Source organism: Schistocerca gregaria, chromosome 6 (assembly GCF_023897955.1).
Source record: "Schistocerca gregaria isolate iqSchGreg1 chromosome 6, iqSchGreg1.2, whole genome shotgun sequence".
NCBI lineage: Eukaryota > Metazoa > Arthropoda > Insecta > Orthoptera > Acrididae > Schistocerca > Schistocerca gregaria.
Genome location: NC_064925.1, coordinates 47,953,994 through 48,098,172, shown reverse-complemented (window position 1 = coordinate 48,098,172; position 144,179 = coordinate 47,953,994). Strand labels below are relative to the sequence as shown.

General features: G+C 44.3%; 1 protein-coding gene across 1 annotated transcript; it reads right to left on the bottom strand.

The window, feature by feature from the left end:
* Window positions 1–44,467: 44,467 nt before the first annotated feature.
* Window positions 44,468–114,414, bottom strand: LOC126278461 (glypican-5-like). Its single transcript, XM_049978597.1, has 6 exons — window positions 114,345–114,414; window positions 102,153–102,261; window positions 96,079–96,241; window positions 85,106–85,232; window positions 69,109–69,265; window positions 44,468–45,213 (listed from the first exon to the last, which is right to left on the bottom strand). Exons 2-6 carry the CDS (start codon window positions 102,235–102,237, stop codon window positions 45,041–45,043), a joined length of 705 nt encoding a protein of 234 aa, XP_049834554.1. The 5' UTR covers window positions 102,238–102,261; window positions 114,345–114,414; the 3' UTR covers window positions 44,468–45,040.
* Window positions 114,415–144,179: the final 29,765 nt, after the last annotated feature.

Here is a 144,179-nt window from a genome sequence, read left to right as displayed (position 1 = left end):
GGTCTTGGCGTGCATCCGTGCGTCGCTGCGGTCCGGTCCCAGGTCGACGGGCACGTGCACCTTCCGCCGACCACTGGCGACAACATCGATGTACTGTGGAGACCTCACGCCCCACGTGTTGAGCAATTCGGCGGTACGTCCACCCGGCCTCCCGCATGCCCACTATACGCCCTCGCTCAAAGTCCGTCAACTGCACATACGGTTCACGTCCACGCTGTCGCGGCGTGCTACCAGTGTTAAAGACTGCGATGGAGCTAAGGCGGCGGTGCACAAATGCTGCGCAGCTAGCGCCATTCGACGGCCAACACCGCGGTTCCTGGTGTGTCCGTTGTGCCGTGTGTGTGATCATTGCTTGTACAGCCCTCTCGCAGTGTCCGGATCAAGTATGGTGGGTTTGACACACCGGTGTCAATGTGTTCTTTTTTCCATTTCCAGGAGTGTATATTCATACCATTGCTACATTTAATTAAAATGGCATTAGTTCTCTTGTCCACCTCCTTGTTCTCTTCCATCCCTGTTCCAACTTTCCTCTCAACTCCGTTCATGGCATGGTGCCAAGCAAATCGGGGTGTAGAGAACTTGGCAATTACTGAACCTGCAACTCACAAGAAGAGGAAAAGAACACATTTTATTAACATACGAGATCACTTGATGTACAACAGTCAATACTAGACGATTTTCCTGATCTAAGCCCTTTCATTTACGTACTAGTGCGTCATTATCTCGAGTTCCCCTGTTCCTATACTCCCTTGCTTAGATCTTTACCTCACTTAGTTAACAGCAACTCCTTTATGTGCTTCTCGTCACTACTACTCAGTTTTTCTTCGTTGTTAAGATTTATTCTCTATTGGTTCCATTCTGATCCACATAGTGGCCGCCCACTGAAAGTTACTTGAAAAAAAAAATAAAAAATAAAAAAATAAGGAAATATTAGGGTTAAAGGTCCTGCAGTAATCATTCTATCTCGTCTAGTATTTGGTTACAAACTGTTGGTTTCTTACTTCTGTTACGGCACAGATTAGCAAGGGGAAGAAAATAAAATCAATTGTTAAAACTCGTTCACATTGCGACAAAGGAATTCAAGTCATACCAGACACAGAGGGGTTGTCGACCTGGCCCACTTGGGACACTGTCTACTTGCTGTTGATTGCGAATCCTTACGCTGTAGACTGAGACAGAAAACAAAATGAAGAGAGACAAGAATATTCGTTAGCTCATGAGACTCTGCTTCTCTGATGAGGGCACACAGCGAAGGATAGACTGACTTAACAGGCTGTTGACTGCTCAATGTCGCACAATGACGAGGACGCGCTCGGTCATTACGAACCGGGCCTCCTGTCACAGACTCGAGCTAGGTACTCCAGCCCTCCAGCTAACGTCTTGAGTTGATCACTGGAAGTGATGGCATTCACAGTGATAGATTCACTACAGCATGGTAATCGTGGAATCGAGTGCTGTCTCCTACATGCTCCAGCACAGTCTATGTACCAGCCGGAGATGTAATGAAGATGATGGCCTCCATCGTGATCGTCGTCTGCCATCTACTGATGGAGAAACTGAGTGTTTTCCGACAACGCCACATCACAGAGTGCTGCCAGCACTGGAGTTCAGCACGGAAACCAGCCACAGTGTCTTGCGGTCCACGTTCCCGTCCAACACTCAGGCGCTTTTGGGTGCTGAAACCTACCAGGGGTAGGAAGGAGATTAATCGACCCCGTGACTACCGACACCAGGTACATCGCGGATGGATGATCAAGAGTGAGCGTAGAATTCAGAGAGAGACCGAGTACACTCCAGCAGCCTGCGCGAGAATCGCTTCATTCCGTGCGACGGCAGTGTTTGTTCGGCGGCAGTCCGCGCCAGGGTCGCTGACATCTTCTCGTGGGCGTGCAAGCGCTGAGCGGACTCGACAAACACTTCCTAACACGAGCAAGGGCTCGTTCGATGGACGTCTCACCCATCTAAAGAGATATAAGGTATAAGTAACAATACAATAGAAAAAAAAGGTCCTGGGAACAAAAAGGAAAGATAGAAACACAAAGATCAAGTCCTTTATAAACATAAGTCACACAACATTCGTTAAGCTACTTCCACTGTCGAAACATTAAAATATATACACTTACCTATTGATTGATTAACATTAAGATTTATCGATTTACACACTGACTCCGTATTTCTACATTTGATTAGACTATATGAATTTCTTTCTTCAACGCACTCAACAACCGGACATTTCAAACACATGGGCCTTTCATACTGTCTGTTAAACCCCTATCATTGGTCACATCCACCTTGAAGGAAAGTAATGTCACTACTAAAGACCTAAAAACAAATTTTACTGTAGCCTCGAGCGATTGGACGATCTCGAGGTTAATCTCCACCGTGAAGGTATTACTCTCATTACTCTCTTGGAGACCTCTCCAGCGGATTTCTTTGTTATTCCCATGTCAACCGTCTTGTGATACATGGAGTTCCCCAGATGGTTTTCATCTATCCTTTCGACCATGTCCATCCACTTGCCTGCGGCCTGCATACTACATGGCCGGCACAATCACAGTTAACTAAGCGCTCATAGTAATTAGAGTACTTAACTGGGTGTCTTGATGCTGGGGCGATTTTGCGAAGCTGTCAGACCATCACTACCCAAGACCTTAACAGCGTGTCCCTCCAAGCAAGCGGTCACATCCACAGCTCACGAGGTTGCCGGAGAATGCACAGCGCCGGCCAACTCCCGCCGCCTCCAGTACAACCACGTGATAACCGCCGCCCGGCCTCTGGCTGGCTGGCGGGCAGAAGCGAAGGCGACGTGCCTATCGCCGACTCGCACACCACAGCCATCCGTTCTCAAAGCGTTGTTCCCCCTGTACTCGAGGTCGGCACTCGCTTATATCCCGAACCGGCCCAAGCCCCAAGACAGACCTCTGACATGAGTACGATCGATTTCGTAGTACGGAGGTACTACTGGCGCTGGTGCCACCACGACTCAACTGTTTGCTAAAGTTTTTATATATGTACTAAAATTTTGTGTTCTGTTGATGGAAGGAGCTGAACCTCTATAAAATGACAACTCCTCAAGAGAAGGCACAATGTGTGTCCTGATCTGTTGAGACGAAATCGAATTTTCAGACTCACGGAAACTTCACAACGAAGTATGGAAGAGATTCACCATCGCGGCCTTCAATCCGTGCTTGGCACAAAAAATTTATGGGGACCGGGACAGTGTTGAGTAAAGGGAGGAGCGGACGACCGGGAACATCCGAGGAAAACATAGATCGCGTTTTAAAAGTCTTCACTCGTTCACCTACGAAGTCCATCCGCACTGCTACCAGACAGTTGCAACTACCACGTTCAGCTGCCAATTAGGTCCTCCACAAGAACTTACGGTTGTACGCTTACAAAGTGCAACTGTTACAGACACTTGTGCCAAATGACAAGCCAAAACAGACAGAGTTTGAACTCAACATGCGGGAACGCCTTTCGGAGGATGAAGCATTCCTCAAGCGAGTTTGTTTCAGCGACGAGGCAACTTTTCATGTTTCTGGAACATTAAACGGACACAATGTGACCATCTGGGGGTCTGAACGCCCCCATGTGACTAGGGAGATTCACCGGGATAGTCCAAAAGTGAATGTGCGGTGTGGAATCATGTGGAACCGAATAATTGGTCTATTTTTCTTCAACGAGTCAACAATTACTGCAGATGTTGACCTCGATCTTCTGACAGAATATGTAGCTCCACAATTGATTGACTTACAACCAACTATCATTTTCCTGCAAGATGGTGCAACACCACTTTTGCGACTGCATGTTCGTCGGTTCCTTAATGAAACATTTCCAGGCAGATGGAATGAGAGGAATGGGCCAATTCCTTGGCCCCCGAGTTCACCAGATATCACTCCGTTAGACATTTTTTATGGGTATGTAGAAGATATCGTGTATCAAACACAGATACAGGACATTGCTGACTTGAAGCAAAGGGTTCGTAATGCCATTGCCACCATTGATGACACTATGCTACAGTGAAAATGGCAAGAACTCGAGTATCGTCTTGATGTGCTTCGTGCAACTAAGGTGATCATATACAGGTTGTAATATTATTGGGATTTCCATAGTATGAAAGCTGCGAGTACCCTTGGAAAGGCATTCACCTATCTGCATATTAAATGATCACTTTATGAGATGAAACCTATTCTTTGAAAGACATTTGTTTTATATATTTTACGTAATTGTAAAGATGAGCATTTAGCGCGGACGCTAATACATAGATTGCGCAGTCAAAGAAACATTTTAACAGAAGCTGAACTGACGTTCCGCTTCGATGTAAATAAAAGACGACAGTAAAAAATCTTTTGTAGATCTTCAGATTTCTTAATGTACTTCTGCTTGTAATGTGGAAACGTAAAGAAGGTCGACTTTCAGATAGAAAAGTGAGCGGTCTTTCCAGCGTGCAGACAACATTATTAATTATTAAAATTCAAGTAATTTATGTTAGAAACTGTAAATCGGCAAGTTATTGTTATGAAGATGTTGAACAGTGCAAGAATTGTCTTTAACGAAGGAGGATAGTAATGACTGTAATTTGTGACAAAAACGTGAACCAAGGAGACAGCACAGGGCAGGCTGAAACCTGATCGCACCATACAGTTAGAAAAGTACTTACGTATGTTATATTGTCTATAAATAAGCTCTAATTGCTTGTGAGAATTGTTTGAATATATTTAGTGTTTACCAGATTTCTTACTCTATTCTTCTCCTTTATACTTTTTAAACTCCATGCCATATTATTTTTATTCATGTCAAATAGCCTTTACTACAGCAGAGAATACTGCGGCATCCTGGTCGTGTCTTCTATACAACTCATAGCTGCCCCATTTATTAATGATTTCATTTGCAAATGCAATAATTTTTTTTACTGTTCATTGTTAAAGGTCCCTTAGAAAATTATAAAATTCATGCTGATTACGTAAAGAAATGAGGGTCGTTCTTTTCCAAATAATAGGAGGCTAGTTTTTGATTGCGCAAAGACGTCTGACAACGGTCAGGAGCCGACCAGAAGACGGCAGTCTTCGACCGCTTTCTTGTCTCCTATGGCAAAGCTGTGCCAAACTGGGAACACGACATTCTAGTATGAAACACAAATATATTAAAATTCTTTCAATTTAAATGTAACCTAATTTTTTATCGTACTAGAAGGTCTATTAAACACTGTCAAAAAACTTTTATAAACACTGATTACAATAAAATAAATGTAAAAATATTTCAAGAACTGCCGTTGTAATAAAATTTTGAAGCTGTAAAGGGATTTTGTAAACGATAGCCTTTTTGTACGTAATACAGGGTGTCCATAATCTAGTTCTTAACAAATGGGGACAATTACGTTAGTAATTATTGTTTCAAGATGGACAGCTGTTGTATCTCACACAGTTCCTAACGTCTGCTTTGACATAAGTGAAGCATCAAAGATTTATCAAATTGCATGTAGGAAAGGAAAAGTCAATAAGGCACGTATAATGTAGGAACTGTAACTTAGGCTTTAACTGTAACTATCTTGTCTATACCTGATTTTCTCATAAACTGTCGCTACTTGGGCCAGTGTGGACGGAAAACTGTTTACCGTATGGGTACTGCAACACATGTTGCAGTTTGAGCATAGCGAGGGTGATAGCCGTCATCCCACCTTAGGTGTCTCGGGTAGCAGTAGAGCAATCTCTATTGCGGTTCCGAATTCAGGCAGATGGTCCTCACACTGAACAAAGTTTGTACCTAGAGCGTGAAGCATTGTACGCAATTAACAAATATTTACCTCTCATGTGGAAATTAAGATGTGTTTCTTTCGATGGTTTATTCTTCTTTCTCTCTCGCATACCCTTACAAATGTTTAACAAAGTTCCACGGTCGTACGATCACTCGTTTTCCACTGGGGCCTGTCAACTTGCGAAAGGTTAATTATAACCACCCTGTAGTTTGTTGGAGGGCAGACAGCGGAATCAAGGGATAAAATGAGTTTTAATTTTTGTTTATTCGGTTATTGCATTAGAAACTATGGAAACAGCAGTGATACTTCTGTGACGAAATCCACATATGTTGCAAAAGTATGTATGTATGTGTGTATGTTCCACATCTCTTAAAAACACTGGACCGATTTCAACCAAACGTGGTTGACGTATCTGAGAAGTGGTCCTTAGCCCTACAGCGATTGTTGCCTGACAATAACAAAGTCCAGGAGATATCATGGTATAAAAGACCGAGGTGCGCCAAAAACTGCCGCGTTATGCATGACGTTTAAATTTATTAAGTCTGCGCTACTAATTTCGTTCGCAATAAATTTCGCTGACAATGTCCACATAAGACACCAAAGGCAGCTAGAAAATATCATGGTACCACACAAAGTTTACACTACGAATACAGTATTTTTTGTTTTCTTTCTAACAGAAAATTGGCAATTTGAATACCCAGGAAACGTCGGGTTTTCCACCTACTAATAAATAAATGTCGTATGACATTGTTGATTTCCGCGCAGAGTGGCCAAGCGGTTTGAGGCTTTATGTCACGGACTACGCAGCCCCTCCTGCCAGAGGTTCGAGTCCTCCCTCTGGCATGGGTGTGTGTGTGTTGTTCGTAGCATAGGTTAGTTTCAGTAGTGTGTAAGTATAGGGACCGATGACCTAAGCAGTTTGGCCCCTTAGGAATTCACACACATTTGAACATTAAATTCACCTGTAGGATATCACACTCAACAATGTTCAGTCTGTGTCAGTGATCTCGGCTATGGAGGTGCGTACTTCTGGAGGAAGGGGGAAGGGGATTAGTGTTCAAAGACAACGAGGGTATTAAGAGACGGATCACAGGTTCGGATTAGGGAAGTATGGGGAAGGAAATCGGCCGTGCCCTTTGTCAAAGGAACCATACCAGCATTTGCCTGAAGCGTTGTAGGGAAATCACGGAAAAGCTAAATGAGGATGGACGGATGTGGATTTGACCCGTCCTCCTCCTGAATGCGAGTGCATTGGGCTAACCACCTCGCCAACTTACATGGTGTGGGTACTTCTGTGATACAGTTACCTTGTCCGTAACTTCGAGAACGGGCAGTGTTTCTTATATTTTTAATTTTGCCTTAGCCTGTGTAAGAAATACAGAAGACAAAAAATTAGTCATCCCCAGGAGACATCACAGTAATACAGTGTAACATCGTCTCTCGCCCTGATAAGTCTCACTTTGGCAAGGAACAAAGCCGACAAGTTTCAACGCGTTTATGATTAGATCTTGTAGAGCTACCAAACAGAGAGAATGTTGATTCTTATCTTTGACTCGTTATTGCCAATGGGGTCACAATCTGGTTATTTAGACGACCAGCCATGATGCAGTAGGATGCCTCAGTGTTCCTGAAACCAGGAATGTATGCATGCAGTCCTGTGCATCATCGTTCTCGAAGGCGGAAGTGTCCACAGCATGCTAATCGTGAAGATATAAAAGAAGGGAAACGTATGTCAGCCGTGCACGGCTCGTGTTCATGCCATTTATTGTTTGTCATCTTCTATTACGGTACTGCCGCCTCGTTTTCTTATTCCATTTACTGGCGTCACGATCTTACTTCCTTACTTGCCCATGAGTGGCAGCAGCAGCGCGTATCGATAACTGCCCTGTCATACCATCCCTGAAGCGACCGATAGTATTTCTGGGTCGTCGTGTGTCTAGTAGGCAGTTCGAGACGGACCAGCAGTGCAGTCGGGGACAGAGCCCCAGTGAGGTCGGCACAGGCAGTAACAGCGGGGTCGACCGTTGGCTGGTCGTCTGGTCGGTCGTCTCATCAACGACATGTATTTGGGTCGGTTACTTCCTGTGCTGAGACGTCGTTTGTGTTACCTCTCCATGGTGGGGTCAGAGCCAATGTATCTGGGAGGTCGCCCGTCCGAAGGAAGAAAGTCAGTTGAAGATGCACCAGCAGTGCAATCGCGACGGAGCAGCAAGCAAGCCCCCTTTCGCGTGGAGTTGGGCTGGAGCCGCTGGCGGCGTACACGCGCATTTGGAGTGTGAGGTGCTGCTTGCAAGTGCTACGAAGTTCGTCGCCCACCGATCTTGGACATGAAAGTTGAGTCCTCAACGTACTATCGAGCCTCAACTGGTTACATTTCTTCGTTTGATCCTGGTTGTTGCTTTTGGGACATTCTCACGAGCAACAACGTGTGTGTATTTAAGTCGGCTAAGATTCCAGCCGTCTTCCTGTGGAATTTAACTTAGTTTATTACCTGTTATTGAAGTTCGCCAGCAGGATCTTCTGCCTTGTGGCCGTTGACGTTCCGGTTACCTGCCCTGGTCGTTGACGTAATTTTCTGCGGTGTATTTTCGTCGTCGTGTTGTTGCTGTCCAGCCGTCTAACTACACGCCGCACTGAAGTGTTTTTGGTCGTTGTACGCTCCAATATTCGGTGTGTCGTATTGAAACCTTGTGGTCGTTTTACTGGTTGCGTAGAGCGGAACTGATCTGGTTGATTGGTCGGTCGGCTGTCAATCGGAAGGCAACCCAACCGGCAAAGAGATTGTTGGTCAGGCTGCCTGTCGAGCCTAAACGGGTGTTAGTGTTACAATTCCAAGCCGACCCTTGGAACTCCTGAGCGCCGTTCCGTGTCTGTTACATAGTAACTTCCCTGACTGAGTTTTAGTTATTTGGTTGAGTTCCATTAATATTGAAGTACTAAGACCTTCAGCCTGTTTAGATTGAAGATTTAGAAAATATTTTTGGGTAAAACCTCCAGTAGAACCCTCTATGTCATTTTCTTACTTAGGCATTATGTCTTCCATTTTAAATGTGGCCTTCAGCAGAGCTCAGGTTAATCAAGAAGGTCGATTAAAGTTTTTAGTGTTTTGCATTCTTGTTGTAATATTGTGTGTTGATAATAAAGTTTGTATGTTGAGTGCAACTGACAGCAACCTCATTTTGGCCACTTTCCACAACCTAATCCGCTCTGTCCTGCTAGCTAAGGCGTTTCAGTATGGTCACCGAGAATATCGAAATAAACATTCTCGTTCATGTCGTTCATGTTCTTAATAACGTGTATGAGTGAATCCAAAACGTCAGAGAAGCATCTCTGACATAAACTACAACCTTCAGACGATGCAGGTTGTCGTTGGATTCGACGCGACGCAACGCCTCGCATCGTTTGAAGGAAAAAAAGTTTTATCTCTTTTGTTTATCAATCAATCAGTTACTAAACGAACAGGGGACTGAAAATACATACTACAGCTTTCCCACAGGTGAGCGGGTACACAAACGACACAAAACTATGTTGCGAGAGAGACCAATGACAGCATGAAAAGTTAATGAGTTAAAGCAAGGTCTCGTTAAAGCATGAAAAGGCACAAATACTCTCACATACAGGGTGTCAATTTTTGAACTATATGAAATAAAATCGTCATAACTTCTGAACGGTTTGCATTAGAGCGTTAAAACTGCACGGTTGGCCGCAGGGGATGATTGGGATTCATCGCTGAACCAAACAACATTCACATACTAATTCCTCTTTCATTTTCATGGGTTCGTAATACGCAAAATTGACGTATTTGGCTGACTGAGAATCCACATTTCGCAAATCGAGAAGTTCTTCACTCTCAATGGGTGACTGTGTGGTGTATAATGTTCAGTCACGGAACAATCAGTGCGATGTTCATTGATAGCACGGTGACTACCGAACTGTAAATGAAGGTTTTGGAAGATGATTTCATCCCCATTATCTAAAGTGACCCTGATTTTAAGTAAACTGGAAGCAGTCTTGATCGAATAAATTTTTTAAATGTGGTGATGGGTTTTGATCTTATAATAAGAATATCTTCAAACCTACAATGAACAAGAATCCTTATAAACCTATAAAGGACGAAATCGTATTAACTCATTATTACTATCTATAGAACTCATAAAACAAATTAAAATCTTATAGCTTATAAAATATTGTGTAAAAAGGTAATTACTGCGACGTAAATAGAACGTGATAGCGGGCCACACTATTATCGACCAAAGCAAAGATGACTACAAAGACGCCACTCTAGTAAACATGATTTTGACGAGACGTTTTTTAATTAAAATTTCAATGGTAACAGGTACTTATGCGCATACCACCTACTCATATCATGTAGTGATCGAACTTCTGTTGGGTCACCATGGCAACCTTAGAGCGACCGTAACGATAATATAATTCTTACTTTATCAATTTCTGTAACATTCCCTACTGATATCTAGAATACGATATCAGTAGGGAATGTTACAGAAATTAATAAAGTAAGAATTATATTACCGTTACGGTCGCTCGTCTGCATGGAATGCAACGTGATGGCTATCATGAGCGTAAAGTTGATGACATTATTTCGTCCGCCCATGACGTGACCGCCCAGAGTGGTTTCATGTGTGTTTTAGTGGCATAATGTTTGCGGTAACCGTAATGTTATATTGAAATATAGTGCTAATGAATGTACGAATAACCGCTGGCATAGCAGGGTGAAAAAAAACTCTTGTCTTATAGTAAAACACAGATAAGTGACACATAGCGTATACATAAGGCAAGAAAATTGTTTTGCCACATATTAAGCTGGATTATCTGCGTGTGTGCACCAATCAATCAGAAGTTAATATAGTACGCAAAATATAAAGCATAATAATGTGATACTAAACATATATAAGAGTATAGGCACTTTCTTCTGACGTAATGTCTGTCCATATGAAATAATAAAATACAATAGTTGTAAACACCCCCACATGAACCATGGACCTTGCCGTTGGTGGGGAGGCTTGCGTGCCTCAGCGATACAGATGACCGTACCGTAGTTTCAACCACAACGGAAGGGTATCTGTTGAGAGGCCAGACCAACATGTGGTTCCTGAAGAGGGGCAGCAGACTTTTCAGTAGTTGCAGGGGCAACAGTCTGGATGATTGACTGATCTGGCCTTGCAACATTAACCAAAACGGCCTTGATTAGCAAATGAGACGCTTAAAGTAGTAAATGAGTTTTGCTATTTAGGAAGTAAAATAACTGATGATGGTCGAACTAGAGAGGATATAAAATGTAGACTGGCAATGGCCAGGAAAGCGTTTCTGAAGAAGAGAAATTTGTTAACATCGAATATAGATTTATGTATCAGGAAGTTGTTTCTGAAAGTATTTGTTTGGAGTGTAGCCATGTATGGAAGTGAAACATGGACGATAACTAGTTTGGACAAGAAGAGAATTGAAGCTTTTGAAATGTGGTGCTACAGAAGAACGCTGAAGATTAGATGGGTAGATCACGTAACTAATGAGGAGGTATTGAATAGGATTGGGGAGAAGAGAAGTTTGTGGCACAACTTGACTAGAAGAAGGGATCGGTTGGTAGGACATGTTTTGAGGCATCAAGGGATCACAAATTTAGCATTGGAGGGCAGCGTGGAGGGTAAAAATCGTAGAGGGAGACCAAGAGATGAATACACTAAGCAGATTCAGAAGGATGTAGGTTGCAGTAGGTACTGGGAGATGAAGAAGCTTGCACAGGATAGAGTAGCATGGAGAGCTGCATGAGACCAGTCTCAGGACTGAAGACAACAACAACAGTTGTAAACAAGTGTGGTAAGCAGTAGCGTAACACACACACAATCGACAATAATTGTGTATTAACGAACACTAAAAGGAATCGTTACAGCGGAGATATGGTTATCGTGACAGTCTGTATGAGTATAGATAATGGAACATCGTGAAGCGTGAAGTATTTTACAATAGTTCCTCAAACAGATCAAAAAAATATTTTTCTCTGAAATCCAGTTATTCGTCAAGTAGAGTTTCTTGATCTTTTTCCCGATGTATATAAATTTCCAGTTCTTCAAGGGTATTAAGTAAAAAGCCTTTAGGGACGATATGCAAGATACTCATATTGTTATTAACAGTCCCTTCAGAATGTTTATGTTGGTTAGTGTGTTGCCCTAAGATAGTCATTATGTCGGCCAAACTGGTAGAAATTTTAAGATAACGTATCATGAACATACTACTGGTACATCACGTAGTAATTCTATCACAATTATTGAAATTTGAGATAACTATGAAAAATAAGAGTTATAAATATCTAATCTATGTTGAAGTAAATTTTCAGTAGTAAAGGCGACTGTAAGCTTTGTATCCATAAACATTTTATTGATTTTACCTTAAAAATTGCCATAATAGGTCATTTTGGTGAGCTTGTATTTATTCTACGCTCTGCTTTGGTTGGATTTTGAACAGAGTTGCTAATTTTGTCATAAAGGGTATCAATAAACTCAGTTTCATAGTTGTTGGCTTCAGAAAATTGTTTTAGTCATCTCGTTTCGCACAGCCTCATTTTTTAATGGTAGTTTAACGATCCTATACACCATGGACTGGAAAAAGGCTTTTTTGTATCTATGTGGATGACATAATGTGGACTTAATTGTTAAATCTGTAGTAGTTGGCTTCCTCTAAACTAAAAATTGGTGCCTCCCTTCATGATTAGTAATAGTAATGTCGAGAAAATTTATCGTCTTATCGCTTTCACGTTCGACAGTAAACTTCAGTTTGGATGGCTGCTATTGAGGTTGCTCGTCAAATCGCCAATCTCTTCTTTGGAGCCATTAAAATGTAATAACGTGTAATTCACATATCTTTTGTAATATGCAATTTTAGTGTTTATATTTTTTGAGACAAACCCCGAAATAGTTTCTCTATGACTAACAAAATTATCAGTGATTGTACCTGATAGCGAATTTCCCATGGCGAGACCATCTTTCTGAAAATAAATCTTCCCATTACACATGAAATAGTTAAAGGCTAAAGTACCCTCAAGTAATGTAATGTAATGTATAAATATTTGTAATATCCAAAGAAGCGAATCGTGCACCATCGGGAATATTAATGTCATAAATTTGTTCTGCTAGTTGAAATGTGTTATACCAAATTCTTTTTGAAAACATAAAAGGATTTCAGCATGGTGTTCACCTTCTTATTTAAATTATATGATGGACAACTATTGGTATTAACCATCGGACGAATCGATAAATTTATTTTGTGAAGTTTATTTGTGATCTTAAGATAATGAAGCCACAAATATCAAAATTAAGAACACTTTTGTCTTTAGGGTGAACAACCAATTGTTATTTTCAATTAATCTTTTAATATCTGTCTAAATTTTTTCAACGAAAATAACATAGTAGAAGTAACAAAAGATCCGTCTGCTAAATTTCAAAGTTTTAAAGAGGTAAGTTCCTTTATTTACAACTCTCAGAGTATTCCGTTCGTCTGCTTTTATAACGATGGCTTTATTCGTGGAAAGTTTGTCATTAACACACTCAGTTGCCGTGTGCCACTACCTCCGGCGGACATCTATGGTATATCAGCGTTATTTACAGTTTTATCAATATACAATGTCGTCCTGTATAGGTTTAGAAGGATTCTTGTCCATTGTAGGTCTGAAGATGATCTTATTATAAGATCGAAACCGATCACCACGTTAAAAAATTTATGCGATCAACACTGCTTCCAGTTTATTTATAGTAATTATAGATCGCTGTTTCCTATAATAAGAACCTTGTTCTGTAAAATGACTATATGTGGTTTATGCCAGACGGACCTCGATCCCATCAACGCAGGAGAGTGTTTGATTTCCTGGAGGAGCACTTTGGGCACGGCATTCTGGCTCTGAGGTACCCAGGGGCCGCTGGCATGGGCCTGGAATGGCCGCCATATTCTCCTTTTCGTGAGGCTGTATTAAAGACAATGTGTGGAGTAATAACAGCATTGCTGAGCTGAAAATAGCCGGTCAGGAGGTCATCGAGAGCTTCGATGTTCCGACACTTCAGCGGGTCATGCAGAATTTCGCTATTCGTCTGCGCCACATCATCGCCTAAATCTGAATATCTGTAGTGATGTTTATATGTTGAATGAAGTGTGTGCACGCCGTAGTTTGTAACTAATTTACGTTTTTTTTTCATATAGTCGACAGTTGTCACCCTGTAAGTAGCTAGCTGGCTCCGAAAATCAGATCAGGGAAATGGAACATCTTACTCACCACGTTTCAGTGAATGCTCCGTGCTTACCACCATAATGATGAACAGGAGCAGAAGATAGCTACAGCACTGGATGAGAATTTTACGTTCAGCTGTGGCAGGTGAGTTCTGCTGTAAATTTGAGACATCTCACTCTGCAGCTCACTGCATTCACCTACAGAGATATGTCTTTTGTCATGCCCTGAGGAGAAGTGTGTCCTTCGATGTCTCTGGAGCAAGTATTTTTTACAGCGCCCAAAGAAGAAGCGTGTTCTTACACTCCTCTACAAAACTTGGCTGGCGACATCCCGAAAATGACACAATTAGCTAATTGCAACAGACCTTGAAGGTTCCGACCAGTGATTATTTAATAAACACGCTGACAAATTCTCGACTCTTACAGATGTTACCGTGTTAATCAGTGCACCATATTTCTTCCTTGGCATAGGGGAGAAGGCAGAAAATCTCGTCTATTTGTCATAAGTGATAAGGCGTCCAAGTACACACGTCCAGGAGCTCTCCCCAGCTATCAAAAGAATTGATGATGGTGATGATGACGAGGTCCCATACTCCGAGGAGCGCAGGGGACGATGCGGGAGACTACGCAACGTGCTAGCGGAGTTGGTTTGCCATTACCTCCCTCCGACCGTAATGTGGAATCAAAATAATTACTAAGCTCCAATCAAAGATCTTCTTAGACAGTTTAGAACAAACATTCCAGCTATGCTCCGCTAGACCTAACAGCTTGTTCCATACTTTTGGCGTAATGTTCCCTCCTGCCCTTCAGATCTTGCTAAAAGGGATTCTTTCCACTTGAAGCATGATAAAGTTTTAGGATGGACTGACTGTGCCCGTTGCTTGATCCTGCTACACTCAGTCGGCAGAAGGCTTACCCCTGTACTTACTTAACTGGAATTCTGGCATTTGGCAGAAGCATATTTATGGCTCTTGCAGTTCACCAACCAGCTAAAAACCGTAATTACAAGAACCCTTCAATGTATCAACAAAAGGAAGCTCCAGTCATTAGCAGCTGTTATACATGTTGCTCACCAGATAATAAGCAATAATGGGACAGGCGAAATACCCTCAGACTTCAAGAAGAATATAATAATTCCAATCCAAAAGACAGCAGGCATTGACAGTTGTGAAAATTACCGAACTGTTAGATATTGTCAGTTTAATAAGCCACGGCTGCAAAATACTAACGCGAATTCTGTACAGACGAATGGAAAAACTGGTAGAAGCCGACCTCGGGGAAGATCAGTTTGGATTCCGTAGAAATATTGGAACACGTGAGGCAATACTGACCCTACGATTTATCTTAGAAGCTAGATTAAGAAAAGGCAGACCTACGTTTCTAGCATTTTTAGACTTTGATAGAGATTATTCCAGTCCAACATTGTCAAAAGCTTTCTCAAATTCTGAAGGTAGCAGGGGTAAAATACAGGGAGCGAAAGGCTATTTACAATTTGTACAGAAACCAGATTGCAATTATAAGAGTCGAGGGACATGAAAGGGAAGCAGTGGTTGGGAAGGGAGTGAGACAGGGTTGCAGCCTCTCCCCGATGTTATTCAATCTGTATATTGAGAAAACAGTAAAGGAAACGAAAGAAAAGTTCGAAGTAGGTATTAAAATCCATGGAGAAGAAATAAAAACTTTAAGGTTCGCCGATGACATTGTAATTCTGTCAGAGACAGCAAAGGACTTGGAAGAGCAGTTGAACGGAATTGACAGTGTCTTGAGGGGAGGGTATAAGATGAACATCAACAAAAGCAAAACGAGGATACTGGAATGTAGTCGAATTAAGACGGGCGGTGCTGAGGGAATTAGATTAGCAAATGAGACACTTAAAATAGTAAATGAGTTTTGGTATTTAGGGAGCAAAGTAACTGATGATGGTTGAAGTAGAGAGGATATAAAATGTAGACTGGCAATGGCAATGGCAAGGAAAGGGTTTCAGAAGAAGAAACATTTGTTAACATCGAGTATACATTTAAATGTTAGGAAGTCGTTTCTGAAAGTATTTGTATGGAGGGTAGCCATGTATGGAAGTGAAACATGGACGATAAAGAGTTTGGGCAAGAAGACAATAGAAGCCTTTGAAATGTGGTGCTACAGAAGAATGCTGACGATTAGATGAATAGATCACGTAACTAATGAGGAAGTATTGAATAGAATAGGGGAGAAGAGGAGTTTGTGGCACAACTTGTCAAGAAGAAGGGACCGGTTGGTAGGACATATTCTGAGGCATAAAGGGATCACCAATTTAGTATTGGAGGGCAGCGTGGAGGGTAAAAATCGTAGAGGGAGACCAAGAGATGATTACACTAAGCAGATTCAGAAGGATGTAAGCTGCAGTACGTATTGGGACATGAAGAAGCTTGCACAGGATAGAGTAGCATGGAGAGCTGCATCAAACCAGTCTCAGGACTGAAGACAACAACAACAACAACAACAACAACATTATTGCTTGCAGTTTACATGCATCGGTAGTGACGTGACTTCATCTAGTATTTGAGTAGGCATGCTGGATAATTAAAGTTTTTGGAAAAAGAACGTCCAAACACAACAGCTCCTTTAAGCCACTGTGCTATCCATTCATGCTAAAACATCTTATTGTGCCGATTCCACAGAAGTGACTGGTATGTACGCACCATTCCACTGCTATGACTTGGTGGAGGGTAACATGAGCACCTGTTATCAGTTCTACATCATTTTCAGCGCTACAATGTGATCAGTATGCTCTTCTAAAGGTGCAGCTTACCAATTCACTTTTGTGCTACTCCATGCAGTAAATATGCGTTACACAGTATGTCGAGTTGTTTATTTTCTTTAAGAATAATTCGTTTCTGTTATCCAGAGTGACAGCATTTCAACTGGTGTGAAAGGGTAAATACATAAAACACAAAATGACACAGAAAATGTTATCTATGAAAGCAACATTATGCGGAGGTCAAAAGCAAGAAATACATTAAAAATCGAGCTACAGATATGAATGTTTCTCAGAAAGAAAGTTACAATGGTTCCAAAAACAACTGAAAAGTATAAGCAGAAAATTTTCTGCATCTGATTGCTTTGAGCACTGGAGTGTTTCGAAGCGGTACACGTAGGAAAGAAAGAAGCACAATGTGTGACGTCTAGCACTGAAGGACGTTGTTAAGTACTAAAGGTGAAAGACTGTGAGGAGCCAAAACACTATGACAGCCTTCATAATCGGACACTTGTCCGTTTTTGGAGCGAAGCACATCCAATCTATGAAATGCAGAATCAATGCTAAGTCCGCAGTAGGTTTCGGGAGATATTTGGCTCTGGGTGTCTAAACGCAGGTCACATAATTCTCGTAAATTACGGGCCGGTGGTTTGTGGGCATCTTTTAACGACATTGTCTGTGATGAGATCAAAGTTAATTACTCGAGAGCCTTAAGTAACGAAAAGCGGTTTTTTTTAGTTTCCGTGACAAACAATACTAAAATTTGGATTCTGTGGCTACAAAACTGCATACTAAGTAAATTATCGTATTTTGATCGTCAACGTGCCTAAATAAATTAACATTTATATGCGTTCGACATTGTATCAACTGCTGGGAGCGCTCTGAATTTTTATGTCATTCTGAAACATCAGCTGCGCCAAGATCGCTCATATATCTTCTTATTTGTTACGGGTTTCGACATATCAGTGGTTAGTCACTATGTGACATGCAGCTTTGTAAGGATCATGAAATTCCTTTAATGTGTTACAAGATCCGATGGTGACAGGACAGCACAGATCTGTCGAAACTGCTAATCAATAAAAAGATTTACAAGCGATCTTGGCGCAGCTGATATTTCAGAATGATATGTAAATTAATACTTAATCCCTTGACAGCTGGAAAAACCCGAGTCTGTAACCAAGTTACTATAAAAGTGATGTTCATTATTAGTAAACAAACACCGAACATATAAATTACGAAAATGTTATGAACACCTCTGTAAAATATACCAAACAAATCGTAATGTTTCCCGAAAATAACTGCAGAAGTGGGTAACCTCACGCATGACTTCGGAAATGTTGAAATATGACGAGCTCCAGAATGTAAATGTTAGCTTCTGTCATCGTACAGCGGACAGATATGAAACCACCTCTTTATTTACATCTTGAGCCAATGAAAAACAACCTACTTTATTCCGACTGGTCGGAGTCGTATTTTGTTAAAGGAACGTGAGCTGTGTTATTCGTCATTACGTTAACAACATATAAACACTTAATATTCCCTAACAATATCACTGAATACGCATGTGCCGGAGCACATGTCCCAAAAGACACATAAACGACATCTAAAGTTTCCAATTTTGTGTATATTTAATAATTCAAACGTATATTTGATGAGAAAGATCAAAGCAAAAGTTGAACAATACCAAACGTATCACTGTAGATGTAAAATGAAACTTTGTGCAAAATGGTTTGCTTTGAATAAAAATTACTTAAGATTGACTCTAACTGGAGATTTCAAACTGTAGCGATGGAGAAATAGTACAGCAGACAAGGAAACACTGACTTTTGAGTTTAGTTACTACGGAATCCTATTCATTGAAAGTAATTGAAAATAATGTTATATTGGAAGTTGTTTGAAGTGCTTTCAGAGACTTTGTGTTGGGAGAGCCTTCTCGCGAAGTGATACTGTGGTGTCGGTTATCCTTGCGTGATGGATGGTGCTGTCCTTTGTCGTCAGCAGCTAAAGAGACGAGCACCAGGCGACCCGTCTACCCGAAGGCAGCCCTTAGACACACGCACATTTCACAGCAGACATAGTCCGTCCGTGAATGCATTTATTTCATCGTAGCTGCTGGAGTAACCATATCCATTCCTTTAAGTGACACATTTGATTTAAATGTCTCGCGATCTCGGTGAAAAAGACAAAGTCTGCGACCAGTTTGTCGTCACTGAGTGAAATCGCACATGACGTGGACACATTACACACTTTCTGCCCAAAAGGCCCCTGGTGGCTAAAATAGCAAGCAATGTCTCGTATGAAAGAGAAAATCAAGACTTAATTTGGGAAGCACTTACCAGGTATGCACTAACTTCTGACCATCTGCGGAGCTCCATCTGTCGCCACAAAACAGATCCCGTCCCATGGTAAACACATGTTTCCAGCGGGTTCACATTCCATCTCAAAGACAACGCGACCTGTAGTTTTGGAAGCCACAGTTGCAACCGCTTACAGTTCCCTCGAAAATCTGTAGTGCGGAGTCAACACCGTGTACAAACATTGTAAGCTGTGCACAGTCTGTTCATTAGTGATTCCATCAAGTGCTAATAAATAAGCAACGAAAGTTTGAGCTTTCTCCTTGAGTTGGTTCTCCAGATCCGCACGCATGTCTCGGATCCGACGAGAAACTGTTTGCTTGGAAAGGCAAACTTGGTCAAATTTCCTTACCTCTCATGGCGTTACACACTCTGAGACATCCAGGGAACGGGAATTTAACACTGGCCCCACTGAAATCTGCGATCCACTTCATGCAATTATGTATGCATCTTTCTAGCTTGCTCGTAATGCTGCATAAGTCGAATGCTCCTCCCTGTCAGTTATCTAAAATTAATTGCATGAAACGCTTGTAGATTGAATTTGACGCATGTGAGGAAGGCGCAGAACATGGTATGACTTCTTTCTGCCTGAAAGGTCGTTGCTACTGTACTTCACCGCATCGCTGTCAGCCTCTTCAAACTGTGCGGCGACGAGGGATACATAACGACTGGACTTTTTCATTGTAGTGAGCACCTTATGGCATACTGGACAACGAGGCAACCCATCTGTTTCAACAACAGCCTTGGAACAGCCGGCTGTATACTGCTCACCAAGTCAACGGTCGTCACAGTCAATTATTACCACAGGTCCCACGGAAACCCAGATTGTTCTCCACAGCATGATACCCTACCACCGGCCATTGTCTATCGTGCTGTGCACATTTCGAGCTTCCGTTCGTCCGTATTACAGCCAATCTGGACACGACCTTCGACCTGGCGTAGCAAGAGAAATGTGATTTACCCGCCATGCAACATTTTTCCATTGCTCCTTGGACTAGCCACTACAATCCCACGACCACTGCAGCCGTAACTCGTGACGCCCTTGCATCACCGTGGGAACGTGTTTGGGGTCGTCTTCTGCGGAACCTCATCTTTGACGATGTGTCTGCACCAGTAGTGTGCTCTGACGTCAGATGTGTGTCATATCGCCGCCTATTCCGCTTTACAAAACGAACAAGTCTCCGATCTCCGCTTTCTGAGTAAACTTTCGTCAACTTGCGGCCTATTCGCGATTTCGCCGTCTTCAACAACTTTCTGTGGATCATCACGGTAGCACGTGGACAGCCATAATAATCTGCCCTTATGTCAGTGGATTTTTCAGTTTGCAGCCAATTTCCTAGCTCGAATCATTTCCTATTCTCTAAAATGAACGTGAACAGTCACAAGCACAAGAAACTCCTTTTTGTTGTGAGGTTACCGGTTTCGGTCTGTTTTAGACCATTTTCAGACCTACCACCGTGATGGTAGACCCCGGTAGTGAACGCAGCAGGTGTTCCGACTCAACGAAAGCTAACTACTGGCGTTCGTGGAGTCTGGTGGTAGGTCTGAAAATGGTCTAAAACAGACCGAAACCGGTAACCTCAAAACAAAAAGAGTTTCTTGTGCTTGTGACTGTTCATGTCAATTTTAAGTAACAAAAAAAAAACGGCTGTTCTCTGAGAGAAATGTTCTCAAAAATAACTGATTTCCTATTCGTCTCTGCTCCGCTTATACTGTTAACTTTGTTTCGCCGTGCCACGTGCCCTTAGAGCAACCGGGCGGCATTTAGCATAGCCGTGGGCAGTAGGCACAATGTTTCGCTTCACCATCGTAAATTGCGAGATTGACAGATGTCAATGTGCACCACGAAAAGATATTTGCAAAACTCGTATCAGAAGTAGTAATAAGTTGGCAGACTTTATTAATCTGATAGAAAGTATGAATGCTTAGATATTAAGATGTCAACACTGAAGCGTGTCCAACACAAGAAGCAGTAAATTACACCTCAAACAAGTTGAAAGACAGCTGACTACGAACTCACGGGCGTAACACGGCGCTGCCCCACGCTCTTAGTTCGGCTGCGCCGTAGAGTTCTGCTGGGGCGCCGTCGACGTCATCAGTGGCGTGGCTGTAGGCGGGCCCAGGGGCTGCGCGGCGAGGCGTGGCGCGCTCGGACCCAGAGTAATCAGCTCCGCTTGTCTTGCGGTGGGTCGGCATTGGCGTCCCTCGGCTTGCGGACGTGAGAGAGAATTTTAATAATGGGCTAAAAGTTCTGAGAGGGACGGCTCGAGTCCGAAGCAACTCCTGTAGGGTCAACAGAGCGCCTAAGTAGTTACTCCAGTTAAGGAAGGAAAATTAGGGAAATAAGTTCATGTAGTAGCAGATTTTTGTACTGTGGTAGGAGGGAGTATCACGAACAACATACTAAAAATCCCCACCTGTGCAGTGTGAGCGGAGCTGGGACGGCGTTTAAAGGACTCTTTTTGGTGTTTTTCTCGAATAACCGCCGCTTATAGGGAAAATGTTTCCCAGTACAAAACAAAACTGCATTCAGTTTCCTACGAAAAAGGTCCTATTAATGTTTTTTCTGGGATTAATAGCTTCCACGTTATAGAGGATGGAAAAATCGCAAATTATGAAGAATAGTAATAATAAAGAACAACTGCCTTCAGTCACAAATCTTCATTTTATTAAAATGAACGATGCATTTCGAGCCGTGGAGTCTGATGTCAATCAAAATACATCAACTTTACATTTCTTTTAATTCTAGGCAAGATCACATTGGTATTTTGTAATACAACAAATTATGAAATATAAGATTATGTAACTATGATAATTCGGAAAGTAACTTAAACATTCTCCAGAACCACTCACCTACTACAAGAAACAGTTATGTGCAAATACACACTTTCTATTAAAAAGCACATTTGCAGAAACATTTAAACAGAGTACCTTTTCAAACTCTATTCAAAACAAGTCAAATAATTTCGACCCTTAAGATTCTGTATCAAAATGTTTCTGAAAATGTGCTTTTTAATAGAACGTGTGTATTTTTACGTAAACATTCTCCCCAGAGGTATTCACCTACTGCAAGGAACAGCAAGTTAATTTTCGAATTATCATAGTTTTATAATCTTATGTTTCCTAATGTGGCGTTTTGTAATATAACAGGCCTAGAATTAAAAGAAAAGTAAAGTTGATGTAGACTGTCAAAGCTCCTAAAGATGAGCCCCCAGGGCTAGAAATTTATCGTGCATTTTAATCAAACTACGATTTATGGCTGAAATGCGTTGTTCTTTATTGTTACGAAAGTAATACAGAACGGATGAAACACTGCAACCTTTGGATAAAATTAGATGGAAAATAGTGTTTTATAGGTACAGAATTAATGTTTACTTTTAAATGAAGTGGATTTAGGACAAATATTAAATGCGTGTACCGTATTAAAGACATATTGTGGTTTTTCGGTGTGACAGAATGAAGGGGGGGGGGGGGGAGATTAGAAGCGCGAGGGGAGATAGGTAGCCGTAGTATTGTCATGCAGCTACCTCAATCATGGGCCTCCAAAAAGAAGAGCGTACAGATGACTCCACACACTGTTTATCTCACTAACTACGATAGAAGAAGCAACTACATGGTCTTTCACAAAACTATACCAACTCTCTCTGCGGTGAGCCTTATGAATCACTAGTGATGCAGCGCGCAGACATGCCCGGTAGTATTTATTTTCCACGAAGTTCGTTACAAGTATGTGGACAACGGTTCAAATCCCGATCAGGCTATCCAGATCTAGGTTTTCTGTGATTTCCATAAATCGCTGCAAGTGAATGCGTGGATGATTCCTTTGAAATGAGCATGGCCGATTCCCTTACCTATCCTTTTCGTAATCCGAACTGTTACTCCGTGTCTAATGACCGCGCTGTCTACGGGACATTAATCTTCCTTTCTTCCTTCGACAGGCCACGATTCTGTTTTTGTCGTATTCCAACACACTCTGGTAGACGTTTATGATTTTTATACGACGCATAACACTATTTCATCATATACAAACAACGCTGAAATTCGATTTCTACGTGAGAAGAAAGCTGCGTAATATACACACATATTTTGGTTGGCATTACTCCTACATATTCTGTACGGTTCCTCGAAATCGCTGATCATTTGCATATACAACCATGGGCTGCATTTCATGGCAATTCGATGTTTGTTGAATGACGCCTTCCTCCTGGTGCAATTTGAATGTCCGGGCGTGTTGCTAACTAGTGTTCACCCAACGAAAGGTTGCAGCTACGACGATTTCACTTACGATCGTAAATTCACGTCGAGTACAAATCGTGGTGCTCTGTGTGCACTGAAGCTGGTGGGACGTGGTTTCTTCTTTTCCACAGTCTGTACTTAAGGCGCAGTATTCTCAGATTGCCCTGAGCTCTCCCAACAAATGAGAGCAGATTATTCCTTGACTTACGTAATGCGTGTGTCTGGATAATAAGAATTACCACATAGCGCCCGCACTTCTGGTGTCTTACCATTAATCTTCCACGGCTCTGATGCGGAGTGTGAGAGCCCAGCGTCCGGATAAGCACATTTTCTCAGGAAAAATTTTCCTTCACTTCAGCCTGACCGGAGTAAGCTGTCGGCCGTTTCGATTGTGGTCCCAGCCTTCTTTTTCTTCCACCATTCAAGGACTAGACTTTTGTCTCGTTCGGACCTCCTTCCCTCTTCTCCTTGGTCAAATGACGTCTCTTCTTCCCCTTTTTAGTAGGATCCTGGCAGTCTGCGTAGTCGACTTTCCTCCATTCTATCCATATGATTTTCTCGTTTCTTCTTGTAGTCTGTTATCTCCTCCTTAGAGCAAAGATGTATAGCTCCTGGAGAATATAATAATTCCTTAACCCGTCCCGTCTTGCACATCGCTTAACCTGTCTTCAAATTCTCATTTCTACTGAGTGTACTGTTTTCTGTGCAGAAATTTATAGCCGCTATCTCGGAGAGGGGGTGCAGGTGAGTAAGCGTACCATTTGTATCGGAGTTTGTTTTAGCCTCCTTTTGATCAGCGTAGATGTCTTGTTCAGGGTGATAAGCACCTATCATGCACGGATACACTTGTATCTCTGAAGAACGGTGAAAGGCGGGTGCAGATGTTTCTAATGTGTGTGTAGTTAGTACCCCAAGGAAAATATATTAAATTATCGAAAAGGAAAAGTACCGTAAAAAAATCTATGTGTGGTGTTGCGTGCGGCGGTCAACCCCGAGATAAATTGTTGCATCGCAGTGTGTAGTGATACAAAACGATGATCCATCCCCATTAAGCTAAATCAATGCTAATGAAGCAATACGGTGTCTTTACAGATAGGTATTTATTTTTTATTTTTTAGTAGTCGATGATGATGATGGGTGAGACGTATTGTATGAACAGTGTGGCGCACTTTTGGAGACACGTGGCTCTTGGTCGCATGTTTGGGGAATTTTGTACAATGGCTGCTTCTTGCGACAGGGAGGGGAGCGAGGCCGTTAAAGTTCTGTAGAGAAGACAGAGACACTGTCAGCCACAGCCTCGCGTAAAATCGACCTTAGCGCGATACTTAACACAGGAATATTCTTCTGTCGTAGCTGTGGCAGGAACGTGCCTACAAGACTAGTTGCGTTGGCAACATGTGAGGAAGAAGTGCAGGAGATTCCTTCAAGACAACCGCTGAACAAAGTATAATGGTTGTCGTGGTAGAATAAGAACTCACTTCTAGACAAACAGTGTTGGAGCTGAAGTGTGTCGGGCGGCCGTCACCACAAAGGACGAGCCTCTACTTCCGATCCCGGATCCGTGCGCCAAAGAGGTCATTATCGGCGCCATAAACCAATTTTCATTATGCAGGTGAAGTCTCCACGAGCAGCAGAAACATAGTGCAATTGTTCCTCTGATTCCTCCCTCGTTCAGCCTAAGTCATTAAGTTCTTCTCGTCATAGGTTGTGCGTTGAAAGTAATTAAGAGTTAATTTGATCACAATAGGAACAAGGGAAAGGGACGAGTGCATTACAATGAAACAAGCATATCTCTCTATATAAGAGGCAATGTCCTGATTGACTCAGCGTTGAGGGCCGTGCCGTGATGAGGACAGGAACTTGAAATCTGTTAAACGATACCTTCAGTACAAAATCCACATCTTCTCCAAACGAGTTTTCGAAATTCCAACCCTAAGGGGGTGAACTACAGGATGAAGGATTTTTTGAAAAATGTCGCTATTGAGGAAATTTTGAAGATAGACCTACAGAAATTGTCATTTGGCTTCTCGGTCAGAAATAATGAAATCCGTATTTCAGCATTCTTGGAAATTTAATGATATGGGGGTGAAATAATGGATGGAAGCTTTTTTTGAAAATACGTCATTATTAAAGAACTAGTAAGGATTTTTAAAGCTACATATACGAACAGTGGTAATTAACTTGTTGGCTAGAAAAAAAAATAAAAACACAAAATAAAACGTGTTTCAGTGTTTTTAGAAGCTGAACCCCTAAGGGGGTGAAATAGAGGATAACATTTTTATGAAAACATTTTATTATGAATGGAAATGAAGTCCCATGCTGCTTGACAAACGTAGGGGAACGATGCTAGAGACGCGCACCGCAGTACTGGGCAAGGTCCTAATGGAAGTGGTTTGTAAGTGCCTTCCTCCGACCATAAGGGGGGTGAACGATGAAGCCGACACAGCAACAGTAATCTCGGGGCAGGTGAAAAATCCCTGACCCCGCCGGGAATCGAACTCGGGAACGCCTGCTCGAGAAGAGAAAACTCTACTGCGAGACCACGAGCAGCTGACTTTATGATGAAAGCAATTTTAAACCTAGACCTATGAAAATTTAAATTTGGCTCCTAAGTTAGAAATAAAAAATATGTCTTCCACTGTTTTAGGAAATTCAACCCCTACGGGGGTGAAACGGGCAATGAAAGTTTTTGTGGAAATATTTCTCTGTGTGAACATTTTTGAAGCTAAATCTATGAAAATTTTTATTTGGTTCTCTATGAGAAATAAAAGCATGCACATATCACTGTTTTTGGAAATTCTACCCATAGGGAGGTGAAATAGAGGGTAAAACATTTTATGAAAATATTTCATTGCGAAAGTATTTTTAAAGCTAAATTTTTTAAAATTAGTGTTTGACTTCTCGGTCACAGATGAAAAATATGTATTTCACTTCTTTTGGAAACTCAACCCCTGTGGGAGTGCAATGAGGGATGAAAACTTTTAAGAAAATATTTCATTACATTAAAAAAATTAAAGCTAAGTTTATGAAACTTGGCATTTTACTTCTCGGTTAGATGCAAAAAAAAATATTTGTTAGGGGATGAAAGTTGCTATGGAAGAATCTCCACAAAGATGAAAAACGCATGATTAACAAATCGTTTGGACTCCAGGTAACAGAATCGCTTTACGGTCAGAAGTACATTCGGAAAAGACAACGCATATATAACCTTAACTGGATTGAAAAGCTTAGAAAGTGTTACATTTTGTGAACGCCACGAAAATTCGTTTAAAGGAAAATACAAAAATCTCTGCAGGCCACGCGAAGTAGCTGGCGTCAAGCTAGTGATCCTAATAAATAAAGGTCCTGAAACGAATGGTTTCTGCGATGCGCCCTTTTACGATTGGGTACGTGAATAGCTTATAACAGTAACCCCTAGGATGCAAACTACAAACATGCACTTGAGGACAAACACTTGACATTTGTTCCACATGGTCGCCATCCATGTCACGGCAGACTTCAGCATGTCTACTCATGGATGCCAATACATGCTGAAAAATTCCAAACGTGTTCAGAATGCACTGCCAACCATCCAATAAGCGTTAGTGAGTTCATTGTTACTATCAACGGGACTGGAATGTCCAAACACAAAAAAAAGTCCAGCAGCTTCAAGTCGGAGGACGCGGGAGGCCATGGTACTACCGGACCAAGTTAGGAGTACTTGTTCTTGAAACGCTGTTGGCCAGTAATTGAGGTATACGGAATGAAAATAAATTCAAATTATGGCAGCTTTTCATTTGCAAATGAACGTAGCCTTAGACACTGACAGTGTTGTAACATTGGTATGGTTGCACTGGTGAATACGTCGTATGGCAGAAACCACTAGTTTCTGGACCTAACTTTATTAGGAATACTTCCTTGTATAACTGTGATGTACTCGAGCGTTTTGTTTGTGTCTATAACAGTCAGACAACCTGTACATGTAGATCCGTGTGTTTGTGAAATTTTCAAACAACCTGTACATTCAGATCCCTGTGTTTATTAAGTCTTTTGTATGATCAGCTCAAGTAATAGACTGGGTGTCGCTACTGCGAACCGTCTTGCACCTCTGGTATCGATGAGCTGTCACAACACGCGAGTGTCATTGAGTCATGTTCTTTGATCTGATGCATTTTTGTGAACACTGTTTCCATTGATGTAAGCGGTTGCTCTTTCAGAAGTACAGTTGAGTGCCACTAGTCTGGCGATTGTATTTTATTCAATAGTTTCAGCTAGTCATAAAGGCTCAGTCGACCGAAGCACCCAGTCAATCAAGGCCAGTTAATTAATCTCAGGACAAAACTTCTAGTACCTTCCGCCGCGGAAGTCGAACACGCGGCAGAACAAATGGACGTGGTCAGCCCGGCATATAGGGCTCCGCCTCTGCGGCGGCTATTCCGCGCAGCGGCTCTCGCGCAGCGAGGGCGCCACCGTTAAGCCACGTGCAGACAGCGGCCAATAGCCGCTCCCTCCGGTTTCGTATAGAGGGACCCGCTCTGCCCTAGCCCAGCCAGTCTGGTACTCGCTCTGGATTTCGTTTCTATCTCGGCGGTACTGCGACTTGATCGTTGCTCGTTGTTAACATTTGCCTGGCTCTGGTTCCGAGTGGATATTTACGTTTGTTGTTTGGTGTTGTGGTTTCCTCAAGCCACCGTTGTTTATCTCTTCCTCGTTGTGTCGCTCATAGTCGGTCGTGGTCCGTTGTTGTCACGTGTCGTTGGTCTGTCGTCGGACTCCTCCTGCATTTACCCGGTGGTGCGCGCTCCACCGCCGGCGGCTTCCCCGCCTGGCGGCTCCGATCCGCAGCCCAAGGCGTTCCCGCTGTTGGTTGTGGTTACAACAAAACTGACAGAGAGGCACTACCATAAGCGGATCCAGTTTGTGATGTTCGATTTTATGTGTAATGTCCTTCTCTTGCATACTCGCTTGAAGATGGCCAGAAGACTCTGTGACGAAATGTCATGATAGCATGTACCTACAGGGCAGTTCTCTCAAAATGTGTAACAGTGTTCTTGATACTTTCATATTTCTTAGCTCAAATCTAACGACCTGAAAAACATAGCATTGTGCCTTCGATTTGATTTTTCTGATGACATTCTCACATTTGGTCCTAGGCTTAACCAAGTGAAGAAACTTAGAACTAGATCCTTGCCGGATGTCTGGTGTCAGCAAAACTTCCTGTGACCTCTGACTGAGGAGTGTCATTTGCACACACATTGAAGAGAATGGAGCCAGCATGCAGCCTCGACATATCTCACTTCCTGGTGTCCCAAAGGTCTGCGTTGGTATTGAATATAACAAATTAAAAAGATGAATGATCATTTAGGATGTAATCTGCAATTCATGTAGGCGCGGAATTCTTTGTGAGATGGTATAGTTTCTCCAAATGCTCTACTTGATTTATTGTGTCATAAGTGGCTGTTAGATTTAGAAACTCAGCTCCTGTTATTTGCTTCTTTTCGAACCCTTCGTTAATGTACCAGTGTGGGAGAGGAAATATTTTGCTAGAGCTTGAGCCCTCGAATTCTGGAATAAAGCTCTGCTCCTGTTAATCAAGAACCAATTAAGAATCAAGACTTCAGAAATCTTGTAATGATGATTCACGGCAGATATAGCCCATGACTTTTCAGATCGTCTTCAGGTTCAGATGATTTCAGTGCAACTGCCACATGCCACATCCCCGTTTCTCTACACGATGGGTATCTGGTATGTATTCCGACATACGTTGCAACATTAACTAGTATCGGCCTTAGAGCCAAACTGTTTGATCTGTTCGGTCCGAATCTCAGCATTTTGTCGCTTTTCCATTCTTGCACTAGTGTACATCCTAATCTAGGTATTTTACAGGAAATGAATTCTCAGGACTTCCGTTTCTTTTTTGTTCTAATTATTCATAGTTTCCGTTTGTCCGTGTTGTTCTCTGGACTGCTGTTTATATGAAGCTGGTGGAAAATTTTATTGGCATCGGCAGTAGCTTGTGGTGGTGGTCTGGATGCGACGACATTGAAGCTGTTAAGTAAGGTGTATATTTTTGAGCTATTGCTAGTAACGGAAAGTATTTGTTTACTAATCAAAATATCCACGGGTGTACTGCCGGTCTATAGTGTCCAACGGGCACAATATTACGGCGATCAAACATGTCGCCATCATCAGGTGAACTGACGGACTGAGCTCCTGTGAACGTGCCGGCACGGAGATCCGTACGCTATGGCTGCTCAGGGGGAACTGGGTTCGGTCTCGCGTGGATCTGCACGGAGATAACTTTTCCTCCGATGTGTGATGGAGTTCGCAGCAGTTAGTGCTTTGCCTCCCATGCATGCCGATGTAATGCGTCGTCACATGTAGAATGTCTTATTGGGTGTCTCCTCAGCACAGTTCTGCAGTGTGCAGGTGTGGCCAGCGGGTGTTGACGCTGCGCGGCAGTTTGCGGCCCAGCGTCCGGATTTGGGTGTTGTGTGACCGGCCAGCACGTTCATAAAAGGTGCGGGCGGCCGCCTGGAAGAGGTCACGGAGCAGAGGTACTTCCGCGATGTCGTGGAGATGAGCGGCGGGGAAATCGTAAGGCAGGTGCAAGGCCAGCCGAAGGATGCGATTCTGCAGTGTCTCCAGCTTCTTCAGGTTCGTGTCGGCGGCGTTCCCCCAGACGACGGCGGCGTATTGGATTACAGGGCGGAGCAGCGCCCTGTAGAGAGTGATGCCCAGACGCGGTGGTAGTCGGGAGCCGGGGTTCAGCACCGGGTACAGGACGCGAAGCCGGTTCCTCACTTTGGCCACTTTTGGGACAGGGCTGCCACCGACGGTGAGCGGTTGCAGACCCGGAGGAACGAGTCGCCTGGTGACGATCAGGAACTGTGTGTTGGCCCTATTGAATTTTAGACGCCACTTGACTGCCCAGGCTGCCAGGGTGTCAACGGCGAGCTGCAGACGGCGGCGCATGACGGCGGCATTGAGGCTCCTCGTATATAGAGCCGTGTCATCCGCGTACAGGGCGAGCCGCACACGGTCGATCTTCGGCGCATCAGAAATGTACAGCGAATACAGGAGTGGTCCCAAGACCGAGCCCTGTGGCACACCGGCGTTGAAGCGGCGGACGGAGGACAAGCCATGCGCGGCCCGCACATCGAAGGTCCTATCGGCAAGATATAAATGGATGAGACGGACGTGCGACGTCGGGACCCCAAGTTCAAAAAGTTTGAACAAGAGGCCGCGGTGACACACACTGTCGAAAGCATGCGACACGTCCAGAAACACCGCGCCGAAGAACTCGGGCTGCTCGAGGGCGACGAACGCATCTTCCACTAGCCGTAGGAGTTGGTGAACTGCCGAGTGGCCCCTGCGAAAGCCGAACTGCTCTTCGGGCAGGAGGCTTTCCTCGTCAACGTGGCGCTGCAGCCGCCTGATGTACACCCTTTCAAAGACCTTGGAGACGGCCGGCTGTAAACTAATAGGTCTGTAGTTCGCGGGCTGACGCAGATCCTTCCCCATCTTCGGAATCGCCACGATCTCTGCATGCTTCCAGGACTGCGGAAAACTGCAGGACCGGAGGATTACATTAAAGACGGCGGCGAGATGAGTGACAGCCACCGGCGGCAACTTCTGGAGTAGGGCGTTGGAAACCTCGTCTGGGCCCGCAGCTTTCCTGGGGTTCAGGGCACGCAGGATAGACGACGCCTCCTCCGCCGTCACCTCTTCAATGACGTCATCGTCGTCGCGTGCCTCCAAGTAGCGTGGGAGCCGGTCAGCAACCAGCTCGTCGTGGACAGCGTCGGTCGGGTCTTCGATCGGCGTAAACGCAGCCTCAAAGACGTCTGCGAGGGCATCAGCCTTCGCAGCTGGTTCGCAGACAGCCTGACCATTGACCAGCAGTGGAGGGATACGTTGCTTGCGGCGTAGGAAACGCTTCGTCGCCTGTCAGACCGTGCCGTCGTCAAGACAGAGGGTGGCGACCTTGTTATTCCAGTCGCGATTGCGATGGTTGTCAATGGCGACCCGGATATCCCTCCGCATCCTGTTGAGGAGGCGCTTGGTGTCGGCATTTCTTGTCCGCTGCCACTCCCGGTAGACCCGGTTCTTCGCCTGACTACTCCCGCCAGCTGCCGCCGGACATCCTTGCGGCCATCACTGAGGAGTTCGAGGTCGGGACGGCGTTGCTGTGTTGGCAGCGTCGATCGTGGTTGCCGCAAAGTGCAGAAGTGCTGCTTCCGCACCAGCTGCTGCAGGGGGCGGCGCGGCAGCGAGTGAGTCCGTCACGGCTGTTTGAAACCTGCCCCAGTCGATGCCAGCAAGTGAGATGCCTCGCCTGGGCTGTTGCAGGGCGATATCGAAAACCACTGGGTCATGATCAGAAGACAGAGCCGTCCTCGTCGTGGCGGTGATCTAATGAGGGATGCCCTTGACGACTGCGATGTCGATGATATCCGGGAGGCCACAGGCAGGGAAGATTGTCGGATCGTACGGCCCCACCACAAGCGCATGGTGGCGTTCTGCTACCCGGAGCAGGCAGCGGCCAGCGGCATTGGTGATCCTGGAGTTCCAGGAGACATGTTTACTATTGAAGTCCCCGGCGACGAACACCTGCCCCCTCAAGGAGAGCAGAGCATCGATGTCAGCAGGGTCCAGTGGACGAGACGGCGGCCGACGAACGTGATGGCGCCCGCCGAGGTGTGAACGACGACACCAGTGGCCTCCAGGGTTGCCAGTGGTGGAAGTTGTATCACGTGATGACGAATGCCATTGAGGACGTAAACGGCTGTCCCACCGCCCGCCGTCAGTCGACCGGTGCGATAGCTGGAGTAGTTGACCGCCCTGACGTCGACCCCAGGCTTCAGGTGGATTTCGTTGATAAGGCAGACGTCGACGGCTACATCTCGAAGAAATTGGCGAAGTTCACCAGCTTGAGTGCGGACGCCGTTGGCATTCCACGCGACGACCGTGAGCCTTCTAACGCTGCCCATGGTGCAGCTGGTGAGTGTTGACAGCGGTCGGGGCCGGAGAGGCCAGCGGCACTGCAGCGGTGAGTTGCTGCGACAGGGCTTCAATCAATTTCGTAGCACTGGTCACCAAGGCAGTGAGCTGCGCGACGAGTTTGGCCAGGTCAGCGGTGGAGGCAGCCGGCGCGGCCCCGTCGCTGGAAGGGGGAGGCGTGGCTGACTCGCTTGGAGAGTCCACCTGGGGCTGCTCGACTGACGGTGCTGAGCGCTGGGTACCCAGGGGCGCTGACCCCCGCGCAGGCGATTGGCGGAGCGCGGTCTGGCCGACGGCCCGGGAGAGACAGTACCTGGGTCCGCCACTAGCAGCTGTGGTGGAGGCGCAGGAGCCTCAGGTATCGGCACGCCATCGGACGCGGCAGGAGCAGGAACAGCCGACGCAGCCGGGACGGTGAGGGCGCCCCTGACGCCGCCGCGAAAGAGACGCCGGGCCGTCTCGTTGCTGGCTTCTTCGGATGTGGTGCTGGTGTTTGGCTACGCTGGCGAGCGATGGCACGCTTCCACACCTCACACCCACGATAGCTGGCCACGTGAGCACCGCCACAGAGTGCACAAGTCGGCTTCTCAGTGGGCGGACGGGGGCACGCACTTCCTGCGTGGGCGCCGGCGCACTTAACACATCTGTCCGGCATAGGGCAGTGGCGCGCGACGTGATTGATCCCCTGGCAGCGAAAGCACTGCACAGGGCCTCTCCTGGAGCGAAGATCTTCGGTCTGAACCGGAACGTCGGCGACCCGCGTCAATTGGTATAGTATGCGGTTCTCCACGGTGTCGGAGCAGACGACCAGGAAGAGCGGCATATCATCGCGCGATTTAGGAGACTTCATCTTCACGACTGCCCGTATGTAGAAGCCCAGGTCAGCGAGTTCGCGATGCAGGTGATCGGCTTCCATGTTGAATGGGAGGTCCCGGATGACAATCTTCAAGCCTTTGTCAGGTGCGGAAGCGTGGGTATAGAACGGGATACCACGCTCAGACGCCTCCTGAGTGACCCGGCGATTATCGTCAGCAGTTCGGAGTGTTACCCTGTACAGGTCTCGTCCGGCAGGCTTCACAGTATGCACGGCCGTTGTCCAGCTGCGCAACAACTTCTGCAGTTCCCCATAGGGCGGCCGAAACTGGAGGACCGCCGGCGGGAGATGGGAGTCTTTCTTTGGCGCAGGATCGCGCAGCAGCTGGTCCGGCGCGTCAGCGAGCGCGTCGAATGAATTGGCGACGGCAGTTGGAAGCGTCGTCGATGACTGCATGCGTCTTGCAGTGCGCCGGGCCGGGACAAAACCATCAGCGTCAGGGGCGAAATCTTGCTTGGCCCTCTTCTCGATCGGCGAGCTGCGAACAGCTGACGTCGCGGCTGTTGCCCTCCTCTTCTGTTTCCCACTTCGTCCGCGTGGCTGAGGGGCGGTGGAGCTCTCATCTTCAGAATCGGGGAGCGGAACAGACAGCGCTGTCTTCAAAGTTCCCGGAGCTGTGTCCACCAAATCCATAGCCATAGCACTGGTCGTCATAAGTGGGGGGCCAGATGGGGCCGCCGATGGCGCAAGCGCGGCCGGACGGCGATCTGCCACACCCTTCGCGTCGTTAGCAAGCGCAGGTACGTCCTTCTCGCGGCTGCACATCTCAGCGACTCGTACGTGCGTGCTGTGGGTTCGGTCGCGGCGGCGGCCGATTTAAATACCCTCCGCCTGCGGCGCGCTCCCTCCGCCATCCGCGCCCCGTGCCACGGTAGCGCGGTGGAACAGATTGCGACGGCGTCGTCACACGGAGGACAGAGCCATCACACCGACGTCATCTCAGACGCGACATGTTTGATCGCCGAAATATTGTGCCCGTTGGACACTATAGACCGGCAGTACACCCGTGGATATTTTGATTATCAAATACGCCGGGAGAAACTCAAGAATCATATTTGGTTACTGTTTCAGTGGTTTGCAATCCCTCGTGTTAATCCCTGGCCATAAGTTTCAGGCTGTATCCCCCACTTAAGTTCGATGCTGACTTGTTAGTCCAGAACATGCATGCGAATCCAATTGCCAAGACTCCAAGAGAGTATTTAAAGTAGACTGGCGAGGCAGTGAGAACTTGAATCGAGGTGCGGAGCCTGCCATGGTGATCCGTGCACTTGTGTAAGCCGCCGTGCCAATGTATACTCTGTCCCACCGCATGTTGGCGGTTTTGGGATCATTTGTTAGTAAGGGCATGTTATTTAAGATTCGTTACAAGTCCCTAACCCTCCCGAGGAGCAGAGGGGTTTAGGCCTTTGTCATGTTCAGAACAGAGCGAAGGCCCCGTTCGTCAGCTGTCACCTGCACCTGTGGAGACGAAGCCCAACGTGCTTCACAAGTCTCTTACTGGAGAACCTTACGACCCGCCTCACTCACACCCCCTGTGACGATATCGGACACACCAGCACCCTTCTTCTCCATTAGCCAATTCTTCCTTGAATCAAGCTACATCCACACCTCACTACTACCCACACGCTTGATGACGACGAGGGCGATATATACTGCCATGCAACTGGACGCTGAATGTGACTGAAAGCAAACACCCCACTACAAAGTGGCGTGCTGTGTGGCAGGCAGTGAATGCCACCACCATTGATACTGACATGCAATCTTCATGGTGTATAACTGTTAAAGGGAAACAGTTGTGCCAGTCCCGCCTACATCACATCCACCTCGCCGACTCACTATTTTGCGCCACATGACAAGTGCTTCACACGGATGAACATCGTTTCGAATGCGGCTCGGCAAAGGACGTTCGGTATTTGGTGCGCCAGATGTTGACTTTTCTCACACGCACGACTCCCAACGGGGTAATTACACGATGACTTCGTTTCCCAGATGGGTTGTATTTCCCAAGAGCAAAAACGAACTCTGTTGCGTGGATTAGCGGCCACGCTGTTCACTACCTATTCGGCAAAGGCGAAAATACTGTACCCGATTTTTGGTACTACCTAAACGAAAGACACTGTGCGATCGTTAACAACCCTAAATACAGACATTTTTTCTAATTTTCTTTGGAGCGCATTCCATAGCCCGCCTCGCAGTTGGATTATCCATGACTTGTTAACCTTCGAACCTCTTTCCAGTTCCTTTTTGTTGATGAGATAGAATAAATAACGGATACAACACAGTGGCGATACGGTAGTCATCGGAAAATCCGCAGTGGGCTATAGCATGGAGCATCCTTATGTCGTAAAGGGACGACTTTTATTATTCTGGTTACGTCGCCGAAAAGGAACGGCATTCCTTTATCCATTTTTGTAAAATAAAAAAAGAAGGGTAGCGTCTAAAAAGAAAGGAAAAAAGGTAAGGCGATTTTTCGCGATAAGCTGGAAATCCACTTTTGAGTCCCGGTCCAAAAAATAAAAAATAAAAAAATAACAAAATAAAAAGAAATGGGTGGCTTAGTGGTTAACGCATCTGCCTCGTAAGAAATAGACCCGGATTCGATTCCCGGCCCTCGTACAAATTTCCACTCGCCGTTTCCGTCTATATATATAAAATCATACTTATGTGGGATGAACAAAGATTCTGGAATTGTGTCATTTCCTTTGTATGCTCCCAGTAGGTTTGATCAATATGCAAGTATTGTGGAGATACCTCTCGTACTCCTGGAGGGAACACGACGCCCTTTTCGAGAAGCGCTGTTGAGGAAACTTAGAGGACCGGCATTAGAACTGGACTGTAGATCGACTGTAATGCCGTCAGCGTAAGCTGGATTCAGCCTTCAGCGACGCAGCGGTTCGGACGGTGTTCACTTCCCTGCCGCACGTCTGAGCGAGAGGTGTTTACGTTGAGTGTGTAGCGGTGTGCCGCGGTAATGCATAGAACGAGTCGTAGCCTTGTCGTTCCGCAAATAGACACATATATATTTTTTTTTTTTTTTGTTAACGAATATGCTCGGCCGAAGGCTTACGAGATCGAACGTTATTTAGGGGACGAGTTAAAAACCGAACCTGACGTTCTAGTTGGAATACACTTATGTACAGTCAGCAGCGTGGTCTATGTCATGTTAATCAGTGAAGCGGCATGTGACGAACTACTACTCCGACTCCTACAAGGACTCCGTTTCCGTCATTCGGACGGAAATGTTGGAGCGGTTGCAGTTGAACACTCCGGCATGGGACAACGAATCATCCGCGTCTTAGAGCTTCCATTCGAACAGCCAGAGTAATTGGTGACAGACGCCGTACGTCCTTACGGAACGGTCCAATGCCCTGTGTCTGAAAAATGGGCGAGTTTCAAAACTTATCCTGCCCTCAATGGCGTCGGACAGATAGCGATAGAACTCCGAAAACACGTTCCGTCATACCTGTACGTCACTGGTTCAGGGAGATTGTCATCTATGACGGTCTACCAAGGACGTGCTCTGGGTGTGTGAAGGACGGACACGTCCGTTCTGAGTGTGCTCAACGAAGGTTGTTGCAGCTGCTAAACGAAGGTTGTTGCAGCTGCCACGGGATGAATCCACCTCTCACACCGCGTCCGACTGTGCTCCCCATGACCTATGTCGCCGCATTACGCGATGACGTAGGCTGTGAGACAGAAACGCACCGAAACACACACACAGAGGCAGGTCGAGGCGAGCCACGGAAGGACGACGTTGCTCTGGACCGCATGCACCAGTCGCAGGGCGCTCCCTCTTCGGTGCCGCTTGCGGCCCCTTCAGATAAGGCACTTACAGACGTCGATATTGCGACGTCACTCAGTTCCGACGCCCCCCACGAACAACTAGAAACCGTGCTGACCTCTGATTCAGAGGCCCGTTTTCTGGCCGGCAAGGAAAACAGCGATGACCAAAACGCCGGAAGAAGCACCGCCTCGCGGTGCAAAACGACCAATCTGATCCAGCAGGCAATTCTGAGGCGTTTTCGGGTACAGAGCAGACAATCATGGAAATAGAAAAACCGTTTATCGTGGGTGCAAGGGTGGCCAGCGGGACGGCGACACGACCTTCCGATGACGATGCTCCAGAAACAGCGGAAGACAATGTAACTTTTAATTCGTCTTGATTGCAAAATGTTTATTCATATGACCGGTTTTGGTTCCTTTAGCACCATCTTCAGATCTGATATTTCGGTTACAGGAGTAACCCGTCCAAATATAGCAACTTTCACATGCTGCGTCACACCAGCATGGGAAAGTTGCTGTATTTGGACGGGTTACTCCTGATACCGAAATATCAGATCTGAAGATGGTTCTAAAGGAACCGAAACTGGTCATATGAATAAACATTTTGCAATCAAGACGGATTAAAAGTTACATTGTAAAATCACTGATTGCGGCTATCCTATCAGACATTGTCTGTTTCTGCAAACGGCGGAGGAGTTCGATCGACGGCAACAGGCTACCGAGGAGGCTGCGGCGCCTACGACGCACGACAATTATAGGGACTGGTCAGAAGAGCCAGATAATGCCGGAGGAACTGCTCCCACACACTCGGAATAATGGCAGACCATGTGAGGGGACGGCGGGGAGGTCAGTAAGAAATCAGCCTGTGTACGGAAGAAAGACCCTATCCGAGAAGCTTGCTGCATGGGTGTCAACGCAGATAAGGCACCTTACGGTCGCTCAGTTAATATCAATAGCACTGGTACGTCGGTGAAAATCATGATGCTCAGTGACCTGATAAAGGCTTCAGATTTAGTCATAGCGCTATTACAGGAAGTTCGGGTGCTTCCTCCCTCGGGCTTTTGCGGTTAGGACGAGAGAGGCGTTGGCACAGAGGTACTGTTAAAGTAAGGGACACGTGCAGACAAAGTGGAGTATTTGCCTTCTGCCCGTGGTACGGCCGTGACCACAGGTGGAATACCTTTGATCAGTATATTCGCACTGTCAGGCTCGGATAAGAGAAGGGAAAGAGCATATTTTTACGCCCATGAGGTTACACCGTTGTTCCAGGGACGATTCGATGCTTGCATAGTCGGAGGAGATTTTAATTGTGTGCTCGACAGAAAGTACCAACATCCTAACTATACTCCTAGCCAAGAACTTCGGGAGCTGGTCCATGATATGGAATTAGTCGACACGTGGGACCTGACGTATCGCAACCAAGCAGAATATACATTATTTACGAGCCACTAGGCGAGCCGTTTGGATCGGATCTACGCTTCCAGGGCTTTACCGATGTCGACGGTGCGCGCAGAAATATGGCCGACAGCGTTTACAGACCACGAGGCATATATTTGTACGGTTAACCTTGATAGACAGCAGGTATGGAGACGGAGGTGTAATTGGAAAATGAACGTCTCCCACCTGCGTGATGCAGAATGCCGGCGCATGGTGGAGGATGCGTGGCATGGCTGCCTTCGTCGACGAAACCGTTATGGTTCTCTCCAGCAGTGGTGGATCGAGTGTGCGAAGCCAGCTTCACGGAGGACGTTAGTAGGTTACGGGAAGGAGGTTTCTCAATGGCAGCGCACGATCACTGACTTTTACTTTACGGCTCTCCGGGATCTGTTAGGTCAACCACATACTCCAGACGGTCGTCCACCGTGTCAAGGCGAAGCTGGTACAACTTGCGACGCTAAGGATGGCGGGTATGAAGAAACGCGCGAGGTCGCAGGGTGACTGCCCAAAGAGTTTCTCTCGAGGCATTATGTGATAAAGAAAAGAAGAAGAAGACGAAGGACGTTAATTCATGTGTTCGATCTCGGCGATGGCCGTCGCTTTTCAACACAAAGGGGCATAGCACAGGCGTTCACGGATCATTTTAGCAGATTCTATGCGAGCAACGGGCAGGACCAGATGGAGCTGGAGAAAGTCCTTGAAGAGATCCCAGTCGAGACGCATGTGAACAGGGAAGCGGGCGTGTTATCTGAAATTACGTGTGAGCAACTGGAGGAAGCGATTACACGAGGTGCCTGCAACAGGTCCCCAGGTCCAGACGGATTCCCGTGGGAATTTTACCGTGCCTTTGTGGCCATTATGATACCGATGTGGTTATGCATGTTTAATGAGCTTGTGCAGCAAGAAGTACCGGTTCCCATTAAATTCACGGAAGGACTCATTGTACAGTAGCCCCGTGGTCGTTAACCCTCCTTAATAGTGACTGCAAGATCTTTGTGCGCATACTGGGCAGCCGTACCAAAACGTCACTGGTGGATCGAAAACATGCCGATCAGACCTTTCTTGGCGGCATCAGTAATGTCCACGCAGCCTTGTGAGACTATCGTGACTTCGTCGCCCTCGCGCCTGCAAGCCGCCTCCGTGGGGGGGGGGGGGGGGGGGGGGGGGGAGGGGGGCGCGACTAGTTGCTGTAGATTTCGATCATGCCTTGGGTAGAGTGGGCCATGTGGTGTACCTGGCGGTGGCGATTGATTGATAGGATGGGTGTCTCGCCAGTTTTGACCACTCCAGTGATGCGGCTGTTGCACGGCGCCACCTCATTGACTGTGATCAGCTGAGTATTTTAAGATCTCAAGGTTACTCAGGCAGGGTTGCCCCTTGTTGATCCTCCTATATGCGATCTCCTTAGAACCATGCCACTCAACCTTCGCCGCCGTCTTTCTCTCCCTGCGGCATCTATCATTCAAATGCAGAGCGTATGACATTAATTCCTCGTCTCCAGAATGAGGGGGAGACTAAATCAACACTGGATAGGCTACAGACGTACGGGATGGCAGCTGGCAGCGAGGTCAACTTCTCAAAATCACAATTCATGCATGTGGGGCGTGGGCTGGAACTAGGAACGAAAGGATCCTTACCTGTGGTGCAAACCCTTCGCCGTTTGGTTATCACCTTTCATAAAGAGACGGCGGAAACGCCTGCGGACGACTACCGACGGCTGTTATTCAGAGTCCGCTCGTCAGTGCGGCTGTACGCACTAGGTCGATGGATATGCTGCAGCGAGTGTTACTCATCAACCTTTGTCTCGCGCCCATGATGTGCCACCTGAAACACCTTCTCCTCATGACGCGCACGATGGCTATGAGGATTCAAGCGGATTTTGGGTACTATGTAAGCCTGGGACAGCTCTTTAAGGTACAGTTCAACACACTTACCCTCCCAGCGCAAGAAGGGGGCGTTCGATTGTGAACGTGCACGAGAAGGCGCGTGCCATGTATATTAATACTATGCTAAAACGGTGGCGCAACAGGAATGACTCTCTTACGGGGACGACCATCAAAGAGCTAGTACCAACATCGCATTTTCCTCCGGTCAGTGTCGGCCATATATCGCCAACCTTAACGTATATGCGCACGTTCATCGTTGAACACTGTCGGGACGTCGGTAAAAACTGTCGAACGTAACTGTCTACATCGATGGACGTGTACCACCTGCTTCTTCGACAGATCACCCGGAACAAGGTCGAACGGAAACATCCAGCCGTTAATTAGCACGTGGTGTGGCGCACCGTACACCACCCCCACCTACATACGTCAGGTCCACGTGGTACATTGTAGTGAACCGGAAATAACCAACGAATGACAAAAAGTACGCAATACATTTGGCGGATCCGCCCATGTGTCAACAATGCGACGTGCTGGATACGGAAGACCACCGGCTGGTCTGCGGCGACGCGTTGGCTGTCTGGACCCTAGCAAGGGAGATACTAGCATTCATGCGGCGGACTATATATACAGCAACATCTTCCAACGAAGTATTTTTTCCAGAGGAAACGTATTTTCTGCATCATAAGCAGGACGCAGTGGCGTGCATCACAGGGATGACGATCCATTACATATACATTACTCGCCATTAAAGTTGCTACACCAGGAAGAAATGCAGATGATAAACGCGTATTCGTTGGACAAATATACTAGAACTGACATGTGATTACATATTCACGCAATTTGGGTGCATAGATCCTGAGAAATCAGTACCCAAAACAACCAACTCTGGCCGTAATAACTGCCTTGATACGCCTGGGCATTGAGTCAAACAGACCTTGCATGGCATGTACAGGTATAGCTGCCCACGCAGCTTCAAGACGATACCACAGTTCATCAAGAGTAGTGACTGGCGTATTGTGACGAGCCAGTTCCTCGGCCATCATTAGCCAGACGTTTTGAATTGGTGAGAGATCTAAGGAATGTGCTGGCCAGTGCAGCACTCGAACATTTTCTGTATCCAGAAAGGCCCGTTCAGGACCTGCAACATACGGTCGTGCATTATCCTGCTGCAGTGTAGGGTTTCGCAGGGATCGAATGAAGGGTAGAGCCACGGGTCGTAACACATCTGAAATGTAACGTCCACTGTTCAAAGTGCCGTCAATGCGAACAAGAGGTGAACGAGACGTGTAACCAATGGCACCCCATACCATCACGCCGGGTGATACGCCAGTACGGCGATGACGAATACACGCTTCCAATGTGAGCTCACCGCGATGTTTGTCAAACACGGATGCGACCATCATGCTGCTGTAAACAGAATCTTGATTCATCCGAAAAAATGACTTTTTGCCATTCATGCACCCAGGTTCATCGTCGAGTACACCATCGCAGGCGCTCCTGTCTGTGATTCAGCGTCAAGGGTAAGCGCAGCCACGGTCTCCTAGGTGATAGTCCATGTTGCTGCAAACGTCGTCGAACTGTTCGTGCAGATGGTTGTTGTCTTGCAAACGTCCCAATGCGTTGACTCAGGGACCCTGACGTGGCTGCACGATCCGTTACAGCCATGTGGATAAGATGCCTGTCATCTCGACTGCTAGTGATTCAAGGCCGTTGGTACCTAGCACAGCGTTCCGTATTACCCTCCTGAACCCACCGATTCCGTATTCTCCCAACAGACATTGGATCTCGACCAACGCGAGCAGCAATGTAGCGATGCGATAAACCGCAACCGCGATAGGCCTTTATCAAAGTCGAAAACGTGATGGTACACATTTCTCCTCCTTACACGAGGCGCCACAACAACGTTTCACCAGTCAACGCCGGTCAACTGCTGTTTATGAGAAATCGGTTGGAAACTTTCCCCATGTCAGCACGTTGTAGGTGTCGCTATCGGCGCCAACTTTGTGTGAATGCTCTGAAAAGCTAATCATTTGCATATCACAGTATCTTCTTCCTGTCGGTTAAATTTCGCGTCTGTAGCACGTCTTCGTCGTGGTGTAGCAATTTTAATGGCCAGACACAGACGTTTGAACGTACTGAATTACTGGCAACACTTGCAAGATGGCTACAGAAAACTGTTACGGCTACGGAAGTACAAGACCTGGTATGCCAGTTACCTAGGAACGATTTCTGCGGACCCGCCATTACTTGTTGGCTTTCACAAAGATGAGCACCGCCGCTCATATTTGCGCACCCGGCGCACCCGAAGTATAAGTGATCAGCTAAGGACAACTATGCGAATATGCGACCTAGGAAGAACTAACAGTTGCACAGTTAGCAATGGATTGTTACTTCGAATTTTGTTTTAATATCGATAAATACTTTTCTTAAGGGTGCTGGAGGTTGCGCCACTTTGTGTTTGTTGTTATTTTATGCTGCATGGTAGGACAGCAGCGAGATTCCTTCCAGAACAGTTTTAATATATAATGACGTACTATGGTTTTGTGAATAATAAAGGTTTCTTTATCTCCTACCTTCTCTTAAAAATGGTAGAGCACTTGCCCTCCAGGAAAAAAAAAAGAAAATATAAAATGGCAAGGAGACCGAAAATATAAAATAGTAAAAAAGAGAAAAAAAAGTGGTTAACACATCTGCCTCGTAAGCAGGGGAGCCGGGTTCGATAGCGGCCCTTGTACAAATTTTCTCTTGCCGTTTCAGTCTATATACATAAAATCATGTCTATATGGGATCAACAAAGACTCTGAAATTGTGTCATTTCCTTTGTATGCTACCAATAGGTTTTATCAATTCGCAAGTATTTGCAGAGATACTTCGTGAACTCCTAGAGGGAACACGACGCTCTTTTAGTGAAGCGCTGTTGAGGAAACTTAGAGAACCGGCATTAGAACTGGACTGTAGATCGATTCTAAAGACAATCGGTCATAACACGAGGAATCAGTCACACATAATAGCCTAGACACATTTCACCCTCCACAGGAGATAGACATCACTAAAGACACCAGGCTAAAGGGCCCATTGCGTGCCCAAACCTAACTGAATGTGTAATAAACAAAGTGTTTTTCTTTTATCCTTACGTCCCATCCTGGATGATCTCTTCAGTCCACACTACACACTATATATATATATATATATATATATATATATATATATAAAGAAAAAAGAAGAAAAAACGGCCACGCGCTCTCTCTCGCTAGCTGTGTTAATATCGAAGTGTTATTGATGGATATTATATACAACCTTGGTCTTAGAACTTAGTTAAGATTTGGATTGCACTATGGATTTGTAAATTGTATTGTGAACTTAATTACGTATCTACTTGCTATGAGAGCAATAGACGCTGCCTGCTTCAGTGGGAGAGTAAAGATAAGTAATCTTCCTGATCGCTGGCAACTCACTGTGAGTCTAATCTTTTCCCGGCCGTCAGATCTTGCGTTACAACCCGGTCACGTCCTGCTGCCAATTCCAACTTATTTTTGCCACTCCAGGCAGACATAAAAGTACAGAATGCTAGCATTTCAGCCTGGCTGTGATACACAACCAACAACTTCATGAAGAGTTCGTATTTGAATGCAATGCATTTTTGAATGTGGAAAATTCTTCTATAATTGTGCACCGTACCAGTGAATCTACTGCTCCTGATAGGATGGAACATTTAATCCTATTCTGTCTTACTAACTTAACTGATAATTTAGAACGTAAGTACATGAGTACCTTCCGTTTTATAATTGATGCTTATTCTTTCTATTCGGGGTGGAGTGAGACATCTGTAGATAAGGTGAGAACAGTTATGTTCCTGCTGCGAAATGACAGCGCCTCTTTAATGTAAATTTATTGTAATCTTAAACAATACATTTTTGATAACAAGTGAACGGAAAATCGTTCTGAATTTCTGTATGTTTGAAACAATTTTCGTCCCAAGGAAAAGGATTATTTTACCTGCAATAAAAACAATCAGAGTGAACTGACTTAATACCGAAAGAGATTCACTTAAAGATAACAAGCTGTTCACTTCATTTTTTTTTCATTATATTTGCTGTACACAAACAGTCGATCTATTGATACAGAAGTAAGTTACATTCTTAACATGATGTTGATAATGGATGACTAAGTTTGTACAAAAATGTTTGACTGATTTTGTACAAGTTTGTAACTTCTGTAAGAGTTTATTGTTAAACATTGTTAAATTTTTCAGCATGTATTGATTACATTGTGAGACACAAATAAAAACGATATTTCATGTTTTCTTTAATGTGTCACATTCTTCACATTTTGTCTTCTTTTCAGACCACAGAGTATATAATTTAAATAAACACTCAGTACTAAATGGTGAGTTCTGAAACGTACAAAGCTTACGAAATTTTTATTAACGATATGCACACCACCTTCTTTACACATGGGAGCCTAGCTCAAGGGCTTTTGTACTTAAGTCTACTACTCAAAGAGTCATAAAGTCTTTTGAAGTATCTTGATGTTACTAGACATTTTCTCATCCAAAGGCAACAGCATTTCCAAAACTGATTAAATTCTTCAACAAAAAATTGGTACAGCTGCCTCTTGAGGGCAATGTATAACTTTTTAATTACGTTATCACAGAGTGCCTATGAAAATCCAGTACATAGAGCGAATCATAGTGTCGTTTCTGACCTCTCTTTAACATCTAGAATCGGAGAGAGATTTGAAGCACACGGCTTAAGGAAGGCTTTGTGCTGATTACCACATACTGACTACGTACAGGATACGACTTGTAAGTATAACGCAGCAGACAGTGAGCACTGTGTCAGCTGGAAGTCTGTCACTGGAGGTGCTCGTTCCTTGTTTGTCACTTTCTTCATCCGAAGAGGGATAAACAGTATTGTCTGTTGACATCGTCTCACCTCCAACAACTAGAACAGGAAAAACAAACATAAAAATGAGTGCACGAAATAGTAAATTGAAGAATAAGAATTACAATCACTAAAATTTTTCTGTGTTTGTGATCGGAAACAAAAACACCCTGAAGAAAGTCACTTGTAACAGTGACCGAAACGTCGGTGGTTTTACATATTGACAATGTGGTCACGAACCAAGAAAATTTTTATTGAGTGTGACAAAGGCCCCGAAAGCCTAGGTTTATAAGATTAATTATATTTTTGCACGTTTATTACGATTAGTGAATATATTTCAATAATGCTTGGGTGAAACAGAAGTGATATCTGGTACAGCTCAAGAAGTGTTACCAGCCCTCCGCTTTTCTTATCTACATAAGCAATTTAGGATACAATCTGGACAGCCCCTTCATATTACCTGCAGATGATGCAATCGGTTACCGTCTAATAAAGTCATCAGAAGCTCAAAATTAATTGCGAAATGATGCAGACAAGATATTTGTGTGGTGTGAAAAGCGGAAATTGACTCTAAAGTATAAAAAGTGTGTGGTCCTTCACATGAGTACTAAAAGAAATCCGTTAAGTTTCTTTTACACGATAAATCAAACAAATTTAAATACTGTCGATTCAACTTTTTGACTAAGGATAACAGTTACAAACAATTTAAGCTGGAATTATATAGAAAATGCTGGGGGAAAGCGAACCAAGGACCTCGTTTTATTGGAAGAACACGTAGAAAATGCAACAGATCTACTGAAAAGACTACGTACATTACGCTTGTGCGTTCTCTCCAGGAGTATTGCTGTGCGGTATGGGACACTCTCCTCAAAGGAGGACAACTCGTCTTGTACGAGTATTACCGCGGAGTAGCGGGCAGGGTGCCACGGGCGCGATACGAGAAATGAAGTGACAATTATTAAAACTGAGGCCTTTTGTCGTTGCGGCGGGATCTTCTCATCAAATTACAATGACCAATTTTCTCCTCCGAACGCGAAAATATGTTTTTCGCCGTCACCTACACAGGGGGACAATCGCCATCGTTATAAAATAAAAGAAATGAGACCTGGCACAGAGAGATTTAAGTGTTCGTTTTTCCCACGTGCAGTTCGAGAGTGGAACGGCAGAGAAATAGTCTGAAAGGTATTTGATGAATCCTGCGTCAGGCACTTAAGTGTGTACTGGAGAGTAGTCGTGTGAGCGTAGATAAGAGAGACCTTGTATTCTTTTTTTTTTTATTTTTCTGGGCAGAAGCTGCCTCTTCGAGTGGAGACCCATTTAAAGTCAGAAATTTTTCAACGAAATACCAGGTGTGCTTGAAGTGAGGCAGAGGGAATACCAACAGGAAACACATGGGAGGGGGATTTCCAGTTGTGGTATTTGCCCTACAGCGTGTCGCTACCAATGGCCGGAAACCGAAGGATGGAAACTGTAAAAGTGTGTTTGTTCGTATGTATACATACACTACGCTTTTAATTTTCTTATCTGGGACATACAGCCGCACAATTAAATCAAAAACAAAGTCGATGATTTGTACTACATGAGCAGTGTACTTCCGTCGCTGCCAATAGCATGAGGGTTAGAACTTCAATAGTCGTAACTATTCATTCACAACCGATACAAAATAGTTACATATTTACTTTGAAGGGCAGTAGCGGGTGCAGTCACCAGTGTTGTGTAAAATCCGTTGCCAGCAACGTGGAAGGCGTAGTATCCGTTAGCCGAGCCTGTTCTGTTGATGGTGAGAACAGAGCAGTCTACTACCAGTCGACTCTCTGGAACAGTTCTGAAGCGAATGCCACCAAGTTGTTCCTTCATCTTTGGAATCAAGTCAAAGTCACAAGTCGGGGAGTATGGTCGGTGAGACTGGGAGGTACTGTACCATCCACCAAACAGAGCAGCCACAGCTTGCGCTGTATGCGGTCGCGCATTGTCGTATGAAGTGATAGATGGGCTGTGCAGAAAGTGTCGCCGCTTCTTTCGCAAAGCTGGTCGCTGGTTATGCCCCAAAAACGAACAGTCATACTGTGCATTTGATTCCCAAGATGAAGAAATCACTTCGTAGCATTAGATTCAGAACTGTTTCAGGGATTCGACAGGCAGCAGACCACTCCATTCGCACCAACAGAACAGGCTCTGCTAACGGTGTACTACGCCTTCCACACGGCTGGCAATGGGTTTTACACAACGCTGGTGACTACTTTGAAGGACAGTAACAGCTGCAAACAAGTAACTCTTTCGTATTGATTGTAAATAAATAGTAGCCACTATTTAAGTTCTAACCCTCGAATAATCATATAATAATAATAAATAATGTGATTCTTCAGTTTCACCCGGCGATTTTGTTTGATCGAAGAGTCCATGGGTGTACTGCTGGTCCATGGGCACAATATTACGGCGATCAATCACGTCGCCACCGTCAGGGCGCTGACGAAATGAGCTGCTCAGGGCGGGCGGCCGCCTTATATGCCCTCCTCCCACGGGCCTTCCCTCCGCGGTCCGCGCCTGCAGTCGCGCGTCGGTAGTCGCGGAGACGCAGGGGTCGGCGTCTGTGGCAGCGTCGGTGTAGTTGCTGCTTCCGCCCAGCTCGCCACATCGTTTTCGTTGCTGAGTGTCTTCTTAATTATACTCAGTGCTATTTCCATGCCTTGCTACAGGTATAATCGCAGTCTCGGTTGATGTGTTGGTCCCAGGTGCGAATTTAGATCGCCTCTCTCTGACAACGCTGTCTCATTATTTAGAAGTCTCGGCCGAGATATTGGTACGCTCGTAATCCACCTCGTGTTTTCCGGACAAACAATGCTCTACGACCGCCGACTTGTTAGGATACTTCTGTTGTGTGCGCCTTTGATGTTCTCGACAACGATCTTCGATGTTGCGCACTGTCTGTCCAATAGAAGTTTTACCACACTAACAGTGAATCTGGTATACACCTGCCTATCGCAATCCGGGATCATCTTCCACACTTCCCAGTAAAACTCGTGTTTTATTGGGCGGGAAAAAGACAGTTTTAACTCGACGTTTCTTTAATATTCGTCAGATTTTCCCCAATAGTGCGCCAGTGTACGGAATAAATGCAGTGGCTACTTCTTCCTCTGGGACTCCTTCCGTCTTCAAAGGTTGTACTGTAGTGGTGGTGCAGAGAGAGTGTCTAATCTGCCATTCCGAGTACCCGTTATCTCGGAATACGGTTCTGAGGGGTTCCAGCTCCTGGGGCAGACTGTCTGTGTCTGAAATGCTGCGCGCCCTGTGTACCAGTGTTTTTAGAACCCCATTTCCCTTTGAAGGTTGGTGACAGCTTTCTACATGGAAATACAGATCAGTGTGCGTTTTCTTTCTGTACACACAGTGATCCAATGTGCCATCAGCTCTTCTCTTGGAGGTCAGGACATGCTTGAAAAGGTCGGTGGTCTTCTCTTCAATTTTCTGGCTATAAGCTCGACTAACTCTAATAGAGGCAACCAGTTGAATAATGAAACTTGTGTCGACAGTTTGTTGCGTTATTCACCAAGCTGCCTCTACAAGAGTCGGTAATGCTTATAGCCAGAAATTTGACGAGACGGCCACCTACCTTATCAAACATCTCCTGACCTCCACGTATTTTCTGTTTACTTCCGTTTGTTCACCGTATTTTCCATTAGTCATCATGGGCAGCCCACTGTCACCCGTGGGCTCGAATTTGTATATGGAGTACTTCGAGTAGGAAGCCTTGGCGTCACCCGAATGGAAACCTACTTGCTGTTCCGTTATGTGGATGACACGTTCGTCATCTGGCCCCACGGTAGGGACAAGCTCCTGGACTCCATACATCACAACATCCAATGCACCATGGAGACCGAAGCAGTGTCATTGGGTCACAGTGTGTACAGGAAGAAAACGCACACTGATCTGTATTTCCATGTAGACAGCTGTCATTACTCATCTCAAATGCGGAGAGTCTGCCGAGGAGCTGGAACACCCAAGAACTGTATCCTGAGAGAACATATACTCGGAATGGAAGATTAGACGCGCTCTGTGCCCCACCACTACAGTACAAACTTTGGAGACGGAAGGAGTCACGGAGGAAGAAGTAGCCACTGCATTTATTCCGTACACTAGTGCACTATTGAGGAAAATCGGACGAATATGAAACAAACACCGAGTTAAAACTGTCTCTTTCCCGCCCAATTAAACACGAGCGTTACTGGGAAGTGTGAAAGATGATCTCGGATTGCAAAAGGCAGGTGTATACCAGATTCACTGTCAGTGTGTCAAGACTTGTATTGGAGAGACAGGCAGTACTTATACGTCATTTATAAAATAATAATCCGCAGCTCGTGGTCGTGCGGTAGCGTTCTCGCTTCCCGCGCCCGGGTTCGATTCCCGGTGGGGTCAGGGATTTTCCCTGCTTCGTGATGACTGGGTGTTGTGTGATGTCCTTAGGTTAATTAAGGTTCAGTAGTTCTAAGTTCTAGGGGACTGATGACCATCGATGTTAAGTCCCATAGAGCCGGCAACGTCGAGTATTTTGGAGGGCTGTGATAAAAAATTCACATGAAATCAACGGAAGGAGTCACTCGATTTTTTTAAAGTAGCTTCATCAGTCCACCTAGCGCAGTGACTATGCGTAGCGAGTTAAAAGGAATGGGGAGATCCTTACAAGCCACACTCACCTACACACAGTGCTGAAGGACGCTTGAGGTGGTACGAACAGCGACCCTACTGGGCAGCGGATAAGTGAGGGGAACCGAGTGATTTGGAGTAATGAATTACGCTGTAATCTGTTGCAATCTGGTGGAATGGGTTTGGTTTGATGAATGCCTGGATAATGTAACCTGCCACCATGTGTAGTGCCAACATTGAAGTACGGAACGTGTTGTTACGGTAGGGTGGCATTTTTCGTCATAGTTTTTGGTAGGATGTAGTCCTTTTTGGTAGCATGTAGTCCCCCCATTGTGCTTAAGAAAATGCTTACTGCAGAACAACATTTTACAGCATTCTTTACTGCTACAGTAGAGAAAAAGTTCAGAGATAGTGACTTTTTGTAGTATCATAACAATGCGCCCTAAGAGGAGAACTTTTCTGGAATGGGCTGACTTGTGCGGAGTCCCGACTTCCATGCAATAAAACACGTTTGGGGGTGAATTAGAAAGTCGACTTCGATCCAGACCCCAGTGTCACCTTCTCTGATTTCGGGCTTCGAGAAATAGTGGGCTACCATTCCTTCAGAGACATTCAGACACCTCACTGAAAGCGTCCCCAGCACAGTTCACGCCGTCAGAAAGGCGAAGGGTAGCCACGACTCGTGTTATTGTACACTAACAGGCGTCCAGGTACTTTGGACCTTAAAGTATATTTCAAACTGTCAACAGTTCTAGAGAACAGGGAGAAACTAGTAGCAGTTCCTAGAGCAATTTGACCATTTGCAATGTGAAACTTGTTTCAGATTGAATGAAACACCCTTGGTGCACACACTAATACCCGCCAATGACGCCGGTGAGCAAAGTTCGTTGGGAACAAGGGAGTAAACTACACGAAAGCAGTCTGTAGAGAGACATTCTATATGAGGACGAGCGTTGTCGTGTTGCTGTTCTTCTTTGTAAGACCAGATTTTAAATTTTATATTTAATTTTCGTAGCTGGATACCTTTTTTTTTTAAAAAAAAACTTCATGTGCCCTGCAATACTATAGATACTCTAAACGTCTGCTGGTTCTGTGTAGTAGTGCACTGTAGCATTCAAAAAAATATGCATGTTTCTAGCTAACTTTTCCAGAGTTGCATTAATTTGCATTATAATTAACCGGTTTTAACTGTTTTAAAGAAGAAATCCGAATGACCATGTAACACATAGTAGTATGTAAGTTTCACGCGCTGCTAAGCCAAACCCCCCCCCCCCCCCCTATCTAGTCACAGGTGGCACCATTTCGGACCGAGACTTCCGCTAAAGCCACCTCACACGCATGGCTCGTTGACGCCGAACCATCAGTACTATTTATGCTGGCGTAATGCACACTTCTGTGCCGTCCAAACAAGACATTCAAGCCCTTTTTATACCTATCTGTCGCAGCTAACACATGTTAATGTGGAGTTTTTAGTTAATCCAGTAAGTACGATGGTCGTTCAATAAGTAATGCTCCACACTTTTTTTAAAAAAAAAAAGGCCATTAATATACATAGAAAAACGTCCTTGCTGGTGCTTCACATTTGATGTTTGTTCTGTGATCCGGTGAAGTTTCGAACCGCTGTGGCAGATAGCATCTACATAGCTACAGGCAGTGTGCTGTTACTGAATTCTTGTGTGGAGAACAAGAAACCGTGGTGAACATACACAAATGTTTGTGTGTAGTGTATAGCGATGCTGCAGCTCATAGGAGTACAGTCGGGCGATGGGTAAGGAAAATTACAGCCTCAGGAAATACAGAAACAGAGCTCCATAATCAGCCAGGCTCGGGACGTCCTGTCACAGCCACTGCTCCGGACATGCTGAATCGTTCGGATGACAAGTTGTGAATCGCCGGTCGGCACGAATAATGACAACCGCCTCTACAGTTGTCGGTCAGCATTGGTAGTTCTTCGATGACCGAGACTCTTCGATATTCAAAGAGGTGCTCACGAATGCTCACAATGGACCACAAGATTCAAAGAAAGGCCATTTCATCTGAGCGTTTGGAGACCGACAGAGAGGCCTTTGTGTCACGGATCGTTACTGGAGACGAAAGCTGGGTACACCACTTTGCGCCGAAACAAAAAGGCGGTCCATGGAGGGGAATCATCCTCATTCACCAGAAAAGAAGAAACTGAAGAGAACCTGCTCTGCCGGAAAAGTGGATGTGGCTTTGTGATGGCGTCATTCTCGTGGACGTGATACGAAGAGGGTCAACCATCAATACGGTGGCCAACACGATAGTGCACGACCACACACTAGTCTGAGAACCCGGGAACGCGTTGACAAATTGGGTGGACATCACTGTCCCATCCATCCTACAGTCCAGACCTGGCACCCTCGGACTTCCATCTCTTTGGGCCGCTTAAAGATTCTGTACGGGGAACAAAATCTGAAGACGCTGAAGGTGTCAGTCATGCAGTGAAAACATGGGCACGCCTGCAGGCAAGAGCTTTTACCAGCAGGGAATAAATGCTCTTCCACAAGTTGGCGTACCGCTATAAAACGTGATGGAGACTACGTAGAAAAACAGGACGTGGACAAGACATGTTGATGTATATCGTCACCAAATTCTGGCTCTTAAGAATAAATATGTTCTGAGAAAAGAGATGTCGGGCATTACTTATTGAACGACCCTTGTACATGGGCGTAAGAAACTTAAAAAGGTTTATCCGGCTTCCTATCACTTAATGCCTCAGTAAACGGTCAAACGTCTTTGACAAAATCACTCTTATCTAGCCACGGATTTGCCAAGCAAGCATGTACACGTTCAAACAATGTTTGTCAACTTAACCTCGATTTGAAGCAAGCGCTATACGTGCTCGTGTGTATTTTGAGACTTGAGAGTAGTGAGACAGGCCAGAAATGCAGACAAAGCAAACCTGATACTGACTCTGTCGCTGTGTTTAAAGAAGAAGAAGAAGAAGAAAACATGGTTTAAATGAGAGATTTACCCATGAAAATATGATAAAGGAAAATTACTCTCAGAACCCCTATGATTACATCAACTTTCTTCAAACGGGCAATGACACTTTTTGAAACTTATTAAGTCCCTTCTAAAATAGCAAATTTTCCTTTCCAGTTCGTTTTTATGTGGTCAAGAATGTGTTAAACAAGTCCGTACACGTACTAAGAAAGCTTGTCAGTTTGCCCTTACTTATGAAGCAAACGCTTTTCGTGTATGCTGTATTTTGGCACCAATGGGAATGGCCAGAAGAGCAAAGACAGCATTCTGACGTTGCCTCTAGCACTGCGTTTAAAGAAGAAGAAAATAAGACGCTGATCCAGGGAATGTTTTAAAATGAGAAATATGCAACTGGAAACCTGTTAATGAAATTGTTTCAGTCAGAATTTGATGATTACATCAACTTCCTGGAGGTGGACAGCGAAACGTCTCATAACTTGATTAGCGTTATTTCACCTTCACATTGAAAAAGAAGATACAAGTGCCTGAAAACTTATGTCATTAGAGGACCAAGTAGGAGAGAATGTCATTAAAATACCGCATCGACGGAACATATGGCCCACATCGTCCATGGAAGAACTTCGAATTCTTTTATTGCATTCCACTCCGTTTGTATGTCACTGTATGCGTAAATTGTTGTTTTGTTCATAACCTCTTCATGTGTAATAGATGGCTGGGAAAGAAGTGGTACCTCTACCATTTTGTTAATTGTCAGTGCTACTTTGTTTCTATACTTGATCGTAGTTTTCATAGTGGTGGAAGATCGCGATAGAGTGAGACAAATTTCTCACTGAATATATGTAGCGAAACGTCGACATAAAAACGTTCGCCATGTTGTCAAACTATCCGCCAATCAAAATTTTTCGCAAACTCGACAAACACGGCCTATGATTCACAAACACGACAAACTACACGGTAAACGGACAAACATACCCGGCGAAGTGGCGCATCGGTTACCACACTGAACGCGTATTAGGGAGGACGACGGTTCAAACCAGCGTCCGGCCATCCTGATTTATGTTTTACATGATTTCACTAAATCGCTTCAGGCAATTGCCAGAATGGTTCCTTTTAAAAAGCACGGCCATCTTCCTCCCCCATTCTTCCATAATCCGAGGGCACCGATGACCTCGCTGTTTGGTTCTCTCCCATCACTCAACCAACCATGAATCGGTCAAACATTTCGCAAGCTTAGTTATGTTTGACAAAATGTTTCTTCGTTTACGGAGGCCTTTGTAAGCTGCCGCGCCATCCAGTTCAGTTATAAACAACTGCTTCTAGCGTGCTATCGTTTTTATTTAGACGATGAACGATGGTATTTGCCTGTAATCAAACGCTTTACCGCACCATGATTTTTTAAAAAGCTGTGAGTACTGAGCTCTCATTATTATAGGGCGTTTTATGGAAGTACACATCTGTTTTGTTGGCCGGAGTGGCCGAGCGGTTCTAGGCGCTTCATTCTGGAATCGCGCGACCGCTACGGTGGCAGGTTCGAATCCTGCCTCTGTCATGGATGTCTGTGTGAACAGTGTGTTGACGTGACGGGCGTTCTCCCGTCCAGCCGCAGCGCCTTGCACCGCCTTCAGCCGGCTGCGCCACATGGCCCACAGGCTCCTTCGGCCGGCGTGGGAACCGGAATCTTACTCACTCCCGACCTTGTGGTTGCTACAGCACCGCTTTACTCACTGATCGTATCTAAAGAAGTGATACGAAATTGTAAAACAGGAAAATAAGGAAATGAAATGTTGTTTGGACATAAGGGGTACCTTACAAATTTTAAAACCGAGTTTTCCCGTGTTCATTCTGAATAAGTGAAGTTATTTGTTGAAATTTTTGCGGCCACTGTGGGTGCGCCGCCGTCATTGGACGGATAGCGAAACTAAAAGAGCAAGAGACGGGAAATGTTTATGAAGATATTATTATCAAGCCTCAAAGCTGGTATTCTGGTCCTTGTTTGTATTCCTCGCGCACCGTCGCCGTGTATTTACTTCCTCGACGGTGGGAGGCCACGAAACTGGAAGCCTATAGCCGCCTTCTCTATTCGAGTTAATATTCGTTCTTATAAATCTCCTCGACTAGCACTCGTTGAAATCTATATTTTGGCCACCTTTCTCGAGTGCTCCTTTCCCGCACATATCACACTTTGTATTAAACAGCACGACCGCCACAGGCAGTTAAAACATTCTTTTCCAGTCCTTCCCGTTTCTTCTCTATGCACTTTGCCACACCCACACAAGAAGATTTTTATTTTGTTATGGCGCAAACATAAGTCTTTATACAATTTTCTGGAGAATTACGCATATTCGGGTTGTAATTCTAGAAATGAACGGCAGCGTAACAGAGAAAGAAGGCGGTTCGTCATCTTACATATTAGCATAATTAACGATATGTCGTTTGAAAACTCTTTCTATGGATAAACCATCACAGTCGTTGGCCTTAAGTGTCTTCCTTAAGAGATTCAGCTGCGATTTCAAGCTGTTATTACCGTTGATACGGAAGGCACATGAAGACAGAGTGCTTAACAATGCTTGCTTCTCGACTGAGTGCTGATACGAAGTGGCATCTAGATATTTATTTGAGTTTGTAGGCTTTCTATACATTCTGTCTAGACTATTGTCAGATCATCACTTGCAGGAACAAGAGATCGACATCATTCCCTACCTCCCTGGTGAAGTTTATTGCGTGATGAATCTATTCTGACAACCTGTGGAATGTATCAATCTGTTATTGTGTGTCATTCACATAGTACAGATAAGTAGAAGGCTTTATTGGCGCACTGATTAATGCATATTGTTCAAATTGTTGTATAAAAATGTCAGCTGCGACTGGCTATAAAGGTTAACCAATGGCAATACGAATTCTCATAAAATTTTACGTTCCACTTAAAGCAGCTCGGTTACAGACATAATTCGATCAGGTCACGCACATACGGAACAACTTCCTTCCCTCTGATCTCCATAGTACCTGCTACTGGGATACTCATTTCACATCCAAACTTACAAGAATGCCGCTCATGTATATTTACACCGTGCTCAATATTTCTAACAAATCTTTCTAGTAGTTCACTTAAGTATTTATCCTTACAACTAGACGTCTCAGTTTCCTCGGTAAATGACTTACTAAAAAGTAAGGTCAAGAGTTAATTTTAATATATTATTAGGTTGCAGCAGAATTCTTTTCGTACGTTCGCAAGACCACATATTCCGACAGCTACTGGGGGGAGGGCGGTTAGATTCTTGCTAACTGAGCGATTCGTTCTGGAGTCTGATCACAGATCTATCAATTTTCGAACGATTCTACTCGTCGGGTTACCAGCAATAATAGACTGAAAAGATTCGCTCAATAACAGCACTTCTTCAGAATAAGTGCAGGCAAACTGCCTCTGATAAATGAACGCGACACTGGTCTTAGACAGTGTTCAGCTATCTGGGAACCCGAGGAGAACCTGAAGAGGATCCCAACTGAGGGGTCGAAAAGTCGATTATGCAAGAAAAAACTGAAGAGGAAAATGATCCTGCCTAACCAAGTAGAAGACTTTACGTTCAAAAATAAAATTACGTAATCTTGGAAGCAGCGGACGCTGAATGACCGGGAGGTGTCAGGAAAGAGTGTATGTCATATATCAACAGCGACCCTCGTACACCCCATAAGTCGAATAACAAGATCACGTTAGGCCATCACTAATGCAAAGGACTGTAGTTACCAAATGAAGCAATTTTTAAATATGAAAAAAATCCTGTGTGCTCTTGGAAATATCAACGCGTAAGAGGGTGAAGAAGGCAGCTGTTCCAAGCTAAACCTGTAGTGAGAGCTGGCCGTCTCAAATGCCAACACCAACATTGTCTGTCCTCTTAATGTCAGACCTCGACGTCATTACAGGGCATTCCGTTTCGTAGGTGGACAGCTAATAGCTGGAGAAGTTTGGTTTTATAATGACAGATTATAATATGAAACCGTCTTCCTGTTTTCCCTTTATAAAATGAAAAATTACACGAAACTGTATTACAGATATGTGTCTTACCGCTAACAAAAGTCAGGTTGACCAGCCAACTTGTAGTACATTAGAAGCAACAGCAATCACTCAACAGAGGAAAGTCCACTGGACCTGACGGGATACCAATTCGATTCTACACAGAGTACACGAAAGAACTTGCCCCCCTTCTAACAACCGTGTACCGCAAGTCTCTAGAGGAACGGAAGGTTCCAAATGATTGGAAAAGAGCACAGTTAGTCCCAGTCTTCAAGAAGGGTCGTCGAGCAGATGCGCAAAACTATAGACCTACATCTCTGACGTCGATCTGTTGTAGAATTTTAGAACATGTTTTTTTGCTCGAGTATCATGTCGTTTTTGGAAACTCAGAATATATTCTTTAGGAATCAACATGGATTCCGGAAACAGCGATCGTGTGAGACCCAACTCGCTTTTTTTGTCCATGAGACCCAGAAATATTAGATGCAGGCTCCCAGGTAGATGCTATTTTTCTTGACTTCCGGAAGGCGTTCGATACAGTTCCGCACTGTCGCCTGATAAACAAAGTAAGAGCCTACGGAATATCAGACCAGCTGTGTGGCTGCGAATACATAGAAAGAAGGATGATTATATGATAGCGGAACAAACACTGGCAGAAGTTACTTCCGTAAAATATCTGGGAGTATGCGTGCGGAACGATTTGAAGTGGAATGATCATATAAAATTAGTTGTTGGTAAGGCGGGTACCAGGTTGTGATTCATTGGGAGAGTCCTTAAAAAATGTAGTCCATCAACAAAGGTGGCGGCTTACAAAACACTCGTTCGACCTATACTTGAGTATTGCTCATCAGTGTGGGATCCTTACCAGATCGGGTTGACGGAGGAGATGGAGAAGATCCAAAGAAGAGCGGCGCGTTTCGTCACATGGTTATTTGGTAACCATGATAGCGTTACGGAGATGTTTAGCAAACTCAAGTGGCAGACTCTGCAAGAGAGGCGCTCTGCATCGCGTTGTAGCTTGCTCGCCAGGTTTCGAGAGGGTGCGTTCCTGGATGTATCGAATATATTGCTTCCCCATACTTATACCTCCCGAGGAGATCATGAATGTAAAATTAGAGAGATTCGAGCTCGCACGGAGGGTTTCCGGCAGTCGTTCTTCCCGCGAACCATACGCGATTGGAACATAAAAGGGAGGTAATGACACGTAAAGTGCCCTCCGCCACACACCGTTGGGTGGCTTGCGGAGTATAAATGTAGATGCAGAATACTAAGCTATACAACTATCAAGTCCCATTGTTACCAAAATGGATGGTTACTTCATTATGTAATTGGTTCAAATGGCTCTGAATACTATGGGACTTAACTTCTGAGGTCATCAGTCCCCTTGAACTTAGAAGCACTTAAACCTAACTAACCTAAGGACATTACACACATCCATGCCCGAGACAGGATTCGAACCAGCGACCGTAGCGGTCGCGCGGTTGCAGACTGCAGCGCCTAGAACCGCTCGCCACTCCGGCCGGCATTATGTAATTAATGCACCTCACAGCTAGGTTATTAGGCCCAATGAAAATTCATCAAGTGAGACTAAATCGCTTGAAAGATTACTTGCCAGGGTGTTGAACAATGACATGCGTAATAACACTAAAACAGGCTTGACACAAAATTCTACTTGTTGAAATGAGCATTACCTGAAAAATACTACAAAAAATTGTAGGCGCAAGTAAGACCGAAGTAATGCGTCCAGCAAGTACCGAGAAAGCTTCATGTGAATGTGGTACACGACGAGCACATTCTAAATTGGTGTACTAGGAGCTGCTCAGCAATAGCGATAGCTTCATTTAACGCAATAAGTACGGCAAGTCCACAGAGTCGCCCTATGGTTTCAAAGTTTTAGATATAGAGAATCGTGGTTTGTTGTAAAAAGTTTAGCAGCTCTCATAACGCTTTTTTCCCCTTTTGTCCTGTGTTTCCTATTTGACTTAGGGGGCATCAAAATAGCAACAGGCCAGAAGAACGTTCCACGTATTATCTGGTATGGAGAACCTAAATCTGTTACAATGGTACTGCAGAATTATCGCTGCCAGTATGGGAGGTCAACACCGGAAAAAACAAGCACAATGAGTTGGTTCAAAAGCTTTAAAGAGACAAGCAGTGTCAAAGATTTTCGTCGAAGTCGAAGTACGACTAGTTCTCAAGCACGTGTTAACGGACTTGATGACTGAATTTTAATTCAGCCCCAGTAAGTCAACTCGTCGTGCATCGCGCGAATTGCAGGAAAGATGAAACGACTGCTGGTAACGTGTTATATTAGCCGTCGCGTAATTTTAAGTACCACAAAATGCAAGTGTTAAAGGGAATACAGCCAAACGATCGTCCGCTGTGGTATCCATCCATGTGATCTATACTGGCCTCCATAGTCGCTTAGAATGACTTCTTGAAAATATGCCTGTTTCCAGATGAAATAGCGTTTCACAATTCTGGATATGTGAGCTGCCACAACGTTGGTATTTGTGGCTCCTGACACCAACAGCACACACATGAACACATCCGTGATACTAAACAGCAGTGCCTGAGTTACTAAGAAGTACGATGGAATAGTCGTTGTGACACGCGTGCATGACGACAGTGAAAATTTGTGTCGGACGTGGTCTCTGACCCGGTTGGCCCGGTTTACGCCAGCGGTCGGCTTAACGGCTTCGGCTACCCGTGCACGAATCATGGCCAGACCCAAACCTCGATAAGTCGTCGTCCTTGTGTCACTAGCTGCACTCGCACGTTACGTATATTCCCGTACAGGGAGGACATATTTATATTTTTTAAAAAGTACGATGTTCTGTCTCGAATACTTTCGCAGTTATGATTTTCGGAAACGATAGGGGAAATTTATGAATATCTTGTAGCTTTTCTTTTACTTCCGTAGTGAGTAATGCAAACATTTTTTCTGAAAACAGGTTTGTTTCTTTCAGAACTCTAAAACACCACGTTATCCCGCATTCTTATGACTGCAAAAGCCTGCTTCTCAACGTGATCGCTGTTCAATGCGACGGCCTTACGCCACCTTACTGGCAGGGCCTGTGTGCCCCTATGGCACCAGTATAGTCGTTGACGTCGAAGCCAGCGTCTTGCTGCATCCATATCATCCACACGCTGCTTCCCGCGGAGTGCATCCTTCATTGGTCCGGACAGTCGGAAGTCGGAAGGTGCGAGATCCAGGCTCTAAGGTGGATGAAGAAGAACAGTCCAGTGAAGTTTTGTGAGTTCCTCTCGGGCGCAAAAACTTGCGTGAGGCCTTGCGTTGTCATTAGAAGTTCGTTTGCATTTTTGTGGCGACGAGCAAGCAGAAGTTGTTTCACCAGTTTCGTGAGGGTAGCATATTACACTTCAGAGTTGATCCTTGCGGCGTGAGGGAATATTTCAAACAGACCGTTGCCACGCACGGGTTTACAGGCTGAGTGGTGTGGCGCCCAACTTCTTCTTCGGAGGATAGGTGATGCGGCGTGACTCCTTACACAGCCATATTGTTTTCGGTTCGAAATGATGAACCCATGTTCCGTCACATGTGAAGATGTTCGTCAGAAAATTGTCACGATCAGCCTCGATACGGTCGCGCAATTCCGCACAGGTGGTCCTTCATTGCTCTTTATGGTCTACTGTTAGGTGGCGAGGAACCTGGCGTGCACTCACCTTTGAGTATCCCAACTGGTGGACTGCCGTGTCGACACTGCCAACAGAGACCTCCAGTTGACCAGCGAGCTGTCTGTGATCCATCCATCACATCGCGTGCTGTCCGGCCGGATACAGTTATCACTCTTGCAATGCTGGAACGTGAGGACACTCTTACTCGGACCACCGGTGAGGCTACCCTCAGGAAATTGGACAAACGACTTCAGCGCGTTCGTCTCTGCATAGGTGCAGACGAACGTCTCCTTCTCCACAACACAAGTCTGAACACCCGGGAGGAGCTCACAAAGCTTCACTGGACTGTTATCCGCGCTACAGCCCGGATTTGCGACTTCTATCTGTTTGGCCCAATGAAAGATGCACACCGTGGGAAACAGTACGTGGATGTGTAACGAGGTTACTAACGCATGAAGACGTTGCCTCTGGCGTCGACGATGGATTCATTTCAGGTGGGCATACAGAACCACCCAGTAAGGCCATGGTATTGAACGGAGATTATGTTGATAAACAGGGTTTTGTAGGAAAAAAAATTTCGTGGAATAATACGGTGTTTTAGAATCCTGAATAAAACCTAACTGCTTTCTGGAAAAGCTCACCCCCCGCTGAAAGCTTCGCGTGATTGCTGTACATGAGAACCAGTTTCTAAACTACTACACTTGGAGCTGCTTAAGCACAGCCATGAATTCCAGTGTACACTCGTTTCATTCAATAGGCAGCGAGTGTCTGTAAAGTTCCACTGTGATTTAAAAAAATCGCATCTTGCAAACTATTAGAAATACAGAATCGGGGTTTCTGTAAGACGTTTAGTCTCTTATAGTTTTTTTCCTTTGCCCTTTGTTGTGGATTTGTCTTGGGGGTTCATTAAAATAACGACAGGTCAGAAGAAGGAGCAATGTGTAGTGTAGTATGCAGAACGTAAACCTGCGGAATATTCGACACCAGTGAGGGAGGGCGCCACTGCAAAACCAAACATATGAAGTGGTTAGGAAACCCACAGAGACGGGGAGTGATAAAGATTTCGGTCGAAGTGGACGTCCTCCTGTGTCTTAGGCACGTATTGTCAGAGTGCAAGCAGCACTTCGATGAGGGCCCCGCAAGTCAATCGTCGTGCATCGCGCGAATTACAGGAAGCGAAAAGTATTAGATAAGCGATTATGCCTTTAACATACTAAGTACAAATGGTCGAAGTATTACAAGGAAACTATCGCCGTTTGTGCTATGGATTCGCGTGTTCTGTTCTGGCCTCCAAGGTCGCTATTTGATAAAGTGCCCGTTTCCAGATGAAGTAACATTCTGCAATTCTCGTCATGTGAGTCGTCACATTAGGATTTGGGGCTCCAAAAATCCACACAACGCACGTGAACACATCCCTGATAGGGATTTTATATATTTATGTATTCGTATGCAACGCATGCAGTTTAAAAATACGGGTATATAACATTAGTAATACTATGTGTAACAGGAAGATGAGAATACACAAACTACATATAAAACTAGCTCAGTGTCAATATCTAGGTTCCCAATCCATATAAGAGCCGTATCCTTAGCTTTTATGAGGTCGCTCCAACTTCCCTAATGTGCTCGATTGTCTGTTTCGGAGCCCCTCAGTCACAAGCCGGAGACTCTGTAGCACACCATCTGCAATGAGAGTCTGCGCATCGGCTATGCCCAGTGCGAGCTTTGCTCAGTGTGACCCACAGTTTCCTGTCGAGTTGTGTGCTAGCAGTACTACAATTACACTTTCGGAATCACTTAGACTCTTCAGGATTTTCAGTACGCTGGCAGCTTTGGTCCCACAGGTTTCTCACACCAGTGATACTGGCATCTAGCTCTTCTGCTTGCCGCAGTGGAGGGTTTCTTGAACGGAATCTATTTCGTCGTAAACTTGGTATGTCTTCCTATATGGGTAATTCCAAGTTCTCCTTCATCTTGCGGTATTCTCTAAGCAAGGCCTCGCTTCCGCAGATTGCGGGTGGATAGATGTTACTCATCAGAGGAAGCCCGTCAATCGATATTGGTCGGATTGCCCCTCTTATTAACTGCATAGTGTGGCTCAACTGGACGTCGTTCAAGTTGGTGTGGCAGCTGTTTATCCACACTGGGGCACAATACTCGGCTGCTGAGAACACCAGCGCAATGGGTGATGAGCGCAAGGTGTCTGCTGAAGCTCCCCAAGTCATTCCACCCAATTTTTGAATAATACTGTTACGAGTTTTTATCTTGGCAGCAGTATTTTCAAGATGTTTTATATATGAAAGGATGCTGTCAAAGGTGCCACCAAAGTACTTGGGGTACTTGTTACGGCAAAGAGGGTTTCCGTTAGGTTTCACCCTGAGCTCCGCATTTAGTAGTTTGTCTGTCCGATGGAATGTACATACTTCAGTTTTACTTGTACTGGATTTAAGACGCCACTTGCTAAAATAGGCGCTCATGACGGCTAGATCTCCTGTGAGAACTGTCTCCGCTCATCCTAGATTCTTGGTTTTACAAGCAAGAGCGATATCGTCTGCGTAGCAGAATTTTGTTGGTCTGGTACTGGCGAGATCGGAGCTATGTATGTCCAGTAATAGGGGCGCTAAGACAGAGCCCTGTCGTTGACCATTACTCAATTTCCTCTCCTTGCTCACATTTTCTCCCAAGTAAACAGGGATATATCTACCGTGTTTGATGGAGAAAAAATAAGTGAATTTCTGCCAGAGCTACAATAATGAATGGTAATACAAAATGAAATGTAAGGAATCGATTTAAAGATTGCGTTATCAACAGCATATCCTCCCTTGTTTATCATGGTATTGACGAGAGTTACTGTTTTCCGGCATCGGATTGGTTTTGGTAATTTGTACACCATACCTTCTCTCCAGACCGTGTCATATGCCGCAGTTAGATATACAAACGTGACAGGTGTCTTCACGTTTTCTTGGAAACCAGCCTCTATGAAAGTTGTTAGGACCATTACTTGGCCGAAGCAACTTCTCTGTGGTCTGGAACCCCGCTTTCTCAGCTGGAATACGTTCCAGAATGAAGCCGCTAATTCTGTTATAGAAGAGGCTCTCCAAGAGTTTATAAGTACAGCTTAAGAGGGAAATTGGTCTGAAGCTTTGCGGGTGGTCACCTGGTTTACCTGGATTCTAACCTGCCACTATTTTTGTTTTCTTTAGCTCGACAGGCAATGTCCAACTATCTAGGTTGTTGGAGAAGAAGCGGATCAGCCATTTTTTGCTACCATTACCCATGCTTATCTGAAATTCCGAGAGTATATTATCCACACCCGATGCTTTAGCATGTTTAGTTTGTTTCAAGGCCTCATCCAAATCAGCCAGTGTAAACGGTAAAGAGGAACTGGATTCGTTTGAGCACTGTGCTTTTATAGAGGTGAGTTCTTGTTTTATTTTAGAAGTATGCCCTTTGTCACGGGATGATCTAGATGTTTCAACTATATGATTAGCGGTTTGGTTACTTTGAGTACCAGGTTCCTGCCCGGGTTTATGGAAGGCTTACGCAGAAGGCTCCATGCCTTTCTACTTGAATGTCTGAAGTTTACATTTTCCACCATCCCACACCATCGCACTCTTCTAGCAGCGTCAAGACATTGCAGGAGGTCGTCAGCAATTTCGCTGTCGCCAGTTTCGCTATACTGTTCATTAAGTTGTTCACAATGTTCATTCCAGCCTGGTGATATTCCTTTCTGTACCAACGAGGGATAAACTTCTTAGCAACAGTAAGAACAGCCACGACGAATAGAGGGTAGTTTGTAGGTTCTAGTGGAATAAAACTCCGCCAATGAGCCCTGCGGAAATTCCATGTGGGTCGTGGTACAGATCTCGCTATTGGGACAGAGAGCCCCATATCGAGGATTACTGGCCTGTGCTGGCTGTGTGCGAGATCAGGTATGACATCTCTGGATTTCGGCACTGGGCGCCCTCTGCAGTCCCGTGACACAAAGCAGAGCTCCGGGTTGTAATCTCTCCGCCAAGCGACCGATGTGAAAGTTCGCAAATCCTTGGCATCATAAACCAGGTATAGATTTTCATTTACTGCCCAGTCGTTGAGCGCAACACCACACTCACTGTCACATGCATAGTTCCAGTGACGGTATTGACTATTAAAATCTCCAGCATAAATCGATGGATGGGCAGTAACTGGCACGACATCCAGTGGCCGTGGCACATTTGGAGGCTTATAAATATGGTTTATAATTGTCTCCTCCACTTGCATAGAGACATCATGGATATCATTTTCCGTATTCGTTGAAATGACAGGAGCATGCTCGATATTGCGTCTTACATAGTTGGCAACATCATAAACACTGTGATATGTAGCAGCCATAAGGTCGTAGCCATGGATCCTACCTTTTCTACTCACATCTTCCATAGTTGGAGAATGTGTTTTCCGGATTAGAACAACGTCAGTATCATTATCTGCAAGGAGTTTAGATAGGTAATGGCTTTTAGCTCGGGTAAAACTTTCTATGTTTAAATGGCATATTCGTATTTCAGGTGCAAGTCTTTTAATCAGTTGGTCCTCAAAAGGTCCATTTTTAAAGCTTTTTGATTTCGATTTGTCTGCATGTCTGTAGGCAGGAAATTCAATATCTAGTCTGGCGGCCTATTCATTGTAGCTCATTTAGCATTACCCAGGGTGCACATGTAGTACTCGACTACGGATGCGAGCTAGTTTACACCGTCGTGGCAGGGACAAGCTTAATTTTTGTTGTAGCCTAATGCACGTTAGGGTGACGAGGACGTTTTTCCTCACACAGGAAACCATAACGGGAAATGAGTACCTGGAAGTGACGACACATTTTCTGTTACTGCAGACCGAAGAGCCGCAGCCATCCATCATATTCCAGCAAGGTAAACATTTTTGGTAAATTACTATGGGACCAAACGGCTTAGGTCATCTGTCCCTAGGCTTACATACTACACTACTGGCCATTAAAATTGCTGCATCAAGAAGAAATGCAGATGATAAACGGGTATTCATTGGACAAATATATTATACTAGAACTGACATGTGATTACATTTTCACGCAATTTGGGTGCGTAGATGCTGAGAAATCCACCTCTCGCCTTAATAACGGCCTTGATACTCCTGGACATTGAGTCAAACAGAGCTTGGATGGCGTGTACAGCTACTGCTGCCCATGCAGCTTCAACACGATACCACTGTTCATCAAGAGTAGTGACTGGCGTATTGTGACGAGCCAGTTGCTCGGCCACCTGTGACCAGACGTTTTCAATTGGTGAGAGATTTGGAGAATGTGCTGGTCTGGGCAGCAGTCGAACAATTTCTGTATCCAGAAAGACCCGTACAGGACCTACAACATGCGGTCGCGCATTATACTGCTGAAAAGTAGGATTTCGCAGGGATCGAATGAATGGTAGAGCCACGGGTCGTAGCACATCTGAAATGTAACGTCCACTGTTCAAAGTGCCGTCAATGCGAACAAGAGGTGACCGAGATTTGTAACTAGTGGCACCCCATACCATCACGCCGGGTGACGAATACACACTTCCAATGTGCGTGCTCTGTGATGTCATCAAACTCGAATGCGACCATCATGATGCTGTAAACAGAACGTGGATGCATCCGAAAAAATGAAGTTTTGCCATTCGTGCACCCAGGTTCGTAATTGACTACACAATCGCAGGCACTCCTGTCTGCGATGCAGCGTCAAGGGTAACCGCAGGCACGGTCTCCGAGCTGATAGTCCATGCTGCTGCAAACGTCGTCGAACTTTTCGTGCAGATGGGTGTTTTCTTGCAAAAGTCCCCAACATTTAACTCAGGGATCGAGACGTGGCTGCACGATCCGTTACACCCACGCGGATAAGATGCCTGTCATCTCGACTGCTAGTGATACGAGGCCGTTGGGATCCAGCACGGCGTTCCGTATTAGCCTCCTGAACCCACCGATTCCGTATTCTGCTAACAGTCATTGAATCTCGACCAACGCGAGCAGCATTGTCGCGATACTATATACCGCAATCGCGATAGGCTACAATCCCACCTTTATTACAGTCGGAAACGTGATGGTACGCATTTCTCCTTTCACGAAGCATCACAACAACGTTTCAACAGGCAACTGCTGTTTGCGAATGAGAAATCGGTGAGAAACTTTCCTCATGTCTGCACTTTGTAGGTGTCGACACTGGCGCCAACGTTGTGTGAATGATCTGAAAAGCTTATCATTTCCATATTACATCATCTTCTTCCTGTCGGTTAAATTTCGCGTCTGTAGCACGTCATCTTCGTGGTGTAGCAATTTTAATGGCTAGTAGTGTACTTAATCTAACTTAAACTAACTTACGCTAAGAAAAACACACATACCTATTTCCGTGGGAGGATTCGAACCTCCGACGGGGGGAGCCGCGCGAACCGTGGCAAGGCGCCTGAGACAACGGGGCTACCCCGCGCGGCTCCAGCAAGGTGATGTGCCTCCATATACGTATCTGAACTTGAAGAATATGCTTAACGACACATTTGCCAAGAGATGGATGCGACCCGACGTCACGTCATTACAATTCCTTTTTGTACAGTTACAAAAAGGATCGCGTCCACGTGTCACCAATCAATGACATTGCTGCTCTTCGTGCACGAATCGAGCAGTCAGAACGGCTGACGCTGCAGTGCTGACATGTACATGGGCAGAACTCGAGTATCGGCTTGACGTTCTGCAAGCGACGAGTGGAACATTTATTGAAATTCCGTCATAACGGAAAATAAGTTCGACGGCTGCTAAACATTTTACAACGAGCCACGGTGCTCTGTTTCTTACAGTTTCAAAGTTAAAACTTTTTGAAATTACAGCAGGACTTTACGGACACACTGTATACGTTTCGTTTTCTCTGAAAGTAGAAGAACTGTTACGACGTGATAGTGTGTGGGATGTGTCGTGGAATGCCGGACATTTGCCACGCCGGACATTTGCCACACTTGCCCTTTCGCAGGTAGCGATCCCTCAGGTAAGGGACGCCCTTCCTTATACTACTTCTGTCCATTTTCAAACCGTCGTGTCCACCTCTTACTCGATAGAACCAGTACGTAAGGGACCTTCTTCTTCGACATCTTGGCCAAATAGAGAGCTTCTTTTCCGAAATCGAAATATTTATAACTTTTGGGAAACGAAAGCAATACCGACGATTATGTCAGTAATTAGTTGTGCTAAGTATAAATATAGATCCCTCTGTCTGTACGGTAGCTTCCTTTCACGCTTACAGATTGCCATAGAAACAGTCCATCGGCAGGGGAGCAACAAGAAAGGAACGATGTAAAGAGAATGCAAATGTACGCTAATCATTTCCTTTTGATCATTGCATTTGTGCCTACTTTAATTACTATAACTTCATGCCCAAAAGACAATAAGGAACGAAGAAAAGGGTATATGAATGTTTGAAAAGAAGAACGATATATTCCATATTAATTTACTCTCTAAACTGCGATATCCCTTGCGGCGAAACATTAGTCAATAAAGTGTATCGGGACAATATTCAAAACACGACTGAAAATACTTTCACTAAATAGAGATAAGAACATCTATGATTGACATGTCATCTAAAGTCGACGTACACTTTTAAAATGTTAGAAATAAAGAAATGATGTAATAAAGAATGGTATGCTTGTAATGTACATTGTTGTTCTACATTGTTTAGCTCTGGTATTTACAGGGTCACAGAAAAAGGTTTTGGAGGGATAAGCAGTAACTGTAATGATCTGCACTACAACAGAAACAAGAAGAACAACTTAAGGAAAAATAATGTAATGTGTTCCAGCTCACAAGCGACATTGTAGCAGATAGTTCCTGTGACTTAGTAGGGGCAGAGGTTATACTCGACAACCGGAATAAATTAATAACTGGCTGCTTTTACCGACCCCGGTGTCAGGTGAAACTGTTGCTGAACAGTTCAAAGAATACTTGAGTCTCACTACATATAGGTACCCTACTCATACAGCTGTAGTTGGCAGTGACTTCAATCTACCTTCCGTATGTTGACAAAAATACATTTTCAGACTCTACTTAGATAGAAAACAACTTCCATAATGGCTCTAAATGCTGCTTTTAAAATTATTTCGAAAAATTTTTCAAGAGGCCATTCAAATTTTAACTGGTAACGAAAACACACTTGACCTCTTAGCCACAAATAATTCTGAGCATCACGGCGGATACAGGGATCTGTGAACACAGTCGTCGTGAGCCTCAATTCCGTAACGAAGAAATTCACTAAAACTAAACGCGAAATATATCTATTTATAAAAGCAACTACAAAATTCGGTTGACGTCTTTCTAGGAGACAGTCTGCAATCCTTCCAAGCTATGTAAGTGAAGACCATATGTGGCTTAAGTTCAAAGAAAGTATAGTTTAGACGAACGGAAAATCTCCAAGATTGGTGAAGTTTTACTGAGACTCGAAATTTGGTGCGGATTTCAATGCGAGATGCATTTAATAGTTTCCACTACGAAACTCTCTGTAGAAATGTGGTGGAAAATCCAAAGAGATTCTTGTTCTATGTTAAGTAAACCAGCGGAAAGGCTCAGTAAGCGATGAGGAGGAGGGGGAGACAAGGGACCCTACCCTTCGGAGCAGGTAAAGTCGTGGCAAGTGTCCGCGCACCGTGTGGTGGAATGCGCGCAGCCAGCTGACGTGGCACACTTACCGACCGGCTTCTCCCCAGAGCCGGAGCCCTCTGCCCTCCAGGCGTCCTCCGGCTCGCTGTCCCAGCTGCCAGGCGGGCCTGTGTCGCCGCCGCTGCCCTCCACGTAGCGGACGAGGGACAGCGCCGTGGGGGCCTCCGTCAGCTGGCTGAACACCACCTGCGCACGTCATAAGTTGCCTCCTCACTACTGCTGCTGACGGTCACAACTTGCAAACATTAAATAGCAACCACTTTACAACAAGCATCCTGTATGTTCTATAAGTAAACTCTGGCAGTTATGTATCTCGTGAACGACGCATCGTACGAGAAAAATGTTGTAGGTAAAAAGTTAATATTGCGAAACGGGACGTCTCTCTGTACAATTACTCGCCACCTCTGAACCACCGTCCTGCGATGGCGGGGTCAGTTCTATATTTTCAGTTGGTCTACGCCGAAAAAAATATTTAAGGTTTACTAAAAACTATTGTTTTCCATTCGCGGTAGATGGCGCTGTAATCGACAAATATCAAGTGGGCCTCTTTTTGCAATTACAATCTGAAGCATTTGATTCTACATACCATTTACAAGGTAAATGTAAACCTTTCAAGTAACGTTTCAACATTAGTATCAACTGTTAGAACACAGAGTTGCAATTGTGATTGTACAGTAAAATACTAGATATAGACATCGAGATTTCTGACAAATAAACTAATTGACCGGTAACGTAGCTTTTTGTTCTCTAAAGGATTGACTGTGGTGAGTCCGCAAAGAATAGGAATGCTTTATTTCGGTGGCCATTGTCGAACAACGTTACCGCAGTGGCTGACTTCGATATGTCTTTCCACCCAACCACCGTTAATTTCGCGCCGGCAGGTGAAATACATTCAAGAGGCGCTGAAAAAAGTAAGGGAAAATTCACAGACAGGTGTAGTAATCATGGCCAACGAATAGATATGAAACGCTATGCCGATGATATAGCTGTCCTGGCTGAAAGTGAAGAAGATCTTGTAATCCTACTGAATAGAATGGATAAAGTTATTGGTGAAGAATACAATATGAGAATTAATAAAGCAAAAACAAAAGTAATGGCATGCGACAAAGACGATCAAGTGAAAGTCCAAGTTCATGTAGGCAATGAACTGCTTGAACAAGTTGATAAATTTACTTATCTGGGCAGTAATATTTCCAGGGATGGAAGGAGCAAGGCAGAAGTGAGAAGTAGAATAGCCCAAGCAAGGGCTGCTTTTAACCAGAAAAAAAACAAATTAACATCCAAGAGCATGAGCCTTGAAATCAGGAAAAGATTTTTGAAATCATATCTGTGGAGTGTGGCATGCTATGGGTGTGAAACATGGACTCTCGGGACAGAGGAAGACGAGAAGCTAAATTCTTTTGAAATGTGGTGCTATAGACGCATTCTCAAAATAACGTGTATCGACAAGTGGTTCTGGAAAGAGCAGGTGAGAAGAGAAGCCTCTGGAGATTCATTGTAAAAAGAGGAGTGCAATTTACAGGCCATCTATTAAGACATAAAGGGCTCCTGAACACAAACATAGAGGGATATTTGGAGGGAAAAAGACCAAGAGGACGACCACGACTCAGGTACGTGGATCAAATCGTGAAAGATGTGGGATGTAACACGTATGAAGAGACGAAGAGAAAAGCTGAAAGACGCACAGAATGGAGACAAGCTGCCATTGTAGCTGTTGCAAACCAATCCTTGGATTGACCACTACAGAAGAAGAAGAAAGGTGAAATACAAACCACGACCATTGTAATAAGATAATATGTCCATGAAGCGATAGTGAAAAGCTATCCAGATATTGAAACGGCTAACAATATGGCACCATCAATCAAATTTCCCAAAATTAAAGTAAATGCATAGCATAAATATTAATTGTTAGAACACAAATGTTTACATTTAGGTAGTAAATGATTTGTGGAATCTGATGCGTCAGTTCTTAATTGCAACGACAGTCACACTTTGTATTTATCAATTACAGCGCAATCTATCCCGAATGGAAAACAATGGTTTGAGTAAACAGTACGTATTTTTTGGCGTAGGATCCGAATATGCAGTAAAGATGGGAGTTCCCGTTGGAAAATAGAAACTGATCGGCCCCCCCTCCCCCCACGCAGGAGAGGTGCTTGGGAAGTAGCCAGTAGTGGTAGAGACACACATACACTACAACATATTGCTTGTATGATGCGTCGTTCACGAGATATTGAGCTATCTGAGGTTAAAACGAACGCCCGGTAGTTTCATGATGATCTGTTTCTGATGGTGAAGAACCCTGCAAACAGAACGAAAAAGAGAGAAATTGCAGTAGCTGCAAAATATCGTCTGGCAGTATTTAGTTTAAAAAACAGTACTGAGTGAAAGCAGTGCCTTCACATATGTTCTGACTGATTAATTCCAACTTCTAGTGCCTAAAATGTGATCATGGAACTTAAACGTTTCGTTGTATTTGGAACAAACTTTTAGTTAAGACTACAAAACTCTAAGCGCAGAAATCTTTCAGGGGTGATACCGAAGTCGAGTAGAGATTATAGGTATTGTCTTGTGAACAGACAAGTTGGGGATGAGTGGAGGGTGGTGATGGTGGTGTTAGGTAAGACTTTCGACAGCTGTTGGCGGTGATATGTACACCTAATGTGGACGTCAGTATCGATGCTGCTCAAAGTGAAAAGGCTTGGTAACTGTATCACAATACTGTTTCACTCATTTTCATCCATACTACAATACACACCCAACACTGATTCATATCCAAGTGCACTCAGTACAGTGATCCGTACCACAGCGTTGACAACTACAGCACCCACACCGTCCCATTCACCTATAACAACTCATCATACCTACAGAGTACACTTCTTGACAGTTCCTACGGAAAGGAGACATTGTTGGACAGAATAATCAATACATGAAACACGCTACGTAAGAAATAGAGGACGAGTTGCATATTTAAAACGAAAAATGGTAGAGATTTTACCACATGGGAAAGAGGATAACAGACAAAAATAACTTTCATGTTTGACACAGGTCAGACTCCCAACATAAAGTTTGATATCGGACTCTACTCGGGCATTAAGGCACATTTTGAACCTGTTACTCACGCTGGCTACCGAACTGTTGAGGAGCCCTTGGGCGATATTGTCCCGCTCTTCTCTCAAAGCGGTTCTCAGTTCTTGAGCAGTTCGAGGAGGGGTGTTCGACTGGGATGCTCTTGGCAGAGGTATTTCTCAACATCCTCTATAGGATTTAGGTCCATGGAGTACCCAGGCCATTCTATACGATCAATATCTTCACTTTCCATGTGTCCGACATGTCTGCGGTCCTACGTGGACTAGCATTATTGTCCATAAACAGAAAGTCGGGACCTATCGCACCCCTAAATGGATAGAGATGATCCAGAATAATCTCCTGGCAGTACCACTATTGTGTAACGGTACCTGTCGCAAAGGCATTCTGCGATGTGCAACCTGTCCCCCTCTCTCTCCACACTGACTGGTGGCCACAATCACTTGCCACAGTTTCGTCGGAGAACATCACTCTGAACCACCGTTGATGACCCCAATTAACGTGCTCTCTCTCTCCCAAATCGTTCCTTCTCGACGATGGCGTGATTGAAGTCGGATGCACTTAACAGGCATCTAGCATACAAACCAGCCTGATTTAATCGCAACGAAGCACTAAATCGTTGTGGCACAGACATCAGTCCTAGTAGCGCTTCCAAGGTCTGCAGCCATGTGCCTAAATGTTTGTCCCTTTTCGTCACTAGGGCTACGTATCGGCCTTCTTGCAGTGCATCCGTCCACAACGGTCGGTATACTTTCGCATAGCGTTTCCACCGTCACTGACTTTTTTAAATGTCGAGGTGGCACTTTTGAAAAAAACGTATTATTCCAGAGATAGAAACAAGTTACGACACCTGAAGATGGGCATATAAGAGCCCGAAACCGATCGTACCCTAAATAAAAGAACCTTACAACTTTAGCGATATTTTCAGTGACTCCGAGTGGACACACCTGAAGATGGGCATAACACCATAGCCGCCTAACACGCGCATAGTACACCAGCATATCGAAGATATATATCATAGTAACTGGCAGCAAATGAATATTTATAATAATAAAAGAACCTTAAAACTGTGGCGGTATTGTCAACCTCTGGTATAATGCTCAGTTGAGGATGTTCGTCCTACAGAGTTGTTTGTGACGCATTACTGTGGCCACAGCAGTGACACTTGGACCGGCTTCGAAGCGTCCGCCTGCTCGTCCACGATCGTAAGCACTCACATGATGTCTTGCAGATTTGTTCCTGTTGCTGTACCAAATTCAGTGTCGCACTAATCGGTACCACAACCACTTTCATCAAACGCCGTACTGCACGAAGCGTCGAGTGCACAGAGAGCGTTCGTATACAGGCTTCGCTGCAATTAACACGTCCTGACCTCTACATTTCCTTTTAGTTCTGTTAGTGGGATATTCTGTAGGAATTGTTGGTTGTTCCGTAGCAACTGGCAATTGTTTCTCGGCAAGTGTCAGTCGCTTTTTAGCAATTGTCAAGCACAGTATCTTCATTATCGTATGGCTTTTACTATACATTTAATAAATTTCCTTAGCTTCATCCATTAACCAATGACGGGAAATAGCCATTGTGTCATGAAAGTAACCACCCCATCATTCACCGTAAGCAAATTGGAGAGATCACAAAAATCCACAACCACAAAGTCTGGGCACGTAGTTGCATGGGATCTCACGGAAAAAGTAACGTGTGACCCCTGCCCGCTCTCCCAGTTCACATCATTTATCACTCACATATATTTATTTTCGAGGTTATCGACTGCACTTACCGGTCAGAACATTATGATTACCTACATAACAACATTATGATACGCATTTTGGAGAACAGTGGCAGTTCGCCACGCAATCCGTCAAGAAATGGTTAGAAGTGGAGGCTTTCAGCCGATCACCCCCAAATGAACCACGACCTGTAGACTATGTGCAAGGTTATGAACTCTTTTGTGGCACTAGATGATATACCAGATGTATTAAGTAGAGTTGACATGCAGGATATGCGTGCACCGTCACATCAACTGGAATTTACCACTATATTTCTGAAGATACTGCGAGTTGTTCTGGCCTTGTACCATGGACAGTTGATGTACGGGGGAAGACATCAGCCACGAAACGGGGCAAGTGGACAGTACAGGCTACAGCCTTCACGCTGCATTCTGTAACAAGTGCCGATCGCAGGTCTACCAAAGCGAATGGTTTTGTTGCAATTTTTTTGTCTACCCGTCTGTGTGCGCCAAGGGGTTCATGTGTACAACAGAACCATAAGACGACTGCGACTTTGTGTGACATGAATTGTGATTTGTGCAACTAGCAACATATTTTCATTGTTTGAAGATCTAACCACAAGGTTCTGTCACCATTTTATTTGTAATTGATGGCATCGGCAAGTCGCAAACGGGAGTCGGAAATATGAGGTCCGTGTGAATACACGGACCCCATATTTCCGACTCCCGTTTTCTACAATGCCCTGTGGACTGTAACTTTGTGACCATCGTCGGAGGTTTACTCTGTGAAAAGCAGAATTCCTAGGGTACTGCTGCGGTGCAACCGAGTATAATGCCTGTTTCAGTTTTTGCACTATAAATTTGAAATTCTTCCACAAAATTTAGTTAACGAAAAAGAAAGTTTGGAATCAAGAAGAGAGAATTAACTCTACTGGAATACATCCTGAATTTTCTTAAGTGAAGTGGAGAAGCGTTCTCTAAACTATGATCCAGTGAGAGGAATGCAGATTTTGACAGAACCGACAAGCAACTAAAAAAATTCAGTGAAGTTGGATCTAATAGGGGAAACTCATCTGGAAAATATTATATTGCATGGACAAAAAAAGAGTTTGAATTTGTAAAATGTGTATTACATACGCAATGGGTGCGGAAAATGGCCACAACTAATTCAGTGCTTCATGACGGTTTTATCTGAATGCTTGTCGAACAACTTTATGGCATATTAAAGCTGCAGGATCCAAACCTTCACATTTCTCAGGTACGTACTCTAAGAACAATTTTGCTGGGAATTAAGCCCTCTAGTAAGAATGTCATAGTGTTTAGTTAGCTGTCAATCGAAAATTATGTTCGAAAGATTCAAACACTCAAATTTTCTGTGTACAATTAACTTCCAGAAGTTTTATTTTCTCTGTATGATACTTGATTTGACGCCACTTCATAAAACTGAGCACATAAGATCGTTTAAACTATGCATGCCCTCAGTGTGCCTGCACAAACATATTTCTTGTTGTACAACATTACTGAAAAGCCATTTTCAGTTGACTCCCAAGACATTTCACAGTATTTCAAAAATTAAATTTGTAAGTTTTAATGTCATGACAACGGATAAACATATCTGGGAAAACATGTAATCACATATTCGTGATTAAGTTCTTGGAACTACAAGAAACAGTATTAACAGAATGAAAAATGTTCCTACCATAGCACAAAAATGCGTCTATGTCCTTGGCAGAGTTAGGAGTGTAAAAGAAGAGTGAACAATTGCGCGATAGTTAACTCACGCCAAGCCTCCTGAAACAAACTCTTTGGTGTGAAGGGGTGGCGGAGCGTTTGCCGCGAATGCCGTCGAGGCGGATTTCGGAAGCGGGGGTCAGGAACACAGCACGGGTCGGCGAGGCAACGTGGCTGTGTGTTCTGCCGCCCCGCCCTGTGAGTTCCAAGTTAGTCTGGCTGAGCATCTTCCGGACTCAGGGAAGTGCACCGGAAACGGGAGTGTACACAATATTCCTTTGGCCGACCAGTTCTGGAGACGAGCGATGCATCGTTGTGATCCACACATGTTCGGGCATCTCCAAATTTTTCCACATTGTATGCTGGGTGGGCTACTTCTAGTCCGTTGCTTCGGTGCCGGGACCACGCAGCATACGTAAAAACTGATTTTGTTTCCCGCTGTGAGTGTGATAATTGTGACTGGTTTGCTTCCTACGCGTGTTTGAGTTCTGCTGCTTCTTTATGAGACTAGGTTCAACCTCTTGTAGTAGTAGTATTAGTTGTTATTGTCGTTTCTTGTTGCTGCGTCTAGCCAGGCGATCTGAGGAGCGCGTTGCCAGTTACCTTACCTTTTGTCGACTTTTCACAACTATTTTGCCTACGCTGCCAGTGTGTAATCAGTTTTTACTTAAAATATTCAAACGTGTGAAGTCCTAAGGGACCAATCTGCTGAGGTCATAGGCCTTAGTCTTACATACTACTGAAACGAACTTAAACTAACTTGTACTAATAACAACACTCACACAAAGGCCCGAGGGAGGACAGAACCTCCGGCCGAAGGGGCCGCGAAATCTGTGACATGGCGCCTCAAACCGCGCGGCCACTCTGCGTGGCTTTCATTAAAAAACTACTTCTCTGTTCATCAGGATATCATTGTGTTTCTGTGCCTTGGGGCGTCTTCCCACTGGCTGGCTGGAAAAAAAAAGAGTGTGGTGAGCAGCATATCGGGCCTGCCCTTTGTAACTTTGGTCCGTCTGGCTGGACCACAATGCCCGAGTGTGGTGGTTTCATATAGAACAGCTTTGTTTTCGTTTTAATGAACTTCTTTTTAGGGAAACCTGAATTATTTTATGTATTTTAATTACACGCATTCTAAACATGTTTGTGGCCTGCCCGCTTTGAAAACTTCCTTAGAACCTGTGAAGAAATTGTTACGTAACTTCCATTAGTGAAATATTATCATGCTTCTCTTATTGAAATTTGCTCTAACCTTTGCCGCACAAAATTTGTACATCTTTGGATAATAACATTTGTTGTCAATTTAAACTTTCTCACTTCATATTCCTATGTATGACTTTTGGAGAGTTGAGAGCAAGTATTTGAATTAACGCAACATTTTTTGTTGTTGTTATTTCATCTCTCTGAAGTATTTGATGACACTGTTGACCGATTATCAGTAATTAATCTTCAATTTTTTTTACCAATTCGATAGTTTTGTGTCAGTGTGTCAAGGTCCTGTTGACCTAATTGGTAACACTATTTTCCCCGAGGAGTGACACGAATCCTTAATTTGCCCAGTCCTTTCACCATCAGGCAACCTTGCATCAGCTATGTGTACCAGTGTACCATTCTGGTAGCACAGCGCAGCGTGGTTGTGATATGATCAGTATAATTCAGTCCAACTTCCAGAAACAATCTGCTGGTTTTTCGCTTTGGGATTCAGGTGTATTCATCTGTTATGGAACATCGAGTCAGGGTAAGAGTGAACTGTCTTCGCAATGACCAGTTGAGATACGAGAATAAAATCCAAGGATTGGCAGACGATGGATATCTCGCAGAGCACCCGGCGCGTCTTCGCTCAGCTGTAGGGACTTCGGTGCAGCTGATGACACAGCGTGTTTGTCAGGAGAGCGTGGCAATGCAGCACCGCGTCACTTTCCTGTTAGAGATAGAGCAGACATTATAGTTTTCGATTTAGTGCCCCATTAGGCGTTCAGTTCCACTGCATGCAGGCGCAAATTATGCACAGGTTGCTTAGAGTTGAACACCTCGCTTCGGTAATCACCCATTCGCAGTTCAAAGCTAAGGTTGACCAGCTACCTAATAGGGATAGGGCCTAAATTTGCATGATATTCTGAATGGCTAAGAGTGGAAGAGTGATCAGCGGCTTGGTGAATTGGAAAATCTGGTGGTTACCGAAAATGAAAAATTTCTCCGGAGCCCAGAAGAACTGATATAGAGAACCCGCAGTCCAGTTTTGCTAAATTACCTAATCTACTCTTGAATGTGTTGCAAGGGATAGAATACCTTGCTGTCCATACCCAACAGGAATTGGTTAAATTTCCGTGGTTTACCGTTACCTTATGAGAACAAATTAACTTGGCCTGTGATATGTAGCTAGCTGAGCATGATATCGTTGCCGTCATTTAGCAAGAGACTAAACCAGAATACCGTTCCAAGGTCTTGTTTGTGGAGAGACTGACTACCTATCGTGACTTGGATAGTTTAATCACTCTTGCGAAGGGGTTAAACAAGCTGATCAAAGGAGAGGCTGTGAGGAGGCTTTATCTCAGTCTTAGGCCAATCACACCTCGGGTGCCGTTTCCGCTAGCAAGATTGCTCTCGCCAACCACAGCGGTAACATCTACCTTGGGAGAACGTTTGCTCGTCAGTGTGAGGTCAAAGGAAAAGGCGTTTCGCCAGCTGAAGTCATAAAAACGGTGTCCTACAATCCTCTCCCGTTTGTGTGCGTGTACATCAGTCATGAGCTGCCCTGTGCGCTACTGGATTCCGGCAGCAGTCTTCCCTTAATGAGTCGCTGGTACTCCCGATAATGGATCATTCCTATTTTCCTCAATGTAAAGCCTTTAGCTAGAACTTGTAGAACTGTTAATGGTCAAGCTGTTCCTTTGGTAGGATCCATGTGCATTTCTTGTCACTTCCGTGAATTTTCTTGGTCCATAAAGGTGTCGGTGGCGGAGGGTTTAAGCACCGACCACTTCAGGTATGATTTCGTAAACAAAGTGAGATTGGTTTTCGATTATGCCCATGGGAAATTTTATTTTGGATTTCATCTTGAGGTGAAATTTCACTTGACTCCATTCTAGGAGGGCAGGTCTTTGTAATACCAGCGTTACTGCCGCAGCGTTCGAAGTTCCACACTTACCTCGTGATCAGACAGGTTCTCATTCAAATGTTGATGGATCTCGGAAGTATTGACAGATGAACCGGGTTCAAAATGGTTCAAATGGCTCTGAGCACTATGGGACTTAACATCTCAGGTCATCAGTCCTATTTAAACCTAACTAACCTAAGGACATCACACACATCCATGCCTGAGGCAGGATTCGAACCTGCGACCGTAGGATGAACCGGGCGTGACGTCGTACTGAATATGGGGTTTTGCATTCCGACCGTCTTCCAGTCAGGCAGTCACCTTCACAACTGTCTCCACCTTACACTATGTGATCAAAAGTATCCGGACACCTGGCCGAAAATGACTTACAAGTTCGTGGCGCCCTCCATCGGTAATGCTGGAATTCAGTATTGTGTTGGCCCACCCTTAGCCTTACTGATACTCTCGCAGGCATACTTTCAATCAGGTGCTGGAAGATTTCTTGGGGAATGGTAGCCCATTCTTCACGGAGTGTTGCACTGAGAAGAGGTATCGTTGTCGGTCGGTGAGGCATGGCATGAAGTCGGAGTTCCGAAACATCCCGAAGGTGTTCTATAGGATTCAGGTCAGGCCAGTCCATTACAGGGATGTTACTGTCGTGTAACCACTCCGCCACAGGCCGTGCATTATGAAAAGGTGCTTTACCGTGTTGAAAGATGCAATCGCCATTCCCGAATTGCTCTTCAACAATGGGAAGCAAGAAGGTGTTTAAAACATCAGTGTAGGCCTGTGCTGTGGTAGTGCCACGCAAAACAACAAGGGGGCAAGCCCTCTCCATAAGAACACGACCACACCATAACACCACCGCCTCCGAATTTTACTGTTGGCACTACACACGCTGGCAGATGATGTTCACCGTGCATTCGCCATACCCACACCCTACCATCGAATCGCCAGATTGTGTACCGCGATTCGTCACTCCACACAACGTTTTTCCCCTGTTTAAACGCTTAGTGTTTACGCTCTTTACAGCAAGCGGCATATACCGGAATGATGTGTGGCTTACGAGCAGCCGCTCGACCATGATCTCCTAGTTTTACCTCCCGCCTAACTGTTATACGTAGTACTTGCAGTGGATCCTAATGCAGTTCGAAATTCCTGCGTGATTAGCTTGGCAGATGTCTGCCTATTACACATTACGACCCTCTTCAATTGTCGGTGGTCTCTGTCAGTCAACAGACGAAGTCGGCCTGTAAGCTTTGGTGCCGTGTGTGTCCCTTCACGTTTCCACTTCACTATCACATCGGAAAAAGTGGACCTAGGAATGTTGAGGAGTGTGTAAATGTCGCGTACAAACGTATGACACAAGTGACACCCAATCACCTGACCACGTTCGAAATCCCTGAGTTCCGCGGAGAGCTCTATTCGGCTCTCTCACAATGTCTAATGACTACTGAGGTCGCTGATATGAAGTACCGGGCAGTAGGTGGCAGTACAATGTACCTAATATGTAAAACGTATGTTTTTGGGGGTGTTCGGATAATTATGATCACATAGTGTAGGATGCAGGTATTTCTGAGTTGGTATATAAAATGCTTTTTGAGGGGGTTATAAGGCCGTCCACCTCGCGGTATGCATCATCGACAATTTTTGGTGCCTAATAATAATTGGGGGGGGGGGGGGGGGGGCTGACCCATTTTGGACTATCGCATCATTAATAGTAAACTAATCTTGGCGTCTGTCCCACTCTGTCTAGACGGTTGTTTCCCATGGTTTTCCATGGACCACTATTTTTCCGTTTTCGATTTTAACCAAGCACATTACCAGCTCCCCTTTGCCGAATAATTCAAGTCGGCCACTGCCTTTTGCACTAGCTGGAACTGACATGAATTTAAGCAAGTGCCCTTCGGCCTTTCTACCGAGCGGCAGTTCTTTCTAAGGTTACTCGATTCTATGATCGGAGATCTGAAGTTCCAGCGTTTGTATAACTTCAAGGAGGATGCTGTCATTTACAGTGCCACCTTCTCCGAGCATTCGGAGCACTTGCGACGTGATTTGGAGCGTCTTTGGCAAGTGGCCCTGTTAAACCGTCTAATGTTACCTTAGCTCGTAGTGAGGTATCTTTTCTCGGTCATTTAGTCTCGGCTGAGGGGGTCAGGATTGTTCAGTCTAGGACCAGAGCATTTAGTTTCTGCCCTCTTAAGACTAAGAAAGCGGTAGCCTGTGTCATTGAAATGTCTGACTTCTTCCGAAAATTTCTTCTGAAGTTTTCTTTGTTAAATCTGTCGCGAAAGAAGGGAGAGCAGGCTGTGTTTGATTTTCTCAAGATCGTTTTGAGTAATTACCATGGTCTCGCGGTTCCTGACTTCAGCCAACCCTTCGTGGTCCAGACCGACGCTTCTAACTCAGGGTTTGACGCCGTGTTCCATCAGGAGCAACGTGGAGAGCAGAGCTCCAAGCCTGTATCTGTATGTGCCCGTCTCCAGCTGAGAAGAGATACTCTGCTTATCAGTTGGAAGCTCTGACTGTCCTCTTCGCGTACTACCTTGAACACCGGGAATTCAAAAAAAAAAAAAGGTTCAGATGGCTCTGAGCACTATGGAACTTAACATCTGAGGTCTTCAGTCCCCTAGAACTTAGAGCTACTTAAACCTAACTAACCTAAAGACATCACACACATCAATGCCCGAGGCAGGATTCGAACCTGCGACCGTAGCGGTTGCGCGGTTCCAGATTGAAACGCCTAGAACCACACGGCACTAGAACCAGCCGGCACCGGGAATTCACAAGGCCCTTAGTTGGGTTCTGGCTCGTCTGCATAAAACTGGGCGTAATGCGAGGTTGGCTTCCATTTCAACGTGTGCCACTTTAGGAGGTGCGATAACGTTGTAGTGGATACCTTGTGCAGAATGTGCGAAGTGTAGGAGGTGGTAGGTCTTCTTAATTCAGTGCTTTCCACGATTCCAGTATTGTTTGCTGACTCTGCGCAACAAGAACAGGATCCCAAGTAGGGAGCAATTGAGAGTGGGTCATCAAGTACCTGAGTATGAACTAGAGAAGGACATCCTCTGCCGTCGCGGTCCCTGGGATTATGATCTTAAAATGTCTGCCTGCGGCTTTCGTTCCGGATGTTTTCAAATATTATCAAAATTCTGTTGTGGGGTGCCATCTGGGGTATATAAAACCAGCCACAAGATCTGTGAGTCCCTAACTTTGCCGACTCTGTATCGTGATATTCGACAAAGGGTTAGTGTCGGGAATGCAAGGTGGCTAAGCCGAGTTCCGATGGGCATATGGAGTTGCTTCAGTCCACTCAGAGGTTCCCAAGCAGCGTCGTTTTATTGATTATGTCTGTCCCGCAGATCCCAGATGGGCAGCAGGGTGAAAAGTATTTAAACCGAAAAAGTCTGGGAGGCTGTAGGAGACATCAAAATAAATATTTTTCCCTAATATCATTTTTTCCTATGAGGATTATTTAAACTGGTAGAGGCCGTATTACGCTCTTCAGTTTTTAGACACCGTATTAGAATCTTCAGTTGTTAGAGGGCGTATTACGCTCTTCAGTTGTAAGCAACTGTTGTCCACCAGTTAGCAGTGCACTGTCTTTGTTTACTAATGGAGCGGTAGACCGTGGAATGAGTACACTGATGCGGTTGGTGCGTTCTACGTAGCGCACCACAACGGACGGGCTGCACAGCGGGTTTATCAACAACAGTATCCTAATCGCTGTATCCCGCATCATACGACCTTTTACCCGGTCTCACGCAGACGTTGGTACACAGCAGCATTTAGCAGATTACCTGGACAGGGACGCCGTTGCACGGTAAGAACGCAACAATTTGAGGAAGCCGTCTTCCAGCATGTGGAGAGGGATCCTTCAATCAGCAAGAGTGCAATTGCACGTAACATGGGGGCGAATCAGACGAATTTAAGAACACTCCTTCGAGAGCAATTGTTACGTCCATTTCACTTACAGCGTACCCACAACCTGGAACCAGTTGATTATCCACCCAGAGCACAGTTTTCGCAGTGGCACCTGGAACAGTGTGAAATGCATCCTACATTTCCATCCTCTGTGTTGTTTACCGATGAAGAAACGCTCGGGCGCGATGGAGTCTTCAAGATGCACAATTCTCATGTATGGAGTGAGGATAACCCGCATGCCACAGTTACTAGCGCTCATCATGTGCGGTTATTCGTAAATGTATGGGTCGGTGTTGTTGGGGACCGTTTAATTGGCCATATCTGCTACCTAGGCCATTAAATGGAAGGCACTATTACAATTTTCTCTCCAGAGCATTGCCAGAATTGCTGGAAGACGTTCCGCTCCCTACAATACAACGCAAGTTGTTCCAACATGACGGACACTTCAGACGTCGTGTGCGTCGATTCCTGGACCGACGGTTCCCAGGAACGTGGATTGGCAGAGGTGGTCCTGTACCATGGCCTGCTCGATCCCCAGGTATGTCCCCTCTGGACTTTTTTGTGTGGGGAGAGATGTGCAACCTTGTTTACGCAACTCGTGTTGCATCAGAAGAGGACTTGGTTGCCCGGATAGTAGCACCAGTAGGAACAATTCAGGATCCTCCTGGGGTTTTTGCCCGTGTCAGACAGAACATGATCCGACGGTGTAAACTTTGTTTACGTATCAATGGAGGCATTTTTGAACATCTACTGTAACTGAAATTGAGTTGTGTTAATGTGTTGTCTCTGGATTACAAAAAAAAAAAAAAGTTTGTTGGTTTAGTTAATTTGCCGCCTCTGCCGGTTTAAATATTCCTCATAGGAAAAAATGACATTAGGGAAAAATATTTGTTTTGATGTCCCCTACAACCTTCGAGAGTTTGTCGGTTTAAATACTTTTCATCCTGTATATCTGTGGTGGCTGATGGGTTTATTCAGTTCAGCTGGTTGCTTCCGAATAGCGGTATTACTGCAAGGCAAAGTATTAGGCTTTGACTAAGATTTCCTCTTGCTTCGGTCTTCTGAAAGATAGCGACGATGCGCAAGGGAGTTTCGGAACTTCTGTTTCCGATCACGGGTTAAACACATCACCACGACACTTTCTTACCCATCATTCATTCTTGAGGCGTCTTACTCGTAAACTGAAGTCTTCTCTGATTGTTTTCCATTCTCGGGCTCAAACTAAATGGAATCTTCCCTTACCATGGCTGAATATAGCCTTTAATACCGCCACACATGAGGCGCACAGAGTTACCTATCCTTCTCTCATGTTTGCCTACCCCATTAATTCCCCTTTTATCAAATATCTGGTCCATACATGATTTATTGCCCAATGATATTAGTCCTTAAATAATCAAGGATAGCTGTCGTAGGGTCAGGGCAAACATTCATAGCACCCATAAAAGGGAAGTTGCACAGTACAACCAGGGCCGACGTCCAGGGATCATTCAGATCGTGCAGTCACGAAGGGACACGACTGTGCCTTCGGTTCGGAAAGCCCATATCGAAAATGTTTCGTTGTATGGTACGCTCTCTGATAACTGTTGATGACCCAGCACTTAAATGTGCAGCAATTTGTGGAAGTGTTGCATTTCTGTTACGTTGTATGATTCTGTTCAGTCGTCGTTGGTCCCGTTCTTGCAGGATTTTTTTCCGGCTGCAGCAATGTCGGAGATCTGATATTTTACCGGATTCCTGATATTCACGGTAAACCCTTTAAATTGTCGGAGTTGAAATTCCCCACTTCAACGCTGCCTCAGAGATGCTGTCTCCCATCGCTCGGGCACCAACTATGACACCACGTTCAAACTCAGTTAAATCTTGATAACCTGCCACTATTGCAGCAGTAACCGATCTAACAACTGCGCCAGACACTTGTCTTATACAGGCGTTGCCGACCACAGCGCAGTATTCTGCCTGTTTACATATCTCTGTATTCGATCCGCATGCCTGTAGCAGCTTCTTTGGCGCTTCAGTGTATATTTGATACAGCGTTTCCGCATTATACCTTTCACCAACTCGTAGATTTCATACTAAGTCATCATGCTTCAGTTTTACAGAAAAAAAGCCCGTACACCATTTATGGATATGTTTTGTTGCAAGGCATTTTAATGTGCAAAAAAGGAAAGGAAATAGAATTTCACGTCCTCCAATGTCCACAACTTCAGCAACTGTAATGAAATACCATTCTGATGTCCATCGTACTGTGGATGGTGTGAAGTCTGCTGTACGTATACGTCGCAGTTAGCAATACAACCTGAGGAAGGCGTCTTGCAATAGTCGCCGAAGCGTTTGAATTTTGTAGTTGGCAGTGCAGTTTCAAACTCAGAAGAATTTTATTGAGGCTGTCAGGTCTGTTTCTTCTTTTAGAGTTTTCTGTGGCGTAATCTGCACATTACCTATTGCGGTGCGCAATGCCTTACATTACCTGCTTTAAGTGTCGCAGCTGGTCGCTGAGCTCCGCAATGCGCGAGTCGGGCGTGACTGGAACCCACTCCAGCTCTGGATTGTACTTCTGGGCGATCAGACTAGATACCACAACCGTCTTTGTATACCTGCAAGCACACACATACATCGGAGTCCGACAAGGGGCGGGCTACAGGGAATAGAGGCAGCTGCACCTCTGAGTCGTTACACCGAAGTACTGGAATGAAACAGAAAGACAGTCTGCGCACCATAAAGTAATAAAACAAAATCATTATTATGTCCTGTCACAGAATGCTGTGGTCTAATGTTAATCGTTGCTGCCGCTAGGTCCTCGGGTCCCGGGTTCGATGTCCGACCGGGTCAGAAATTTTCTGCCCTTGTGGACTAGTTGTTTCTGTTCGTCATTTTCATCTCATCATCGACATGCAATTTGCCGAAGTAGCATCAAACAGAAAAACTTGCACTAGGAGGCCTAACTGCCCAGATGTGGTCTTTCGACCAATACATCCATACGATCATTCCATTTTACGAACAAAACTATCTACATCACGTTTTTACTACACTATTATTACCGGTTTCTGCTGAACTGGCAATTTTCTTATTTAAATTACAACACACGACAACCGTTGCTACTACTGGAGTGAGCTAGTGGACTTAAAGTGGTGTACATCAATGGCGTATTATTGCGAAATTTGTTACGTAACATACACTCTGAGAAAAATGACGGAACACGAAGGAATTACCAGAATTGCACGGAAATAGGTAGATGTGATGTACACAAACAAATGATTGTGAAGCTCTCTCTCTTGAATAAATCACACAGTTTTTCTGATACTGCAAACTGAGCAAATGAGTAAAACGTCGGCCCACCTCTGGCCCTTATGCCATCAGTTATTCGGTTGTGCATTAATTAAGAGATCCAGAATGAGATTTTCACTCTGCAGAGGAGTGGGCACTGATATGAAAATTCCTGGCAGATTAAAACTGTGTGCCCGACCGCGACTCGAACTCGAAGAGATGTTGGACGCCCTCTTGATGGATTTCGTGCCAAATTCTGTCCAGTTGGCTCTAGATCGTCAAAATTCCGAGCTGGTTGGATCACGCCCATAGTCTCAGAACTTTCTCAAATGGGGAGAGATCCGGAAATCTTTCCGCTCAAGGTAGGGTTTGGCAAGCAAGGAGACAGGCAGTAGATAATCTCTTCGTGTGCAGGCGGCCGTTATCTTGCTGAAATATGAGCCCATAATGGCTTGCCATGAAGGACAACAAAACGGGCCGTCGAATAGCGTCGATGTACCGCTGTACTGCAAGGATACCGCGGTTGACAACCAAAGGGGGTCCTGCTATGGAAATAAATGGCACCCTACTCCTGGCCGTCGGTCCAAAGGCGGACGACAGTCGTCTCCGCCGCTGAGCGGCGCATTTCTAGACACGTCATACATGATCATAGGGGCTCAATTCGAAGCGGGACTGCTTACTAAAGACAATTCTGCTCCAGTCAATGAGCTTCTTGGCTGACAGCGCCCGACGCCACGGCAAGCGTGCTTGTTCGTGTAGAGAGGTCAATGGCAGTCGGCGTAAGGGGCGCCGTGAGCTCAGCGCTGTTCCTGTGAGCCGCCTGTTAGTGGTCCCTGCTGTCACTGGAGCACCGGCTGCACGCCGGATCTCTCCAGCTGAGGGCCGGATCTCTCTACCACGACTGCTTCCTTCTTGACACTGTGTTTGGACATGTTTCACCCATTCCTGCCAACAGCGTCGAATAGTGGCATTGCTCCTATTCAAATGTGGTGCGATTCGCCGATTACTCCAACGGGCTTCTTTGAGCCCAACTGCTCGTACTCTCTTAAATGACGACTTTTCAGAATATTCTTCACGCGCCTGTCTAAGAGATACAATTACTGTCCAAGTTAGTACACAGAATGAAATTCGCAAAGAGTCTATGTCCTTTATTCATCTATCAGCCGCCAAATATTACAGTTTTGCATTTTCCATCGATATCTGTATGACTATCAATTTGTGACCAATTCGTATTACTCCACCACGGTGCGTCATTTTTTTCATCTTACAGTGTATTTGAGAATACAGGGCATATTGAATACACCATTTTCAGGTGTGAAGTCTGCAAGATATCAAATGGCTCTGAGCACTATACCCGGGCCACTGAAACATTGCACTTGACGTTTGCGTATGAAGTTGGCAGCGTAACAGAGTCACAAGTGAAGAACGATAGGCGCTAGGCGTTCAGCGTGGGGCCCCAGCCAATCACAGTGCAGTGAGCACTGCTGTTACTCACGTGCTGTGACGTCAAAGTTCCCGCGTTGCCGGCTTTGTTTAGTAAATGTGTATACAACGTGAGTTGTGTGTTGTTTACCGCGTGTTTTCGTTGTACTGAGTGCTATATCGTTGTGACTTTTGTTACGTTGTGAGTTTATTTACTTGGAAAATGCCACCGAAAAGACTTCGTTCACCTAGTGACAATCCTTTGCGTCGACGGGTGCCGCTAAACAGCCAGGCACTGGAGTTGCTACGCAAAACTCGTGAGTTTTACGAGCAGGAGAAAAACTACGTAAGCATTCATGGACAGCCATCAATTCCTGCCGACAAAGTGGTGGAACGTACGTCGAAAACTCTTGGTATTAGTGCAAGAACGGTAGTAAGTAAGGGAGTATTACTACAAAACTTGGAAGATACTGAAGTGAGCCGTAATGATTCCGAGCTGTCTGGATCAAATAATACATTTTTATCAACACCGGGAAAGAAGAAAAAGCGGCGTAGTCCTATCACAGATCTAGATTCTTTCCAGACTGATGCAGTTCGTAGGCATGTTTGTGCTTACTACAGCAGAAAAGAGTATCCGACTGTAGCTAAGTTATTAATCTCTTTAAAAGAAAGTGAACTCTTCAGGAGTGGTAAAACATCACTAAAAATTGTGCTAAAAAATATGGGTTTCCGTTACAAAACGCTAGACGGACGCAAAGTACTGTTAGAGAGGGCACATATTGTTACCGCTCGTAGCATTTTCTTGCACAAAATTGTGGGCAGAGACATTCATTCCATAATTTGGCTAGACGAAACGTGGGTTAATGCCGGGGAAGCTGTCAGTAAATGTTGGACGGATAACACACCCAGCAGTAGCGGCCATCAGCCGACGGGAAGAGGAGCTAGATTAATTGTGGTCCATGCATGCTCCTCCAGTGGTTTTGTCCCTGACGCACTTTTAGTTTTTACATAAAAAAAGACTGGTGATTACCATGAAGATATGGATCACACACGATTTGTTGAGTGGTTCAGGAACCTTTTAAAACAATTTCCTGTCCCTACAACAATTGTAATGGACAATGCTCCATATCATTCGGTGATACAGAACAAAGCCCCAACTACAAACGATCGGAAAGAAGTTATGGTGCAGTGGTTACAGGCTCGAAATATTGCAGCGGATATGGGTATGACAAAGGTTCTGTTATATTCTCTTGTTAAAGAAAATAAGCCTACGACACCTACATACGTAGTAGACGAAATTGCCTTGGAGCAGGGTCATACTGTAATAAGGCTGCCACCATATCACTGCCATTTCAACCCTATTGAGTTAGTATGGAGTGACGTAAAAATGTATGTAAGGAACAACAACAAGTCCTTTACAATAACAGAGGTGGAAAAGCTGTTGCGTGAATCTCTTGTGACTGTGGATGCAGCCTCATGGAGAAAAAAAGTAGAGCACGTCGAGAAGCTTATACGAGCAGCACAGACAATAGAAGGTATTATCAGTGGCCATGAACAATTAATGATTTGTCTTGCCGATGACGACGTTGAAGACGGTTTTAGCGATGAATCGGACAACAGTGACGATGGCGAGCTGGATGCAATTGCGCCATTATCGCTGTAAATTGGTGAGTGAAAAAATTCTGATATTGGTTATTTATTGCAATCTCGGTTATTATTTATTTTGTAAACTACGTACATTATTGATTTTAAAGTACCAGTCGTCAGATGCTTGTTTTTTTGTATTTCTTTGCTCCGTTATCGAAAGGGTGCGCATTTTTATGCTTTAACATGCAATATTATACGGTTGTTTACTTCCTGTCATTGTAGTAAACTAAAAACGAGTTTTTATATACATTGTAATTGCTCAATCGCTTGCATTTACGAGACGGGACGGAAAACTGTATCGTCTGCTGTGTATATAGAGGCTGCTGTTGCAACATCGCTATTACAGTATAGCCAACCTAACTAGACAAAAAGCGAACTGTCAAGTGCAATGTTTCGCCGGCGGGGGTATATGGGACTTAACATCTATGGTCATTAGTCCCCTAGAACTTAGAACTACTTAAACCTAACTAACCTAAGGACTTCACACAACACCCAGTCATCACGAGGCGGAGAAAATCCCTGCCGGGAATCGAACCCCGGAATCCGGGCGCGGGAAGTGAGAACGCTACCGCACGACCACGAGCTGCGGACTGCAAGATATCACAAACTGTCGAAACCAATTACAGTATAATAAAGTTTTCATCACCTTTTGGCGTTTTTCATAAATGCGTCTTTCATCGGATCCTAAAAACAAGTTTAAATATTTACATTTGCCTCGTTGCCCAGCGACTGCTTTTAGTTAACCACTAACTACTTACAGGATTCTTAGGCCATCATCTCGTGACAACTGACTTTCTCAACAGCAGATAAAAGAGCCACTGGAGTGACAGCAAAACCAAATAATGGACTAAATTTCAACGAAAATTCTACTAACCTGCTCAGGCGATGATTCCGTCTACGTTAATGTACTAAAGAATATCAACATAAATGCTACAGCTTCCATTAAACTTCCACAAATAATGAAATATTCTGAGTTGAAAGAGCTGTCAGGCAAAGAAGTTCTGTATCACAAAAACCAACTTCTGGAGCCTTATACAAGCAATCAGATCGCTTGAATGAGAAAAAGTATAAGGAACACGTGCTAATGGAACATAGGTTTTTCCCATAATATTGTACAGTTTACACCTCTTGGAGATAGACTTCATACACCAGTTGAAGAACGTAATAGAGCAAGGATGAATTTTTACTCTGCTAATATGAAACTTAGTGACGGATTAAAAGTATGTGCCGGACCGGGACTCGATATTGGGAACTTTGCTGTTCGCGGACGAGCAATATATCAAGTGAACTATTCGAGAACGTGTCACGACTGCGATGGATGGATCATTCGGTAGAGAACTTGCTCGCGAAAGACAAAGATCTCCGTTTCCAGTTTTGGTCCAGCACAGTTTTAATTTGCCAGGAAGTATGATAATAAAGGTAGTTTAGAATTTCTATGAAAAGCCGCCGTTAATGTACGAGGGTTGTTCAGTAAGTAATGTGAGACATTTCTCTTCTGAAAGCAGTTGGTTAGGTTTCCAGAGCACCATATTATTCTCCACTCTTATGATCACAAAATCCTATTGATCAACATAATCTTCGTTCAGTGCGAAGACCTTACGCCGCCTTACTGGCTCCCAGAATGCCCGCACGATACCACCCTACTGGTCGACGTGGGAACCAACGTCTTGCTAGATCAATGACCTCCTCGTCATCCGCGTACGGTTTCCCGCGGAATGCATCCTTCATTGGACCAAACAGATGAAAGTCGGAGGAAGGTGCGAGAGCCGGGCTGTAGTGTAGACGAGGAATTACAAACCTTTGAGTGCCCCAACTGGTGGACGAGTGTGTCAGCAGTCCCAACAGGGACGTCCAGTTGCGCAGCTAGGCGTTTGATTGTGATCTGTCGATCGCCTCGAATGAGAGTGTCCGCACGTTCCAGCACTGCAGGAGCCACAGCTGTGTGCGGCCGGCCAGCGCGTGGGAGATCGGACGAGTTTGCATGACCTTGTTTGCTATGATGACGTACGCCTCGTCCAACCACTCACCGTGCTTTTGTTCAGTGCTAGGTCTGCGTAGACGTTCTGCAAACGGCATGAATATCTGCAGTGCTCTGATTTTCCACCAAAAAAGAAAATCAATGACATCTCTCTATTAGGTGGCACATCCGTTACAGACTCCATTTTGAAGGCAACGTAGAGCGCCACCACCTAGCGGAACTTCATGAAACTACGGGCACTGAAGCCGGAATATTTCACGATGTCCCACAAGTCTCGCATTTTTGCAACCGAAATTGGTCGGCAAAAAGTGTGTTGCATTCCTTATTGGAAGCCCTTCATATAATCAGCGCACGTAAAACATCAGCATACAAATTAACAAATATGCCAAAAAAAACGGGTGAAGACTTTTGTGTATTTAATGCTGATTAAGAGAACAACAGGACGGACAGGAAAAGAAATGTCCTCGTGGTTTTTAGTCTGAAGACTCGTTTGCCACAGCTGTCCACGATACTCTGTCCTGTGGAAGCCTCTCCATCTCCAGATAACTACTGCAACTCACATCCATTCAAATCTTCTGGGTGAGTACTGCCATTGCACACACTTGACATATTGTACTCAAACCTTGATATTCATTTACAGTTATTTGGCACACAGCTTCTCGTTACGAAAATTCTTGTTTCCTCAGATGGTTTCCTGCCAACCTATCCCTTCCTTCTGTCAAGTTATGCCAAAAATACCTTACCTCAAAAAATAAATAGAAGAGTGAAACTGGTCTACAGCGCTTTTCGTAAACTAAATATCATTTTCAATGCTAAGTTTCCGATGCGCCCGAACAGAAAATTTTGTAATGAGTTTGTACTTCCAGTTTTGGCTTTCGACAGTGAGACACGACTTTTAATGTGAAAACCATTCAAAAACTCAGGGTTGCGGTGGATAATGGAAAGATGCATTTCGGGAATCACTTGGATATGCGCGCGTGACCGTTGGCACTGAATTTTGGCACAGTGGAAGAGCGCAATTCCATGGTCTCATTAATCCCGACACCATCTTCATCGTGTGAGAGAGCGGCTGCGTTATTCTCCACGGGCCAATCACTTGGGGATCCACGGGTCCAGTGGAGCTCGTGCAAGGCACCGTGACGGCCAAGGAGTATCGTAGACTGGTTGCTGGCCACGTACACCCCTACATGACGGTAATTTTATGCGACGGCAGTGGCATTTTTCAACAAGATAATGCGTCATGTCACAAGACCGCGAGTGTGATAGTGGTTCGAGGAAGACAGCGGCGAGAACCAGCTGATGTGCTGGCGACTCAGCTCGCCAAATTTGAACCCGATTGTACACCTGTGGAATGTGACTGAACCTGGCGTCAGACCTCCACAGTCCCCAGCCCGGATTTTACGGGAATTAGACAACTTGTGTACCCTCCTCCTCCAACGACCTTCCAAGGCCACATTGCTTCCGTGTCACGATGCCTCGCCGCTGTTATCCGTGCCAAAGTCGGTGAAACCGCCTGTTTAAATCCACAGGACAGAACAAGTAGTTGGAATTGTGGAAGAGGGCCAAAATGAGCGGCTGTCAGTTGCACTAGAACACACATAACTTTATTTACTTACCCAAACATTACAGAGAAATTTCCGAGCTTAACTATCGACTGAGTATGTCACACAACCTTATGGCTTAAGAGCACAGCCTCTTTCACTTTTAAAACGACTGAAGGCCCATAATTTAAAACACAACTACAATAAATTTTCAAAAGGCAGGTGGTGCAAGGTTTTATCCTTAAATAATATTTCAAATGACGCTAAGGCCCAAACAATATAAGACTTGACAAGTAAGGAAGTTTTAATTTTAAAACGGCTGAAGGCCCATTATTTAAAACCCAACTAAAAGCATTCAAATTCAAACCATCGGCTATGAGCCGTTAAAATGCACAATTAAACACCAATAAGAAAAGGCAGCGCAGCCAGCGGCGCTCAGAAGTTTCCGTGGGTCGGTCTGCACTTGAAATATTAACGTTCGCTAAGGGGAGACAGGTAGTCGGCCCAACTATACCCGATCCGCCGGCAACCCAACCAAGAGACAGTCAACGGACCCACCGACGACTTGCTTTCCACACAAGACGACTTGCTTTCCACCCGGCCAGTACAAAAGGAACTCCAGTGCCAAAACATAAAAGGTATAGCCGCCCACAACCAAGTATATATAAGCTGTCAAAACTACACACACGTGTTGGACAGCGATAACACGGCGAGGAAAAGACACTGCCTGAATTTTACGTCAGCGGCCAGGGCAGGTAACCGTAACGCTAACGGCCACAAGGCAGAAAATTCCGCTGGGATACTTGGGCTTCAAATAACCAAAATACGGTTAAACTCCACCGGATGGTGGCCAAACTTTTGCCAACTCGAACACTCGCTGTTGCTCACGGGAATACCCCAACAGCCAACCATGAAAACCAACGGCACAATGTGAACAGAGTGGCTTCGGTAATGAAATCACGACTCAACTTTGATGTCCTGGGTCGCTGAGCTACGAACCTAATAGCAATCGGAACAGCTCGCACACACTCCGACACACCGTAGGGACCGGCAGCGGGCCCGGTCCATTGTGTCGCGCGGACATTTCCTGCCTGATTCACACCAACCGACCGACTGCCGCACACCGGCCAGCCGGAAACTATATGCACCAGACCAAAGATATTACAAGGTGCGAATATCGATACACGCCGCTGCTGCCATACGTAGAAAGAGGAAGAACCGCAGCATAACCGCGGGAACCCAAATGCAGAGTAACAGTCAAGGTTTAAACCAACGCATAAGTGGGGTCCATCACGGCTCAGGTGGATATACCGGGTATGAGGTAAGTGGTTATAATGTTCTGTCTGATCAGTGTTAATTGCTGCCATGCAGAGGACACGAGTTCGATTCCTGGTACTGCCATGGATTTTTCCTTCGGAAGGAGTAGTACAGGGTGCACTGAGGCTCATTATGCCAACTGTGTAGCTACTGTACCGAGTAGTAGCGGCTGCAGGGTCTAGAAAGTCTGCAACACAACTGGGAGAGTGGTGTGCTGACCACATGATCCTCCATGCCGTATCCACATGACGTGCCGGTGGTAGGTATCCCTTGGACCTTCATGTCTTGGTGAAGAGCTAATTTCTTTAAACAATTATAAACTGAAAAATATTTTGTTATTACTGTTCCACTTCTCACATAGTCAATCAACTAAGATGAAAGTAATATGTGCTGTGTCTCGTGTTAGTTTCACGAGATCCATACGCTAGATTGGATGCCCTGTTAATACTGCAGCTGGAGGTCAGCAACATTTCACATTATTCAAACAACAGTGTAGCCAACGGCTTGCCACAGTGGTAACAGCTGTTCCCGTTAGATCACCGAAGTTAAGCGCTGTCGGGCTGGGCTAGCTTCTTGGATGGGTCCCTCGAGCGCTTTGGCAAGCGACTCAGCCCTTGCGAAGCAAACTGAGGAGCTACTTGATTGGGAAGTAGCGGCTCTGGCCTCGTAAACTGACATACGGCCGGGAGAGCGGTGTCCTGACCACACGCCCCTCCATGTCCGCATCCAGTGACGCCTGTGAGGTGAGGATGACGCGGCGGCCGGTCGGTACCGTTGGGCCTTCCAAGGCCTGTTCGGGCGGAGTTTAGTTTAGTTTCAAATAACAGTGTCACGAAACAAGCAAAAGCCGCAGTAATGTATGTTTATTTATCGACAAAAAGTTTCGAACGAGTCATCAGATTCGAGTCACGGAGGTGTCGCCGTGGTTAGCACACTAGACACTGGTTAGGGGGGATGACGTTTCAAATCGCCGCCCAATCATACACATTTTGGGCTTCCGTGATTTTCCTGAGGCGCTCAAGACAAATTCCCAGATGGTTCCTTTGACAAGACCGATGTCCTTACCCATCCTTTCGTAATCCGAGCTTGCGTTCCGTCTCTAACACCCGCGTCGTTGACGGAACTTCCGATTCTGATCTTCCTTCTTCCTTCAAGTCTCGGATACCATTACTTCAGGTTAAGGAAGCTTTTATAGCCTAAAGGAAGTAATGATTATCAGTTAGAGCAGTGGTTCCCAACAGATGGTCCGCGGAGCCCCAGAGGTCCGCGAGCTATGCCAGAGGGGTCCGCGAGATGCTATTAGAATAAAAGATATATTAAATATATTTCATATGACATCAGATTTTTTGTTTTGGCCGCTTCCTGCATAAGCAGTTTTAAGCTCGATATATTTTCAATAATGAATATGCCAATGTTTTTTCTAAGTACCAAAAATAGAAAACGTATAAAAAGACTCTTAATTTGGCTTTTTTAGGTACTTGATACTGTGATATGACAAGGTACCAACCATGCTTGATGAGGGGGTCCTCGAGAAAACTTTGCTGGGAACCCCTGAGTTAGAGCATCTGTCACTCATGCGTCCATTACCAATTATTCCATTGGTCACTAGGTGGACAGATCGATAGTCAATTGAACTGTTCCTCATACTGTCTCATCCTAGTTTATGGTACTGCTGTGGTGAGACAGTATGCGGAACAGTGCAATGGACTGACAGTTCGTGCACTTAGTGACTAAAAGAAAAATATGTATAAGACAATGGACGGATGTGTGAGTAATAGATATTGCAAATGATAAAAACTATGCGATTTAAATACTAAAACGTCGCACCAGTTACAATTTCTTCATGCTGAGCACGACACATTTCGAGAATTTATTCTCATTATCAAGTATGATTACTGCCAGTAACTGACTGGTTCTGTCAATAGAAGGCATCTCTCAGACCCAAATTGAACGTTCCGACAGCTTTCTTTGTGTTCCAGTAGGTGCTCTATGTGTCTGTCTGTCAGTCTCTGTCTCTCTCTCTCTCTCTCTCTCTCTCTCTCTCTCTCTCTCTCTATAAATCCCTCTCCCTCTCACCCGCACCCCCTCTCTCTATCTCTCCCTCCCCTCTCTCTCTCTCTCTCTCTCTCTCTCTCTCTCTCTCTCTCTCTCTCACACACACACACACACACACACACTGTTGGAGGAGAGCCTGCAAGGCACCATGTTCTCAGAGCCAGCGACAGCCTGCCCTGGGACACGGTTGCGTGCAGTTTGCTGGAGGGTACTTACTCTCCGACGCGCTGGCCGTTCCAGCAGTCTGCCGTGTCTCTGGTCTCAGCGAAGCTCTCGTCGGAACACAGCGACTCGGCTAGGTTGCCGTAGAAGCCGCGGCTCTTTCTTAGGCTCGCCATGAAGCGCTGCAGCTTCGACGATAGCTGATCACTGTCTGGTGCTGTCAACAAACCAAAGCGCATTTATCTTTAGGTACTCGGACTTAGTAGAACTCCATTCTAAATTGTATTTACTGCTTGATTAATATAAAGCACGTCACTCGTGAACGTTGGGGATATTAGTTGGGTTGTCTGAAGTCACAGGGAGGGTGTGATATGCCTTGTTGACATCCGAACTTCGCAGCTAGATGCTGGGTGTGGTTAGAATGTAGACATGATATCTACGCAGTCTGTTACAGACAGTTGTGTACTGAGCGTGACAGTACGTTGCGAGTTAACCGGCTGTGAATGTGGCATGACAACCGAAGCATGAATCCGTCATAGAATATCAGACATTACGGATCGTGATGCGTAGGTCAGCTGTGTCCACAGCTGATGTTCACTATCAGGGACTAAGTGTATTCCCACGCGTAAACCGCCACACAGGAATTCGTCAAATTTTTGACGAACGGGCGTTACTTCTCTTCATACTTGGCGGCTGAGGCTCTCCTGACTTGAGAAACCTCTTTCAACTAGGACTCCACGAACACAAATTCTGACACTTCGACACGGAGCTCAGCTACTGGCATGGGCCTGTGAACAACCACACTGGACCCCAGATCAGCGGCGGCGTGTCACGAGTCCCGGCTTGCATCCAGCTCCCACTTGCCAACAAGGTTGTGTCCAGGCAAGTGGTGGCTTGGTGCCTTCCACCTAGCTCAGGGTTTTTGACGATCTTACTCGCCAATGACACAGATTTCTTGGATGCCCTCCTGAGGAATATGGCACCAAATTCTATCAGCCGGTCCCAAGCCGAATAGCTGCTTTCATAAGGGACAGAGGTGGACCAATGCGTAATTGATTTGCTCAGTTTACGCAGCTCTTTCTACTGGATAAATCATCCAATTTTTCTGAAAATGCAACGATTTGTTTCTCTGTACCCGTACAACACATTTCTCGATTTTCACCCCATGAGAATAATTCTTTCGTTGTGAATTTTTTTTGTCTTGAAGTGAATTTTATAAATCTTTCTCTTTTGTCGTAAGTTACGGCTTTTGAGCTCTCAAAATGACAAAAGTTTTACATTTGTATACACATATATAATTTTGGCCCTAAATATTTTGGACCTTCATATACTATAAGTGGAAGAGGATTATACTTTGATAACATCAAGATTAGGACATAATTGGCAGAAATGAATGTTTAGATTTTGATCGACATAAACAAATTACAGTTTATAGCAGCACCTTAACCTCATAGCGATTGTTCAAAGAGACGACCATTAATCACACCTGCGCATTACATTTCATCGCGCGCCATAAACTAACCTCTTTGTGTGCAGTAAAATGAGACAGGCAACCAGAACCTATGAAACAGTTGCTGCCTGGATTCTACTGACCTTCCACACCACGTGTGCTTTATGAAAAACCATATGAAAAAATCTAATGAGGACATACACCTTATATAGAGTAAGGTAAGATGCCAAGGCTAGGTACTTTACGTGAGCACTCATCAATAGCATCTCCGCTTTACAAGTCTGGAGTCGCCTACATTTTTTCGCGTATGACCGGTTCCGCATTTACAAACAACTCATTGTCAAATGTGTGCTTTTCACAAAGTAACTCGTCAGTTGGTTAGATGTGTGGAGCTAATCAGTTCGAGGATAGATCTCAGTATGGATTATTTGTAAAACGAAAACCGGCCATATGAGGAAAAAATGGCGGTGCAAGACTGCTAAATAAAAACCGTTGTTCACACGTCTTCTGTCGAGCCATTTAACTGGGAGAACTGACGCCGTTCACTCTTGCAAGTAGCCTTCTTAAAGCCTCCTTACTGTCTGCTACTTAATATACGCAATTTAGTTATGATGAAGAGTAGGCTGATGTTTAAGAGACTAGTCAGGAAGAACCAACATGCAAAGAAATGGAATATGAAAGCACTACACTGTAAATAGATACACCGTATGTTCTCAGAGACTACAGGTACTGCGATAATGCATAGCTCAGTAGGAAATTCAGCAGAAGAGAAATGAACATCTCTAAAAAGGCAACAGCTGAAGGTGGAAGTAAAAACATAGGTACAAGGAAGGCAACTGCGAGAAAACCAAGAGCAAACAGTTCTGCTTTTCTACGAAAGAAGCAGGTGCAAAAACATTCGGAGAAATTCAGGAATATAGAAATACGTCAGTCAGTTATGAAATAAATACGAAGTGTACGGAAAATAGGAGGAAATGGTTGCATGAAAATTGTGAAGAAAAAAAAATAATGATTGTAGGAAGGACTGACTTACAATATAGAAAAGTCAAAACAATCTTCAGCGAAATTGAAAGCAAGGGCGGTAACATTTACAGTGCAATGGGAATTTCACTGTTAACCGCAGAGGAGATAGAGGATAGATGGAAAGACCACATTGAAGACCCCTTAGAAGGGAAGACTTGTTTGATGACGTGATGAAAGAAAAAACAAAACTCGACGGGGAAGGAATAAAGGATCCAGTATCGTTGGTGTGTAGAATGTCAGACTTGCGATGTACCATCAGACACATTGAAAAACGTCCTCCAAACAATTCCGAAGACTGTGCGATAATGTCGCACTTGTAGGGTTTTGCAGTCAGCTTAAGAGCTCGTGCATCCATTTTGTTAATAAGAATAATATGCTGAAGCTTGGAAATGAAAACAGGATCTCATGGATGACGATCAGTTTCGCTTTGGAAACAGTAAATGCATATGAGAGGCAGTTATAACATTGCGGATGATAATGAAAGCAAGACTCCAGAAAAATGAAATCACGTTCATACGATTAGCCACCATGGAAAAAGCATTCGACAATGTAAAATAGGGAAGACATCCCGCATTCTGAGAAAAATGTGGGGAAGCTGTAGGGAAAGACGAGTGATGTGTAGTATGTGCAAGATACAAGACAGAACAATAAGAATGGGACAAGAAGAACGAAGTTCTCGGTTTAAAAGGGGTGTAAGGGATGTAGTCTTTTACCCCCTCCAGTTCTATTTATATATCGATTAAGCAAATAAAAGAAAGAAAAGGAAGGTTCAAGAATTACAGGACATGCTGAATGGAATGAACAGTCTAATGAGTGCAGAATACTGATTGAGACCAAATCGAAGAAAGACGAAAGCACTGCGAAGGAGCAGAAATGACAAGAACGAGAAACTTAACATCAGTATTTGTGATCACGAAGAAAATGAAGTAATGGAAATCTGCTACCAAGGCAGCAAAATAACCCGTGACGGACGAGGAGGAGGAGGAGATTAGTGTTTAACGTCCCGTCGACAACGGGGTCATTAGAGACGGAGCGCAAGCTCGGGTAAGGGAAGGAAGGGGAAGGAAATCGTCCGCGCCCTTTTAGAGGAACCATCCCGGCATTTGCCTGAAGCGATTTAGGGAAATCACGGAAAATCTAAATCAGAATGGCTGGATACGGGATTGAACCGTCGTCCTCCCGAATGCGAGTCCAGTGTGCTAACCACTGCGCCACCTCGCTCGGTCTTGTGACGGACGAAGCAAGGACGACATCAAGAGACTAGCAATGGGAAACAGTGCATTCCTGGCCAAGATAAGTCTACTAGTATCGAACATAGGCCTTAATTTGACGCCGGTCGGTGTGGCCGAGCGGTTCTAGGCGCTTCAGTCTGGAACCGCACCACCGCTACGGTCGCAGGTTCGAATCCTGCCTCGGGCATGGATGTATGAAATACTTAAACCTAACTAACCTAAGGACATCACAAAGTTCTATGGGACTGATGACCTCAGATGTTAAGTCCCGTAGTGCTCAGAGCCATTAGAACCATTTGAACCTTAATTTGACGAAGAAATTTCTGAGAATGTAGTATGGAGCACAGCATTTTATGGCACTGTAGCATATACTGGGCGAAAACCGGAACAGAAGAGAATAGAAGCATTTGAGATGTGGTGCTACAGACGAATGTTGAAAATTAGGTGGACTGATAGGGTGAGGAATGAGTAGGTTCTCCGGGGACAGGGCGAGGAAAGGAGTTTATGGAAAACACTGACAAGAAGAAAGGACCGCATGACAGGACCTCTGTTAAGACATCACAGATTAACTTCCACAATACTAGAGCGTGCTGAATCACGACGTTTGACGGGTGATTACATTTTTAATTTTTTCCTCTCTTTTGAAACATAAAAAACCATTTATGGTGTAATTTTTAGAATGTTAATCAGGAAACATTTTTTGATATTCTAGAAACAAACAGTACAGTAACGAACTGGCTTTCAGTGTCTTCGGCCATCTTCAGGTCACAAGTGAGTGTAGCAAAGGCAAGTAAAATGGCGTGCGACTTTAAGCAGACGTCATTTCAACAGAAGACACAAAAGGCACATAAATGAAGATAGATAGGAAACTATTAATTTTTTCTCACACGGAAACAGTTACATAAACTACAACAGGAAAAAAATATAGTTTATGTGGAGATAGAATTAACAGGTTATGAAAAATATAGCCTTCCATGAAAGAAATTGGAGATTAAGAAAGGAGCATACAACTTTTGCAGATCACCTTTTAACACAAAACCACTCATTGATCTAGAATGCGAAGTTTTACATTCTGATAAGAAAAGCGGGTAAATGATCCTACAGGAAAGCGCAGACATATGACGAAGAATGGCATCTAAGTATTAAATGTCAATACGCATTTTCCTTTTTCCTCTCTGACAATTTTAATGCAGCACTGGGAACTAAAACCTGATTTAACAATGTTTATTTTTCATCAGTTGTTAAATGTATCTCCAGATTAAAAGCTGCACGTTTCATTTCACAGTTAATGTAACGCAATTTGCGCGACAAAAAAGCAATACTTCACTATGTACAGAAGATACAAAAATGTTGCACGTGGAGTGTTTACAAACAGTACCTATAAGTCGCACTTCGTTGTATCAGTGTTTGCGACAATCAGTTGTAACATATTACTATGAAGACATGTAAGTCATGTCACGGCTATGAAATGCGTTGTAACATTGGGAGCAGATTGTCTTACGAACTGTTTTGGAAGTGTAACAGAACTCCACGCGCAGCCTACTCTAGCGTTCTCCAGTAAATTATGTAAACGAGTAAAAACAGTGAGTAGACGTCGCAAGCGGGCGGGAAACTTGTAAATCAGCCTGTATTCGCAAGAAACAGTACACTGCAGACAGAAGCGAATCGGTGAGCCCGGCAAAGTCATTATCGTCGCTGTCGTTCAACATTGCCTTACTGATCGGCAACATCAGCAACAGTGGCGTCTGATTCTGAAAAACATCTTTTGTTGTACTATACCATGCTTATGGAAGTACTAGTGAAAACTGAAATCCTTTAATTGTCACTCTATTTGTTCATTACAGCTGTTATTATTGTGGCATCGTAACTGTCCTTGTTTATTTTTATCTGTAGTAGGATACAGTAATTTTTGTAAGTTGAGCCACTGGTATAAATAAAATTCCTGATTTGGTAACTGAAAGTGGGTGAACTGGATAGCTTGTGCAGTGACTTTGTAGTTAAAGTTAATTTAAGTTTATGATCTGGTGCGGTGACGACAATAATATCGACATATGTTGGCGTTATTGATCGATTAACAGAAATAATAAATAATAACGGTAACAATAATTTTGAACTCATCGTTTTACTTGTATTTGCGATGTTGCTGCAAGTTTTGCCTTTTCGTCGACATCAGAAATCTGTGCACTCGAAACGACTCAGTTAAACCGCAATTAGGTTTCGGAAAGAAATGACACCGTTGTTAAGAAGCGCTGTGGGTCACGGCAGTAAAGTTTATACACTGATCGTAACGGCGCTCGCTCACCGCGAAACACCTCTTGATAGAGACACCCTATTGTATTGCATGTATTAGATGGATAACGTGAGTGTTGAGATTTTTGAGGCAGGAGAAAAGTTGAGACAACTGGATGGAGCCACGTACTCACCAGGCAAGCTCTGCTGGAACGCAGTGCCGTTGCACCGCACGCCATCGTGTGCAGTGTTCTCGTCCGTAACACCATAGTCCCACATGTGTGGTCCGCACTCTCTCTTCACCTGAGAAAGGAATTTGTATGTAGTTAAGGTACAGCTAATAGACATACTTAGGGTACAAGAAATAAGAATGATTAAAAACTTGATTGGAAACTGCTTTAATTATCAGAAGCACAATCTGCAGGTGCGACAATGAAGAACCATCTTCAGACTGGAGAATAATATTGGGGTCGCTTTTGTTCTTACTGTGTAAAAATGATCTTTGATCAATAATTCGCTTTGCTGAAGATGAAAGTATTGTAATGAAGTCTGATAAAGCTCTACAAGATTATGTGCTGTGATCAATGAACAAAAAGAAAAATATACCGATTTTAAATGGTAGTGCCGACAGCAGTATCACTTGCTGGGTAATTGGTTAAGGGTTTAATAGTAATTTTGCAGTGGTAGAAATTTTTTCTTGTGTTTATTTGTTGTATAGTTAGGGTTTTCCCTCTGTAGAATTTGTAGTGTTGTCGAAGTATTTTGATTTTATCTTAGGATAAGAAGTTTTGCATATAATGGAGCTGGGAGTAAGGATGGAAATAAAGTTCTCTTGTAGGTGTTGCTTTGGAGAAAATGGAAAGATGACGTGGTTTACACGCCAGTGTTATTTGGAGCTGGAAACTGATTGAGCCCTGAAGGGCGACAGAATTTAAAGCCATGGATTAGGAATGGAAAGACGAAAGAAGGGAAATTCTGTAACATGTGTAAAGATGGATATTCATAGTTTTGTAGCGGGAAACAGTTTTGTGGTTCACTGACAAAGTGTCTGGTACTTATTATATTCAGCCGACCGTAGTGGCCGTGCGGTTCTAGGCGGTACAGTCTGCCTCGGGCATGGATGTGTGTGATGTCCTTAGGTTAGTTAGGTTTAATTAGTTCTAAGTTCTAGGCGACTGATGACCTCAGAAGTTACGTCGCATAGTGCTCAGAGCCATATGAACTTATTATATTCACTTTTTATTGTACACTAAAATATCAGTAGTGTGACCTAATTTACCTTTAGAGATAATAGAAAGTGGCTGTGAAGAGTGAGTAAATAAATAAATATGTAAATAAAGCCTAATGGAAAAAGTTCATTTGAAGGTGTAAATAAAATGTTATCGAAAACTTCTAACTGATGCTCTGCAGATGGACTGTCAGTGAACATAGAAAAGCAGAATACATTCAGTTCTCTACTGCAAAGAAACTGATCACACCACTATAAATAATACATTAGAGTGAATAAATAAATATGATATTATGATATATTTGTATTTATGGGAACCTGAAATCGCCACGTGTTACAGATCATTCAAACGACTGAACTCTATTGTGTTACTGGTAAAATCAAATGTAGGAGATGAAAATGTCAAACTTAACTTACTTTTCCTATTCGCTAATGTCTTATGGCATTATATTAACTCTTAATTGAAGAAAAAGCTTAGAAAACAAAAACAATAAAACGAAACAGCAGATGAAATAACCAGAGAAAATCAAGAACTGAAGGGAATTCGATCGCCTCTCCTTCCGAGTACGTTTACGGTCGTAGATGAACTGCTGCATTCAACTGCCTATCTACTTAGCACATGACTAGGGTTAAGTATGAACAAAGTAAAGCCAAAGAGTAGGTTGTGGTGACCTATCAAATTATTTAAGAAGTGGAAGGATTCTGCTATGCAACAAGAAATATGGCATAAATCGCCGTAAGTAAGCTATGAGCAAAAGACTCACGAAGGGGCAGAAAAGTTTCTCCAAATAAAGATGTGTATTGGTACCAATAGCGAACTTGAAACTGAGGAAGAATTCCTTCGTCCAGTACTTGGAGAATACGACGCTGAGTCCCAGGAAACTGTGGACAGAGGGAAAACCTCTGCACAAGAAATTGAACGCAAGTGAAATGTGATAATTCAGAATGATATTAACAATTAAAGTGTGACATGATATCAGATACAACGTTTGTAACCTCGGCTAGTGCTGGTCACGGTTGTGAATGTCAGCGTCAGTTTTGTAATTTCCAGGGGACGGGAAGTGATCTCCAACCTGGAGATAACAGGTCGGTCTTCCCTGAATTTCACTAAGTGGCTGCAGGTCAGTGTCGACCGTACTGTTTCCAAAAACGAGAGTTTTCACCCTTTGGGATACAAATTTCTGAGAGTGCAGTAGAATGCAATACCTGACAGCGAGTACTATGGACGATTGAAGTGTCTGTCCACATTCTGCCCTGGAGGCTCACTGACCGAAAGGCCTGCATGGAGGGGATTGTATCTCGTGAAGTCAGGTGGCAGGCAGGACGGAAGTCGTGGGCCCTTTTGGGCAGAGTACAGGTTTCAAGAGTATCTGGTATATGTGAAGTAGTTGTTCTGCAATGGAAAAGTGGAAGAGGCAACAGGCACGCTGCCCGCTCACATGCCTGTAGGGCTCAGCTGCTTCTCGATTTCTGGGAGGAAATATGCGACTATATGAGCGTGCAGTTGTTAGATGGACAGAAGTCACAGAATATGAAGATATCAGCTAGCCAGTGTTAGTATTTGATAACAATGAGGACTTGATGATCACTGTTTTTAGTCGTAAGCCTTCTGATTGGTTTGATGCGGCCCGCTGCGAATTCCTGTAATGTGCCAAACTGTTCATGTCAGAGTAGTACGTACAACCTACGTCCTCAATTGTTTTCCAGTATCTGTCATCCTCCACAGTTTCCTCTAGTTATTATGTCATGTCGTAACAGGTTTCCTACCACCCTGTCTCTTCTTCTTGACAGTTTTCTACATATTCCTTTCCTCGCAGATTCTCCGGAGAAGCTCCTTATAACTGACCTTACCTGTCCACATTATTTTCAACATTCTTCGTAAACACCACATTTCAAATACTTCTATTCTCTTCTTGTCTGTTTTTCCCACAAATCATGTTTCGCTACTATTCAATGCTGTGCTCCAAACGCACATTCTCACAAATTTGTTGCTCAAATTAAGACCTTTTTTGATAGTAGTGGACTCGACCAGGAATTCATTTTGGCCAGTGATAGTCTGCTTTTTATGTCCTTCTTGCTCAGTTCATTATACGTTATTTTGCAGTCTAGGTAGCAGAATTCATTAACTTCATCTACTTCGTGATCACCAATCCTGATGTTAAGTTTCTCGCTGTTCTCATTTCTGCTACTTCTCATTACTTTCGTCTTTCTTCCATTTACTCTGAGTTATATTCCGTACTCGTTAGGCTGTTCATTCAGTTCAGCAGATCCTGTACTAGGCAAGGTCCTAGTGGAGGTGGTTTCCCATTGCCTTCCTCCAACCGTAATGAGGATGAATGATGATGATGACGACGACGACGACGACACAACAACACCCAGTCATCTCGATACAGGAAAAATTCCTGACCCCGCCAGGAATCGAACCCGGGACCCCGTGCGCGGGAAGCGAGAACGCTACCGCAAGACCACGAGCTACGGGCCCACTGAGGACAGCAATTTCATCAGCGAACCTTATAATTGATATCTTTTTACCTCGAATTTTAATTCCACTCTTTAAACTTCCTTTTATTTCCTTAATTACTTCTTCGGTTTATAGTTTGAACGGTATGGACAAAAATCCACATCCCTGTGTTACACCCTTTTTAATCCGAGCACTTTGTTCTTCGCCTCCCACTCTTGTTGTTCCCTCTTGGTTCTTATACACATTGTATATTACCTGTCTTCCCCTACAGTTACTCCTATTTTTTCAGAATTTCGAACAACTTGCACGATTTTTCATTGTCGACGCTTTTTCGACGTCGACAGATGCTATGAACGTGTCTTGTTTTTTCTTCAGTCTTGCTTCCATTAAATAATCGCCTCCCTGATGCCTTTACCTTTCCTAAACCCAAACTGGTCGTCATCTAACGCATCCTCAATTTTCTTTTCCATTCTTCTGTATACTATTCTTGTCAGCTACTTGGATGCATGAGCTATTAAGCTGACTGTGCGATAATTCTGGAACTTGTTGGCTCTTGCAATCTACGGAATGAACGTTGTCGTTTTCTTGTCATTTCCCCCAGTGATTTTAGAAATTCTAATGGAATGTTGTCTACCCCTCCTGCTTTATTCGATCTTAAGTCCTCCAAAGTTTTTTCTAAATTTTCTGATTCTACCACTGGATCCTCTATCCCTTCTGTGTCCACTCCTGGTTCTTAGCCTATCACGCCACCAGACAAGACTTCTCCCCTCACAGAAACCTATAGACGTCTTCAGTGAACGTTTCCAGCTATTTTATCTCTCCTCTGCATTTAACATTGGAATTCTCCTTGCATTTTTAATGCTACCACTCTTGCTTTTAATTTAATCGAAGGCTGTTTTGATTTTTCTATATGCTGAGTCAGTCCTTCAGAGGATCATTTCTTTTTTAATTTCTTCATATTTTTCCTGTAACTGTTTCGCCTCAGCTTCCCTACGCTTCTTATTTATTTCATTCCTAATTGACTTGTATTTCTGTATTGCTGAATTTCTCTGAACATTTTTGTACTTCCTTCTTTCATCGATAACTTAATTATTTCTTATCTTACCCATAGATTCTTCCCAGTTTCCTTCTCGGTACCTGTGGTTTCCTTTCAAACTTTTGTGATTGCTCTTTTTAGAGATGTCTATTCCTCTTTAACTGTAATGCCTACACAGCTATTCCTTATCGCAGTAGCTGTAGCCTCTGAGAACTTCAAGTGTATCTCCTGATTCCTTAATGCTTCCTTATTCCTCTTCTTTGTGCATTAGTTTTTCCTAACTAATCTCTCAAAGTTCAGCCTACTCTTCATCGCTACTAAATTGTGATCTGAGTCTGTATCTGCTCCTGGATACGCCTTACAACCAAGTATCAGACTTCGGATTTTCTGCCTGAACGTGTTGTAATCTAATTGAAATCTTTCCGTATCTCCCGAGCTACCCCAAGTATACCTCTTCCTCTTGTGATTCCTGAAAAGAGTATTCGCTATTACTAGCTAAAATTAATTGCAGGGTTCAATTAGTCTTTCTCTTCTCTCATTCCTACTACAAAGCCCATATTCTCCCGTAATTCTTTCTAGTCCCCCAAAACTATTAGATATTCATCTCCCCTTTACTTACTAAATTACGCGTTCAATATTCTCATTATTTCCTCTGTTGGCTTGCGACGTCGGGGTGTATACCTGAAGTACCGTTGTCGGTGTTGGTTTGCTGTCGATTCTGATGAGAACAACCCTATCACTGAAATATTCACAGTAACTGACTCTCTTCCATATCTTCCTATTCATAACGAACCTTGCTCCCGTTATACAATTTTCTGCTGTTGTTGGTATTACCCTATACTCATTTGACCAGAAATTCTTGTCCTGTTTGTCTTTGACTTCACCAACCGCCACTACATCTAGCCTGGACCTTAGTATTTACCTTTCCAGATTTTCAGGCTTCCCTACCATGTTCAAACTTAGGGCATTCCACAACCCTACTGGTAGAACGTTATTCTTCCGTTGATTATCCCGTCGTTTTCTCATTGTCACCACCCACTTGAAAGTTCCTCTGGTGATCCGAATTTGCCAATTGAGAGACCATCATGAACTTTTTGAATTACAATCAACTCGTACGGTGGATACAGCAGTGGCTTCCATTGCCTTCTGCATCCTCATGCTGTTGATCATAACTGATTCTTCTGTCTTTAAGGGTAGTTTTCCACCGCACGGAGATGAGAGTGCTCTTCTTAACCTCTGGCCGCTCCTTCGCTCACTTTGTAAAGGCAGTTGTCAGAATGAGGGCGACTTCTTGTCCCGGTGGTCTTCGGCGGCCATTTTTGATGATTTTTAAGCAAAATTTATACTACGATGGAGTTCGAACCTGGGCCCGAGGACGTTTTATTTACTAATCGAAAACGCCACCCCTTTACCACGGGTGTTACAAATGACATAAAATCCATTTTTTCCATTGGAAAATTCTGGTGGTTTTGGATGTGCCTTTGTCCTTTCTAATTCAGTATGTTATCCTGTATTACTGACTATTTACGGTTCTCGTTTTCCAATCCAGTGGTCGTATGTCAGAGACAGTTTAAACTAGTTGGAGTGCTACAGGGTACTGTTTACCGCTATAAAAGAAGTGAATATTTAACACCTTCAGGACTGGCCTCATTCATCGTGGATGTGACATCTATGTGTGTAATGTTTCATTTGAAAAGATTTTACGTGGTTTATCTGTTCTTAAGAACCTTATTACGAAGTACTGAAATTAACAGAGATATAAAATGTTTTAGTGAATATTATTTTTATTCCGAAAAAAATTAGTAGCCAGAATTGTTACTCACAACTTGTCTGAGTGTAGTATGTTTTGAAGCGCTCACTCAAGCAAAGAGCTGCATTACAACTTGAACCTCACGAGGACAACTTCAACTTTTGTAGTCCTGTCTTCCTCAGTTGACTGTAATATTACGGCATAGTGATAATTTTTATTTTATGGATCATCCGAGAGCAACTGAATAAAACACAATTTTAGTGTCACACGCGTTTCGCCATTATTTTGTGCAAGACATCTTCAGTGGCCTGGAATATGTACATATGTTTGCTATTTAATTTACATTTTGGTCACTGTACCTATAGGTGGTTGGTATTCCCTATTAAGTAGTAATATTTTGAACTGTATTTACAGGTTGAGTGGACGAGTTTCTACGTATTACGCTCCTGTTGCATTTTTGGAAAGGGAGCATCAACGCGGCACGCCTTGACAGAGAATCCTAGGAAGTTCTGGTCTTACGTTAAATCAGTAAGTGGATCGAAACAGCATATCCCGACACTTTGGGCTGATAATGGCATTGAAACAGAGGATGACACACCTAAATCTGAAACAATAAACACCATTTTCCATAGCAGTTTCACAGAGGAAGACAGCACTGCAGTTCCTTCTATAAATCCTCACACGAACGGAGAAATGGCTGACATCGAAATAAGCGTCCAAGGAATAGAAAAGCAACTGAAATCACTCAACAGAGGAAAGGCCACTGGACCTGACGGAATACCAATTTCGATTCTACACAGAGTACGCGAAAGAACTTGCCCCCCTTCTATCAGCCGTGTACGGCCAATGTCTAGAGGAACTTCAGGTTCCAAATCATTGGAAAAGAGCACAGGTAGTTCCAGTTTTTAAGAAGGGTCGTCGAGCAGATGCGCAAAACTATATGCCTATATCTCTGACATCGATCTGTTGTAGAACTATAGAAATTTTGTTCGCGTATCATGTGATTTCTAGAAACCCAGAATCTACTCTGTAGGAACCAACATGGATTCCGGAACAGCGATCGTGTGAGACCCACTCTCTCTATTTGCTCATGAGACCCAGAAAATATTAGATACAGGCTCCCAGGTAGATGCCATTTTCCTTGATTTCCGGAAGGCGTTCGATACAGTTCCGCACTGTCGCCTGATAAAGTAAGAGTCTACGGAATATCCGATCAGCTTTGTGGCTGTATTGAAGAGTTTTTAGCAAACGGAACACAGCATGTTGTTCTCAATGGAGAGACGTCTACAGACGTTAAAGTAACCTCTGGCGTGCCACAGGGGAGTGTTATGGACCATTGCTTTTCACAATATATATAAATGACCTAGTAGATAGTGTCGGAAGTTCCATGCGGATTTTCGCGGATGATGCTGTAGTATACAGAAAAGTTGCAGCATTAGAAAATTGCAGCGAAATTCAGAAAGATCTGCAGCGGATAGGCACTTAGTACAGGGAGTGGCAACTGACCCTTAACGTAGACAAATGTAATGTATTGCGAATACATAGATAGAAGGATCCTTTATTGTATGATTATATGATAGCGGAACAAACACTAGTGGCAGTTACTTCTGTAAAATATCTGGGAGTATGCGTGCGGAACGATTTGAAGTGGAATGATCATAAAAAATTAATTGTTGGTAAGTCGGGTACCAGGTTGAGATTCATTGGGAGAGTCCTTAGAAAATGATCAACAAAGGAGATGGCTTACAAAACACTCGTTCGACCTGTACTTGAGTATTGCTAATCAGTGCTGTACCAGGTCGGGTTGACAGAGGAGATAGAGAAGAACCAAAGAAGAGCGGCACGTTTCGTCACAGGGTTATTTGGTAATCGTGAAAGCGCTATGGATATGTTTAGCAAAGTCAAGTGGCAGACTCTGCAGGAGAGGCGCTCTGCATCATGGTGTAGCTTGCTCTCCAGGTTTCGAGAGGGTGCGTATCTGGATGAGGTATCGAATATATTGCTTCGCTCTGCTTATAGCTCCCGAGGAGATCAAGAATGTAAAATTAGAGAGAGATTCGAGCTCGCACTGAGGCTTTCCGGCAGTCGTTCTTCCCGCGGACCATAGGCGACTGGAACAGGAAAAGGAGGTAATGACAGTGGCACGTAAAGTGCCCTCCGCCACACACCGTTGGGTGTCTTGCGGAGTACAAATGTAGATGTAGATGTACTGGGGCACCCTCACCCTCGTGCTGTTGGACGACAATGCAAATCCGTACAGATGAAGGCTCACACAGGATCGGACTCGGCGCTTCGGATGGGAGTAATTGGATCACCGGACATAAAGCCCCGATCTTACGCCATCGGTCTTTGACTTGTGACCTGCATTGAAAGCTGCACTCTCAGGACGTCACTTCCAAAACTATGCTGATATGCAGCTGACAGTGGGGTAATTCCTGGAATCACAGGGCATCGAGCCTTAGCACTATTGTGAATTTTTATAGTAATTCTAAGAAATTTTTTCAAATAAACGCCTTTCTGGTACAAACGTCAAGTTTTGTTTCCCAGCACCTTACCGCTGCAAGCTCCCCGCTAGCTGCGCCATTCCACTTCGGTGCAATGAAGACGTGCATAGTAATGTGCGTCTGTGGACAATTGCATATTGCGAGATACCCATCCCTGAATAATTATTTACGCAGTTCCCCTCGCATTGTTCCCTCGGAAACTGGTCCTGCGTTCAAGGACGCGAACAGTTCGTGTTAGGTTTGAAATCGACTCTCAGTGTAAGACGTTTGACTCGCCTGTTTTCCCCTTCAGTTACAGTATCTTTAGTACCACTGTTTTTGTGGTGTGTTACGTCGCTGTAAGTGATACACTATTCGTTGTAGACATGCTCTGTAACTTATGGTGGCTATTGTGAAAGTCACAGTCGGTTTACCGGTTTCCGGGGCACGGGGTCTGTTCTCCGGTCTTTCCTTAATCCATATAAATGGTCGGGTCTGACCCCCTGACCCAACCCAGCTACTGTCAGAGGCGAGTGACTTCCACAGAATGGTAGTGTTTTCTAATACCCTTGCTAAGCGAAGCTGCTCAGTGTTGGCAGAATGCAGCACATAACAGCAATTACTATACGTGCCAGCACGAAATGGCTAACTGAAATGCCTACATTCGACTCTGGAATCTGACTGGCCGAAAGTCTACCTGTTAAAAGAATTTCGTGGAGTGATTTTAGTAGCTCACAAAATGGGGAACAGCCGACAGCGCTCGTGAGGGCATGTGGGAATTGGTGGTCCCTGAGGGGCAGAGCTGAGGTATTAAGCGTTGAAAGTGAGTTATGGTCAGTGATAAGTGAACTTCTACTACAGTGAAAGAGGAAGCAAGTGCTTTTTCAGAGCGTGTGTGTGAACGGCTTAGTTGTTTTCCAGTTTTTGTGAGTAAGGGTCTAGCACAATATTGGAGCACGCTAGATATACAGTGGTTTCGCGTCAGAACTCGAAGGCGTCAGTTAGCTGCAGAAAGTGATAACAACGAGACCCAGTTGTCGAGGTCTTACGCGTTGTGTATTACATTTTTCTTTGTGGCAACGTGTGGTGTTTTTGTGTGGGTCCTCCTCCGTTTTAACTTTACACATCAAGTTTGGTTTATGGCGGAGATGCTAGACTGTTTTCGCCGCTCTTTTCTCAATGCAGCCGTCTGATTTGAGTCTTTTGAAAGCACCTGTAATGCTACTGGGTGGTGATTAGTAACATAGGAGTAGTGACAAATCTAACGCTTCTAGCAGGTCAAAGGTAGGTTGCCGACCATATTTAGACTCTCGGTGATTTCGGTGTTTGTTAGATGTGATTCATTCGATATTGCTTATAGCAGTAACTCTCAGCTTAACCGCACCATCAGATTGAAAGTTCTTGTAGAACATTGTACTTGTGGTCACTAATTGTACAATTATCAAACTTTAGTGCTTTTGTTTTACTAAAATGGTTACGTTAAGTAAGTGCTAGCGCGGAATATGTAGACAATCTGTATGTTCTCGCTGAATTTCCTGTCCCACGTAATTTATTTGAAACTCCTACTTTACAAAGTGAGATTATTGAAAAGGACCATAATGCTACCTCTACCTTATTTATTTACTTGCACGTGAAGTTCCGTAGGACCAAATTGAGAAGCAAATCTCCAAGGTCATGGAATGTGTCAGTATATTATATTATAACATAAAACTAATAACAGATAAAAATAAATTTTTTATGAGCCCAAAAAAAGTCAAGTCATAGGTTTAAGTAAACGCAATCAACAATACAACAAGAATCAGCTTAATTTTTCAAGGAACTCCTCGACAGAATAGAAGGAGTGACCCATCAAGAAACTCTTCAGTGCAAGCGCTTATTGGCCTTCGCGTTGACGGTTGGTTGTTGCATGTTCTGATGGATATCGTGCCAAATTATGTCAAATTGATGCGTTAGATCCTCAAAATCCCGAGCTGGTTAGAGGGCTCCGCCCATAACGCTCCAATCCGGCAACCTTGCCGGCCGAGATAGCGTCTGGCAAGCACGGAGGCAAGCAGTAGAAGCTCTCGCCGTGTGCGGGCGTCCATTATTTTTCTGAAAATGTAGTTCCAGGATGGCTTCCCATGAAGAGGAACAAAGCGGGGCGTGGAATGTAGTCGACGTACCGCTGTGAAGCAATGGTGCCACAGATTACAATCCAAGGGGACCGGCTATGAAAAGAAATGACACCATAGATCATTACTCCCAGTTGTCGACCACACGGCTGGCAGTGCTCGGTCCGTACCCCACCACTGTCCGGACCGTCTCTAGACACGTCTTCGCTGGTCATCAAGACTCATTTCTAAATGGAACTCATCGCTGAAAACAATTCTACTCTAGTCGATAAGATTCAAGACCGATCGCCATCAGTGGCGCCCGCAGCTCGTGGTCGTGCGGCAGCGTTCTCGCTTCCCCCGTACGGGTTCCCGGGTTCGATTCCCGACGGGGTCAGGGATTTTCCCTGCCTCGTGATGGCTGGGTGTTGTGTGCTGTCCTTAGGTTAGTTAGGTTTAAGTATTTCTAAGTTCTAGGGGACTGATGACCATAGATGTTAAGTCCCATAGTGCTCAGAGCCATTTTGTCATCAGCGGCACCCTTACAACACACCGATACGTAGCCGGTATTCTACGCCCGGTTTCGCTGCCCTTCGTGGCAAGTCATCATGGGCTTCAATTTTAGCAAGATAATACCCGCCCGTACATAGCGAGAGTTTCTATTGCTCGCCTCCGTGCTTGGCAAATACTACCTTGGTGACCGGATCTATCTCCACTTTTGAACGATTGGAACGTTATGGGCAGTGTCCTCCAAACAGCTCAGAATTCTGACAGTCTAACTCGCCATTTGGACAGAATGCACACGATATCCCTCAGAAAGATATCGGAACCGAAAAACATCTTGCATTACGGCCAGAGGTCAACCAACGTGTTACTGATTTGCTCGATATGAGAAGCTCTTTCTCTGAAATAAATCGTCCAGTTTTCTGAAATTGTAATCATTTGTACATTTTTTTCTGCTTGGAGTATATTTTGTGCAATTACCTTAAGTTTCGGCTTCAAAGTAAAGAATGGCTGTGATTAATCAAAGTTACTGTTGTATTTAACGTCCCCTTAGAAAAATTACACATGACTGTGCTTAAACTGACACACAATATTTTTAGCGCATCGGAATCTGACTTTCAATAATCTCTACAAAGGAATGGCCCTGACTGACATTAACCTATACCTTTCACAAATCACTTACCTCACAAAAATCTTCGTTTCTCAAGCTACTGCAATACAGCGAGTGCCACAACTGCCAGCTAAATAAAAGATTCAAACTACTGAAGGCACTAACTACTGATAGGCATAGTCAGCAAATGAAAGATTTTGATAGACAACAAACAATGTATTTACCTTAATAGTGTTCAAAAGTCATAATATCGGTTCATGAGATCCAGCCTTACAAATTTACTGTCTCTATCCAGATCATCCGCTCTCAAAACTCCGCCATTTCACTCCCCACGTCCACCACTGCTGGCGGCTCACCTCCAACTGCGAAACGCTACGCGCTGTTAACAGCCAACTGCCCAACACTACAATAGCCAACAAAATGCAAACCAGCCACAAACTGTACACAGCACAGCCAGTGATTTTCATACAGAACGCTACGTGGCGTTACCAATATAAAAACCTAAACAGCCTACTTACAGTATGAATGCAAAGTCTCGCAGCGATAACATTGAATAAAATGTTCTCGGGTCTCCAACCGCGTCAATTGCTTAAAACTACACGAGTTGGAAACCCGAGAACATTTTATTCAAAGTTACTGTTGCAAAGATACATTACACCATCCATTATTTTAGGAGCGCTATTAATAACTGAAGCGCTGCTCTTATCTGTGTAACAATGTGAGCATCAATTTCTTTGCAGGAGTACCAGTCCCCAGCGGGTACGGGCACGCCGCTACGAGTTCTCGGACCGCACTGTGCTACAGCCCCGCGTCCCTCAGGGCGCCAACAGGTGACGGCAGGAAGGCGGCGGCGGCGGCGGCGGCGGCGGCGGCGGCGGCGGCACTCCATCACGCGGACCCGCCGCGCATATCAACGCGCGTGTACACAACGCCGGCACGCCGTCCGCGGATAAATCACTCAGCACGCGCCGGGATCAATGTTGTGAGCAGCGCCCTCTGTCGTCGGTTTGCTCAGTTTGGGGCGCACACACAGCACCGGGGCAGCGCAGTCCGTCGTGAATAGAGTAGACACGTCAGTCCGATGCTAAACGTGACCGCATTTTCAAAGGCTAAAAACAGGCCGACCTGTTCCCGCTTCTCGTAAGTCTCGCAGATATCCTCCTGCCGCCATCTCCCTGATGGTTATTAAATAATTCGACATAACATTGGCAAGTCTACTTTTCATTTCATTCGCTTTTATTATCATTAACAACATTCACCATGATAAACTTGTCTGTGTTATTCTCTACATTTAACACTACAGCTCGCTAACCTACACTATCTGATCAAAAGTATCCAGACTTCCATTAGTGGACATTAACAAGCGGTATGACCACCTAATTACGGCTTCAAATCTCCTCGGGACGTTTTCAGTGTGTTGTATGATTATCTGTGGACGAATGGCAGCCCACTCCTACTCAAATCCCGAAACTAGAGCAGACAGGGAATTTGTGCCGCTGGCGTCTGGAACGAAATCGAAGTTCTAACTCATCCATTGGGTTCTGGGCACGCCATTCCATCTCAGGAATGTTATTCTCCACAGAACTTTGTCTCATACACGCTACTTCATGATGATACAAACAGTCATCGTCTCCGAACTGTTCTTCTATTGTACGCAGTACAAAATGCCGTAGAAAGTGTTCATACCTTCCCGGTTTCTTAACTGAACTAAGGCGACCGCACCTTAACCACGAAAACAGTCGACACCGTATAACCCCATTCCCCGTATGTCACTGTTGGCACTACATAAGATGGCACATAACACAGATATAGAGCGATTAAAAACTCCAAATCTCTCCTTTCCACTCATCCACTATGCAGTTAAGTCGCTCGTTCCTCCACCTCGAGCGTCGCTTAGGCTTGACTAAGAGATGTATGGCTTGCGAGGAGCTACTCGACACATTCGTTGTAGCTCCGTACTTGTCAGCTAAGCTCTTCGTAGCACTTCAGAAATCACTTTTTTTTTCATTCTCTTGGCTCATCAGTCTTCTGAGTGGTTTGATGTGGTCCGCTACGTACTCCTCTCTTGCGCCATCCTCTTCATCACAGAGTAGCACTTACAACTTACATACTCAATTATTTGCTGGATGTATTTCAATCTCTGCCTTTCTCTATAGTTTATACTCTCTTCAGCTCCCTCTAGTACCATGTAAATATATTTCCTAACTTCTTAACAAATGTCCTCTCATCCAGTCCTTTCTTCTTGTCGGTGTTATCCAAATATTTCTCTCCTCTTCGATTCTCCGGAGAACCTCTTCCGTCTTTTCAACATTTGTCTCTAATATCACGTCTCGAATAATTCTATTCTCTTCCTTTCCGGTTTTCCCACAGTCCATGTGCAAGTAGCCTGTTTATATTTTTGTATGTTGGCAGCACTATAGACTGTATTAATATCGCTGACAGCGCTCTGCGTCCTCGATAAGAGAGTCTGTGGCTGGATGGACTAGCAGTGAGCAGATATGAAGCTTACTGGCAGATTAAAACTGTGTGCCGGACCGAGACTCGATGTCGGGACCTTTGCCTTTCACCGGTAAGTGCTCTACCTACTGAGCTACCCAAGCACGACTCACGCCCCGTCCTCACAGCTTTAATTCAGCCAGTATCTCGTCTCCTGCGGAATTAAAGCTGTGTGGACGGGGCGTGAGTCGTGCTTGGGTAGCTCAGTAGGCAGAGCACTTGACCGCGAATGGCGAAGGTTCCGAGTTCGAGTCCCGGTCCGGCACGCAGTTTTAATCTGCCAGGAAGTTTAATACCCGCGCACGCTCCGCTGTAGGGCGATAATTTCATTCTAGCAGTGAGCAGCCAGCGAACGGATGGCTTGGACATGTGTCCTTCGTGAAGACAGTGTTGATAGGACATACATTGTAAAATGAGCAAGGATTTAGTTGGTAATGTTTGAGTAGTGGAATTATTGACAACTGCATGACTTTTGGAACTGGATGTCACATGAATAAGGTAAAATCTGCTAAACACATTGTTTGCTCTTCGACAAAATCTTTCTTTTGCTAACCATATGCCTCCTAGTAGTTAGAGCCTACAGTAGTTAGAATACTTTTATGTAGCTGGCTGTAGTTGCTGCTGGCTGTAATTGCTGTAGTACGTGTTATGAAGATTTTCTATGAGGTAAGTGACTTATGAAAAGTATAGGTTACTGTTAGGATTCCTTCCAATTCAGCTCCATTCTTATGTGTTGATTATTTGAAGCCATGTTGTCAATGTATAGCAGTCAGATTGCATTGGGCTTGTATATTGTGGGTAATAAATGAGTTTGTTAAGTCTGAGTTGTCTTTATCAGGGAAAATACTGTAGGTCTGTCTTTGAAATGATAAAAATAAGCAAACACTAAGAAGTGTCACCTGTCAACCCTTAGCCGAGGATACTTCAGTGGAATCTTCTGATCCCTCTTGTAGTTTGAATAATTTGCACATGATTAGAAATTAGTTACTGATTACTGCTAGCGCATAATTGTGTATATGGAATATCCTTTGTAGTTGTAGTTTCTTATCGTTGTTCTGTATTGTCATGAGCGAAGTAGTTGTGTCATGCATGTAAATTTGCACGAAGTATCTCCCAGACGCTTTTGCGACTAATTAGATATTGAATATTTTCAGTGCTATTTTAGTGTTTCTTCCTATTTGTACTTGTCAAAGCTTTTTTTTTAATTGTGCAAAACAGTGTGATAATCATGGCGAGTGAAAAGCTGGAAACTAGGCTGCAAAGCAAATTGAGAAATGACAGCACCTAGTAACGAACTGACAAACGTTCAAGACAATAATTTGGTAATAGTGTATAGGGACATGGACCAGACAGTAAATAAAGGGGGTACAAATTGAAACCATCAGTGAACAGGGGACTATTGTCGAACGATCGGTCGGTAACAGTTCGCACAGGAATTTGAAATAACAGAACAAAATCTTACAATACTGTAGCTTCAGGTTTTTCGTCATTACGCTTTTCTCAATTACGTCAAGAAACACTCTCTGCTTTTCAAAATACGAATATTGCCGGTGCCAACGCACTGACGAAAAACACAAAGGAACATGTTTCAGTCACTGGTACATTGTTACTGCAACTAATTCAAAAATCAAACAGAACAAAAGTTAGACACAATGGAACACAATGAGAAACGAATACAGGAACAAATGGAACTAAATCAGGAACAAATACAGCAACAAATGGAACAAAATCAGAAACAAACGCAGCAACAACTCCAAAACTTAGACATAATTGACAAAAGTAAACAGGCACTTGAACAAACACGTGAAGATTTAACCGCTAGGGTACTCAAAATCGAATCGAAATATTAAAACATTTATGAAGATTTGAAAACACAAATTTGTGTGCATTTTCAGCCTATTTTTTCGCGGCATGAAAACACATTACAAAATCATGAAGCACCCATAAAAGAACTCCAGATCATCGTACACGAAAATCATGCCACCTTGCAGGCTAAAATGACTCTTTTGCATCTACCGATTTGGTTGCACAACTTGTAAAAAAATCAGGAAAAGTTAAAGGACACAGTATATACGATTACGACACAAATGGACATTCGAAAACTTGGCTCAGAAAAACACACGGAGGAAATCAGCACATTATCGGAAAAAGTAGCAGCACTTTCGGATCAGTTAACAAATTTATCTATGAAGGTAGATGATGATTTGAATGATACAAGACCGGTAGACTTTATTAACAGAGGAGTACGAGGAAATTAGGAAATTCAAGCAAAGCCAGAAACAAATCAATAAGAAACACTAAAGAGAAATGTGGGAAGTACAAGATCAGTTGGCACATGTGATGCAAGAACTTCATAGGTGTGACACAGGAAGAGGGATTTAGAAATACCGAAAAGTGACGAGCCTTGTGATGGAATGGCCGACACGACGTAACAACGACCGATTTACAACTCGGCAACACGATGACTTTAAGCTCTTCATCACAACGAGTAAATTTAAAACATTCAAGGATTTTAGTAATTACATACATCCACGAGCTTGGCTTCATCAGTTTTTTTCATTGTTTTCCTACTAATTGGTCATTAGGGCGTAGATTATAATTTGTATGTGTCTATTCAGAAAATGAACCAGCTGTAAGAATGAGTTCGGTTATTCACGACTATCACAGTGAAGGAGATTTTTATTATGCCTTCCTTTCTGCATATTGGTCTCAAGCTACTCAAGATCGAGTAAAATACAGCATTATAATGATGAAGCATTTCGAACAGTCTGAATTTTCCAGCCCTTTCAAATATTGGGAAGATATGTTACACAAGAATCAGTTTTTGTCAAACCCGTACAGCCCTCAGAACTTATTCGCATTTGCTTAACTAAATTGCCTGGACACTTGAGACGTATTATTTTAGTACTTTCAACGTTGCAGCCCAGTCAGAAATCATGATAATTTATTATATAAGAAACTATCAGCCTCGATTTCGGTAATGAGACCAACATTTACCGAGGTTTCAGCCCAAGTAATTGAGCCTTCTTCAGAAGATAACCTGGTTCTATAATATGTCGAAGAGGGCATGGTCCAGAAATGAAACTAAAACAGCCTGAATAAAATGTGACCACGCCTGTTCAGGCTGTTTTAGTTTTATTTCTAGACCATGCCCTCGTAATATTATAGAATCAGGTTTATCTTCTGAAGAAGGCTCAATTACTTGGGCTGAAACCTAGGTAAAGGTTGGTTTCGTTACCGCAATCGAGGCTAATAGTTTCTTAAATAACATATTATTTTTGATGGACGTTGTAAAGATGATATCGGAGCTTTTCAGGGACTTTTGCAAGAATTGGAAATCGACGCAGACAATCACATGATGCGAAAACAGGAAAACAACAACAGTTCCATGTCACATCCATCACAATTTCGTGACGACAGAAATAATAACCGGGCACGACAAGGCTACTGTTATAACGCAAATCGTGACCAAAACAAACACCACCCATATGACAACCATTGGAAGAATAACAATACTTAACAGAGAAAGATCATATTACAGAGACAACCGTATAAATAGACAGTATAGGAACCAGAATAATTATTATCAACGGAGAAAAAATGACTTGAGACGCAACAGTCCACCTCGTAATTACGATTCCAGGAGAAATTCTCCACCACCTAATCGACAAGAAAGAAGTAACAGAAATTACCGACAAGACGACGGACGCTATAGTCATGACAACAGACCTGAATTTAATCAGAACTGGCGTGATTCAAATTGGGCAGGGCCCTCTCGGCAAGCTGAAATTGTAGAAATTAGACCTCTAAGTCACAGCAACGACGCACGACAACAATGAGATAATAGACAATGACTCGCAATGCAGGCAGCCACAAAACGTACTTATGAAGCAGACGACGTAGCTGCCGTGACTATCAAGTACGTGAAAATGGAAGAAATTCGGGACATATTACTCGAGGATCATGACGTGAAACAGAACAATACTGCATATCCTGTAATTCACATCACAACAAATGACATAAAATTAACAGCAGTACTTGACTCTGTACAGTTCTGAATTCTCGCTAAAATTGTATGGACTACGTGTTTAGCATTAAGGTATCCGACGACGACCTAAGAAGCCGAATGCCAGTTCATAACGAACTAATAAATATTATTGTGAAACATTAACACTTTGTAGTAAAGTTATTATTACGTCTATGTTCCTCCAACAACCGACGAAATATTCAATACATATTATCAAATGATTATCACTGGGGTCGTATTTTGAAGATCATGTGTTTGATATAGCTCTAAGTAAACTATCGAAAAATATACTAATTAATTGTTATCACTAGTGGTATTAAAACTATACATTGAGTAATATATTTTAGCAAAATACGGAGTGAATAAGAATTTAACAATTCTGTGTAATCACGGTATTAACTTTACGTGTAGATAAACATATAAGGAAAAAATTGTATTTACCGAATGATATTATAGCAACTGAAGGGACTCCACCTCGCCACATATCACTGCGTCTGCCGCCACTATCTGTGTTAAAAACATCTCATACTACAGCAAGTCTGTATTCGACAAAAATAATTTCGCTTAAAAAACTCTCTTTACGCGCAACAGCAGCTTTACAGTTCCCACAACTTTTGTGTCGTTAAATCACTCAGGTTTGTTCTCCCAGACAATGTGTATCATTACGAGTCATTCTTCTTAAAAGTTACACGAATATTTGGATATCGTGTTCCCCACAGTGTGTGACACAAGACGGTGGATGGTCATAAAGTCTTAATAATCAGTACTATCTGACACAATCGGAGGAAGGACACACAGCGATCTGCATTACTTGTTATAAATTTTAATAGTGCTAATAACAATAAAATATAATTATAACTTGATGATCACCGGTTTCAGTTGACTAGCAATCATCTTCAAATCATGCTTACTATAGAGATGGTACCTAAGTACAATGTTTCCCCAACAGTATCGGTACCAAGTATAACTTTTTAACATTAAAAAAAGTGGTCAAAGCATGACTGTTGGCGTACACAACCAGCACATCAGTTAGTCTTCTGCTGTTAATGCGGCCGGTGTTGTACAGACTAGTCAGTAAGCATAGCTGAAGGAGGTCGCTGCTCAACGGAAACCGGTAATCATAAAGCTGTAGCTATATTTTATGACGATCAAGACCATTTAAAATCATAACTTTTGAGTGCCACTTCCAGAAAATCAAGCTACGACCATAACATGAGGCGTTAGTCATTCTCTGCCTATTTAGCCTTCAACACGACACGTTTTTCGCAACGATGAGTGACTTGGCAAAGGGGTGAGAAGTCTCCATTTTGGCTGTGTAGGGAAAGTTACGTCTCGAAAATCGCGTCGTCCTCACTCTGGAAATGCCTACCAGGCAATGGTTTCTTCATCCGAAGCAAAAGGAAAAGGCACAACGCGACAGTCGAGAGGAGCAGCCTATTTGACTGTGTCCTGTGCGGAAAGGCCTGGGACAACGTTGTGCAGCAGAAACACCCCCTTGCGCAATTTAGCACTAAGTACTGTCCTGTGAGTCTTGAATATCCTCGCCATTTACGAGAATAATCTGTTAGCACCGCACCATGACTGTCCCAAAAAACGCTTAGCATCAGTTTGTCCAACGATGACTGGGTCTCCTCCTTTGTCAGCCGTTGTCAGTTCACGCGTCTGCACTTCTCCACTGCTCGCATTGCTCCATTGCCTCGGGGTAACAGCGACACACCAGTATAGCCCACGCAGGACACGGTGGGCGGTGTTCAGCGACCAATTTTCGTCCAAAGTAGTGGGCGAGTTCGTTCGCTTGTCGGAAGGGGAGGCTGACAGTGTCTGAAATCTTTCGTCCTGTCGCCGACGACAGAGTCGAGGCGCACGCTCTGCAATCTTTCTCGTACGATTTCACGGAAACCATTTGGTAAAAAAAAAAAATCATTTTTGCTTTACTTATAGGTTTATATGTCAGTCTCATGATGGCATGTCCATGTCCATGTGCAAGGGCACAGGTCATCCCCGTTTTCAAGAAGGGACGTCGAACAGATGTGCAGAACTATAGACCTATATCTCTAACGTCGATCAGTTGTAGAATTTTGGAACACGTATTATGTTCGAGTATAATGTCTTTTCTGGAGACTAGAAATCTACTCTGTAGGAATCAGCATGGGTTTCGAAAAAAAACGGTCGTGTGAAAACCAGCTCGCGCTATTCGTCCACGGACTCGGAGGGCCGTAGACACGGGTTCACAGGTGGATGCCGTGTTAAAAGACTTCCGCAGGGCGTTCGATACAGTTCCCCACGGTCGTTTAGTGTACAAAGTAAGAGCATATGAACTATCAGACCAATTGTGTTATTGGATTGAGGAGTTCCTAGGTAACAGAACGCAGCATGTCATTCTCAATGGAGATAAGTCTTTCTATGTAAGAGTGATTTCATGTGTGCCGCAGGGGAGTGTCATAGGATCGTTGCTATTCACAATATACGTAAATGACCTGGTGGATGACATCGGAAGTTCACTGAGGCTTTTTGCAAATGATGCTGTGGTGTATCGAGAGGCTGTAACAATGGAAAATTGTACTGAAATGCAGGAGGATCTGCAGCGAATTGACGCATGGTGCACGGAATGGCAATTGAATCTCAATGTAGACAAGTGTAATGTGCTGCGAATACATAGAAAGATAGATCCCTTATCATTTAGCTACAAAATAGCAGGTCAGCATCTGGAAGCAGTTAATTCCATAAATTATCTGGGAGTACGCATTAGGAGTGATTTAAAATGGAATGATCATATAAAGTTGATCGTCGGTAAAGCAGATGCCAGACTGAGATTCATTGAAAGAATCCTAAGGAAATACAATCCGAAAACAAAGGAAGTAGGTTACAGTACGCTTGTTCGCCCACTGCTTGAATACTGCTCAGCAGTGTGGGGTCCGTACCAGATAGGGTTGATAGAAGAGATAGAGGAGATCCAACGGAGAGCAGTGCGCTTCGTTACAGGATCATTTAGTAATCGCGAAAGCGTTACGGAGATGATAGATAAACTCCAGTGGAAGACTCTGCAGGAGAGACGCTCAGTAGCTCGGTACGGTCTTTTGTTAAAGTTTCGAAAACATACCTTCACCGAAGAGTCAAGCAGTATATTGCTCCCTCCTACCTATATCTCGCGAAGAGACCATGAGGATAAAATCAGAGAGGTTAGAGCCCACACAGAAGCATACTGACAATCCTCCTTTCGACGAACAATACGAGACTGGAATAGAAGAGAGAACCGATAGAGGTACTCAGGGTACCCTCCGCCACACACAGTCAGGTGGCTTACGGAGCATGGATGTGGATGTAGATGCAGATTTCGTTAATGGTCACAGTTATTGTGATATTTACCTGTAAGACGCTGCGCGAAACTAAAAAAAGTTTTTAATGACAACAAGAGGTCGCAACAATTTTGCGTTTGGTGCGTGCTACATTATAGGTTGCAGCGTGTGAATTTTAGGTAACACTTGGAATTTTTCTTCAGTCTTGGCTGGAGGTCTCTGTCACCAATCTCGAAAAAATTGATCTGATGTAGCAGCGCCACGCGAGCAGTAAACCCAGAGTGAAATATCCGCAATATTCGTAATATTTCATAGACGGTTTGAGATATCAAAATGAGATTTTGGCAAATAGTACCATACAAAAAGGAAAGTATTTTGTAAATAAGGTTATTATGCAAAACTCAATTATCTACCATGTTATTTCACTGACTACAGACTTATCCGAAGAGGGTTTTGGAACAACATAAGTGAAGACTTTACACGTTTACTGTGTATCGAGAATGCTCTTTTTCATAAGCTACTGACCTTACCTTTCCTCAGTTCCTCATGTAATAAACTTAATAAACCGCTTTTTCTGAATTCTTTTGCAACTGCATCTGCATTACATGTTAGTCAAGTGAGACTGTAAACTCCGTTGTGCTGTGGCAAAAGAAGCAAATTTGAACGCGTCAGCCAGAGAAATATGCAGGTCTCACTCAAAATTTGCCACTCATGATGCTGCTCTGAAAGTTACAAATGGTCAACAAGCTTTTTTGATGAAATTCTTTTTTGAAGACATGAGAGTAGACCTTTTTGAATGGCCACCATGCAAGTGTGGGAGTGGAGGGTCCCCACTTAATATCTGCAGAAAATAAGAACGTAGGCTTTAGCAGTTTAGAAAGGCACATCCGCTCCAGCGTTCGGCGTCTTCCCTTCAGCGCGTGACCGTACCAACACCCCCCCCCCCCCCCCCTCCCACTATACGGCTCACCCCATGCGTGCCCCGCCGTCTGCACATCTAGCGGGCACGGCATTCTGCGCGCACTAACCTCGTACGTGGCGATGAGGCTACTAAAGAAACCATATAGAATCACCTGACGCAGCTGCAACATTTTCATTGCTTCGTGGATTTGGTCGTCTTTTTGAATGGATGTGAGCAGTCACAGAACACAGCGGGCGATGACTTTTTTCGTCTTGAAATTTTGTGCAAAATGCTGAAAACTTGTCCGATGACTGATTTCACTTTTTTATTGCTATCCCGACTGTGATATGCCGGACTGAAAGTTGCAGGGCCTCTACTTCTCTCGAATTCGGCGCTCCACTAAGAAATGGTCTCCCACTTCGATCGTTGTCATTCAGAGTGATCTGATGACGCGTAACCACTGTGTCATTTGTTGGTGCGTTGCTTCCGTTCAGTGCCGACAACTAACATGAACACTTTATCAGTGGATTACGTCAGTTAGTGACAAATTTAACATTAAAGTGTTGACCACGAAGCAGATGAAGTGTGAAATCTTCGAAGCAAAATAAAGAAAGAAGAATAACACAAAAAACACCCTAGCAAAGGCAAAAAGAGCAGTCTTGGACAAGAGACGCCTACAACTACACAGTCGTTAATCTGAAAAGGAGTGTTTGTAACACAGTGAATCATGCGCTGCGGTGAATCCATAAAAGAAGAGAATCGAAGTGTCTGAGATATTGTGCTAGAGAATTATGTTGAAAATTAAGTGGAAAGAGGTTCTCTGTTGAATCGCCAAAGAAAGGGACATATGGAAAACACGGGCAGGAAGAAGAGGCAGATGACAGGACATATGTAAAGACATTAGGGAAGAACGTCCATGGTACTGGAGAGAGATGTAGACTCTGACACAAATGAGTATTAGAGTACATCTGACAACAGCTGAGGACGAAGACAGCAAGCGGTACTCTGACAAGGCAAACTCTCTATCGCAACCCCCCCCCCCCCCCCCCCCCTCAGATGTAGCGGTAAAGTGGTCCAGTGGATCGTAGGTCAAAAACTGAACACGGAAACAGGAAGAAGGTGTACTGAACTGTGGAAATGGTAGCAAAATAGGAACAGTGAACGGTCTCAAGATGTTCACCATCGAACGAAATGCAGGAACCACGGAATCGTAGCTTTGTGATCGCGGTGTTGGACTGTAAAGCAGGAGATCCGAGTTCAGATCTTCCACGTGTCACATTTTTTCCACAAAATTATGAACATTCCATCCTGTTATTGACGTGCCTGTTCTCCTTCTGTGTTAAGAATACATTACCGTCTCAGGTATATGTTATGAAGTGTGAGAGCAGGCGAGATGCCACACAGAACTCCCACAGAAATGAAAACAACAAATGAAAGGATGTGAACCACGTTACAACAAAGAAATTCAAGAGTCAAGACTTCCAAAATGGAACGCAAGAGCCATAAAATATGGTACTTGTGTACAACAAACGGGAGGTGCGTATGTCTGGAGGTCCCTCCCTTACACGTCCCTATTGCAAACGGACGTTACACCACGATACAGACTCAGATGTGAACACAGCAAACAGAGGCGTCAACAAGCGGACGAACACTTTGTAACTTTGAACACATATCAATCACGAAAACAGGAAGAAGGTGTACTGAACTGCGATAAAATAGAAGCAAAATTGAAACAGTGAACTGTTCAAGCTCAAGATGTGACATCGAGCGAACTTCTATAGTCACGGCTTCGTGGTTATGTGGTTACGGTGAGGGATTGCGAATGGGAGACCCCCTTTCAATTCTTTCTCGTGCACCAAAATTTTGTTTCTTTATTTATTTTTACTGTTTCTGACGGGCTGTCCACTCGTCCATCTTATCACGAAATCTAAGAAGGTTCCGACGGGGAGTTTTCCTTGTAAAATGAAGAGGTTCACACAAGAGAAGAATACGTGGTGGCACAAGAGAAGAAAACCTGGCGGCCGCGTCAAACAAGTCAGAAGACCGATGATTGTTACGAGCGTCTATGGGAACTGGCTGAAGGGCGATGAAATCATAAGAGGCTTCAGTGCGTCGGCTGCCCAAGGAATGCAGAGATCAGAGGCTTCCCCGCTCTGTAAGTCAGAGCAGCAGGCGACCTGCGGCAGCTTTGGCGACAGGCTGCAATGCTGGTGAAGGCGCAGTCGCTTCAGAATACAACGCTCACCGCACAGTGTCGAACGTAAGAGCCCCGTAGCAGATGACCCACATGTTTATCCATGTTGACCCAACGATGTCCTCATTTAAAACTGCAGTAGGCATCGGATCATCTAAATTTCACAGTGGATCAATGCAAACGTGAGGGCTGATCGGATGAATAACGTTGTCTCTTACACGAGATCGATAGTCGTGTTTGGATAAGCAGTCATATAGACCGGTGGACGGCAAACCGCAGTTCGCGAGCCACGTACCCCTCTTATGCTCCCTGAGTTCGACTCTTGCAGAAAATGCACATGCTGCGACTCGTGTGAAGTGCGAATGAAACTGTATGGCCCATGCGCGCCTCTGTTCGGAGGAAGTGGCGTTAGATGCAGGTGTAGGTCAATCAGACCACGTACGGTTCTAGGCGCTCCAGTCCGGAACCGCGCTGCTGCTATGGTCGCAGGTTCGAATCCTGCCTCGGGCATGGATGTGTGTGATGTCCTTAGGTTTAATTAGTTCTAAGTCTAGAGGACTGATGACCTCAGATGTTGAGTCGCATAGTGCTCAGATCCATTTGAACCATTTGAACCACGTGCGGTACTCTCGCTAAAACTCGTATTGTTTTTGCTCTTCGCTTCGAAACTGTGGTGTGGACAATGCTTCAAAGTAATGTACATGGGAAAATCCTTAACGTGTTGAAGTTGGAGCAAAATGAAGCAACTGAAGGAATATCTATTCCGCTGAAGGGTGTGGAACAGTTTTTCATGAAGTGTGTCGAAGACCGCATAATCAGATGAAGGCAATTACGTTTTAATGAACTAACAAGGGATCATTTCGAAGGGATTTAACAACAAGTCTGAGTCGGAAATAAAACAGACGATGATAGCAAGAAGCTTGTGCAATAACAGGTATCTTAGATGAACTAACAAGGGATCATTTCGAAGGGATTTAACAACAAGTCTGAGTCGGAAATAAAACAGACGATGATAGCAAGAAGCTTGTGCAATAACAGGTATCTTAGATGAACTAACAAGGGATCATTTCGAAGGGATTTAACAACAAGTCTGAGTCGGAAATAAAACAGACGATGATAGCAAGAAGCTTGTGCAATAACAGGTATCTTAGATTCGACTGGAACTCTTTTTTTTTTTTTTTTTACTTATTAAGATGGTGTTTTTTTATCTTTTGGAGGTTGCTCGGAAGCGTAGGTATTATTTTTAACGCTTGGAGTAATATTTCTGACTTACAATTAGCTGCAAAAATTAGTTATTTCCGTATTCGGGTGTACTTTTTCACGAGACCAATCATTTTCAAGCGCGACTTCTATCAAGAGTGAACTGAGAAGACCTCATATTGATGAGAATCTGGAATCGTGCCTAAAATTAAAAGCAACATACAAACCTCAGTACAACAAAAGATCAGTCCAAAGTTGAAAAATTTTAAGGTTTTTTTTTACTGTTATTCACTTGTTTCGGGCCAAGACCCATTTTCAAATCATCGTGACATAGTCAAAATGGTATTGCCGAAGACGTGAAAACCGTGTAAAAAATATACAACAAACAGTTATAGCGTATACATATAGTTATCTGCATGAATATATTAAGTTTAGCTTTATCAGTAAATAATATACTTGTTACGTACGATATCAAGTTCCGTCCAAGGCACCCAAAGTTTAACTGAGCCATAGAACCTCAAATAAAGTATATTAATTTAATTTTGCGAAGTATTGTGGAGAGAAAGAAGTTGTGTTGTCGAGTATTGAGAAAGGTACTTTGAGGTGGCCCGGACATACGGAGAGGGTGAACGAAGGCGGACAGACGAAACTAGTATGTGAGACGACTGTCGATGGGGCAGCTGGAAGGAGTCTGCGTTACTGAAATTACCTCTTTCAGACTGAGAACGTTTTCAGCAAACGCCAGATTAGGAGTAGCCTAAATAAGTAAATAATGATGTAAATACTTATATAGTTCACGTTTAAAAAATTGGCTCTGAAAAGGAATTCCAGTAGTTGCGCTATTGATATTAGGCCCATTAGACTAATGAGTTCCAGACTTTAGCGCCTAGAACCGCTTGGCCACATCGGCCGGCTAGACAAAGTCTTACATTAATTTTAATTTTAATAACCAACAGCCTCTGTTGTCTACAAACGGTAGTTACTGTTATTCTGAAGAAAGTTGGGTTATCCCGACTGAAACCTAGGTAAACTCTAGGTAAACGGTGCAACTGAGGCTGTTGTTTATTAAAATTAAAATTAATATACATACAGTTGCTGACAGGGTCGCGAAATGTGGAAGATATTAAAGTGTTACATTATTTTCAGCGAACTTGTAATATTCACTGTTACAGTGCTATGGAAATTGGGGTGCTCTACTCACATACTATTGATCTCAGTTGTCTAGTCCCACACGAGTAGAAAGGTTATCAGCACTATAGAGGTAAGAAGGAGGTGATGAATGTAGCCAAAATAGACGGTATCGTGATGAGCTTACATACAGCTGATATTATCGTACCTCGTAGCAAAGTGCTGCCTGTCAATGAACTCTGTAGTTTTTTCGGTGCAATCGTAAACATTTTCAACTCGTTATTTCACGTTCTATTTGTTAACTGTGACACATACGAGAAAAATGAAATTAGGGACGTAGTGCATCCCCTACACTTACAGCGTCATTCAACGTCTGTATCATTGTTCCTTGACTTCCATGATTACGACACTTCGTGAAATTGTTACAGCTCTGCACTTTTTTATATAAATAAATCTCACAAACTGCTACTAAACCAACTTGTGCTGCATTAATATTGCTGTGTTTAATTTCGCTGATACATAATTTTAAGCAGTTTATTTATTAGTAATACAGTACCATTATTTAATGTATCACTACATCAGGCAATTTCATTTAAAATTTCAGTTACATGAAAAATAGCTTAACCTGTGAGGCAATAATCCAAAATCTTCTTGTAGTTACGAAATGTGGGGGACTTCCCAGACTTGTATGTACGGAGTGCTTTCTACATTATAGTAATTTTCGAAGTAGTTTCAGATCCACCAGAGTGCGTAATACCAAGTTTTTATGTATTTTCATTTAACAGGTTCCCTCAGAGTGTGCGAGTCAAAGCTGCTTTATACACTCCTTGAAATGGAAAAAAGAACACATTGACACCGGTGTGTCAGACCCACCATACTTGCTCCGGACACTGCGAGAGGGCTGTACAAGCAATGATCACACGCACGGCACAGCGGACACACCAGGAACCGCGGTGTTGGCCGTCGAATGGCGCTAGCTGCGCAGCATTTGTGCACCGCCGCCGTCAGTGTCAGCCAGTTTGCCGTCGCATACGGAGCTCCATCGCAGTCTTTAACACTGGTAGCAAGCCGCGACAGCGTGGACCTGAACCGTATGTGCAGTTGACGGACTTTGAGCGAGGGCGTATAGTGGGCATGCGGGAGGCCGGGTGGATGTACCGCCGAATTGCTCAACACGTGGGGCGTGAGGTCTCCACAGTACATCGATGTTGTCGCCAGTGGTCGGCGGAAGGTGCACGTACCCGTCGACCTGGGACCGGACCGCAGCAACGCACGGATGCACGCCCAGACCGTAGGATCCTACGCAGTGCCGTAGGGGACCGCACCGCCGCTTCCCAGCAAATTAGGGACACTGTTGCTCATGGGGTATCGGCGAGGACCATTCGCAACCGTCTCCATGAAGCTGGGCTACGGTCCCGCACACCGTTAGGCCGTCTTCCGCTCACGCCCCAACATCGTGCAGCCCGCCTCCAGTGGTGTCGCGACAGGCGTGAATGGAGGGACGAATGGAGACGTGTCGTCTTCAGCGATGAGAGTCGCTTCTGCCTTGGTGCCAATGATGGTCGTATGCGTGTTTGGCGCCGTGCAGGTGAGCGCCACAATCAGGACTGCATACGACCGAGGCACACAGGGCCAACACCCGGCATCATGGTGTGGGGAGCGATCTCCTACACTGGCCGTACACCTCTGGTGATCGTCGAGGGGACACTGAATAGTGCACGGTACATCCAAACCGTCATCGAACCCATCGTTCTACCATTCTTAGACCGGCAAGGGAACTTGCTGTTCCAACAGGACAATGCAGGTCCGCATGTATCACGTGCCACCCAACGTGCTCTAGAAGGTGTAAGTCAACTACCCTGGCCAGCAAGATTTCCAGATCTGTCCCCCATTGAGCATGTTTGGGACTGGATGAAGCGTCGTCTCACGCGGTCTCCACGTCCAGCACGAATGCTGGTCCAACTGAGGCGCCAGGTGGAAATGGCATGGCAAGCCGTTCCACAGGATTACATCCAGCATCTCTACGATCGTCTCCATGGGAGAATAGCAGCCTGCATTGCTGCGAAAGGTGGATATACACTGTACTGGTGCCGACATTGTGCATGCTCTGTTGCCTGTGTCTATGTGCCTGTGGTTCTGTCAGTGTGATCGTGTGATGTATCTGACCCAGGAATGTGTCAATAAAGTTTCCCCTTCCTGGGACAATGAATTCACGGTGTTCTTATTTCAATTTCCAGGAGTGTAGTTGGACGAGTCAGTACGTTGTTTCCAGAGCACTGATTAGAAAGAATTAATGAAGCACGAAAAAGTGAGAGTATTCAAATAAATAATCTATTACATTAAAAAGTTATCAGCTACTGCGAGCAACTGTTGCACAGAATAGGAACCTTTTTTCCTTGAGTTGAATACTTCGGGCTTATCACTCAATTTTTTTCGTTATGCTGGAAGCCTGAAACCTCTTAATAAAACTGTACGCTTTTCTGTACAGTGATTAAGGAAGTTTTATCTAAGTGTATATTGTTTTTCCGGCTAGTGTTCATTGAATGAATGTTGCTTTTTTTATTGAGAATGAGTCAATATTGTCAACAAATCCCGCGATCAAGTGTATGTACAAGAATGGCAGAGGCAGAATTCCGAAACACCTGACCAACGACCTACGCTAAGTTCGCGAACTGACATTGCAGATAAGACTGATTTTCCTCACCAAGAATACCCTTAGTCCAGAAAATGGCGAACAGTTGCCCCTAAATAAAGGTCCATACGAGATAACAGAGTAAAAGGAACCAAAGTAAACATGCGTGCACGTTTCAGTCTTAGAGCCAGAGTAAATCATTCTCATACGAGGGTTGGAATTTTAAAAGTGACAAGTATTAATCTACAACTTATAAAAAAGAGGCACCTGTTTCAAGCTTTGGCCATCATTCATAGCAGTCACCAGAAGCGTGTATAACCAGATGCCAGCGATGTGGAAGTCGTAGGATATCGTCAGCATCGTCAGTACTGTTGAGAGTTCGAGAGAAGCGATCTATTTCCCAACGAATCTCTGTAACAGTTGTGAAGCGAATGCCATGAAGTGCTTCTTTCAGTTTATTAAACAAGTTGAAGTCTCCGAGTAGGGTGGTGGATAGTACAGCACTTCCGAGTCCTATCGATCGGCGAAGTATGTTGCAACTTACTCCATACACGGCCGATCAGTGTCCTACAAAATGATGGGTGGGTCTTGCAGAAAGTGTCGTCACTTCGTTCTCTAACCTGTTCATTTTTGGAATGCAGCCTGCGACTAGCTTAGAGAGAGATTTCAACGTGATTCCTAAACTGAAGTAAGTAATTCGTGGCATTCACTTTAGAACTCGTAGAGAGATTTGTCAGGTACTAGTCTGCTCTACCCAAACTATCAACACAACCGGCACTGCTAAGGATATGCTACGATTTCCATAACATTTGCCAAGGGTTGTGTACAATACTGATGATTATTTTGAAGGACAGTAAAATTTGAAAACATGTATTTGTTTTGTATAAGTTGTAAATAAATAATTACAACTACGTTCGAATCTGCATAGTGAAGATTGTATCTTTCAGTTTCCGCACAAGATCTTGAACATGGTACTTCGCAGAAAGCTTCCTTCTATCATCAGTCCTAGGAGTTTGAAACAGTCGACTTCACTGACTGATTGATCGTCGTGGGACAGTAAAATGGCTGAGCATCAAATTATATCACGAAAAGCAACAGATCCAGTATTGAACCCTATGGAAACCCCCTCCCGCCCCCACCCACTTTACGTGGCACCATTAGGGACAACCTCTTTCCTGTTTACTGACACTGCAGCAAAGCCTTCTGCTTCGTGTTTTCCAGATATAAGTGAACTACTGCTGAGCTCTTTCCCTAACCCCGTACTGTTCCAACTTAAGCTACAGTTTATTGCTTGGTCTAACAAAGCCTAATGTCCTCGACCAATTATTTCCCTCTGTTGGTGCCTCAAACTGCGAGTCTGATAGCAAATTACGTATAGTGAGATATAGGCCACTAACTTGTCCATTGATTTCTTTAAAACTTTTGTGTGGAATGGTAGAGAATAACTTGGCCAGAATTTGTGTACATCATCTCTTTCACCCCTTTTATAAAGTGTTTTTGCTAACGCATATTTCAGTGTGTTCGAAACTGACCGCAACTGAAGGTGACTGGCTACAGAACTAAATGTGGTGCACTGAACTTTATAATATTACTTGAAGCTTCATCATGCCTTTAGTGATTTAACAACTGATTAAGTTTCATCTTTCTTTGTTTCCTATGGCTTCCGCTTATCTCGAAACACTAACTCAAGTGTGCTGCATATTTATCTGTGCCAATAAAAAGTACTTTCGGTTTAGTGATAGGTAATAAATATGAAGGAAACACCTGGCTCTTCCTGTTTGCGAAGTTTATGAATGTAAAATTCTGTACGTTCGTACCGTGTATCACCTGAAGGAAACAAGCTCAGAGTGCCTTATAATGACGCGTTTCACAGTGGATCTCTCCAGTCACAAGATATCCAGTTACTAATTAGCGAGTAATCGAGTGTGACTCTCGAAGTTAACGTTCCCTGGCACATTTTCCGCATTCTTCCTAAATTTCCTCCGATTAATTTCCAGACACTTGAGCTGTGAAATTAGCTCTCGAATTTTATTAGTGGAGGAAATTGTCTGTGGCTAATTTCGCAGCTGTTAATGAGCTGTTAAATGTTCAATATAGGGCAAACCCAGTCTTGTGGCCACCACACCAGTACTCCTACCTAAACAATGTTCTTTCGTCTCATGTTCTATTTTTAAGTGATAGCGTCACCAATAGTTCAAAAGAAGGAAAGATACTGTACTCCACTAATTCGCTGGTACGCTCTCTGCTCTGCCTCGCCCAGGGCTTTTAAAAACTTAGGTGTTAGTACCATCGACGTTATAATATCTTGGAAAGATGTATGTGCTGTACTTCCTCGATTCACCGCCAGTTGGCCCAATTGAAGGAAGGTAATGTAGACTTCTATGTTTGTGTTGACATGCGACTCGCCGGCCGCGGTGGTCTCGCGGTTCTAGGCGCGCAGTCAGGAACCGTGCGACTGCTACGGTCGCAGTTTCGAATTCTGCCTCGGGTATGGATGTGTGTGATTGCCTTAGGTTAGTTAGGTTTAAGTAGTTCTAAGTTCTAGGGGACTGATGACCACAGCAGTTGAGTCCCATAGTGCTCAGAGCCATTTGAGCCATTTTTGAACATGCAACTCATTACTCTATAGAACTAGCATCAAGCACATCAGTTCGTAGCATCAACAGGTTAGTGTTCATCACGAACGTGGTTTTGTAGTCAGTGCGATGTTTACAAATGCAGAGTTGGCAGATGCCAATTTGACGTATGGATTAGCACGGGGCAATGGCCGTGGCGCGGTACGTTTGTATCGAGACAGATTTCCAGAACGGAGGTGTCCCGACAGGAAGACGTTCGAAGCAATTGATCGGCGTCTTAGGGAGCACGGAACATTCCAGCCTATGACTCGCGACTGGGGAAGACCTAGAACACCTGCAATGGACGAGATAAATTGTAAATTTTCAAAATCAACATGTGTGGGCTGACGAGAATCCGCACGCAATTGTGCAATCACGTCATCAACACAGATTTTCTGTGAACGTTTGGGCAGGCATGTCTTGATTGGGCCCTATTTTCTTCCACCTACGCTCAATGGAGCACGTTATCATGATTTCATACGGGATACTCTACCTGTGATGCTAGAACATGTGCCTTTACAAGTACGACACAACATGTGGTTCATGCACGATGGAACTCCTGCACATTTCAGTCGAAGTGTGACCGATGGATTGTTAGAGGCGGACCAATTCGATGGCCTGCACGCTCTCCTGACCTCAACCTTCTTGACTTTCATTTATGGGGGCATTTGAAAGCCGCGGTAGCAAATGTAGAGACACTTCGTGCTCGTATTGTGGACGGCTGTGATACAATACGCCATTCTCCAGGGCTGCATCAGCGCATCAGGGATTCCAAGCGACGGAGGGTGGATGCATGTATCCTCGCTAACGGAGGACATTTTGAACATTTCCTGTAACAAAGTGTTTGAAGTCACGCTGGTACGTTCTGTTGCTGTGTGTTTCCATTCCATGATTAATGTGATTTGAAGATAAGTAATAAAATGAGCTCTAACATGGAAAGTAAGCGTTTTCGGACACATGTCCACATAACATATTTTCTTTCTTTGTGTGTGAGGAATGTTTCCTGAAAGTTTGGCCGTACCTTTTTGTAACACCCTGTATAATGTAAACTGATCAAAAATTGCTGCTTAAATAATTAAAACGGAAATATTGAAAGAATAATTGAAAGAAACTGGAAGGTACACGTATCCTGAGTGAACATTAACTGGCATTAATATCAACAGCCCCTCAATATTCAATACATATATGCAGTATTTAACTTTACGAACTTCTTTTTCTTGTGACCGCCATTGTGCATAGCGCTTGGTATGAAAATACTGGTTGCGTACCACCCCTCTTCAGCGCACGTAAGTTATTGTTGTCTGCTTCGATGTTCTCGATGCAGTATTCTTGGATCGTGGAGGCATGGCGAACAGTCGGGTACGGTCGTCGTGGATGTACGAATAAACCTTTCTATCTCGATCAGTTCCCATTACACATATTTACATTCTTTGTGCTATTCGAATAGCAGACCGAGCGAGGTGCCACAGTGGTTAGCACACTGGACGCGCATTCGGGAGGACGGCGCTTCAAACCCGCGTCCGGCCGTTAAGTTTTCCGTGATTTCCCTAAATCGCTTCAGGCAGATGTAAGGATAGTTCCTGTGAGAGGGCACGGCAAACTTCCTTCCCCATCCTTCCCTAACCCGACTGGACCGATGACTTTGCCGTTTGGTCCCCTCCCGGAAACAAACCAACCAACAGAAAGCAGAAGAACGACTGCAGAACCAGAACGAGAAAACTTCTACAGTTTGAACTACAAACCTTGCCACCGATGGTGTCTTTTAGTTAATAAAGTGGTGACAAAATTCGTTTCATTCAGTTGTACATAGTCAGACCGAAAGTGGAGGTTCCGAGGTAAAGTATTTATTTGAACATTCTTGGTAATTAAGTCCAGTCTTTTCTTCTACATCTTCATAATGAATGTACTATAGACGCTTCCATGTTCCAAGAGGGCATCAGCCGTGTTCACTGGGCCGGATTGACGAACGCTAAGGAACACGAATCGAACCTCGTCAGGTATGCTAAATTTCCCGATCTTAATCGCATAAAAATTTCTCTTGCTATTTAAAACAGCTGATGGAATGTGGCAATTAAAAATCTCCAGAATCTGATAATTTTACAGGATCTAATCACCAGTTAGTGGCTTCAGCCTCATGCGGTATACCTGAAGAATCTTGTGGACACTCTTCTTCGGCCTGTTGATCCCATTTCAAAGAACAGACGGGGTGGTATACGGGATTAGCGTGACACATATTCTGGGCCGATCAATTTTTATTCGGCGTGTGTATGTTGAAAACGAGGTTTAGTGTTACCAATATATTCTTTATGGTTAGATGTTGATTCATTGATGCATCTATATGTATATCTACATCTACATCGTGCATCATACTCCGCAAGCCACCCAGCAGTACGTGTCGGAGGTACTTCTGTTACCACTGACTGATTCCCCCTCCCCTGTTGCACTCCCGAATTACGCGTGGGAAGAATAATTGTCGCTAAGCCTTTGTATTAGCTCTAATTTCTCGAGCTTGCATCGTGTTAAAAAAATCCACTCCACAAACAGGAATCTTGGGAAACAACTCAGCACGGTCTGTTCCTCCATGAGATCCATTGCGCTGTGGATAACGCCGCCAAGGTGGGTGCCGTGTTCCTTGATTTCAGAAAAGAAAAAAAAAGAAAGAAACGAGATTACGGAGTCAACTGGTCGCTCTTAACGAAACAAAATCGACAAATGAAGAGGAAATTTCCGGAGTACTCCATGGAATTGTGATAGGTTCATTACTGATTACAATGTATATAAGTGATTTAGTAGCAAGCCTCATAAGCTACTTAAGACTGTTCGCAGGTGATGTGCCTATCTATAAGAAAGTAGCAACGCCATTACACACTATCGATTTGCAGAACGACCTCCAGCGGACTGAGAATGGTGCAGGTTTTAGCAATAGAGCCTGAACGCAAAAACACTTAACATATTGTGTATACATAGCAAAAGAAATCCACTGCTGTACAGCCACACTATTGATGACAAATTCCTGGAAACAGCGTCTACCGTAAAATATACAGGAGGAACTATCCAGATCGACCGTAAGTGGAATAAGAACAAAAAACAAATAGTAGCAAAGTGAGATGCCAGACACATTCATAGAAGAAATCTTAAAAGAAATATAACTCATCCTCGAAGGAAGTGGCTTATAATGCGCTTGTTCGACCCATTCTTCAGTATTGTTAATCAATCTGGGAGTCTTCTCAGGCAGGACTGATAGAAGAAATGGAGAAGTACCAACTAAGAGCGGCACGAGATCGCGTAGTCGGCTCGGGAGCATTACAGAGATGCTCAACACCTTCAGTGGCAGACGCTACAAGAGAGGCATTACGCATCACGAAGATGTTTATCATTCAAATTTCGAGAGAGCACTTTTCGCGAAAAGTCAGACAACACATTACGACCTCCAACATACATCTCCCGAAAAGACCACGGCAAAAAAACTCGAGAAATTAGAGGTAATACAAAGAAAACAGATTATCTTCTTTCGGCGAATGTTGTTGCATGAGTTGCATGTGCCGAAAATAGTGCGAGGCTCCGTGCAGGATTAGCACAGAGCACGGTGGATAGCGGCACGTATTGATTCGGTAAGCACAGCAGGCGCGTTCCCTCGTGTTGATAGATCGCTCCGGGAATCGACCGCTGAACTCCTGCTCCCCCTGCCGGCCACGGGGGTCCTCGCAGGCCGCGGCTGCAGGCCTTCCATGGGCCCTGTTGCTGCCGCCCGTGCTTCAGAACCACAACCACGAGCTGCACAATGTCCGTATGTTGCTGTTTACAGTGAACATTTAACTATGTCTGGCTGTTTTAGCACATGACCGGCTAACCAGCCCCTTCTTGTGGCAACGGTTGTCTCATATATGAGTTTCGTCACCATTTGTTTCAAATAGTTCGCCGTAGTATATCTATTAAAGTAATTTTTAACATTTTTATGCCACACATTTCTAATATTGCTATGTTATTCAGTTCTACATCTACATCTACATCCATACTCCGCAGGCCACCTGACGGTGTGTGGCGGAGGGTACCCTGAGTACCTCTATCGGTACTCCCTTCTATTCCAGTCTCGTAATGTACGTGGAAAAAAGGATTGTCGGTATGCTTCTGTGTGGGCTCTAATCTCTCTGATTTTATCCTCATGGTCTCTTCGCGAGATATACGTAGGAGGGAGCAATATACTGCTTGACTCTTCGGTGAAGGTATGTTCTCGAAACTTAAACAAAAGCCCGTACCGAGCTACTGAGCGTCTCTCCTGCAGAGTCTTCCACTGGAGTTTATCTATCATCTCCGTAACGCTTTCGCAATTACTAAATGATCCTGTAACGAAGCGCGCTGCTCTCCGTTGGATCTTCTCTATCTCTTCTATCAACCCTACCTGGTGCGGATCCCACACTGCTGAGCAGTATTCAAGCATTGGGCGAACAAGCGTACTGTAACCTACTTCCTTTGTTGTCGGATTGCATTTCCTTAGGATTCTTCCAATGAATCTCAGTCTGGCATCTGCTTTACCGACGATCAACTTTATATGATCATTCCATTTTAAATCAATCCTAATGAGTACTCCCAGATAATTTATGGAATTAACTGCTTCCAGTTGCTGACCTGCTGTTTTGTAGCAAAATGATAAGGGACCTATCTTTCTATGTATTCGCATCACATTACACTTGTCTACATTGAGATTCAATTGCCATTCCGTGCACCATGCGTCAATTCGCTGCAGATCCTCCTGCATTTCAGTACAATTTTCCATTGTTGCAACCTCTCGATACACCACAGCATCATCTGCAAAAAGCCTCAGTGAACTTCCGATGTCATCCACCAGGTCATTTATGTATATTGCGAATAGCAACGGTCCTATGACACTCCCCTGCGGCACACCTGAAATCACTCTTACTTCGGAAGACTTCTCTCCATTGAGAATGACATGCTGCGTTCTGTTATCTAGGAACTCCTCAATCCAATCACACAATTGATCTGATAGTCCGTATGCTCTTACTTTGTTCATTAAACGACTGTGGGGAACTGTGTCAAACGCCTTGCGGAAGTCAAGAAACACGGCATCTACCTGTGAACCCGTGTCTAAGGCCCTCTGAGTCTCGTGGACGAATAGCGCGAGTTGGGTTTCACACGACCGTCTTTTTCGAAACCCATGCTGATTCCTACAGAGTAGATTTCTAGTCTCCAGAAAAGACATTATACTCGAACATAATACGTGTTCCAAAATTCTACAACTGATCGACGTTAGAGATATATGTCTATAGTTCTGCACATCTGTTCGACGTCCCTTCTTGAAAACGGGGATGACCTGTGCTCTTTTACAATCCTTTGGAACGCTTCGCTCTTCTAGAGGCCTACGGTACATCGCTGCAAGAAGGGGGGCAAGTTCCTTCGCGTACTCTGTGTAAAATCGAACTGGTATTCCATAAGGACCAGCTGCCTTTCCTCTTTTGAGCGATTTTAATTGTTTCTCTATCCTTCTGTCGTCTACTTCGATATCTACCATTTTGTCAACTGTGCGACAATCTAGAGAAGGAAGCACAGTGCAGTCTTCCTCTGTGAAACAGCTTTGGAAGAAGACATTTAGTAATTCGGCCTTTAGTCTGTCATCCTCTGTTTCAGTACCATTTTGGTCACAGAGTGTCTGGACATTTTGTTTTGATCCACCTACCGCTTTAACATAGGACCCAAAATTTCTTATGATTTTCTGCCAAGTCAGTACATAGAACTTTACTTTCGAATTCATTGAAAGCCTCTCGCATAGCCCTCCTCACACTGCATTTCGCTTCGCGTAATTTTTGTTTGTCTCCAAGGCTTTGGCTATGTTTATGTTTGCTGTGAAGTTCCCTTTGCTTCCGCAGCAGTTTTCTAACTCGGTTGTTGTACCACGGTGGCTCTTTCCCATCTCTTACGATCTTGCTTGGCACATACTCATCTAACGCATATTGTACCATGGTTTTGAACTTGGTCCACTGATCGTCAACACTGTCTGTACTTGAGACAAACTTTTGTGTTGAGCCACCAAGTACTCTGAAATCTGCTTTTTGTCACTTTTGCTAAACAGAAAAATCTTCCCACCTTTTTTAATATTTCTATTTACGGCTGAAATCATCGATGCAGTAACCGCTTTATGATCGCTGATTCCCTCTTCTGCATTAACTGATTCAAATAGTTCGGGTCTGTTTGTCACCAGAAGGTCTAATATGTTATCGCCACGAGTCGGTTTTCTGTTTAACTGCTCAAGGTAGTTTTCAGATAAAGCACTTAAAAATATTTCACTGGATTCTTTGTCCCTGCCACCCGTTATGAACGTTTGAGTCTCCTAGTCTATATCCGGCAAATTAAAATCTCCACCCAGAACTATAACATGGTGGGGAAATCTCCTCGAAATATTTTCCAGATTATTCTTCAGCTGCTGAGCCACAACAGCTGCTGAGCCCGGGGGCCTATAGAGACATCCAATTACCATGTCTGAGCCTTCTTTAACCGTGACCTTCACCCAAATCATTTCACAATTCGAATCTCCGTCAATTTCCTTCGATACTATTGCACTTCTTATCGCTATAAACACGCCTCCCCCTTCACTGTCCAGCCTATCTCTGCGGTATACATTCCAATCCGAGTTTAGGATTTCATTACTGTTTACGTCTGGTTTCAGCCAACTTTCTGTTCCTAGTACTATATGGGCGTTGTGACCGTTTATCAATGAGAGTAGTTCTGGGACCTTTCTATAGACGCTCCTGCAGTTTACTATAAGCACATTAATATTGTTATTTCTTGTTGCATTTTGCCTACTCCTGCCTTGCCGCGTCTCAGGAGGCGTCTTGTCGGGCCTAGGGAGGGAATTCTCTAACCTAAAAAAACCCCATGTGCACTCCACACGTACTCCGCTACCCTCGTAGCCGCTTCCGGCGTGTAGTGCACGCCTGACCTATTCAGGGGGACCCTACATTTCTCCACCCGATAGCGGAGGTCGAGAAATTTGCACCCCAGCTCTCCGCAGAATCGTCTGAGCCTCTGGTTTAAGCCTTCCACTCGGCTCCAAACCAGAGGACCGCGATCGGTTCTGGGAACGATACTACAAATAGTTAGCTCTGATTCCACCCCGCGAGCGAGGCTTTCCGCCTTCACCAACTCCGCCAACCGCCTGTACGAACTGAGGATGACCTCTGAACCCAGACGGCCGGAGTCATTGGTGCCGACATGAGCAACAATTTGCAGTCGGGTGCACCCAGTGCTCTCTATCGCCGCCGGTAGGGCCTCCTCCACATCTCGGATGAGACCCCCCGGCAAGCAGACAGAGTGAACACTGGCCTTCTTCCCCGACCTTTCCGCTATTTCCCTAAGGGGCTCCATCACCCGCCTAACGTTGGAGCTCCCGTGCTGTCAGTTTGACTGTGACTCAAGGCTTTCCTCCACTCGTTCGCTCTCAAGGGTTTGCTCCTCTATTCTCCAATAATACATCTTTTTCGTAGAAGAAAGCTGTCTTCGGCTGTGCCGATTTATTTCTGAAATGTTTTCTGCTTCGACGACACCCCTTAATGTAGTTCCTTACATAAGAGAATTCTTGCCTTCTTCTGTTTCTTCTTGGTTTCAATTTTAAACATGTCGTTAATCTATTTTCTGTACTCTTTATAATTTTCCTCTTACGTTTGTTTGCTTAGTCGCTAAATACTAGGGTTGTCCAGAAAGTAAGTTCAGATTGGTCGCGAAATGGAAACCACTGGGAAAATCCGGTAAAGCTTTGCACAGATGTGTTGGGCAGTGTCTCTAGTATACCCGTCGATCGTGTCGCGTCGCTCTTTTCAGTTTTGAGTGAACAGTGAGCACGTGAAGATGCGTAGGGAATAGCGTTTCCGGTACGGTCGCAGGTTCGAATCCTGCCTCGGGCATGGGTGTGTGTGGTGTCCTTAGGTTAGTTACGTTTAAATAATTCTAAGTTCTGGGGGAATGATGACCTCAGATGTTAAGTCCCATAGTGCTCAGAGCCATTTGGACCAATAGCGTTTCCCGCAAATATGAGGCCTGGTTAGAGATTTCGCCTGTGTCATGCACCTACATAACACAACTGCCGAGCAGTTTTTTTCTTCATGCCAATTCCCGGCCGCACATTGCAGTGTCAATGAAGACGCTCCTGCAGCATTTCCGATGAGAAGTGTTTGATCACCCACAATACAGTCCGTAATTGGCTCCCCGTGAGTCTCATACCTGCTCAGAAGAGCAACTGGCTATGAAGACAAAATTTTTCCACAGACAATGAGCTACAAACCAGTACAGATAACTAGCCGAGAGCCCAGGCGGCTGCTTTCTATGACGAGGGTATTGGAAAGTTGATACAACACTAGGGCAAAACTCGAAGTTGGAGCGGCAACTATGCACAGAAGTAGGTGGAAGGTGTACCTAACTGTTGTAATGAAACATTTCTGGTTTTCACTGTGGTTTCCATTTCGCGACCGATCGGAACTTACTTTCTGGACAACTCTCGTATCTTGTCCAGTTCCCTTGCTTAGCTCTCTGATCCTTTCGCCCACAGTGATTATGTTGTAATATGTAGACAAAAGACACAAATTTCAGGAGCGTTCTTTTTTTATCACGGGAATAAATGATTTTGTCGTAGTGTATTAGTGCAGGTTTCTAACAGACGATTAATACGCTGATAAGCCAAAACAGTACGATCACTGCACACGGCGACGCTGGTTTACGCCTGGTGACGTTCCGAGCACTTGCGCGGTACCAGAAGTACGAGTATGTAAGCGCAGCACAGGCGGGCGAGGGATCACCCTATCGAAGATCTAGGGTGCAAATGGGAAAATCCATTGAGGTAAGCGACTTTGACAAAGGACAGCTTATTATTACGGTGACCCTGTGCACAAGAATCTCGAAAACTGCAAAGTTGGTTGGATGTTCACGTGCTGCTGTCGCGAGCATCTGCGGAAAGAGGTAGACAGTGAAACTACCACTAGGCGCTGAATGGTTGGATGTCGACGACTCTTCGTAGAACGTTCAGAGGTTTGCCTGCTCTATAAAGTATGACAGATGGTGATCTGTGCCGTCTTTGCCGAAAGGGCAAGTGTTTCGTAGCACACCATCTTACATCGTTGGACATGAAGCTCTGCAGCAAACCACCCCTACGTATTCACATGTTGTCCCAGCGACATCGTCAGAAATTCCAGTTACTTAAAAGGATTATAAATAAATGTTAACATAGAGAAAAACTAACTAATAAATAGTTTTTTTTCCGAACACATTTGTAAGAAGATTGTACTCACATGTAACAACTGATGAAAAAATGTAAGAGCAACAACCCAAGCGCCACATAAAATATTTCCTTAAGAAGTTAAATGTAAGTTATTGAAACTGTCATAAGCAGGTAACTTGCAGTAAAACTATAGCACAGGACACGCCGCAAATGGCTGGAAGAGGTAAACAGTCACTGGAGGAGACACCAGACTAAGAGGCTCAAACGACGAGGTTGCCACAACGTGGACGTGAAACAAGTTGTGCCATCTAGTAACAGTCGAAGATATTAACTAAACTCCAAAAGCTGAC

Coding starts and splice junctions, on each gene's coding strand:
- LOC126278461 (XM_049978597.1), bottom strand. CDS start 102,237: ATGTGGGACTATGGTGTTACGGACGAGAACACTGCACACGATGGCGTG. Junction 85,233..96,078: donor AACGGCCAGCGCGTCGGAGA/GTAAGTACCCTC, acceptor GTGTGCTTGCAG/GTATACAAAGACGGTTGTGG. Junction 45,214..69,108: donor CTCTGGGGAGAAGCCGGTCG/GTAAGTGTGCCA, acceptor TTCCTGTTCTAG/TTGTTGGAGGTGAGACGATG.